Here is a 144,179-nt window from a genome sequence, read left to right on the forward strand (position 1 = left end):
CTTCAAATATCCCCTCCCATCATATTAAGAGAGTCAAACAGGTACCACTGAAAGCAATGATCTTCTTGAGAAGTCATTCAACATGGTATGTGCCCTGCCAGATACCAAAGCTTCTGGGCTAGAAACAAAATACAAGTGAAGGGTATTTGCTCCCAACCAAACCATCTTTATATAATTTATTCTACTTTCTACTTCATTTCAGATTTACTTTTAATAAAGTAATGCAAATCATTTAAAGAAAAAAACCTTTAATTTTAAATTCTGATCTAAGCATAAAATTCATTTTTGTGTCACGGTTAAATTCAGTACAAACTATAAAATTGTTAACACTTGAGTTTCAACAGAAATCTAGTAAGACCTCTTAGAAAAATTCCTTAAAGAAACAACAGCAAGTCATTTACTGCTATGAGGTTAATACATAAAGAAAAAAACATTCACACATTTTACTGAATTTATCAGTGAATACTTTTAGCCATAATACTTATCATAAAATTAAAAGTTTAAAAGTTGTGTGTGGCTCCATAGCAATTACAATTTGCAATAAAAATACTAAGCCAAATTCTTTTTTTCTAACAAGAACAATGCTAGCTTTAAAACGACTGAAGTTTGCACATCAATTGTGAATGGCGTAGGTGTATCATAACCTAGCTTAAATTAAAGTGGAAGATGGTAAAAACTAGATGCTTTTAACTTTGAATTGCACGAAGAAAATATCAGGGGGAAACAAAACTCAGAGCCATTGTTAGCCGTTTAAAAAATATTACTCTTATATTAAAAACATTAAATGAATCAAAGCCAGACAGTACTAAATTTTTACACAAACTTCTTTTGTATTTCAACGTTGTTTATTGAGGAGTGAATGAGACTACTGCCAGACATGCCAACGACACTTCACATTCAAGGGCTGGAAGCCAAAAAGCTTTCCAAACTGAGTCACTGCATAAGCCTTTTAGGGAAAAGGATCGAGAGTGACGTAAAATAACATTTTCATGCTTGTTGTTTTTGTCTTCAGCTTTTCTTCAATGTTTGGATCTATGAGCTTGCTGGGTTGAAGGCTTCTTTCTACCCCACAAAAAGGCTCACACTCCAATTAAGAGAATGAACACTAGGTGTACAGCAACTTGTTTTAACACACATCTATGCTGAGGAACGGATCTTAATTAAAGCTGTTTTGTCTTAAGTTTCCTTGTATCTAGTGAGGAAAATTAATTTTATTTCCCTTTCGCCTTCACATGGGTGGGTCACACCAATAGAAAAATACTCTTCAGTGTTACTGCAGGGCTCACGGGACTTCCTCAGTAGTCGGGTGGGGGGAAATCCACTTACACACCATCCTGAAGCCCAGGGCTTCTCGTTCTGCTGTTGTGGCTTTGCAGAAGAATGGCCTACACACAACTCTACCGTTCTCTTTTGCTCAAAAACAAAACAAAGAAACCTAAACAAAAGGGTAAACGTTTATTTGGAGTTAGTTATCTGGTGGTGGTAGTAAGGCCCTTCAGGCAGAGTTCAGGAGCTCCTGTATGGCTGCCTGCTGCTCGGGACTGAGCTGCGCTATGCATTCAGTCCACAGTCCTCCAGAAGTCTAGGAAAGAACAACGTCACATGTTTAGATTTGGCAAAACGGTTACTGGGCAGTACCCTCATAACCATCATTAGGCAGACTGTAACGGCAAAGTACTCTTTCCAGTAGATTAGCTTGATGAACACCACTGTACAAGCAAGACATCTTTTCATTTCTATGAAGTATGTTTCACTCACAGTAAGCTTTCTCATTTGTACATTGATAAAGCTACACCACTTTTGATGACCTGTTCATCTACACACATCCACTTAGGGAGGAAAACTTGATTATAAAACATTGGTAGTTGACAGTTACTACGATTAACGTCTCGCCTTTCTGTTTTCACATATATACAGAAAAATAACATAACGAGTATGTGCTAATCTCAGATTTAAGACAAAGGTTTCAGTTTTAATAGATAATGAGAATATACGGATAGATTATATTAAGTATAATCTATTTGAGGCTTGATGACAAGATAATATAAAAGTGAAATTTCCTTAGCTTGTTGAATTTCTACTCTCTTCCTCTAATAGAAAAAATACAGAAAAACAAAACTAAACAAAAAACCCCCAAACCATTTTAGTTCTTCTTTCCCAATTTAACTAAATCAGCTTACCTGTACTTGGCGAACTACATTGGCCAGACGTTTGGCACAAGGATCATCATGTTTAATTGCCTCATGCATTTCTCCTTCTGCGATTATACTGAATATTTTGGGCAGATTGGTATTGTTTGGGCCAAGGACAATTGGGTGATTACTGAAATAAGAGAAGAAAACCATTATAAATGAAAATTGTAATAGAAAATCACTCAAGCACTCATATATTTTCCCATACCCTTCCCCCAATACCAAATTCTGTTATTAGGTCCTTCCTTATACAATGATCATGCACTAAAATCAACTGCCTTTTAAATCCAGTAGGAGGAAACCTGATTAGCTTTGCAGTTTCTTCCCATGTAAACCATACATATAAGAACAGTTCCTTAACATAAATTTTATTTAGATACTACAGAATGGTTTCTAAAATAAATTTGAAGTTCAAAAAGACTTACAGGCATTTCAAAAGTAAACTGGGAAATGAGTTCCAGTCAAGTTTAACGGAAAGAACCCTAACAGTGAATCTGACTAGTTTCATCTTTTTCATCAGGAAAATTTCAGAGCAGTTATTTCCAAGGGAGAAGATTAAATAGCATGATGGAGAACAGGTCACTTCAGAGGCAAGAACAGGTTAACGCATCTCCACGATGGCTCTGAAGTATTCCTTAATGATGTCCTCAGTGAAAAGACTTCTAGTATTTTTATGACCAGTGAGAACTTAGGCGTGAAGGAATACACACATTGGCCCATTTCTACAAACTCCATGAGACGAGTGGTTGTAGCCCCTGATTTATTTATGAACTAAAAGCAGTAGTTATTAGTGACAGAGCCCAGACCACCAATGGACACAACTTTGATGTGATAGCTTTTGTAACCTCCTGGTTGTTCTAATTCTTAGCAATACTCACAGACACAAAATAACACTAATAACGCCAAAGGTCAAGGGCCAGACCATGAGTGCCCATCTGGTATATTTCCCTTAGACCACTGATTTTTTAATTCAAAGAAAAACACTAGTATTTCAGAGGGTCAAATAACAGTACGAACCCATGTTCTTTCGTCTCATTCTATTAATAAATGATATGCCAATGATGCCTCAGTAAAGCTAATGACTGAATGGATAAAAGAATGAATGAATGGGGTGGAAGACAGAACAGAATCTTCTTTGAACATCTTATTCTATAATGACTCATCTGTTGAACTGAATCGCACATAACTCAAAATTAGATGTGATTATAAGGCACTCCTAACTGTGACAAGGCTTCTTAACCTGATTTATAAACATAGCATTATTAGGACCTGAACGCCTGAGAGGCACGCACAGGAAGCACCAAGCTGCGTGAAGGGAAAGGAAGTAAGGCTGCCCTGTCCCGCTGCCCACCTCTCAATGAGGTCGCAAAGATAATTGAAAGTCTGAACAGCTTCTTCTTTATCCTCATGCAGTGGAAGCCAAGAAAGCCAGTGTGGGAGGACTTCTTCAACGTTCACACAGTCAGGCTTGAACTTCATCATTTTCCCCACCGCTGAGATGCAGTTCTCAGTAGCATTGATGTTTTCTTTGGTCTTAGCATCAGCAGACTGAATAACTCTTACCAGCAGTGGAAGTGCTTCTAAAATAAGCATTTGGAAAGAAGTCAGTCCAAGGCTCATTTACATGCAAATGATCAAAAATATGTCTTATTTTTTGGTCCAGCTACAAATCACAGTGAGAAAATGTTCAAGTGTAAGGAGCACTTTGTTTTCATGACTTCAGAACCATGACAGGGGAGAGGGAGGTTGCCTGGTGTGCTCAGGACCAGCCTCACTACATTAATTTATAGGCCCCCCAAGAGGTCAGCAGTCTCCAGACTTGCACTCCTGATCACCTCAGTGTACTACAGCTTTTAAAAGCCTCCAAGCTCTAGTCCTATGCCGAACTCACAGGGACCCAGACGTGCCTTAAAAGCACGTCCTCCAAGCCCCAGATGAACTGCACCCTGGGACCGGGGCGAGGAGGCGCTGGTCCCACTCAGACTTCATTCCCATCTCTATGCAAATGAGGATGGTAAATGTCTAAGTGCTGTAATAAGGTGTGTGCAAAAGGAAAAGAGAAGGAAGCAGTGTATACTGTTTTCAGGGTCGGGGCAGAAAGCAAGGTAGGGCTAACAGGGATGTCTGGGGCGAAATGCGCGTAACCAGACAAACAGAAGTACCTGTGCAGAAAGGACGGTAGTTATCGCCACCATACTGTGCCATGACTCCCAGGCCATATGCAGCTGCTTGCCTGACTTCCGGGCTGCTGTCACATACGTATTGGAGCATTGGCCTTAAGAAATATTCTGCATATTTAAATGAGGCTGGACTACAGTGTTCTATGACATCATCAAAGATGCAGAGTCCCCACTGTCTGTCTGGCCACGGTCTATGTGGACACTACAAAAGAGACATTCTTTTAAGCTTTGGATACTGGAGTGAAGACTATAAAAGAAACAAACATTCACTATTGGCTGTCATCTCACAGGGATATTCCTGATACAGGTAATGAAAAATAAACATTGCAACAATCAGTTCTTATGAATAACAACCCTCAAACTACAGATTTTCCACCATCTGAAATTACCAAGTATGAGGAAGAATGACAGCAGCATCTACGTACATACATTTACTTTACAAAAAAGACAACGGCAATGCTATATTTAAAAAACACAGCAACAGCAAAAGCTGCAAAACTTTATAGTACTGATTCAACAGGATGTCACATGCCTACATCACTTTTAGAAACATACTGTGCTACAAAGTATCACAAAACACATAATTAAAAGCCAAAAAGGGGTAAATATCCAATGACTGCTTTTAATTTATAATACATGTAAAAAAACTGAATATGTAATGCTATCATCCAGAACCTATGATTGTTGGTGGTACATAATAAAGATCAAAACTGAATTTTCTAGGGTCTACTTTAAAACAAAAACCTGTAACCATTTTGTTTCCACTTATTAATTTAGCAGGGTATAGATAATCTGAAATAATAAAAAGTCAGTTGTATATTTTTAGACTGCATTATAAATTAATTGGACTACAGAAAACCTAATTAGTAAACTTCCAAGCATACACTGAGAAAGTATCCAAGGCAATGCAATAAACTCAGTAAATTAAAGAGGTACGGTGAAAACTATGATTTCTAGGATCCATTTTAACCTGAAAGTGTTAAATTTTAAAATGCTGTAATAGATTTTCAGGTCAACTGTCTAAAATAATTGTCAAAAAGAGGTAATACTCACAATTAGGTTGACAATTAACGGAAGCAGCTGTTCAAACCACGGTAACACTTTTTCCTTGTAGCTACTGAATATTGAATGTAAAATGTCTGACACTTTGGTCAGAATATAAACATCATTATCATCCTAAAAAAAACCAAGTGGGCATACTATGTGTTAAAAAAAGTATGTATGTATTTAAAAAGTGTCCTATTCTTAACATTTATTATAAAAAAAATCTAAGAAACATAGAAAATTAAGTTTCTTGTCACTTTCTTAAGAGCACAGCAAGAGTCCAGAGACTGAGGTTACTCCAGTGATATCTTGTCTGGCAATAAAAAGACAGAAGGAGTATTCAAGTACTGCACTTACTGCAAATACTTTCCTTGGAATGTATTTAAAATAGATGGTTGAAAGACTATCCCAAATTTCAAAGTTTTGAAATGAGTGATTTTACTTTACTATCTTTTGTTTTCTAGGATTTCTCTAGTTTTGGAGTGGGATGGTGGGGAGATGTGGGGTCAGTTATTTACAACACCTCATCCCTGGGAACCATATGCGTGTCAGGGTGAGCACCTGCCGAGGACAGGGATGAGTCCCACGAGCCAGCACGGGTCCATCAGATGGCCACATGCCACGCACGGCAGACCCTACATACAGAGCTGACCTGTGTTGATGGCATCAAGTGGTCTGATGGTAGGAGTTCTGAGTAACAACGTAAAGAATTTTGTCAACCACATGCCTATTGTTTATAGGGATAGGGAAATTTGCACAATTCTGTGGTCCAGGGGAAAGAGAGCTGGTATTACAGAAAGACCTGGCCTTAAGCACGAGAGTGTCAACAGTGTGGCTCTAGGCAATCACTTAACATCTGAGTTTGAGTTCACTCATCTTCAAAATGGGGAAAGCACCAGCAGGCACAGATGAGCATTGTGAGAGTGTAGAAGATACGAGGGAACTCCAAAGGTTTGTATGCAAGGTCACTGCGACAAAGCGCACACACAGCACCAGAACACAAACCAGCTAGCCTCAAACCTCTTACTCTCTAAATGAATAAATGAAACACACATCAGATTCTTCTGCTGAAAATTACTAAGAAGTACCTTTTAGGAGAAGTCAGATGAATCAGAAGCTTAAGCATTAATGCAAATGGTCACATAAGTTAAGTTCTAAATGGGGTAACTTACCTCATCTTGTAGTGATTCTTCCACCTGCTCATCATAGTCTTCATCTTGTCTTTTAACTAAAACACACCCAAATAAATGTCTTCTTAAATGGTCGCCAAAAATGGTCAAGAATTACATCCAGAAATAAAAGTGTGGAAAACTTACCTTGCCGCAATTCTTGGTTTTTAAAATGTTCTTCAAGTTTAGCTTTCAGTATACCACCCAATTCTTCAAAGTGTTCATTATTAAGGCATCCATCTCCCATGACTTCAATGCACTAAACATGAGTTTGAGGAAAGAAAGCAACTCTTAAGATTTAAGTGTTTTGGAGTCAAAAGTTAAACTCCATTAAGAATCAGATGGAGGCATTGAGAAAAATGAACATAACTCCTACCCTGAGATTAAACACTAGATACACTTGGATTATATTTGCTACCACACCAGTACTTAAAAAAAAATAATTAAAAAAATATTTTCCCTTTAAACATGTCCTGAGTACGTCTTAAGTGCCAGGAATTATGCTGGGTGTTGCAAATTCAAAGATGGAAAAGACCAACCAGTTTTTAAGAAGCTGTTATCACATGCATACTCTGTACAGAGATGGTGCTGGAGAAAGGCTAAGCTTGTGCCACAAATGGAGGGAATGAGATAAGCAAAGGCATGGAAGCATGCATTCTTTGAAAAGTAACAGAAAATCTGAACTTGAGGAGTGCAAATGGGGCAAAGAATTTTTAAACCCAGTTATGGAGCAAGCTATGGAGTTGTAAGCCTTGGAAAATGGGGGGAGTGACTCAAAAGCAAATTAATGCTTGAGGAAAGGTGACTGAACTGTGAGGGAAAGAAGGAATGGCTTCTGGAGCAGATTAAGTGAGGCACAAGCAAAAAGAAAAAATACAGCAAAAAACAGAGGAATTTAGGAGAGAGAGAAGAGGACAGAGACCAGACTTGACTTGGATGACACCGAAGTGTCATCTGGTGGTTGGATTACTGGGTAAATGACGATGGAAACTAATCAAGACCAGAATACAAGAGCAGCTACTCTTAAAAAGTAAGGAAAAGAGTGATAACACCAAATTAAATATTTTTGGTTGCAAATTATGTTACAGCATAAAAAAAAAAAAAACCCATTTATTTAGTAAGACAAATATATGAACACACAAACTGTTTACACTAATTTTGAAGAGAAAAATATTTACCTTTGCAAAAGAATGCATTATTTCTGAGAGGACATCTGAATCTGGTTCTGTGCCAATGGCCTTGATTAGCGCATCACACATAAAATGCCACATCTGTGTGAGGTACTCAGGACCACGAACCCTCGCACACTCCAGGAGAAGAGGCATGGATTCTGCTGCTGCCACTCGAACGCGTTTTATTGTTAAGGAAAACGTACTCACTCAAACGAACCTTAGACAACATTTAGCGTGATTACTATCCTCAAGATTGTTCTATTGTTTTGCTCAGTTACATACTGAAGTGCTCAGTCAGTTATTAACAGGAGTGCTAGGCAACTTCTGTTTATCTAAGAGTGCTCTCCAAGAGCTTGCGTTCAATATAACCTGTGTATAAAAACTCAAGTCTCCCCGCCCCAAGACATACTTCCTGTCTTTCCAATCACCTACAATATAACAGGAATAAAGGTTCAAATATAACCCCTCAACACAAAAATAACGGAGGAAAGAGCCAGGACTCTCACAGTGTCTCAGGATATACCTATCCCCAAACTTCAGGTAGTACATTTCTTACAAAGGCACCTGAAGTAACGACTTTACTAAGAAAACTACCAATGATCTCTTCCTGAATCAGTCTCTGCAGAGTTGCCTCCCCCATCTAATATCATGTCTAAAATAAATGTCTTGAGAATTCCTCTTAGAAATGATTCTGCCCTGTCCTCAGGCATTACGGGACATCTGCTGGGGAAAAGCCCCCTTCTGTGAAGGACACCACCGTCGGGTACTGCGCAAGGAACCGCAACCAAGGGGCTCTGGGGCCGCAGATCTGCGTGTGTGGCTCTCAATCCACTGTGCTGTCATTTTTTAACCCATCTTAAAATGTGTGTGTGTGCAAAAAAGTGTAAAAATATACCTATACTTATTACAACTACCATTATACTGAAGAGGACAATTGTTACATGAAGATTTATTAAGAGACATTTCTCCCCAGAGGTATTATCCACATTTGAAATGAGCTAGAAAGTTAAGCTGGTCTCTAACCTATTAAAAAGAATCTTACTTTCTTAACATCACCAAAAGACATTTGGGGAAAGTGGCAATACACAATTATAGATATTTGCTAATAAAATCCCAGTCCTTAAAACTCTTCAGTGCTTCACAGAGAATTGGCAAACTAGTGGATAGCTGACATTCTCCTTTTCAGGTTTTTGGCACAAGTGAAACAAAGGCACAAGCAAAGAACCTGAAACCATCATCAGTGCAAACAGAATACTGGTGATGTCCACTTACTTCAGCTAGCACAGAGTCTAGTACTTCTACAACTGAAGTCTATCTAGAAATCTTTTCTGTTCAAAAATTACAGGATATCATCGTGGAAATAAAATTTCAGTAGAGGTACCATGAGTTTGACAACCTGTTCAGTATACTCCACAAAGCCTTCTTTTAACTCCTTAGCATAACAAACCTGAAATGAAAGTATTGGAAGAGAAATCAAGATCCATGTCATGCATTTGTTTTTTATTACAAACTGCAAAACTTAAGGACCACAGAATGCTCTACCCTAACTAGAGTTAACTACTTTTAAAGCTGTATGCAGGACAGGAAATTAGTCAAACTCATGGGAACTGTAAAATGGGAAAGGGCCACGAAACAACTGTAAAATATATTGTCATTTAAAAGGTGGAATGCTTCATATTCTTATTTAGTGTGGGGAAGAATTTAGCAAAAGCTTTCGTACTCTGAAAATACTTCAAACAAAAGATACCACTTAATTAAGGCAATATAAAAAGTTATTTTAAAAACCATGAAAATGTAATCATGGCACATCTCTTCTGTAAATCTGCAGCTATGAGTTTCTGTTTTGAATTAAAAAAAAAATCATTACAACAATCAAATGAAAAAAAAAAAACATCGTAATTCTTTTCTCTTTTACCACATTAAAAGATTTGATAATTGTGTTTATGTAACTGTAAAAGATGTTACATTTATATTTTTTCTCAAGTTGATACTATAAAGATTCCAAACTATTTATAAATTATAGGCAAATATGATGGCTCAGTGGTAAACAATACGCCTGCATACAGGAGATGCACAAGATGCAGTTCAGTCTCCGGGTCAGGAAGATCCCCTGGAGGAGCTAATGGCTATCCACTCCAGTATTCTTGCCTGGAGAATTCCACAGACAGAGGAGCCTGGTGAGCTACAGTCCATGTGGCCACAGAGTCTAACACAATAGAGTAAATAAGCACACAGGCGCTGATAAGAGTAAGTTCAAGAGATATGCTTAAATGAATTAGAAAACAATGCCTTGTTAATAGAAAAATAAAATTGAAGTCATTAGTTTTTATTTAGGCTTACTTAACTGCTAGATTTATAATATATCATAAAATGGTTTTTCCAGTGGTCATGTATGGATGTGAGAGTTGGACTGTGAAGAAAGCTGAGCGCTGAAGAATTGATGCTTTTGAACTGTGGTGTTGGAGAAGACTCTTGAGAGTCCCTTGGGCTGCAAGGAGGTCCAACCAGTCCATTCTGAAGGAGATCAGCCCTGGGATTTCTTTGGACAGAATGATGCTAAAGCTGAAACTCCAGTACTTTGGCCACCTTATGTGAAGAGTTGACTCATTGGAAAAGACTCTGATGCTGGGAGGGATTGGGGGAAGGAGGAAAATGGGACAACAGAGGATGAGATGCCTGGATGTCATCACTGACTCGATGGACGTGAGTCTGAGTGAACTCCGGGAGTTGGTGATGGACAGGGAGGCCTGGCGTGCTGCGATTCATGGGGTCGCAAAGAGTCGGACACGACTGAGCGACTGAACTGAACTGAACTAAACTGAATCTCTTAAAAATTTTTTTACTCAAGTTTAGTTGACTCACAAAGCTGTGTTCCCATAGTCTCTTAACCAGTTAATAACAAAACTTACCCCTCCCTGTCTACAACACATACTCATACAGGTTAAGATAATCACTGTAAATATCCTGGTTCTCCTACCATGTCTTTTTTCATACAATGAAATCATACCAATTTTATTTTTAATACTATGAGCACATTTTTTGTTCATTCAAAAACATTCCTTAGCCCCTGTCATACACTAAGCACAAACTGGGCAAAAACCCTTCCCTCAGTTAGCTCTGTAACAGTTTTGTAATACTCCAAGGCACAGTGCTTCCTGATCATCATCTAACAACAGGTATTTGGGCTATTCACTGTATTGGGGCTATTCACTTTGTTCTTGTTATTAAAAATAGCACTGGTAAAGAAAGGTTTCATCCACATGATTTCTTTAGGATTGAAATCTGTAAGTAGAAATGTTGAGTCTAAAGGTTTCTATATCTTATTTCTTAAAGAATACATTCCTGGCTCTTCAAACTAACTTCTTCAATAACTATAAAAAGCACTCCTATGAAATATATTTACACACACACATGTATTCATGAGAAGTTGTAAAATAAAGTTTAGTAAACATAATTACCAGCATCTGACAAGCAGTTGACTTTTCTTCCAGTCCTGCAGTTTTAATACCAAAACTTTGCTGATCTCCAAGGTTCACAAATTCCCAACCATCATCATCACTCATGTTCTCCATGTCTTGAGCTATTAACAAAGAATCAAAGCAAATTCATTTTAACTTTGTTAAAAATGATAACAAGGAGAACTCCTACAAGTGCCACTTCCTCATGAAGACACCTACTATCTAGAAGGGCTACTTCAGGCTTAATTGAAGCTGTCTTCATTAAAGGCCCCATCACCACCGGTAGGTACTGCTGAAATTCTTTCCCAAGGATTTTGCACATCCTGGCCCATGCGGAGATCATGTAAGAGATCTGGGGGGGAACAATTAAAAATTAAATTTAAATTGATGTTTCAAAAATGTGTAAAGCCCCTTTCCCCTTCTCATAGAAATGATGTTTTATTTTGGCCCTTCAAGCAACAAGTGCGCTAAAGACCACATACTTATAATGTTCGGAAACAATAAAGTCACTGAGAACTTACTTCTTCATGAGGATACAGACAACAGGTGAGGCAAGAGACAGACCAGTGCTATGTCTTATGTTTTCCTGTTTTCAAGAAGCAGTACATAACAGCACATGAATCATGTAACAAAAATCCACTTAGACTTATCAACCCCTGGCCGCTAATTTTCCCCAAGGCAGGACTTTACCTGACTTTGCCTACAGCCTAACACTCCACTCAGTCAATATTAATCACCCCTTTCTCCTCTTTGTTTAAGTTTTCTGTGTAGGGGGTTGTCCACATTTAAGATACCTCTTCTACTATTCAATTTAGGAAGACTTTAATTACTACAAAGTACCCTAGAGAATCTGGTTCTATTTCATCTCTATTGCCCACAAAGGGATTTTTACCCTCTGGTATCTATTTATATACTTGTTTACCTCATGTGGCTGCATGTGCAAACACACTCCCCTACTCCTAATTTCAAAAACAAAACCAAAAAAAGTTTGAAAAACAAAACAAAACAAAACATTTTAAGTATGGAAAACAATTACAGCATGGCTGTGCAAAGTTAAAATTTAATCCAACAATTATTTATTGAATGCTCATTGTGCAGCAGGCACTGGGAGTATCACCAAGAATAGGATAGACATTTGTGACATTATTACAACCGGGTCCTAAGCACCCACCACTGAGACTTGTACTGGCCAGGAAATCTGGGCAGGAGTTAGAAAGGCCGAGTGGGAACGGCTCTTTCTAAGCTACAGGATGTTTGTTCCTGGGCAGAGAAAAGAGCACAACACATTCTAAAATTGTTGGTTGCGACATTTCTTCTGCTTTAGAAAGGGGAAGGAAGTCACGTGGCACTGAACGGGCCAGGAGAGATCCAAACGGACATGTCTTGGAAGTGGATGGATAAATAAACCCTGTGTTCAGTGACTGAAGTCACAACCCTATGGAGGAAAACCAAAGCCACGACTGTGGATGACACTGCTCAAGGGAAGCGAGGAGATCCGAGCACCTAGGATAATGGAGATCAGCAGCACCAAAAACCTTCAGTCATAAGAGCAGCAGCCTGAAAATCGACTGAGGAAAAACACGGTGTGCAAAAGTAAACACGTGTATGCACACACGGTGTGGAAAGCCAGTGAAGAATGCCCCTGAAACCAGGGGTTGTATTACCTCAAGAAACCTATTGCTCAATTTTTCTTCTCAGTATTTAGCCCTGCGCTATCAACCAGGATGGAGGGGACCATGCGCGCTGCTTTACCTGAGGGTCGTCATCTTCCATGTCACTGAAGTCTGTTTGCGTCTTCAGCAACAGCTGCATCACGTCAGAGGCATCCTGCATGAACTGGAGTAAAGTTTGGGGAAGACACATGTTACTCACGTATATCTCATCACAGAGATACCACTGCCACCTAATTTTGTTTCTCACATAATAAATCTCTCTCCCCAAATCTATTAACATTTCCCGCGTGAGTTTTAACCCCTCAGATAAAAGTACTATATAGAGAAGTTGTCACATATACTTCAACAGATTTAGTGCTCTAGAATTTCTAGAAAAATGTTTTTCAGTTAAAGTCAAAATGAATTACAGTATAAAGATAGTTCTTGTGTCATCCAGTTTTGGTCCATGGCTTATGCATTTCCAGCAGTAAAAAGATAACTCAAATTCAGAAAAGCAATTCTGGATTGCTCTCTAGCTTCCCTGGTGGCTCAGTGGTAAAGAATCCACCTGCAATGCAGGAGACCCTGGTTCAATCCCTGAGTCGGGAAGATCCCCTGGAAGAGGAAATGGCAACCCACTCCAGTATCCTTTCTGTGAAAATCCTACTAGGGACAGAGGAGCCTGGTGGGCTATGGTCCGTGGGACTGCAAACTTGGACACGACTGAGTGACTGAGCTGCAAAAGCTGTATGATTTTCACTTCTCTGTTTAGTTTTGGCTATCTCCACTGTATAAACAGGCAGTGCTGCACAAAGATAGTTTGAAAGCCAAAATACAGAGTATGGAACATAAAAATGTTTTACTGACTAGGTTCTCAGTGTCTCCCAGAAAACTATTTGTAAGATAAAAGTGCTAGTTGTGGAGGAGACCAGAGAGAAAGGTTTTATGTTGAAAGCTCTGAGAATCAGAATGGGAGGGGCTGATAACAGAAACTTTTTTGGGGTTAGCTTTGACAGCTGAGATGCTGGCTAGGATGAAAAACACATGGGCCAATGGTCCTTTTTAATTATTTTCTGAAGATCTAAATGCATATTTCTCTTGGGACACTCAAAGCTTTGGGGATTAACAGGATTGCAACTGGAATGTTCCCAAGCACTTTTTTAGTTTTTAAAAAAAATTTTTTCAGTCACACCCTGAGGCATGTGGGTCTTAGTTTCCTGACCAGGGATGGAACCTGTGCCCCCTGCACTGGAAGACAGAGTCTCAATCACTGGACTTGGGTCCCCCGAGCATATGTTTAAACATGGGTAAAACTGAACATATGGGTCTGGAATTCCGCAAGCCTCCAGAGATAAGACTGCACATGTAAGGGAAGGTTTCAAAAGCATGACTGAGTTAAGAAGAAACCTTATTAGCAATGAAAAAATGAAGCTGATAATTTATATATAAAATTAAAGTAATACAAGAATAAGATGATGGAAAACAACTAAATCTTTAGAAAACCTCTTATCAGAAAGAAAAAAATCCTCTGGTACCCTTGATGCCCCCAAAGCCAGATGACACACAACAAACCCAACACATTGTTGACAAGTCACTTACCTTTTCCTTCCCAACAGCCAGACCAATGAGGCTGATGCACTCAATAGTTTTTCCTCTGAGAAGTCTGAGTTCCTTTTGAACCGCATTCTCGACAATGTGCTTCAGTGACGGCATGAATAAGTCATAGTAGGGGACAAATTTTTCTTCTGCAGTATCTGCAACTGATGCAATAGACGTCACAACTTGTTCCAAAACTAACTTGGTGCCTTTCTGGATCAACTGGAAGGAAGACAACAGAACATCAGCCCCACAGAGGAGAAGATGGGGCAAGCACTCCCGGCCAGTTCCCGAGGGCTGCACTGAGACTGCACGCTGAGCCCACCCTACAGCAGCCAGAGTGGAGACTAGGTCTCAGCGCAAACTGAAGAGCCCCCGCTGAACTATCTGTGAGGTGTTCTCTCCTGTCAGCACAGCGCTCCTCACTTGTGTCCACTTTATCTCAAAGCACGGCTAATTCTCCAGCATAAATGTGAACTCCCTTAAATTTTTGTATCCAGCAAGCTTAATTTTACTCATTGTTCTTCATTTATTTCCACTACTTAATTTTATATCTTGTGCTGTCCGATTAGGTCGTGGAGAAAGTTCCCTTTATGGCCCATTCCTTTATTTTCTATTTCTCTCCAGAAAAATACCACTGAGGACACCCCTGAGAGGTGCCCTCTTTCTCCACCCTGGTGCAACAGGTGAGATCAGCCTTCCCCCTGCACCAACAATCCAGTGTTCTCTGACCTGCCGAGGAAAATTCTTCCTGGGTACTTGCGGTCAGGCCATGTCAGCACCTGGCAATGTTATTCTGTAATTCCTTGTGGGTTCATAGAAATAATTGAGCCGGCAACTGCTCCGGACCCTCCACCCCCTCATCAACCACAGCCACTCTCGGCAGAGCTCTTTCTACTTGTACCTCGAGTCCCCACACTGCTCTGCAAGGTGAGCTCACTCCTTCCTTTGGCATCTCCCATCTGCTCTGTGGTTAACGTCATGACCAGCCTGTGATCCCACAGGAACGTCTTTCTTCCTTGGCTACCCTGCCTCCGCACAGCTCTTCTCACACACACGACCCTCTTCCCCTATCCCATCTCAGCAGCCCCTTCCTTCAGTCTGCACCTCACACACGGGTCCCCAGCGGGGAGCTGGGTTATATAGAGCCATCCTTCAGCCAAATCTACTCGAATGTCCTATCTGACCCATCTATTTCTGATTTAACTAACTAACCTAACTGACCTGCCCTCAACTCGACTACCTCCCTGTCTTCACGTACTACACTCACCTTCCTGTATCATGCTCTTAGCTTGCTATCGTAGTTCACTGAGTGCCCATCCTCTGCTTCAGACCCCTTCTCTGCCTTCTGGGACCTTGTAATTTCCCGTCTTCCTCTCTGCTCTCCTTTAGACCAGGGCTAGGTGAAGTGCGGTTTACCAACTGTTACCAGTTCATCATGAGCCAAAGTACAGACGCTGAGTGTTTAGAAAAATTTTTATAGCAATCTGACAGTAACTTTATGTTTGCTGAATATTCGAATTAAAAGGCTTTTATTTTGTGCGTCCTTTTTATTTTATAGCAGAAATTTCATTTCATTCTACTTGATAACAAACCAGGTTTCTGTTTTTGCCTGTCTTACCTGCATCCTGTCTTTTTCTGCTGCTGCACTGATTATTATTCACTTGTTTTTAGGTTGCCTCTTTCTTAAGCTGTAAACTATAAACCATCTTCTCTTTGGATGGCCAGGCCTTATTTTAAGAATTCAACATGTTTAATAATACAAAAAGGATATTCTTTTTTCACGTCTTCTCTATGTCTGTCATTCTGGTTAAGAGAGTGGTCAGCACTTTTTGCTTCCTTCTCTTTCACCTTTTTAAAATCAAAGTGGCAGAAACTGCTAACGTTTCCTGAGAAGTCTCTTTCAGAATCACCATTCCCTCCGATTTCCACTATACCAGCCAAACAGACAGCTTAAAAGACAGTGAAACTTACCTCTTGAAGTTTAAGGACCATGATGGAATGCAGATGCTTCACCAAGCTGTCTAAGTATGGAATAAGCAGTGACTTGGGACAGTCCTCTGTGAAGTTGATGAGAGCAGCGGCAGCGTGGGCCTGGACACGCTGATTGCCCTGGTCTTCCATGGTCTGCAGCAGTGCTGCAATCACCTGTGAGACGAAATCACACAGGCTTTTCAATCACCGCCCCTCTTCCTGGAGTTTTTCAGTGTCTGCAGACTCAGTACTTACCTTCTCATGGAACTTCTTCTGGAAACCAGGTGCAAAGTCAGTAGCCATCTGTCCCACAGCATTACAGGCCGCATACCTCACCCTAGGATGCTGGAAGAGGAGCTCGTGTGTTAGTAAAGGGAACAGGGTCCCCTGCGAAACCCTGGCAATATATTAAGGAATCAAATGTTTACTGGTACTTACAGGATCCTGAAGAAAAAGCAGAACAAAATTTACTATCTCGTTGAGAATCCCCTCCATCTGCTGGTGGCATCCTTCCCCAATGGCGGACAAGGCCATGAGCCCCGCGTGCCGGTACTTCCAGTCAGCTGTGGAACAGTTACATGGCGGGGAAGAGCAATTAGACACCACTGATGGGGCCTTCCAGTCGTCAGGAGTATGAGAGTAACAAAGTATGGTTATACATGGCTATTAGGTAGGCAAACAGAAAAAGTCTGTTTCTGGATTACTTGACTGTCACAGTGGTTACGTCACACAAGCATTTCACTCCCAAAGTTGAAAAGACAGCGTGGCAGCAAAGGGCTTGTCAGTATTTATACCAACCGCCTAAAATAGGACACGTCCCCACAGACTGACTATGGGCAGTGAAGATACGGATCTTCTGTGTCACATACTGCTGTTCACTGAACAGAGACTTAATGGTCTCCACAGTCATATTTCTCTAAAAAGAAAAAACGCCAAGGAGAAAAGATGCTGTTTTCGAAAAATTTTTATTTAATAATACGGTAAATAAGCATGGAACCTTATCTGTATTCTAACATTAATAATGGCTATCTGCTTTTTCGTTAAGGGAATATTAACTAAACCAATGTTTATTTTACTGGACTTCATATCCTATTCTATATAATTTCCCTGACTCTCATTTCTAAATATTTGTTTTTACTATATTATCATTCACTTTAAGGTTGCTTTAAATTCCTTGTGGAACAAAAGAAGATACACCTAAATATAAAAACCTGAACAATGGTTCTCAAAGTGGGGTTCAAGAACCCTGCGATTTCCTAAGACTCATTCATGGGGTTCACAAGGTCAAAATCATTCTCCTAATAACATTATTCTTTCACTTTCATTTTGAGAGTACAGAGTATTCTCAGGATTACAGCATATGTGGAATATCAAGAAAATCAACCCAGAAGCACACATAAGAATTCAGTTTTACCTAAGATATTTACAAAAATGCCCAAAATAAAAAAAAGACATTCTCACTATTTTCCTGTTTGTCTTGGAAAAGAGAGTCGTTTTTCATGAAATATGTCATTTCTGTTAACATGTAACAGGTTTAACAAACACACTCTGGGTCATGGTTGTAGAAAACAAACCAATGGTTACCAGGGGGAGGGGGAAGGATAAACTGGGAGATGGGGGATATACACACTACTATACATAAAATAGTTGTAAGGATCTACTCTATAGCACAGGGAACTTACTCTACTCTACTCTACTCTATAATGACCTATATAGGAAAAAGATACATATATATATATATATATATATATAGACAAATAGGTATGTATAACTGATTCATTTTGCTGTACACTTGGAACTAACACAACATTGTAAATTAACTATATTCAATGAAAAAAAAAAAAAAGCTCTCATCATATTATAAAGGGAAGCAAATGTTCATATAAAAAACCCAAAAATCAACAGCACTCTGAGATCCTCACTGTAAAGGGGTCCTGAGATTATAGTTTGAGAACTGCTGGTGTAAGAGCTAACTAAGTTATAAAAGAAAATCCTAAATGAGAGATCAGACTTAATTCTTTCCTTTGGGGAGCCCAAAACTCATGTAAAGATGTATGTTGTAACTAACTTTACTGAAAAAACTGCTAAATTATTTGCTAAACATTAAAACTTTATTATTTATGATAACATTATTATCAGTTCAGTTTAGTCACTCAGTCGTGCCCAACTCTTTGCGACCTCTTGAACCGCAGCACTCCAGGCCTCCCTGTCCATCAGCAACTCCTGCAGTCCACCCAAACCCATGTCCATGGGTGATGCCATCCAACCAGTTCATCCTCTGTCGTCCCCTTCTCCTGCCCTCAATCTTTCCCAGCATTAGGGTCTTTTCAAATGAGTCAGCCCTTCGCATCAGGTGGCCAAAGTACTGGAGTTTCAGCTTCAACATCAGTCCCTCCAATGAACACCCAGGACTGATCTCTTTTAAGATGGACTGGTTGGATCTCCTTGCTGTCCAAGGGACTCTCAAGAGTCTTCTCCAACACCATAGTTCAAAAGCATCAATTCTTTGGTGCTCAGCCTTCTTTATAGTCCAACTCTCACATTCATACACGACCACTGGAAAAGCCATAACCTTGACTAAACGGACCTTTGTTGACAAAGTAATGTCTCTGCTTTTTAATATGCTATCTAGGTTGGTCATAACTTTCCTTCCAAGGAGCAAGTATCTTTTAATTTCATGGCTGCAATCACCATCTGCAGTGATTTTGGAGCCAAAAAAATAAAGTCAGCCACTGTGTCCACTATTTCCCCATCTGTTTCCCATGAAGTGATGGGACCAGATGCCATGATCTTGGTTTTCTGAATGTTGGGCTTTAAGCCAACTTTTTCACTCTCATCAAGAGGCTCTTTAGTTCTTCGTCACTTTCTGCCATAAGGGTGGTGTCATCTGCATATCTGAGATTATTGATATTTCTCCTGGCAATCTTGATTCCAGTTTGTGCTTCTTCCAGCCCAGCATTTCTCATGATGTACTCTGCATGTAAGTTAAATAAGCAGGGTGACAATATACAGCCTTGACGTACTCCTTTTCCTATTTGGAACCAGTCTGTTGTTCCATGTCCAGTTCTAACTGTTGCTTCCTGACCTGCATACAGGTTTCTCAAGAGGCAAGTTAGGTGGTCTGGTATTCCCAACTCTTTCAGAATTTTCCAGTTTATTGTGATCCACACAGTCAAAGGCTTTGGCATAGTCAATAAAGCAGAAATAGATACACACTTTAAATGTATTTCAGTTATCATTATACTATTAAGCCAGAATTTCTCAACTGAGGAATAAGAATCTTAAGAAACCAATATCGGATACAGATTAATCTAGACTTTTACTGTGGTGGTCATTTTGCAATGTATACAAATACTGAATCATTATGCTATACATCTGAAACCGATATATTGTTATGACAATAACTCAAACAAAACTAAATAGTAAAGAAAAATACTTTAATGCAACCAATATTGAAATAGATAAATGTCTGTATTTGGTTTGGACATTTAAAAGTTATGTCTCATATATTCTCAATGGGCAGAGTTCCTGGAAGTATATTCAGCAAATGTGATGGGATAGTACTGGGATGTGAAAATGGTCTTCCTGCTTTGAATTTTAAGATTAAAAAAAAATTGCTGTTTATCAATGCTAGAAAAAATACAAGGGCTTCCCTGGTGGCTCAGTGGCTCCGTCTGCCAAGGGGGAGACATGGGTTCGATCCCTGATCCGGGAAGATACCACACGTTGCAAAGCAACTAAGCCTGTGCCACAACTATTTAGCTTGTGCCCTGGAGCCTGGGAGCCACAACTATTGAGCCCAAGCATCCTAGAGTCCGTGCTCCACAACTAGAGAGCAGACCCGCTCTCTGAAAGCAGACAAAGGCCCACACGGCAGTGAAGACCCAGCACAGCCAAAAAGAAAATAAACCAAAAAAAATAAAATAAAATAAATTACAGTGGGGTAGATGTTAAGTTGATGCTTTTGAACTGTGGTGTTGGAGAAGACTCTTGAGAGTCCCTTGGACTGCAAGGAGATCCAACCAGTCCATCCTAAAGGAACTCAGTCCTGGGTGTTCATTGGAAGGACTGATGTTGAAGCTGAAACTCCAATACTTTGGCCACCTGATGCGAAGAGCTGACTCATTGGAGAAGACCCTGATGTTGGGAAAGATGGAGGGCTGGAGGAGAAGGGGACAACAGAGGATGAGATGGTTGGATGGCATTACCAACTCAATGGACATGACTTTGGGTGAATTCCCGGAGTTGGTGATGGACAGGGAGGCCTGGCATGCTGCAGTTCATGGGGTTGCAAAGAGCTGGAAACAACTGAGACACTGAACTGAACTGACTGAGATGTTAAGTTACTAGAGAAAAAGTATTGTTTGTCATTTTTAACACTCTTTTCACGTGCAGTGAAGTGTTAGTTGCTCAGTCATGCCCGACTCTTGGTGACCCCATGGACTGCAGCCTACCAGTCTCCTCTGTCCATGGGATTTTCCAGGCAAGAATACTGGAGTGGGTTGCCATTTCCTTCTCACATGTAGTATTAACACTAAATACACTTTTGGACCCTAATTCCACGGGAAGAGCCTATTTTTTTCCACGAACAAGGAAATCAAAGGTCCAGACTTGCTCCAAGCCACACATTTAACAACAGCAAATCCGTACCCAAAGTTCACTGCCTTACTGTGAACACATGCGAGTTCACTGTAATACATGCAAAGCCTTCTGCAGCCAGCTAATATTGTAGCAGAAACTTACAATCAAATTCTTTAACTGCAAATGAGCAGGTCCACAATATATTTGAAGACTGGCACTAAGCAGTGTGAAACACTGACAACTGGGTGACGTTGTGCAAACTTTCACATCTCTGGCCTTTACGTTCTTCATCTTAAAAATGGAAAAGCTAGACTCTCTCTACTAGCTCTTATAGGTTGACCAGCCTGTGATGCTGTCTCTGTTTGGGGAAAAATCCTTCAAAATTTAGGGGTAATAAAAGGGGAACCTATTGTCCAAGACCCAGATGTAAAATCACCATCATCCTAAAGAAACAATGGTTTTGGACAATGCCCTTTTAGAATACATAAGAGCTTTATAGCATAAGGAGGACCTACATAATAAAAAACATAAGGGCTGGTATGAAGCTGTTATTAAGACCCAGAATCAAAGGCTGGACCCTCAAGTCCGTCTCCTGCAATGTACGCTACAAACATACACGCTAATACAGGTAAGCCAGGACTTCTGTAAGAATGTATGCAGTGGCATTATTTATTACGAACAAAACTGTTCGGTTTAATGGGGAACTGTGCAGCGCTGTGTCGCTGTTTAGCGAATGGGAGGTTATCATGAGGTGACAGGATGCGCTGTGGGGCAGAAGCTCCCAGAAGCATGGGGTCTGGGTGCTTTACTCACGTTAAACACAGCTGCCTTTGTGCGTAATGAGGACAGAGACTCAAGTCTCAGAGAACCGTTAACAGTGAACACCTCTGAATCTCAGTTAAGGGCCTTTCAGTTTATACAATTCAGATTTGAACTTTTTAAAATATGTCAAGCACAATCACTTTGTAATATAAAACACAAAAATGACAATTTTTCTTATTGAAAAAAATTACATGGTTCAAGGCTAGTGACCAAGTATTTGTTAAATTATAAAAACAAATACTGACATGGCTTCCCCTCTGATTTGTACAAGGCATTTTATTTTTTTTAAATAAGATATCAGATGAAGGAAAATTAAACCAAATACACTAATATTTCATAAACACTGCAAATACTGGTACGTTAAATTTGAACTTAGGTATTTCTGACTAGGGAGTAAAACAATTTTTCCTAGAATTAAAAACTTTTTCCTATATACTGAAGCTAATAATTCTGAGGAGGGAGAATAGAGCAACAGCTGCAGTATCGAGGAAAAAACATTCTTTACCGTTAAGACTGAGTGCTTCTAAAGATGACTAAGTAGTATTTTATCAATATGAGAAGTAGGTTAAACAGAAAATATAAAAAGGCAAAGACTGACTTTCAGACACAGTCTAAGCCAAGCTCCACTATTCCAGCATTTCAAAGAGGTAATAGCTTACGGTTCTGAAGCATCTGCATAATGTGTTCTTTGATCATTGGCAGGACGAGCTTTCCACCGAGTCCACAAGCCATTCGGTCTAGAGCACTCTCACCAGCAACCGCATTGCTACACAGAGAACAATATAATTGACATACAGAAACACGTAAAAACAGGACACTGCATGGACGTGTTTTTAAACCGACACTGAAGAAGAATAGCTCGAGTAGTATTTTCTAATATATGTACTGAAGTTTTGGGTTAAAACCCCTAGAATTTAAAAAGTGGTGGGGGGGGGGGTGGATAAAATTTTTATCATGCCTCATCAATAGTTTAAAAGTCTTATGTCTGAATCTGATCTTTCACGACTTCCCTCTGTCCCCACTCACTGGTTAAAACTTAGCTTCTGACACTCTGAAGACTCAGAGGGATCAGCAGTGTTTAGGAGAGCCTCTGAATCACATTTCCTGGAAATATAGTCTTCAAACTTATCAGAACACAGAAAACAGAAAAGGGTGCTGAGCCTGTATGTGATTTTCTCTAAACTGGGAGCTTATTCATCTTTTAAAGGGGTGCAATCTGCCCTATAAAATATTATGTGTAAGTGAAACTCAATTACAGTTTTTTCACTGAAAATCGAAGGAATTTGGGCATTAATGCCTTTGCACATTTATTGTTTTAGAACCTCAAGATTAGCAGTTGCCACGTACATGACCTCTAACTGCTCTGTGAAGGTAAGACCAGAAAGACAACACCATGACCTTGAAAACAGGCTCTTAAGACTTAGCCTGACCTTGAAAATGTATTTATGTCCTGCTTACTCAGAGATAAAATCTTATTTATCTAGTTCAGAAAAAAATAGCTTCTTAACATCACATACACCTTAGTGCCTTTTACAGGGCAAATTAAAAGCCAGGAAGCAACACATCACAGTAACTGAACCAGGACAAGGAAACTCGATCAGAGCCCCGTCTCCTCTTCAGCCCTATTTAGGTGTTTCCAGTCAAGGATTATTTTCATATACTTCTATAGGGTATTCAGGCCAAAAGTCAGTTATTTTTAATGACAGGATCAAGCTTCAAAAATACACCATATATTTTCGAAGTCGAACGTCTTTAATTATATCTGTAAAAGTAGCTTACACTGACTACCAATCTTTCAGGGAAATAGTTTCAGTTCTTTTTAAGAAAAGGAGGTTAGGCAGTCTGATGTCCTGGGAAGAGTAAGAGAACTGGTTTTAAGTCCAGTCTACTAACTGGCCATAAACCCTGGACAAGTCACTCAATCTTTCCTCTCCATTTCTGCACTTAAAATAGGACACTAAACCCTCAGGCCCACTGAAAAGTCAATTAAAACGGTAGCTCTGAGGCGCTATGTTTCATACATGTTTAAGGGGCCATTTTCACTATTTCACAGTGAATATACATTTTGGGGACTTCTCCATAGGAATCTGTATTCATGGGTGCCTACTAAGTCAAAACAAGTGAAATAGTAAGTTCAGTGTTACTGTCATCCAGTGTATAAATCTCACCATCATTGCCCCTTTTCTATTCTACATTTAACTTGCATTATATGAGGAAAACACAAGGAATCTGCTGAAACAACTATTATAACTTAAGGTCTACACATACACAAAGGTATTTACCACAATAGAGCTCCTTCATATGTATTTTTGAAAGTACTCTTAAAAAATTCTTGACATGACGAACAGTTTAGAGTAAGACAGGGTAGAAAAGATAGCTACCTTCACTAGAAATAAATATCTACAAAATTTGATATAGGAAAACACACAATGGAGAAAGCCAAAATGTCCCACGTTTCAAATTTAAAAGCTTAACCTCAGGTTTGTAGACCACCACGTGGGGCAGAGACAGACCCTGTAACCCTAAGCTCTCACCGCCAGCTGGCCTCGCTCTGTCCCACCAGGGAAGCTCCGTACAGTGTTCGGGGTATGTGATTACCTATCAAAGTCATCATCTTCCAGTTCATCTGCATTTGCCCAGTCCTCATCCTCTTCAAGGTCAACCATCATGGCTAACATCTGCGGAACTAAAGAAAAGAACTACTTCATACCCAAAGACCATGACGCTATGATTTTGTCAATGTCACCCACAAGAATTCTAAGAGGTAAAACACAAAGGACATACTAAAACAAAAAACTTATTTGCCTGTGCTCCCCACATGTGGCTTGTTCTCTTTTCACCTTTCTCATCTCCCTGGCTTTATGTTTTGTTCTTTTTTAAGAAGTAAACATTAAGGCGAAAAATCAAAATTTCCAAGTCCTGTTACGTTTTCTTCCTCCCTCATCAGAAGTAAGACCATAATAAAATCAGTGTTTCTCATTATCAAACTTTTTTTCTTTTTTACACTTGAACTACAGTTTTCTCTGTGTATAACATATAGCAGTATTCAAAGGTTTTATTTTCTATATAATAAATGGTACATATACCCTTCGGCAACTTGCTTTTTTCTCAAGACACATGGATTTCACTTGAATTACTTCACAGCATTCCATTACATAAACACATCAACCTTTCGGTGGACATGGCAAAATGTGCTTTGATGAGATACACCTATCTCCTTGACAAGAGCACGTTCAGGGCATTGGGAAAAGGAAGAGAACATATATTAAACCCGGTCTGTACAACCAGGCTATACAACCCTGGACAAATCAATCTTTCCTCTGTTTCTGTGCTTGAAACTGTTACAAGTATCTTTATTACTAGAACCCACTCAAATGCTCTCCATAGTGGCACCATAAACTTAATTCCTATGGGAAGCTCAAAAGGAGGCCGATCTTATGTCACAGGTGTGACGTCTCCTGTGAGTCCTCTCTGCCCCACACCCTTCATCAACCACCACCTGACAATGTCAAACTCTGACAACTGGTGTTCCACAATTACACTCGTGTTTATTGAGACTGAGCAGTGTTCAACAGCTATAACTTTTGTGAATTTCCTGTTTCCAACCACTGTTTTCCGCACAGCAAAACTCTGTTGATGTGTGCACTCAACTACTTTCTTCCAGTCTGGCTTATCTTTTGATCTCATTTATGGTGTATTTGGTTGGTCAAACAACTGTTTTAGTACAAATTTAGCAATGTTTTGCACTTATGATTTTGACTCTGTCTTTAAAAAAAATATCACTTTCTACTATTAAGCTTTATATGTAAAATGTATCTGTATTATTTCATGTCTAATCAACTGAAAATTGAGGTTCGAATATGTTTTTCCCATAGAAACAACCAGTCGTGCAAACTATCTTTGATGAATTATCAAAGTTCAATTTGTTTCCACGTGAGCAGATCTGCTGCTGGGCCACCTTGTCCCATCTGATTCATCTGTCTATAGCTGCACCATCAACAAACTAAATCTTCACAGCTGATAGGCAAGACCTGCACTTCAGTCATCAAAATTGTCTTGGCTACTCCAGGCCCTACATTAGACTCTATCTTATCATGACCAATTCTATTATAATTTTGGGCTGAAATTATACTGAATTTCTAGGTTAATTTAAAGGGTATTGACATTGGGTTCTCTTATTAGTCTTTCAATGTGTTACCCAATTTTCCCCAGAGGTCTTACACATCTTTTGGTTTACTTCCAAGTATGACAAACCACGCTTGCTACGCTGAGGTTTCAGGGTGCTGGAGCATAGCCATCATGTCGGGCCTATGCAGTTAAGAATGTATTGGTGCATTTTCACAGATTCACCTGAGTTTGAAAGGACGTTCAGTCTTCCAATAAATCTGTGGCCTTGCACAACTCTCAGCAAACCTATCCGACAATTTTTCCACCTTAAAACAAACTATTAAGACTTTTGACTTACTTGTCTGTGCAACAATATTGGTATGTTTTCTTAACATAGCAGCTGCAGTCTCAGAGAGGGTCACAATTACTTCCAGGGCAAGCTGGCGCTGCATGTTATTGAGGCCAGTGTCTCCACACAACTACAAAGAAGATATATTTGTACACATTTAGTTGATTCATTGAAAACAAGAAACAGAACATTCACTGCACTATTTAATTTACCTTTAGACTCAGCTGTAAAGTGGCTTCCAAATGAGGACGTAAATACTTTGGAACCGTGTCTGCAATCTCAACAAGGGATTTTAGGACTGAATCATCATTCTGGTAGCAGGAGTCGTTTACAGCCTAGAAAAGATGAAATAGATTTAAAAAAAAAAAAAAAAGTCTGTGTTCAACAGTCACTTTATGATGCCTCATTAGCCAGAGTATCAAGAGGAAAGGACAACAGAGAAACGCTCGTGTGCTATTTTTCACTAAATAACTTTGCAATCAACCTTATGCAGATGTTCTACCTACAACTACGTACATATTTTACTCTAGTCTAATGTTAACTACAAACGTATAATATAAAGGTTTAAACCTAAGTCAAAATTAAAACCAGTCAATCTCCAATAACCACAACGACAAAACTTAAGACCAGCAAGGAAGTGTTTTCACAACCAGAAGGAATCTCCTTTTCTCTGTCCTTCCAAAATTCATACAGATAGTAAATACTAGATCCCATGATATATTTAAAGTGTCCAATTATACTGTATTTCTCTTTAATGACAAGTTCAGTCACTGTGGAATTTTAATGTAGCATTCTGTATCTACCTTTGCTTATATCACAGCCATAACTCCTAGAAGTTCTGGCTAACATTTTAACTTACTCTAAATTGAGACAAGAAAAATACAAAATTAAATAGTAAGTCAAGATGTGTCAGTAATATAAAACATTCGTTTCATCAGCTAATGTTTTGTCATTGACTAAATTATCTTTTCAGCTTAGTATCATGGGAAAAAAGTTTCTAAGTCCTGGCAGCAATTCCATCACATATGAACTTTTTAGTTTCAGATTCCCTGCTGCTGCTGCTAAGTCACTTCAGTCGTGTCCGACTCTGTGTGACCCCATAGACGGCAGCCCACCAGGCTCCGCTGTCCCTGGGATTCTCCAGGCAAGAACACTGGAGTGGGTTGCCATTTCCTTCTCCAATGCATGAAAGTGAAGAGTGAAAGTGAAGTCACTCAGTCGTGTCTGACTCTTAGTGACCCCATGGACTGCAGCCTACCAGGCTCCGCCATCCCTGGGATTCTCCAGGCAAGAATACTGGAGTGGGTTGCCATTTCAGTTTCCCTAAACCCCCTCTAATCTGGCCCTCAATAGGGCACTATCTCTCTCAGGGGTGTTTCTTTGTCTGTCACAAGATTGAGGACATGGAAAGGCTGGGGTACTAGATGTCCCACACCCGTGACACTAACGCTTATGAGGAATTCATTTGACCGTATTATGCATCTTTACATGATTATGTCAAACATATATATAAAAAAACTCATTTATAATGGTCTCAACCTAGACCCTAACTCACAAATTCTTTTTTGCCTGTTTTAATGTACTATGATATATTTCTCCCCTAAAATGCAGATACTGTACAAATAAAGAAGGAACCCGTATTTTGTTTCATCTGGAACCGTACCTTTTCTGGAAATCACCAGTTCAAAACACCAAGAGTAACACAAATCATGGTGTTCAAATTGCCAATAATATCTATCAGTCCACATTTTTAGCTATTGCATTCGTATAGACCGTGTAGAAATCACCTAGTCTCCTATGTCTGTGTTGGGTCAGGCCCTAGCATTTATATGTGGAAAAGCATATCATTTTACTAGACATTACTTTCTCTTTTTCCTTTGTATCCACTTACAACCATACATTGATATTTTAAAAACTTATATGCGTACATAAGCTGTATGCACACAAATTCATTTCATTTTAAGAGAGAATATGGAAAATTATAAAATACTTGTTATAAAAGGAGGTTTGAAGTCTGACAAGGTTGAGACCAATTACTCTAACTTCCCCAAGTTCATTTTACTTTCTCATTGGGGCAGATGTCCTTAAAATAATAATTTATCCTTGGCTTCCAGTAATGTTTAACTGTAAAATTACTTTGTGATATAAACTGTCACAAGCCCTGTATTTAACAGTAAAGACTATGGTCCAATCTGGGTTTCCTCAACACTGTGACCTTGGGCAAGTTTCTTATCCCCTCCTTAGCTTTTCCTTCTGTAAAATGAGCATTTCATAGGTTATTTGGTTGTTCTAATAGAAATAACCTACTGTGATTATATACTCAATAATCAGCATATGTTGCTTATTATCATTTGCCTTAAAGAAAAAATTTGAAACGAAGAGACCCAAGGTATATCAAAGGCAAAAAATATTAAGAAACGTGCATGTTTTGTTCACTGCTGTATCCTTAGTTGGCACACAGCAGGCAATAAATATTTAATGAATAAATGAATGCAATACAGAACTCTGTTGAGAATTTAAGCAACAGAAAACTAGTTAAGGATATAATTATCACCTATTTTCTTACCTGTAAGAAACCAGGTAACAAGTCTGCAAAATGCTTGAACAGAGCAACATTATGCTCGTTGGCAAGTATAAACGCAGCGGTAGCTCTAGCAGATAATGTTCGGATCTGAAATGAAGACAGGACAAATGCCAAACATGAGACATTTTTGAAAGACGTGCAAATTCAAGTTTCCTTCCACAAGATGAAATTGTCTTTATCAGTAACACTAGTATTTATATTTTCAAGTATAAGAGCCAAGACAATCTCCAAACACACAGATTCTTTCACAAGTTAGATGCTGTATTAAATTATGTGTTAATATTAATGGAATGGAAATTACTCACCGATGGATGTTCCTGATCTTGCATGCACTGAACTAACATCCGTTTGATGACGTCTAAATAGTGTTGCTGCTGATTCCCAAAAATTCCTGGGAAGTTCCTGAAAATACGATAGAAAACATCCTCTGAAAACTATGTTATATCTTAGTAAGTTGTCAGCTAGAACATCCAATTCTATGTTTATTTACATGACTCAATAGTTTACATTAATCCCTAAGGCTGAACATCACCTACCCGATCTCCAAGCAATTCTACTCTGGGCTTGGGTGAACAGAAACAATGCAGCAGAGGAGATCAGACTGGGAGAAGAGGGGAGTCAGGAGCATACCTGCCCAGGTCTCTGCTTTACCCTTACTGCCCTGTCTCAGCAGGAAGCTGATCCGGAGTGCAGGACGGGACAAGAGCAAGCACTGGGGTTCAGGGGTAACTATACTAACCATGCTCACAAGCTGCTTCCAGCCCTGGTATCCAGGCAGTCCACATTCTGCTCTATTTTAAATCTGGTAAATAATTACACTGAATACCTTTACTTAATTCTCCAGTTTGGACCTTTGATAGAAACAAGATACATTTGACAACGAAAGTAGAAAATGGTGTCATATCTACCCTTCTTTAGAGGTTCAAGGTAGATCTCATTAAAAAAAAAAAAAGAGAGATCTTGCTAAGTTACAAATTCAATTATATATTATTATTTTAAATGCAGAACTGTACACTAGGCCACACTTTTTAAATGCAGACAATCATTTAATTCTAAACTTAGATCATTTGCTTATAAATGAGATAATTAAAATACATTTTTATAAAGCTTGGTCACAGACCAAGACAGTGGGGGTTCACAATTTTCTTTCTTTTCTTTCAGATGCTAATATTAGAATGGCTTTCTAAAAGTTACAGTTGGTACTGTTAATCTCTTGAAGAACAAACTGTCCCAGAAATTTTTTCAGAATCATAAAGGACAAAGGAAAGGAATAAAAACTGCAGAGACTCCTCATATAACAAAAAGATTAATAATAATATCAAATGAAAAGCTTTGTTCTTTCCAATTTTGCTTCCAACAAAAGTACAAAGGTTATCTAGAGGCATTCTTTAAGGCTAAAACGTTAAACTAGAGTAAAACAATCAATTAAAATGCACTTCGGGCACTTATAACATTAAATTTTCCAAGCTTATCAGCCCAATGTATATACCAGAAAATATGAAGGGCAGCTTCCCGCAGTCCCATGTTTTGAGAGCTGACGGAGTCAAAAAGGAACTTCAAACCTTCAGGCCACTGGTTGTTGCCATCCTCATCTAAAAGTAAAGAAATCCAGGCATAAGGTGTGTAAATTAAACTTCAAAATATTGACGGTGAATTCATTTCAGAAGCCTCATTCAAAATATGTGGCTATAGAAAGTGTCACTTGCTCTGTTTTTACAAAAATTTTAATGAAACCAAGTCCTTCAATCATAAAATGGCATTATAATCTAGTAAAAAACAATTGTGTAAATCTGGGTTACAGAAGCACAGGTATTAGTGGTGGTTATTTCTCAGGAGGGGGATTTGGAGAAAAGAAAGCACACTTTGACTATGTGACTAGTTGAATCCTTCACACATATTATTGCTATTAAAGAGGCTAAAAAGTAGGCAAAGTAAGTATCTGATAACAAGTCTTGAAACCAAAATACTTATTGCTTACAAACTGCAGAATGGGAATCCCAGAGCACTGTTCACGCTTTGCAGTTTTAAGTGCTACAGGATGTTATCAATGTGTTGACATTTTAAACAGATTTCAAAACACAGATTTTTGTGATACCTTGCGATAAAAATGAACCACAAAAATCTACTGAACCAGTTAAGACTTGTTGGTTTTACTGTCACAAAGAACTTAGGAGTTACAGAGAATATAGACATGTTATGCATTTTTTCTTTTTTAAAAATCGCCCCCATATGCTGAACTTCTCTGAAAGGAGAAGTGGGATAACAGAAAAATTTATGGAGAGAGCACTTTTTCCATTATTAAGTGATTTTGAGTTAGGAGTGATGTAACCTATAAAAATTTCATCTGCAAGAAATTTGAAAATAGAACTTCCCAAGTTACTTAAAAATTCAAGTTTCTGTGGGTTTAGAACTTACTTAAAAACTTAACACATTTCCTATTAATTTTCAAGAACTGGCTGTATCAGTAAGTTGAACATACGCATTACTAGTGGCGGCGGTTTAGCTGCTTAGGCGTCTGACTCCTTTGTGACCCTATGTACTGCAGCCCGCCAGGCTGCTATGCCCACGGAATTTCCCAAGTAAGAATACTGGACTGGGTTACCATTTCCTTCTCTAGGGGATCTTTCTGATCTGACCCAGGGATCAAATCTGCATCTCCTGCATTGCAGGCGGATTCTTTACCACTGAGCCGCCAGGAAAGGAGATTTAAAAAGTCATGTCATAATTCACTAAGCACAACTAAAAATATTTTCCAAGTTAGCCTTATCTTAGTGAATTATTCTTTTCAACCTTTAAAAAATACCACCTAAGTGAACAGAGTTTATGATGATTCTGTCAAAAAAAAAAAAAGTAACAGCATATCCAATTATACTACTACTGTTTTAAGTGTGACCAAAAAAAGATCTGGCTGCTGATAAAATGCATTTTCAAATGTTTTAACTTAATTTCTAAAAATATTTTGTGGTACTGAATAACAAACTATAGTAGTATAGTAAGCACACGTGCTTAATTTATAAACACAAATATAACAGCACAAAATCTCCTGGAGTCCATGATTTCTACTTCTATTGCCAGGTTTGTAAGTTAGACTATACTTTCAAAACTACAGATTATGGGGAAGATAAAACTGACAATTGTAAAGTAAACTAGAAAATTATTTCTCTACAGAGAAATGGTTTTGAAGATTAAGAGGTAAGAATTATATCTGCATTTCACAACATCTGTAATGTTTGGTTTTAAACGCAAAATCCACAATCACTTTCATTTTGAACAGAATAAATGATACTCAAGTACTTGTGATTCGTCCTCTAAGATTCCACTGAAACAAAAAAAGAAATATGTACTCACTTTCTTCCGTAACATAATGATAACTGTATTTGCATACACACCTATTAAATTCCTGGCCAGTTCAGCAGCAATATCACAAATTTTTTTCCTCATGCTAGACTGTGTTTCCATTTGAATAATCATCAGTAGCTCACTCTTGATGGCAGTCTGAACATCAGTGGGAAGAGTTGGATAGACTTCATCAAATGCAGAGGACAAAAGACGTCTTAGGAGAACGGCAGCCATTTGTCTAGCCTATAAATAGATAACATTGTTAATGACCTGGTGTCTTACTGGAGAAAAAATTTCCAACAAACTACATTCACTCTGCCATTGATATATTTCACTATTCTATTTTTACAGTTCATTTCAAAAGCATTTTGTTTAAAAAAAGGTAAAATACATAAAAAATATAAAAATCTTTCTAATCACATTAGTCTTTTGTACAGAAAATGCCATACAAAGGCTATTTGTTTATAGCTGAGGAAAAGCCCTGAGCGTATTACACCTTGAATCCTGGTAATGATGAACCTGTCTTTAATTTGTATTTTTAATATTCTCTTTGGAGAAAAGCAAATCTTATGTAAGTCAAAAACCCTGTAATAAGTCTTTTCTTATGTCTCTATCTGGCTGTCATTCCAGTATATAAAGTACCTTTCCTATTTAATCTTATGCTCCCAGCCTGGCCTATCTTACTATATTATTACCCTTTCATTAGCCTCTTACATAAAATGCTATCAAATCCATTTGTCTTTATATTTCATTCATGCAAATATTACAAGTTCCGCACACCTAAAAAGTACTAACTAATCTCAGCAAGTGTATTACTAACCCATTTTTGTATCTGTAAAATGTATTTAAATTCGGCATTTCCTACATAATAGTCCTTCAGATTATTAAAAGAAAGCTGAAACAAATGCCATTTTAAAATTTTATCAAAAGTCAATAAACCACTGAAAATATTAAACTGAATTTTTCATGTTCTTTTTTTCTGGACTGCAAGTACTCATGGATCACTGTAACTATTTTGATACTGTGACAACAAAAAGCCATAAAAATAAAAATTTCCACTTTTTCCATTATCTGAATCTTACTTGGAATCATTTCTGGCAGAGAGAAAAATTTAATTTATGCTCTACAAAGGATTCAGAGAGGTTGCTACGCAGTGCTTAGTTGCTAAGTCATGTCCAACTCTTTGCAACCCCATGGACTGTAGCCCCCCCAGGCTTCTCTGTCCATGGGGATTGTCCAGGCAAGAATACTGGAGTGGGTAGCCATTCCCTTCGCCAGGGGATCTTCCCAACCCAGGGATTGAACCCGCATCTCCTGCACTGCAGGCAGATTCTTTACCATCCGAGCTACCAGGGAAGCCCCTCAAGACAGGTTAAACAATGGTTAAAATTAGTGCAATTCTTCTCACACATACACTGACTTATGGAGGTTCTGAGGCTAGTTCATAAATCAAAGTAAGATCTAAAGAGGGTTCAAAATAGGTTTTTAAAGATAAAATTCAATAATTTTCACATTATTCTTGGCTTGAAAACGTTTCATAGCTAACCTGCATCGATCTTCAAGAATTAAAACAGCCAACTATTTTAGGGATTTAAGTTACTTCTATGTTTGTTCCTCACATTTGACATTTCCTCACATTTGACATTTTAAATTAAAGAAAAATAGTATGTTACAAAGGTGAAGAAGTGTCTTTTATCACCTGTTTTAAAAAACTGAGGCACATTTATAGTGTTTCCTAAGTGGTACTGGAAAGCACTAAATTGCCAGCTTAAACTGACCTACTAGAAGGCAGGTGTAACACTATAAGAAGATGAGTGTGACTTCATTTCCATCATGTGTTAATAGAAGCATTTTACATCTAATGTGACTGCTAGCAATAAAGTATCACTTTACAAAATTCTAATGCAATGTTTTTTACTTGGAGTAAGTTTTCTAGACTTGGGTATTTTGATGCCTTTTCCATGAGGGAGGCTATTCAATGAACATTCATTATACACAAGGATATTACTTTTGAGAAGACAAAGTTGGCTGTTAAACGAATAGAAGAGCAGTAACAAACTATACATTTGAATTTAGTACAGAAGCTAGGTAATTTGCTAAAAATCATGATTTTTAAAGGATTCTAACAAAGTGTGTCCTTGTTCTTACGCATCTGTAGCACAAATTCTTCACCATCCAGAGATAGCTTAAGCATAAAGTATTTTTTCATTTGGCAACACATTAGAACACTGAACTCAATTTCCTCCTTTAGAATGAACTGTTCCTAGGAAGAAAAATTTTTATAACTATTAAAAAAATCACTTAAATTTAATAATTTGTATGTAATTATTTAAGAACCATTAATTCGAAAACATTCGAGATACACCATCTTACATGGAAAAAAAGAAATTCTCACTCTTAAAACAGAGTATTTTAAAAAATTATCATTCCAAGTAGTTTTTCACAACGAATTAAGTTCAGAGTTCTGGTAACGTCTACACAGTAAACAACAGTTCGCATTACTCACTCTGACCACCATCTGATACCCAACTTGTTTGTAAAAAAAAAAGGCACATTTCTCAGGTATTAAAGAAGTACCTCCTCAGCAGCTGCTGTATTTCTGATGGCTTGTAAAAGGAATGTGATCTTCGACTGGCCTGGGATATTCTCATAGGTTTCCTACATGAAAAACATTAAAGATTAGAATATCATGTTAGAAAACTTCACAAGTACACCAGTGACAGGAAATGACAAGAAGAGCAGGGAAGATTCATGCATGATGAGTCCACCAATCTAGGTCTGGTGGAAGTTTTCTCCTGTGACAGAACATACTTTGGACAGGCCAGGAAAGGGAAAATATCAAATAAGTGACTTAATTAAGATCCTTTCCACCCTTCTTAAATAGATTTTTCTGATGTACAGGATCTTAGGGCTCCTCTGATTAATAAAACTCAAGGCCTGGGAGGGGGGTTCAGATAGGGGACACATGTACAGCCATGGCTGATTCATGTCAATGTATGGCAAAAACCACTACAATACTGTAAAGTAACTAGCCTCCAATTAAAATAAATAAATTAATTAAAAGGAAAAAACAAAACAAAAACTCAAGGCCTAAGAGAACCAAAACCTTGATCAATGTGACTTGGGCTATCATGCTGCCAGTTAAGTGCTCACTCAATATCCTTCTCCATCATGGAAAACTGCTTATTTTGTCAACATTGTTTTGATTAGATGATGTAGAACTGGTTCAAATTACCACTTATAACCACCAGAGAAACAACCTCAGATGAAGCAAGTCAGAGAAAGGGCAAGTATTCAAATTCTCTATGCTACATTTTCTTTCAAGCAAGGATTATACTGAAATCATTTTATATACATAAATAAAAGGTCAGGAGAAAGTTGGCCAGAAAACTTAGTATCATTTCTTTGATATCACTTTAATAGATCTAGAAATCTAGGTTTTGTAACTCAGGACACTTCTTCCCTTTTCAATTAATCACATAAATAATGAGAGCGAACTGTTAAAACAGTTAAAAAAACAAAACAAAACCTGACACCAATTAAAAGGCAGATTGTTAAGAGTGGATCAAAATATAAGACCTAAGTATATGATGCCTACGAAAGTAAACTGAAGAGAGGTATAGATTCACATGGACCTCCCAGGTGGCTCAGTGGTGAAGAATCCACCTGCTAACGTGGGAGATGTGGGTTCAATCCCTGGGTTGGAAAGATCCCCCAGAGAAGGAAATGGCAACCCACTCCAGTATTCTTGCCTGGGAAATCCCCATGGACAGAGAAGCCTGGCGGGCTGCAATTCACGGGGCTGCATAGCGTTGGACATGACTTAGAGACTGAACAACAAATAGATTCATGTGCATGCAAATAATGTGGGAAAGAAATCATTCTTTTAAGTACACTTGGAATTGTTTTCCCCAAGAAGTCTCTTAGTAAACATTCTATTCTCATCTATCCACTTTAAGGGTATAACATGTAGATAACACATTAATATCTCAGCAGGCTAAATTCAAAGAGCTGGCCTGCACTTTAACAGCTACTGTGCCCTATAATTTACCTATTTTCTTTCTAGTCAGAAGTGATGAAGACAGGGAAAGGAAAACTGGACTTCTTTGAATCCACATCTCCCATTTGTCTAGTGCTCTGTGGTACCCTGGGATATTGACAGATAAGGAAATAAAGGCTCAGAAGTTAAACAACTGGCTCAATATCACAGCCAATAAATAGTGCAAAGAACTCTGGTCTTCCGAGGCTAACCATACCCCGAACCTCCCCAACACTGAATGCTCTCTCTGGGTTTCACCTCTGGAGCCCGACTGTCCTAAACAACCAGTGCTATTTAGTTTTCAAACTTCTTAATATCTGAATTTGGGGAAGAACACATTTTTGAGGAAAAGACAATACAAAATCTTCTGATGACCTCAAGTTCCTCTCTAGTACATAAACGTATAGGAACATAACACTGCTGAAAACTGTGACCAAAAGCATTCACAGCTGAGGAGAGAAGAGGGTCTGAATTTATCCAGAAATGAGGTAATTCATGTAAAGGTATTTTCATTTAAACAAACTCTCTAACAGTACAATAAAAATGTCTTTTTGTTCCTTGTACTAGCTTAGCCCCTGTTGCCCTGTAGATGCTATAAACATTTAAGTTTTCAGTGGTCCAAATCAAGTTCTGGGGAAAAAATATTCTTCACTAAGATACCACGCTCAGAAAACTTATTAAACTCTATTCCAAACAAATTAAAAGTCAACTAGATGAGAGTTTAGTGTGACCCCTGACTCCTGCAAGAGGGGTCTCCCCATTTGATATGTTTCAGTGTGGCAATCCAGATCTAGTATTATTACATTTATACCACAACATTGTCAGGATAGTTTGGCAGCCAAGAACACAGCCCTCAAGTCAAAAGAATAACTTATTCTTAGCCTAAGTAGACGGAGTTCCACAAAGACAGAAACGGTATCACTTTTTGGTTGTATTCTCAGCACCGAGCAGGTTAGAGAACAGCAAATACAATTTTTCTAAGAATATTCCTAGCACTAGTCCAGGCAGGTTCAACGAAATGTGAGCAGTGTCACTGTAATCATAGTGCAATTCCATTTGATACCATCAAAAACAATCACACAATGTAAAGCAGACCTCATCTAACCCTCCCAAAGGAGAAATGCTAATATGCACTCATCTTACTCATTCCATACATATTTATGGCAAGCCTACATTGTATATGGGCTTCCCTGGTGGACTCAGATGGTAAAGAATCTACCTACAATGTGGGAGACCTGGGTTCAATACCTGGGTCAGGAAGATCCCCTGGAGAAGGAAATGGCAACCCACTCCAGTATTCTTGCCTGGGAAATCCCATGAACAGATGAGACTGGTGGGCTACAGTCCATGGGGTCCTAAAGAGTCAGACACAACTGAGCAACTAACACTTTCACTTACTTTTTATGTGGAAATGTAAAGAGAGGACAAACAACTTTTATCTAACGAACACTCTGGTTCAGGTAAAATTTTTAAAACGTTGCCCTCCTTCAAATCTCATCAATCAAGTGTCGTACTAGAATCAATGAAGAATATAAGTCATTGGAAACAACTGAGAATATAAAATCCATGCATATATGATTAGTGAAATACTCAAGCTTATGTCATAGAAGAATGTCCACTCATGAATGCCATGGACATTCAACTTATTCTGTTAATTACTGAATTTTGGGACTTAGAGGCATTTAAATCATTTCTTCAAATACCAGAAACATTTTTTTGTAAAGCTAAAGAGAAAAATCCTTTAAGATTTAATAGAAATAAAGCCTACCAAATGCTTTGTACAATGTAAAAAGCTTTATCTTTTTAAAAGTTCTGAAACCATTCAATGATTTCAACAATATATAACAATAAGTTTTTAAATGTACTTGACTTCATATCTGGAGTCAAAACAAGTCACCTTAGTCAACAGTTTGGTATTTATGTGTCAACTAAGTATTTTTACTTTGACTGAGTAAATTACACAAATACTTACTGAGCCCTTGCCAATTCTTTAGTTAAGAAAAAATTCTGTTATTTGTTGTGGTGTGTGTGTGCGCTCAGTCGCTTCGCTCTTTGCGACCCCATGGATTATAGCTTGCCAGGCTCCTCTGTCCATGGAATTTTTCAGGCTACAATACTGGAGTGGGTTGCCATTTCTTAATCCAGGGGATCTTCCCCACCCAGGGATCAAACTGGTGTCTCCCGTGTCTCCTGCACTGCAGGTGGATTCTCTACCTGCTGAACCACCAGGGAAGCCCAATGGCTTCCAGGTTACAACAAACTGTAATATTCAATTTTATTTAGTTTGATTAGTTATAAAAGGTTCACTTTGTAAGGCAAAAAAGAGAAGAAGGTGGTATTAAGGTATCATTTCATGCAGCCATTTCTGTTTCAAATATTTTGCTTTCCTAAGGAGCTCTATCTACAGACGAGTTTAGTGCTATATTATATGGTGCCAGGGAGCTTCCTCTCAAACATTTACCTTTTCTGTCAAATTAAGAAAATTGTGTATTATAGTACTTACTTTACATGTTAACATAGTCCCAGCATAGACAATGAAAGGAAAAATATAGTATCTGAATGTTTTCACTAAGAATAAAGAGACTCAGAGCGTAAAAGTACTTATTTTCAATTGTTCTTGATGAGAAAATGTGCTGAATGCTGCTAACTATCCCCAAAGTGATGGGAGAGATAAAAGATTTACAACAGGCACCAATTGGAATTCAAGCTGAACCAGACATTGGTATTTAGTTCAATAGAAGAGAGATTCCCCACTAGGCTTGACAATAGAGACTTAAGCAACTGGAGGGAAGAGGGAGAATTAAACTAGCTTACTAATTACAATGCTGTTCTGCTTTGCAACACATGGAAATTTCTATTATGGGTTGGGATTAAGAACTTATTTTGGTGAAAAATTACCTCTAGAGTTAGCAGACAGCATTAAAACGTTTTTACAGGCTCATCACATCCCACTGGTATCAGTGCAAAGTGATGCAACCAACAAATGCATATCTCTTCTAAGGAAAAGACAACTTTTAAGTATTATACAAACAAACCTGGCAAAAGTCTGAAAATACAGTATACACGTACTCCTATGTACAGCACTGTTTTTACCAGCAGGACACTAGAAACTTCAACGTTCATTCATAGGAGGCTGGTTGAGTAAAGGCATCCATAGCTGCTTTAAAAAGCAAAACAAAACCCTCTAATAGGGCAATGTGAAATACACTGAATAAAAAATTCCAAGTTGGGCAACAGGATGCATATTATAAACCCATTCGTGTAAAAATAAATGTATATATATATATATACATGTAATATTTTGCAAGGAAGATGCATAACCACTTAAAAGTGGTTACTTTTGGGGAATGGGATAAAAAACTATTTGCAATTTGAATTTTTTACCCTGAGTATGTATTACGTGTATAATAAATGAATCGACAGTCACTAGGACAAAGTTAATCACAGTTTAAAATGCTTTTCACACAGCACTGAACTTTCAAAGTATTGACCTCACAGATCATAAAACCACTAAGTGTAACCAGCAGATCCTCTATTTAAAGTAGGAATGATGCTGTGATTTTAAAAACAACTATAAAATCTCGTGAGTCCTGAAAAGGATTTCATTAGCTATGTAAAAATAAATGTTTGCTCTGTAAGAATATCTGGCTGAACATCCCTCATTGAATCTTTTTCTTTTCCTTCACTGAATCTTATAAAAATCTTCAATCACGTGGTGACAAAAAATTCCATATGTAATCAAGTCTGAGGATAGGATCTGATAATGCACTAAACAGAAACTGGAAAGTTTCTGCCCTTCCCTTGACGTGTCTCAAATCGCATCTCAACACACTCGAACAACAGTCTTCTACAGAACCAAGTGTGCCTTACCGCTACCTGATAAATGAACTTGCAGATACATTTCAAATACTGTCTCTTGAAACTTTATCCACAGCTCCACATTTTGGCGGTCAGGAGCCAATAAGGTGGTTAAAAAAAAGAGAAATTCAGGTTAGATTGGGTGAAATTTAAAAAAGCCTTAAACATGTGGCACTAGCCCAGATAGACAACGGAAGTCCAAGGGTATCCCATTAGTCTCTAGAGACCAAAGAAAATTTATCTGAAGGATGAGCAAAGTAAGGTGCAAGCTGCTTGGAAAGAAATCCTAAAGGCAACTTCGCAAAAACTTGTGTGTGGGGGCGGGGGGGTGGGGAGGCGGGAGAGGAATGGAAATCCGGCTTCTGATATTAGAGACTAGACTGAGAAAGAGGACGAGATGGAAATAGGTGGAAAGAAGACGAGGCACACTATTCAGTAGGAGGGGTCGGGGAAGGGAGGGACGGACGGTGGTGTTAAGAGTTGAGGGGCAGGAGAAGAAAAGCAGGGGTGATGGTTCAGGGAGCAGCCAGGGTTTTGGGGGGGACCAAAGGGCTTGGGCAGGGTGGAGACCACAGCTGGAAGGGCGAGGGAGGCTCCCAGCCGGAGAAAAGCGGGAAAGGGGCGAGGGGAGCCGAGGGGCCCGCCCCACACCCCACATCCCTCCCAGCCGCCCGGCTTCCCCATCTGGGCGGGGGCAGCGTGTCAGCAGCGGCCGCACGTGTGTGCGAGCGGCGGCGGGGAGGTAACTGGCGCCGGGCGCCGCGGCTGCAAGGGCCGGAAGGGCCCGGGGACACCGCAGGGAGCCGCGGGCCGCCTCACACGTGGGCTGAGCGGCCGCCGCCCGCCCGGCCCGGCCCGGCCCGGCCTGGCCTGCGCCGCCGCGGCTGACCGACCGAGGCCCGGGCGGGCGGCGTCGGGGGGCAGGGTCGGCGCGCCGACCCGGGGCGCCGAGAGTCGGGGGGCGGCGCGCTTGGTTACCTCTGCCTGTTTCCGGACCACATTGTCGGGGCTGAGCAGGTTTCCCAGGAGCAGGTAGAACTGTTGCTGCTCCGCCGCGGCCGCCGCCATTGCGCTAGGCGTGAGAGAGAGAGAGAAGGAGGGAGGGGAGACAGGAGCCGTGAGGCGCGCTGGCGGGCCGGCGGGAGGGGCGGGGGCGGGCCCAGCACGGGGACCGGCACCAGCCTCGGCGCGGGACTGAGGAGGGGGCGGGGGGGCGGAGCGGGCCAGAAAGGGCGGGGCAAAGGGGAAAGGGGAGGACGGGGCGGGGCCTCGTGACCCCTCACCCCCGCCGCGGCCGCCGGCGCCAGCGCCCCATTGGCCCTGGACGCCGGTGGAGGGGCGGAGCCGAGGCCGCCTCCTCGGGGGCCGTGCCGATTGGCCACGCACCCTGCAGCGCCGTCACTGGCAGCGCGGCCGGCCGCCTGGCTGGGCGCGGGGCGGGGCGGGGGCGGGGCCTTGCGGCCCAGCTGTGGTCGCGGCTGTGTCGCGGGGAAAACGGGGGGAGCCGGTGGGCCAGCCTGCCGGGCTGCGAGGGGGCGTGAGACCGGGCTGGGGAGGAGGGGCCAACTCCAGAGCGCGGGAGATTTCGGCGCCGCAGGCGGGCGGGTCTCCTCCCCTCGTTGTCCGCCAGCCCCTCCCTGCTACCCCAGCAGCGCCCTCAGCCCCTGGGACCCTAGGTTAGATCCCCCTCACTCCCTCCGCCGCCCCTGCCCCAGAGGGAGGGAGTGGGTTTCAAAATCCACCTCCTACTTCCATTCTACCCCCAGCTCCACAGATCCCTCCGTCAGTCAGACCTGATCTTCCCCGGGGCTGTGACTCAGGCCACCCCTTCCTCCCGCCAGGCTCACCGGTGACTCACGCCCTGGGCTTGCCCGGAAGAGGGGTTACTCAGCCCCGGGCCCTGCCGCCAGGCCTACCCTCCTCTCCTAGCCCGTTGTCGTCCTGAGATAGCCACGTAGCACACTTTCCTCCCCCTCTTCTTACCCCAGGATCCTAGACTATTCCTTTGATTTCCTTGTTTGGGGGTCACATTTCTTTCAATCAGTTCAGTTCAGTCGCTCAGTCGTGTCTGACTCTCTGCGACCCCAAGGACTGCAGCACGCCAGGCTTCCCCTGTCCACCAACTCCCGGAGTTTACTCAAACTCTTGTCCATTGAATCCGTGATGCCATTCTTTCAATGGCTGGGGTAAATTAAGACCCCCATTCCCTTTCCTAAAGAAAGACTGGCTTGTAGTGATCTTTCAATAAGTGTTTGGTTCACACCAGTCCTTAGGAGCTCAGAGACCTGGTTTCAGTTTGAAGTTCACTAATCCATAGATCCTGGGCTTCCTGGTGACTCAGACTGTGGAGAATCTGCCTGCGATGCAGGAGGTGCAGGTTCTATTCCTGGGTCAGGAAGATCCCCTGGAGAAGGGAATGGCTACCCTGTCTCCAGTATTCTTGCATGGAGAATTCCACGGACAGGCCGCAAAGAGTGGGACAGGACTGAGCAAATAACCCTTTCGCTTCACTCAATGCATGGATAATACCCCCAATCTGCCTTCATTGGAGGTGCCAAAGGCTGAGGGAGTAGGAATGTTCCAATCAAAGGGCACTTCTGATGAGTTCCTACTGTGTCCAATGCATTGGGCTAAAGGTGACAATGAAGAAAATAACAATTCATTTCTGTCTCAAGAAGACACATTTGTAGAGAGAAGGTTCCACATCGAGTACATAGAGATGACTACATTTCTCGCTGCTCATAGTATTTATTTAGGGGATTTAATTTCCCATTGACTATTCTGTTGAGGTTCTAGTCTTTGAAAGTCTTGCAACATTTGCTTTTGAGTGAATGATAAACCTCGGCTGTACATTTAGAGTCTAGACCACTGTGTCCAGAATCTGTGGGCCAAGGCTTGGGTGCTGTGCTTAGGTGTGCTCAGTTGTGCCTGACTCTGTGACCTCATGGACTGTAGCCCGCCAGACAAGAATACTGGAGGGGTTGCCATGCCCTCTTCCAGGGGATCTTCCCAAGCCAGGTGTCCCACTTTGCAGTCGGATTCTTTTATCAACTGAGCTGCCAGGGATCCACATGAAACTATGATTGCTGGCCAAAATATTTTTAAAGAATTCTGACTGATTCATGGAGAAAACTCCCTTAGAGAGTTTTATCTCTGACTGTGATGGTGTTGTCCATAAGAAGATTGCCAACCTAGCTTTGTAGAATTGATGTTTCTTAGGTGTGACAATTTGTCATTCTTACAACACGTTATTTCTTCAAAGACAAACCATTGTGTACATTAATTTGGGGTAGGTTTTGATTTTTGTTTTTTGCAGTGGACATGTCTGGATTCTGAGGAGGCTTAATAACCTCACCCAAGGTTTATTAGGATTTGGGGAATTACATACTACAACAATTACCTTTAATGACTAGCTTACCTATGAAGTAAGTGAATTGCCTACAGGCTTGCTCAGAGTATGGCCTGATCTAACACCTGCTGTAGTATGTGTGTTTATAGGCAATGACTCTGTAGATTACATATATTTATCTCAAATATCTCAAATAATAGAAAATCCAACCTAAGCCTAGAGCTCCCTTAGTGGCTCAGTGATAAAGAATCCACCTACCCGTGCAGGAGATGCAGGAGATGCGGGTTTGATCCCTGGGTCAGGAAGATCCCCTGGAGAAGGAAGTGGCAACCCACTCCAGTATTCTTGCCTAGAGAATCCCATGGATAGAGGAGCCTGGTGGGCTACAGTCCATGGGGTTGCAAAGAGTTGGACATGACTGAGCAACTAAACCACAACCTAAGTCTACAGATTTGTCAAAATAGGAAGCTTGATGAGGCAAAAAAGCATAAAATTATTTCAGGCTAGAAACAACACAAGTTAGTATTAGTGGTGACATCAACTGCTAGAATATGGACGGACAGCCCATCTTTCTTTTAATATTGTAAGTATCTAATCAAAAGAGAAGGAGGAGATTTTTAAGGGTAATGAATAAGGAGATTCCCAAATGGGAGCAATGCCTATAACCTTGGAGTAGGTAACAGAACAGTTGAGACCAGTTTTGGCGTCCAGAACACCTACTAGGTGGATAGATTGCAAGACCTACTGTCCTCTTAGCAGCAGGACTGCCTGTCACCTTAGAAGAGTTTGTAATGCTCGGCTTTCTAGGAATTTACTGCACTGGAAACCAGTTTCCCATGGAGATAATGCAGTTTGTTTTTTGCGTATTATCTCCCCATAAGAAAATAGCTCAGATATTGTATAAAGGCAGTCCACAAGAATAGAGATTTATTTCCCAAGGAGATTAGATGGTTTAAGGTAAAGAACCTTGAACTTGAGTTGAACCGGTTTGAGTCTTTAGTCTCTTATTAGTCATGTGAAGTTCAGTGAGCACTTAGTCTTTAAAGCTCAATGTCTCATCTATAAAAAGAAATAATAATGGTTGATAAGGTATGATATTACTAATCACAAAAGTTTTAACATTAAAGTATAATTGGGAATGAAATGGAGGAGCAGAAAACTTTTTGAGTCTTACTCCCAATGGGTTGGCATTGCTTTGGGCTAGTTAACTGGGAAAACGGCCAGCTCTTGATGCCTTTGTCTTAGCTTATTGAAAGTGAAAGTGAAAGTCGCTCAGTTGTGTCTGACTCTGCAACCCCATGGACTGTACAGTCTGGAATTCTCCAGACCCCTATTAAATTCTGGAGGCATAGTTGCTTAGGGCATTTACAACTCCCTGTAAAAGACAGTGAGGTAGGAAAAATGGAAAGCTGCAAGTTTCTGTCACCTGCGACCTGACGTCTAGGTAGTTTAGGATATTTGAAGTTTGTGAGAAGGCACCGTGCTGACTGGCCATCAGTCTTGTTTATAAATCTACAGGAGGCAAAAGAGAGCCTCAGAATCCTCTCTGGTTGCTGCTCTTCGTTTCCTGGGCTCCCACATGGATGGGCCTGTCCTAAAAATGGGAGGAGACTGGGGAAATGAAGCTTATGAAACTTCTGTGGAAGCTCCTGTCAGCTGTGGTAGAATTTGGTCTTGTCTGTCATTTCTGGTTCATTAGGTGCTGAATGCAAATAAAATAAGATTCTCCCAAATGAACAATTTGTAATTGTTTAAAAGTTGCTGCAGGACTCCAAAAGAACCTTAATTACCTATCCTGGTAGTTGTAAGCATATGGGCTTTCTGTATCACGACTTATTATGAGAGTCAGTTTGGATGATGTAAATGGAAGTATTATCATCTGTAACTGTACACAGGTTTAAGGTGATGATATTATTTACAGATGTTTGTATTTTATTAATAGCTGCTGCTGCTGCTAAGTCACTTCAGTTGTGTCCGACTCTGTGTGACCGCATAGATGGCAGCCCACCAGGCTCCCCCGTCCCTGGGATTCTCCAGGCAAGAACACTGGAATGGGTTGCCATTTCTTCTCCAATACATGAAAGTGAAAAGGGAAAGTGAAGTCACTCAGTCGTGTCCGACTCATAGCGACCCCGTGGACTGCAGCCTACCAGGCTCCTTTGTCCATGGGATTTTTCCAGGCAAGAGTACTGGAGTGGGTTGCCATTACCTTCTCCCCAGTAACATAACATACTGAAAAAAAAGTTGGCTATATTTCCTCATCTGTAAAATAGGGAATAATACTTCTTCATAGGAGTGTTGTAAAAGCTAGGATAACATTTGTAAATGTACACAGTATGGCATCTGCATCGTATTTACTTGGCAGTTGCAACTATTATTAGTTAGATGGATTTGGGTATTAAATAATAAACAGGCCTTAAACAATTACTTTTAAAGCTACATAGATATAAATGTGTAATCACATTTCTGTGTGTATAAAATATATCTGTATAGTTTCTATTAATCTTTCAATTATACAAATTAAAATAGTACGTGGATGAATTTAAAGAATAGTTAGTAGACACTTGGCTGATAAAGAAGATTTCTAACTCTTTCCATTAGTGATGTTATCAATTGCCTAGATGAGAGCAAGCAGAAAAAGTTGAGAGCTGTTGAAGAGCTATTTACTCAAAATAAAAAATGCTGAATAGTTCACATTTCTTCTGCCGCTTTTTATCAAAATGTTCGAGCCCCTCTCTGAAGCAGTCAGTTTCAGTCAGAGCATGCCAGCCAGGGGTGAGTGAAACCTGATTCCCAAGGGCACTGAACACAATAGGCCCTCAGCAAATTGCTGAATTGAACACACGCAGGGGAAATTTGGACTCTCTCTCATAGCTTTATATATGAAATTCACTATATGTCTGCAGGTGGTTGATTCATTTTAGGGAGGCAGTAGAATTTGGAGGCTAGGCTTACAGGCTCCAGAGCCAACCAGAAAGAGACTTCACAACTTACATGCTGCTTGATCTTGCCCAAGTTAATTAACTTTTCTTAGCCCCAGTTTCCTCTTCCATGAAATGGAGATAACAGAAGTAACTTTCACCATGTTTTAAAATACTTGTCATAGTGCCTGGCACAGAGCAAATGCTTAATAAATGTTACAAATCATTACCAATGCAGATTCAGTCAGTTCAGTCGCTCAGTCATATCCAACTCTTTGTGACCCCATGGACTGCAGCACTCCAGGCTTCCCTGTTCATCACCAACTCCCGGAGTTTACTCAAACTGATGTCCATCGAGTCGGTGATGCCATCCAACCATCTCATCCTCTGTCGTCCCCTTCTCCTCCCACCTTCATTGTTTCCCAGCATCAGGGTCTTTTCTAGTGAGTCAGTTCTTCTCATCAGGTGGCCCAAGTATTGGAGTTTCAGCTTCAGCATCAGTCCTTCCAGTGAATATTCAGGACTGATTTCCTTTAGCTAGACTGGTTTGATCTCCTTGCTGTCCAAGGGACTCTCAAGAGTCTACTCCAACACCACAGTTTAAAGTATCAGTTCTTCAGTACTCAGCTTTCTTTATAGTCCAACTCTCACATCCATACGTGACTACTGAAAAAACCATACCTTTGACTAGACAGACCTTTGTTGGCAAAGTAATGTCTCTGCTTTTTAATATGCTGTCTAGGTTGGTCATAGCTTTTCTTCTACAGAGCAAGTATCTTTTAATTTCATGGCTACAGTCACCATCTGCAGTGATTTTGAAGCCCCCCAAAATAAAGTCTGTCACTGTTTCCATTGTTTCCCCATCTATTTGCCATGAAGTGATTCGACTGGATGCCATGATCTTACTTTTCTGAATGTTGAGTTTTAAGCCAACTTTTTCACTCTCCTCTTTCACGTTCATCAAGAAACTCTTTAGTCTTTGCTTTCTGCCATAAGGGTGGTGTCATCTGCGTATCTGAGGTTATTGATATTCCTCCTGGCAATCTTGATTCCATCTTGTTCTTCATCCAGCCTGACATTTCACATGATATACTCTGCGTATAAGTTAAATAAGCAGGGTGACAATATGCAGCCTTGACGTACTCCTTTCCTGATTTGGAACCAGTCTGTTCCATGCAGTCTGTTGAACCAATGCAGATTGGAACTTCCACATTTTGTAAATTTAATTCTGATTGTACCACCTGTTAGGTTATTACATTTTTATGCTCCTATTATATAAGCAATGGACAATAGTTGTGGTTAAGAAAAAAATTTTAGGTTTGATTTGGTCATCATAGAGGATTTCAAGGCTAATTCTCAGCTTTAAATACTACTGTTGCACTGTCCAGTGTGGTAGCCATTAGTGACTATGGCTGTTAATCATCTGAAAAGTGGCTGGCTTTCATTAAATTGTGCTTTAAGTGTAAATTTCAGAGACTCGATAGGAAATTAAGAATAACATGAATTTGAGAAAACTCTGGGAGATAGTGAAGGACAGGGAAGCCAGGTGTGCTGCAGTCCACGGGGTTGCAAAGAGTTGAACATGACTTAGTACTGAACAACAGCAAAGAATAATAATATTGTATTAGTCATGTGTAGAAATGATATTATACTGGGTTAAATAAAAAATTTATTAATAAACTATAATTATTAGCTAAATAATAAATAAATTTGGCTTTTTTTTTTTTTTTTAATAATATGTGGCTACTAGAAACTTTAAAATTTACATATGTGATTTGCATTTGTTCATGTTATATTTTTATTGGACAGTGCTTTCCCAGAGAATAAAATAATAAAACTAACTCAGGTGTCCTGAGTACTTTGTTCACTTAGATTTAGGAACTCAAGTGAAAATCAGTTACCTTATAGTGCTCTCCGTTGCTTCCAGTTTTCCAGAATTGATTCTCAGGGATTTGGAGACATGGTACAGTACTTTCTGAGCAGTGTTCCTTGCTTAGGAATTTCCTTTCCCTGCTGGTTTGACAATAAATGGATTGGTGAACCTTTAGAAGGTAAGTAAGACTCCAGATTTAATCCTGTGGAATAAACCGTTATGGGTTAAATCAAGGACTGGTTAAGAGATGGGGGGGGGGGTGGAAGACTATCTTTTATTATTTAGATATTTTCATTTAAATGTGGTAAATGGATTTTAAAGCCATCATTTGCTGCATTTTAATACCTGAGACAAAAATATACTTAGCACAACAGTTTAGTTTTTAAGTTTAATGTTGTTCCTTAGAACACAAATAGGTTAAAAGTAAAAGAATAGAAAAAGATATACATGCAAACAGTATCCAAAAAAGGGTTGAAATGGCTATATTAATGTTAGATAAAATACATTTTAAAATGAAATTGTTATCAGAGACAAAGGAGGACATTTTATTGTGATAAAAGTGTCAATCAGTCTGGAAGACTTAACAATTATAAACATATGTACCTACCCACAGAGCCCCAAAATACATGAAGTAAAGCTTTAATAAGCTGGAGGGAAATTCAATAAAATAGTTGGAGACTTCAATTTTTACTTTGAATAATGAGTAGGACCACTAGGCAGAAAAGCAACAACAAATAGAAGACCTAACAGACGTCTCTCTGTAGCACTCCAGCCAGTGACAGCAGAATGCACATTCTTCTCAAGTGCATGGGGAACATTCTCCAGGATCGGTCATATGTTAGACCATAAAACAAGCTTCGGTGAGCTTAAAAGGATTGGAGTCATGTGAAGTATGTTCTCCATCCACAGTAAAATGATATTAGAGGTCAAGAACAAAGGAAATTCACAAATAAGTAGAAATTAATCATCCCACTCCTAAATAAAAAGTGGCTTGAAGACGAGGTCACAAGAGAAATTAGAAAGTGCTGAGATGGAGGAAAATGAAAACATAAGATACCAAAACTTAGGGGATACAGTGAAAACAATTCTCATAGGAAGATTCAGAGTTGTAAGGATCTTTATTAATAAGGAAGAGAGATCTCAAATCAATAATCTAATTTCTTTGAAACTAGGAAAAGGGCAAACTAAACCCAGAGTAAGAAGAAGAAATAAAAAGAAAGGAAATAAAGGAAATAGAGAATAGAAAAACAATATAGAAAAAAAATTTTATTCTTTGAAAAGTCAAAAAATTGATAAATTTTGGGCTTGGTTGATCAAGAAAAGAAGATTCAAATTACTAAAATTAGAAATAAAAAAGGAGGGAATTCCCTTGTGGTACAGTGGTTAGGCGGAGAAGGCAATGGCACCCCACTCCAGTACTCTTGCCTGGAAAATCCCATGGATGGAGGAGCCTGGTGGTCTGCAGTCCATGGGATCGCTAAGAGTTGGACACAACTGAGCGACTTCACTTTCACTTTTCACTTTCATGCATTGGAGAAGGAAATGGCAACCCACTCCAGCGTTCTTGCCTGGAGAATCCCAGGGACGGGGAAGCCTGGTGGGCTGCCATCTATGGGGTCACACAGAGTCGGACACGACTGAAGTGACTTAGCAGCAGCAGCAGCAGCAGCACAGTGGTTAGGACTTGGTGCTTTCACTGCAGTGGCCCAGATTCAGCCCCTGGTCAGGGAACTAAGATCCCCCAACCCTCGAGGCACAGCTCCCCAAAATAAAATAAGACAAGAGGGGATCACTATTAAACTTTCAGAAATAAAAAGAATTATTAGGGGATACTGTGAGGAATCATATGCTAACAAATTAAATAACCTAAATAAAATGGGGAAATTCTTAGAAAATCTCATCTCAACTTTGAAAGTAAATTCAAGAAGAAATAGAAAATTGGAATAGAAAAGAGATCGAATTAATAATTAAAAAAAAACTTTTCACAATTCCAGGACTCACTGTAAATTCTACCAAACATTCAAAGAAGAGTTAGCTCCAATCCTTCTTAAACTCAAAAAACAGGAGTGTAGTGAACACTTACTTATTCTATGAGGCTAATGTTAACCCGATACCAAAACTAAAGACAGCTCAGAAGAGCCACTTACCAATATAAATATTGATGCGAAAGTTCTCAACAAAATCCTAGGAAAGTGAATCCAGCAACATATAATAGAATTATATAGTATTACCAAGTGAGTTAATCCCAGGAATGCCAGGTTGGTATAACATAAGGAAATCAATCAATGTAATATATCATAGTAAAAGAATAAAGTACAAAGATCACAATGTTCTCTCAATGATGCAGAAAAAGCCTTTGACAGAATCCCACACCCTTTCATAACAAAAAACACTCAACAAACTAGGAAAAGAAAGAAACATCATTAAACTGATAATAGCCATTGATGAAAAACCCACAGCTAATATCATGCTTCCTGGGTGGAAAAATCAATGCTTTCTCCCTGACATCAAGAATAAGATAAGAATGTCCATTCTCATCATTTCTATTTTACATTGTACTGGAGATTCATAAATGACATGATCTTGTATGGAAAAAAACCCAGATGAATCCACAAAAATGCTATTAGAACTCAGCGAGGTTGCAGGACACAAGCTCAATATACAAAGATCAATTATGTTGCTATAAACTAGCAATGATCAATCAAAACAATGAAATTAAGGAAATCCCATTTATAACAGCATCAAAAATAATATACTCAGGAACAAATTTAATAAGAGTAAGACTCGTACACTAAAAATTATAAAACATAGTTAAAAGAAATTTATAAAGAGCTAAATAAATGGAAAGACATTCTGTGTACATGAATTGAAGACAATATTAAGATGGCAGTATTCCTCAAATTATCAGTCATGTCCGACTCTTAGCAACCCCATGGACTGTAGCCTACCAGGCTCCTCAGTCTATGGAATTTTCCAGGCAAGAGTACTGGAGTGGGTTGCCATTTCCTTCTCCAGGGGATCTTCCCAACCCAGGGATTGAACCCAGGTCTCCTGCACTGCAGACAGACACTTTACAGTCCGAGCCACCAGGGAAGCCCAGATTCAAGGGAGTAACTATTAAAATTTCAACTTCTTTTTTTTTTTTTCCAGAAATGGACAAGCTGGTCCTAAAATTCGTATGAGTTGCAAGAGACTACAAAATAGCTAAAACATCTTGAACAAAACAAAAGTTGGAGGACTCACACCTTGATTGTAAAACTTACCATAAAGCTTCAATAATCAAAACAGCAGTACTGGCATAAGGATGGGCATATATAGATCAATGAAATTGAGTGGAGAATCTAGAAATAAGTGATACATTTGTGGTCAGGTGATTTTTGGCAAGGGTGCTGTAATGGTTAATCTTATATTTCATCTTGACTAGGCTGTGAAGCCTGGTTGTTTGGTCAAACCCTGGTCTAGATGTTGCTGGGAAGGTATTGTGGATGTCAGTAACATTTACAATAGTTGATCTAAGTAAAGCAGATTACCCTCAGTAGGTGAGTGGGTCTCATTCAACCAGTGGAAGGCCTTGACAGCAAAGACAGGTTTACAGAAGAAGAAGCAATTCTGCTTCAAGACGGCAACATAAGAAAGCTTGCTACTTGCTCTGCAAAGTTCAGGCTCTAGATTACAAAATCAACTTTTATCTGAATTTCCACTTGTTGGCCTGCCCTACAATTTCAGACATGCCAGGCCTGACGATTATGGTAGCTAATTCCTTAAGATAAATCTCTCTATAATGTATGCTAATGGTTCTCTGGAGAATGCTGATATATACAGGTACCAAGACCATTCAATGTGAAAGAACACTCTTTTTTTAACAAAGATTGCTGGTACGACTTGATATTATCTTTTGCATGATATCCACGTGGAAAAGAATGAAATGGACTGCTAGCTTGCACAGTGTGTGGACCTCAAAATGAAGCATGGATCTAAATGTGGGAGCTAAAACTATCACATTCTTGGAAGAAAACATGAGATCAAATTTTCATGGCCTTGAATTAAGCATTGGTTTCTTAGATGTGACACCAAAATCACAAAAAGACAAAGAAAAAAAAAAAACAGATACAACTTTTGTGCTTGCAAGGAAACCATCAAGCAAATTAAAAGACAATCCATAGAATGGGAGAAATATTTGCAAATCATATAGCTGTTAAGAGACTTATATCAGAATGTATAAAGAACTATACAACTCTATAGCCAAAAAACCCCCCAAAACTAATAAATGAGCAGAATATTTGAATAGACACTCCGCCAAAGAAGATATATGGATACCGATAGCTTTAAGTACATTAAAAGATGATCAACATCCTTAATTATTAGGGAAATGTATAATGAGGTACCATTTCATACCCACAAGGATGACTATAATAAAAAGGACAATAGCAAGTTCTGGTGGAAAGATTGGTGTAGAAATTGGAACCCTCATACACTGCTGATGGGAATGTAAAATGGAGCAGTCAATTTGGAAAACAGTTTGACAGTTCTTTAGAAGTTAAACAGAACTACTATATGACTCAGCAATTCTACTGAAGTATATCCTTGAGAGAAATGGAAATGTATATCTACACAAAACTTGTACATAAATGGTCATAGCAACATTATGCATAATAGCCAAAAAGAATTAACAATCCAAATGTCCATCAACCGAGGAATAGATAAAATGTTGCTTGTCTACACAATGAGGTATTATTTGGCAATAAAAGAAAATGAAATACTGACACAGTGTATAACATGGATGAACCTTTAAAACATTATCAGTGAAAGAAACGTAATGTTAAAAATCACATATTTTTTGGTTACACGGTTATGAAATTTCCAGAATCAGCAAATTCAGAGAGACTGAACATGGACTAGTGGTTGCCGGGAGCCGGGAGGTGAGGGCGCTGAGTAAGAGAGGAGGGGAGGGACTGTGGAGTGACTGGTAATAGGTCTGGAGTTTCTTGGGGAGTGAAATGTTCTGGAATGTGATTGTGGTGATGGATGTGAAACTCTTGTAAATATACTAAACACTCAACTGTACACTTTGAAAGAGTGAACTTTATGGTATATGAATTATATCTCTGATAAAATGGATATTTTAAAAAATGCCTTTCCTTAGATGAAGGAAATTGATGCAGATTTCAAATACTGATTTTTTTTCCTATTTTTTCACAATATATGTAGTTCTGTTCAGAATATATGGATGGCATTCATAACTCTCAAACCTGAGCACTCCTGAACCAATGTCTGGGGGCAAGAGGAATGGGGAGATTCAGATGAGATTTAGTCTGTATATTTTCCTCTCCATTTACTTGCTACTTATGACAAATACCGTACAGTTTGGACACAATGCCATATACATTTTAGCTCACATATTATGATTCTGTACAGAGTGGAATATTAATTGTGACATCAATTCACATCTCAAATTTGCATCCACTGGAAAGATAAAGTTTTAACAGTCTACAGTTAGTAAGGAAGAAGTGAAAAAAAACTTCATAAAAAGTTCGTATTCCTCAATCCTACTGACACTATGTGTAGTACCTCTTCTTTATTTAACACACATTTCACTTGTGCATTTATTTAGCAAATACTTTATGGGAACCTTCTCTGCAGTAGATACTGCTAGGCTGTGGGGATTCAGTGGTGAGCAAGTGAACCTTCAGGGAGTACATAATCTTTTGAAAGAAGTCAGACAATAAAGAAAACTGAGTAGATAGTTTCTTATTGTGACAAGTGAAAAGAAGGGGATAATGGGATCAAGAATGACTGGGGTGGAGCTGAATCTCCACCCAAAGGACACAGTCTTCTGAGGGGAGGTGACGTTTGAGCTGAGACTTGATGAAAAGTGAAAGCGAAGTTGCTCAGTCGTGTCCGACTCTTTGCGACCCCACGGACTGTAGCCTAGAAGGCTCTGAGGAGCCTCTCAGTCCATGGAATTTTCCAGGCAAGAGTACTGGAGTGGGTTGCCATTTCCTTCTCCAGGGGATCTTCCCAACCCAGGGATCGAACCCTGGTCTCCCGCACTGCAGGCAGGCACTTTACCGTCTGAGCCACCAGGGAGACTGGAATGATGAGGTGACAAGTGAAGAAATGGGGAAAATTCCCTTCAGCCAGGGAAAGGACTAGTACAAAAGCCTTGAGGCAAAAAAGACTGCAGTATATCCCAGCAAGGAAAGAAGGGTACAGCCAGAGGGGAGTCAGCTGTGCAGAGAAAGGACTGGGAGCTAAGCAAGGACCAGATGACCACAGGCATTGTGATGGTTCCATGGTACGACTTATTTTAAGTGGAACGGGAAGCCAGTGGGTTAAGTAAGGGGTACGACTAGAAAACAGTTTCAAAAGATCATTCTGGCTGCTATATAGAGGGAAGTGAGGAAGCTGGGGAACATCAGGAGGTCATTGTTGTACTCGAGGTCAGAGAAGGTGGTGGCTTGAAATACTTTTCTTACAAAATAGGGCAGGAGGTAGGGTGCAGAGGCAGATCCAAGTTTAATGGGACCTGAAATATACACAAGTTGAGGGCCCTCTGTAAGAAAAATGAAAACCCGAACACAAAATGGGGTGCCTTGCAAGGGTCCTGTGCGTGTGGAAGGCATGGCAGATGAAACTTCACAAGCGTTATGGTGGATCCTTCTCTGATGAAGATGAGATGGACGAATCAAGCATACCTAGGTTTGGGCTCTGAGAACGGGTGATGGAATTTAGATGAAGATCTTTTAAGGGTAAGGTCTGGAGAGAAGAAAATAAGAGTTGGGTTTTGTTCATGGTGAATTCGAGATGCCACTAGGCACCTGGGTGACAATGTCCAGCAAGTAGTTGGACAGAGAGGCCAGGCGATCAAGGAGGAGGGCAGAGCTGGAAATGCCAACTTCAGCCATCACATTCATGGCATTTAAAGCTGTGGAAGTGGGTGATGTTGCCTGGGGAAGAGAGAAGGGGGCCAAGGACTCAGCCTTGAGACATCCTAACACTAGAGGTCAGGCAGGAGGTTTCTAATTCGTACATAACACACATATCATCATAAGAGGGAACTGGCACAGTGAACCTATCCCCTTATATTCTAATTTCCTTTGATCTGTTTGCAAGGGCTGTTTTAACATCTAGGAGTCCACTAAGGGCGAAAGTAAAGGTAGTCAAAGGAACAAGTAGGTACAAATGTTAAATGTCAATTGCACAGCATTTTATTTGAGGGGATTTTTAAAAAAGATTTTGTTTGATGTGGACCATTTTTAGAGTCTTTACTGCTTTTGTTGCAATATTGTTACTGTTTTCTGTTTGGGTTTTTTGGCCCATGAGGCATGTGAGATCTAGTTCCCTGACCAGGGATTGAACTGGTGCACCTGCAGCATAGGAAGGTGAAGTCTTAACCACTGAACCATGAGGGAAGTCTCCCTATTTTTATTTTTCATGTTTCAGGAGATGTAGTAGTGGTGGTGGTGCTGAGGAAATACTATTTTCTCTAAATCTTAACTATCAGCCTTCTTACAATCTCATCTACTTCTCAAACTCACTTAGAAACCATGCTTTAACAATATGGAATTAAAATGATCATTTAAAGAAATTAGATCACAAGATCAAATCAAAACTAAGATGTCAAATGCTATTCTTTTCCCATCTCAATCTAAGCTGTTATCTAAATTTTGTTTACACTTAAGTTTTTGCTTGATCATCAGAGATAATAGTCCAGGCCCTTTTAAAGAACATAGAAAGTAAATGGGAAGATTCAGGAAGGTGTTCTAATTTTTATATGCCATGTCCAGTAACAGTGACATTGAAACTGTCTTATAAGAATGCTTGTGTTAGATGTAAAGAACAGACTTTTGGACTCTGTGGGAGAAGGCAAGGGTGGGATGATTTGAGAGAATAGCATTGAAACATGTATATTACCATATGTGAAATAGATCGCCAGTCCAGGTTCGATGCATGAGACAGGGAGCTCAGGGCCGGTGCACTGGGATGACCCTGAGGGATGGGATGGGGAGTGAGGTGGGGGGGGTTCAGGATGGGGGACACATGTACACCCATGGCTGATTCATGTCAATGTATGGCAAAAACCACTACAGTATTGTAAAGTAATTAGCCTCCAATTAAAATAAATTTAAAAAAAAAGAATTCTTGTGTTACATGAATTCACCTCTACCACAGCCCAAATATTTCCTCTTAAAACCTAACTACAGATAGAAAATCTTGATAGAACTCAGTTTAAGGTGGGAATATTGGTACTTATATATAAACACCATCATTATAAAGGGATTTCGTTATATGTTACAATTTAGGCTTGTTATAATAAGTTACATTTGTGTGTGTGTGTGTGTGTGTGTGTATAATTTATTGTTCAGTTCAGTGGCTCAGTCGTGTGTCTCTTTGTGGCCCCGTGGACTATAGCCTATCAGTCTCCTCTGTCCATGGGATTTCCCAAGCAAGAATACTGGAGTGGTTTGTCATTTCCTTCTCCAGGGGATCTTCCCAACCCAGGAACTGAATCTCTGTCTCCTGCATTGGCAGGCAGATTCTTTACCACTGAGCCACCAGGAAAGCCTTTATATATATGTGTGTTTGTATATATATATATATGTATATATTTTGTACACACACACACACACACACATATATATATATATATATATAAATTGGGAAAGAAGTACATCAAGGCTGTATATTGTCACTTTGCTAATTTAACTTATATGCAGAGTACACCATGTGAAATGCCAGGCTGGATGAAGTACAAGCTGGAATCAAGATTGCCAGGAGAAATATCAATAACCTCAGATATGCAGATGATACCACCCTTATGGCAGAAAGTGAAAAAGAAGTAAAGAGCCTCTTGATGAAAGTGAAAGAGGAGAATGAAAAAGCTGGCTTTAAACTCAATATTCAAGAAACGAAGATCATGGCATCTGGTCCCATCACTTCATGGCAAATAGATGGGGAAACAATGGAAACAGTGACAGACTTTATTTTCTTGGGCTCCCAAAATCACTGCAGATGCTAACTGCAGCCATGAAATTAAAAGATGCTTGCTCTTTGGAAGAAAACCTATGACCAACCTAGACAGCATATTAAAAAGCAGAGACATCACTTTGCCAACAAAGGTCCATCTAGTCAAAGTTATGGAAAAAAGCTGAGCACCAAAGAATTGATGCTTTTGAACTGAGGTGTTGGAGAAGACTCTTGAGAGTTCCTTGGACTGCAAGGAGATCCAACCAATCTTAAAGGAGATCAGTCCTGAATATTCATTAGAAGGACTGATGCTGAAGCTCCAATACTTTGGCTGCCTGATGCAAAGAACTGACTCATTGGAAAAGACCCTGAAGCTGGAAACCACTGATGGCAGGAGGAGAAGGGGATGACAGAGGATGAGATGGTTGGATGGCATCACCGACTTAATGGACATGAGTTTGAGCAAGCTCCGGAAGTTGGTTAAGCCAACTCTAGGGAAGCCTGGAGTGCTGCAGTCCATGGGGTTGCAAAGAGTCGGACATGACTGTACAACTGAACTGAACTGATATATAACTTCTTATGGTGGTAGGTTATAAGACATATTAAACCAAGGTAAGGAGATAGAAAGTAAAAGAAAGAGGCACTGTTTTTTTAACAGGGTGATCAAGGGAGAACCTTTCTGAAGAGGTGACATTTTAGCACCCAAGAATGGGTTGCTTCATGGAAATTAATTTTCAGAAGAAGAAACAATATTTAAAAGATTCATATTAAAAATGCTCAACCATTGTTTCAGTTCAGTTCAGTCGCTCAGTCGTGTCTGACTCTTTGCGACCCCATGAATTGCAGCATGCCAGGCCTCCCTGTCCATCACCAACTCCCGGAGTTCACCCAAACTCTTGTCCATCGAGTTGGTGATGCCATCCAGCCATCTCATCCTCTGTCGTCCCCTTCTCCTCCTGCCCCCAATCCCTCCCAGCATCAGAGTCTTTTAGATCAGATTTAAAAATTCATAATAATAGCTAACAAGATTTCAATTTCTTTCTGTTTTTGTGTGAACTTTCTATACTTTATCTCAGTCAATCCTCATCTTTAACCAATGAGGCTTCAACCATTTTGTCAAGAAAAAAGTGTATTGGGGTCAGAATAAAACTGGTTCCAACTACAGCTCCAATACTAACCAGCTACAATGCTGACCTGGGCCCCTGGAGCTTCCCTAGGCCTCCACGTCTTCATCTGTGAATTGGGAGAGTTGGGCCGAGTCCCAAGAAATCTTTCCAGCACCAAGCTTTGAGGATAATTAAGTCAATTATCTCTCTGTTGTTGAAACAGATGACTACAGAGGGCACTTAGAGGTGCTTGTCCTGAAACAAAGTTTCTGCACCTCTGGGATTTGAGGTCTTACATCTGCCTGGCTTTTAGAAGTTTTCTCTTTTTCATTTTTCCTGTCAGTTCAGCTGCCACTTCTTATGAGTGAGTGTGTGAGTAATAGTCGCTCGGTCATGTCCGACTCTTTGCGACCCCACGGACTTTAGCCTGCCAGGCTCCTCTGTCCCTGGGATTCTCCGGGCTAGAGTCCTGGAGTGGGTTGCCATTTCCTTCTTCAGAGGATCTTCCCGACCCAGGGATCGAACACAGGTCTCCTGCCACTTTTCATAGCTGCCGACATAAAATGACAGCCGTCTCTCCTTGTCAGCTGCTCTCATCATTTGGTTTGCTGTGGACTCTGGAGACCAAATAACCGAGTATATTAAATGGTATATGAAATAGGGAAAACCGAGTATATTTTCTGTAGAGTCCCGTGCATGAACTTTACTACTATTTGGCTTCTCAGATATTTTTCACTGAGGGCTTCCTAATTGCGTTCCAAACGTTTAAGCAGGTGCAGACACAATGCTCCAGCATAGAGCTGCCTCTCACTGCTAGTTTACGGAGGTTCCAACATATATATGTTTAAACACATATAAAAACGTGGAGCAAAAGTGTTTAGGGAGGCCTAAATTAGAACTTTAAATAATAAGAGAATTGCCATTGACAAGTCGCCTGTATCTAATAATTTTCTTTGTAATTTTGGCTTTTTTTATACCTTGCTGGGCTTCCCTGGTGGCTCAGATGGTAAAGCATCTGCCTGCAATGTGGGAGACCTGGGTTTGATCCCTGGGTTGGGAAGATCCCCTGGAGAAGAAAATGGCAACCCACTCTAGTACTCTTGCCTGAAAAATTCCATGGATGGAGGAGCCTGGTAGGCTATAGTCCATGGGATAGCAAAGAGTCAGACATGACTCAGCAACTTCATATACCTTGTTAGGGGATTAAGTTCTCAGAGAAACAGTTAAGTAAGGTAGTCCATTAAGTAAGTAGTCTTTTGACTACTAAGTGATTTACTTTTCCCGCAGTGAAAATGAATTATGTTATCCCTCCTTTACTAGCCTATAGTCCCTGAAAATGAAAATAACGTGTCCTTAGCCTCTGAGAGGAAGCAGCCAGAATGTATAGAGGCCTAGGATGGAAATTCTAAAGATTTTAAACAGAGCTTTTCTTGAGATGCTTGAGAAATGAAAGACGCTAAGAGTCAAACTGCTTTTAAGTGCTTATTTTCCTGTGGGAAAGTCAGGTGGAAAATCCTGGTGACTTGGATTGCAATCTATCAGTGATTGGAAGGTGAAATGATCAAGAAATGAATATCGTCACTGTAGAAGAAAAGAGTAGATACTTTTTGTTATAAAGGAAACAAAGAATGCAGTTAGCAGTGGCCAGAGATAGAACAAAATATATCTGATAATTTTAGTCTTACTTGGGTGCTGCAAGGATACTGATCAGGGGAAACAGCCGTACCCATACATAGGTCCTGGAAAAGTTTCTTCCCGGAACCACCTAAATGAAACAAAAACGCATTTCCAACTCTTTCAGGATGGCCACCCAGATCACTCGGGCAATGGTCTACATTCTTTTGGGCAACTCTAACCAAATGATGCTTCCTTAAATACACAAAGGCGGTCAACAGCTAATTTAAGACACAGTTTCAAGGAATAACTTGCGGTCACAGAATTCACATTCTTTCTTTCTTGGTTTCTGTCTAATCCATTCTCAGAATCACTTTTTCTGGCCTTTCCTCCCTTGTTGGTACCACTGTGGGGACCGAAAATGGGGAGACAGTGAAAAGACCCTGCAGGATCTCACACGAAAGACTTGCCCTCCAGAATCTCCTGAATTTGTCCTCAGTATGAATTGAGTTCTTCCAGTTTTTCATTTATATCTCAGGTCCAGGGATGACTTACCGTAGTCAAAGCTGTTCTCAGCACTATGGTTGCTCCAGTCGTGGGATGTCATTAATCCCACAGTTCCGACCTCATGGCTCAGAGACGTTACCATGGAGACCGCTGACTACCATTGTGACCCGCTGCAGGTCAGCAGTGCCACGCTGCTGGCCCCCTTCAACTTGCCCACCATACAGGCTTCCCAGGCAGTTCAGCTGTTCAGTTGTTATTAGCTGACCCAACTGTTCCCAAAGCCACGAAAGGGACAACTCATGCGGTTGGGGGTTACTCAGACTCCAAATATATCAACAACTTCAGCTTTGAAACTACTTAGCTGCTTGACCTAGGATTTCACTTCTACTCTACTACTCAGTACTGAAGACAGAAACTGATTTCTCAAGTAGATAGAGACAAATTTATATAGAAGCAGAAGGCAGTGCCCTGTTAAATAAGCATATGGCATTTTGGTCTGTAGTTTTAAGTTCTTATATGATATATTAATCAAATTTGGCCTAGATTATCCTTGATGACCTAGTTTCACTGTGTTTAGTATTTCTTCTGTTTCTTAATTTTCATCAGTAATGACTGAAAATCAACATTTTCAGCTTATAAAATTTTTTCATAAAACACATGCACACCCCTTTGTAAAGGTCACTTTTTTTTTCCCCTTGGTAAAATGTTCGGTCTCAGCACTTTCAAGGTCTCCCTGCCAATCCTGAAAGTTTTTTGGTGCCAATTTCCCACTTCTTTGTCCTCAGTTCCATCACGTGTTATTTGTTCTAATGTTTTGGCTCCTGAGCAGGGCTCATGTCTGTGAGGTGTCCTCATGGCATTTTGCTTGAGGATCCTACCAAGAGTCCAAAATCAGAAGTTATACAGATTAAGAATCAATGCTTGATTACAAGGTGATCGTAAGACGTATGACGAACATATTAAAGGAGTGAATCTCAGCCATTCCTCCAGCCCCTGGGAAAGTGACCAGTTGCTGGCTGACCTTGGCTGCCCTGGCTGACCTTTGGGCATTTCAAACCAATACCAAAGACTGTAATCTGGGAACTGTCTATTGATTTCTTCATCAGTAGGTGCAACTGATGGAAAAATAGTTGAGTAGGGAGCATCATAGAGGTAAGGGTAGGCTAGAAAATCAGGTATAGAGGGCTTGGGGTGGATGCTTTGCATTATGGCTTTATTTGCCTTCTAGTCCATGTTAGTGGAGAAGGCAATGGCAAGCCACTCCAGTGCTCTTGCCTAGAAAATCCCATGGACCGAGACTGGTAGGCTGCAATCCATGGGGTCGCTAAGAGTCGGACACGGCTGAGCGACTTCACTTTCACTTTTCACTTTCCTGCATTGGAGAAGGAAATGGCAACCCACTCCAGTGTTCTTGCCTGGAGAATCCCAGGGATGGGGAAGCCTGGTGGGCTGCCGTCTATGGGGTCGCACAGAGTCGGACACGACTGAAGCGAATTAGCAGCAGCAGCAGCAGTCCATGTTAGGCAAGGGCTTCCCGGGTGGCTCAGTGGTAAAGATTCTGCCTGCAATGCAGGAGATGTGGGTTCGATCTCTGGGTCATGAAGATCGTCTGGAGGAGGGCATGGAAACCCGCTCCAGTATTCTTGCCTGAAAAATTCCACGGGCAGGGGAGCCTGGCAGGCTACAGTCCATAGGGTGGCAAAGAGTCAATATGACTGAAGTGCCTGAACATGCATGCATCATGTTTAGACACAAAATGAGCCATAAGAATTTTGGATAATCAGAAAACACCACGATCCCTTCTTCTTTTTAAAATGTAAACCTTCTAATGATTACTTAGATACGGTGTCCTTTTTCACTCAACAATAGGTTTGAATCCTTTAAGCTGTTCATGTAGCCTTCACCATTTAAATTCTATTTGAGATGGTGACAGACATCTTAGTGATGGATAATGTAAATATCTTCTGTTCTCGAAAAAATAAAAATTCCTGTCACTCATTCTTAAATATTCAGTGAGCTCATACTGTGTTTAAATGATCAACTGTGGTGCCTTCATGGCCCCAGGTCACATCTTTTTACCCTAAATTCTCAAACCTCAAACTACTACATCTACGCACTCACAACCTGGTACATAGGAATGCAGAGCCTGCAGACTTAAAAAAAATAATTAAAACAAATTTAAATGTTCATCTTTATTAAAAAAATTAAAAAAAATTTTTTTTGACCACACCGTGTGGCTGCAGGATCCTAGTTCTGCAACCCAGGATTGAACCTGTGCCCCCTGCAGTGGCAGTATGGAGTCCTAACTATTGGACCCCAGGAAGGGCCTAAATGTTCATCTTTAAATTAAGTGACAGAAGAACTCAGAGGAAGGGAAAGGACTGGAAGCAAAGTGCTGGCTTTCCCTGCCAAGACTGCACCTTTCATGAGCATGTCTATAATGAGACCCTGTTGAATTGCTTTTCTTGGGGTGTATATTTTCATGCTACATCATACATTTGGTGGAACAATGTAGCTACCCTCTTAGCTGGTTGAAGATGGATCACCCCATAATGTAATTCAGACAAAAACTGGGTTTATTTTTTTCAAAGGCCATGGGAAGTTAAGCACATCTGCCCACTGGCTCCTTTCTGGGCCAGGTTTTGCACCGATATGGAAAACCTGTTTTGCAGGACACAAACTGAGGAGTTTCCTGAAAGGTGTCTCCATAGCTCTTCTAACTCGAAAGTTCATCTCTGTAGGAAGTGGGGACCTTTTGCAACATTTTATTCCTCATCTTTCCTTCTATAAAATTCAAACTTAAAATACAGAAATTCTTCCAAATTGTAGATTCATGGAACCAGAATTGGAACAATTCAAATTCATGCAACTAGGACTTTTATATAATAGAGGATCTGATCTGAAGCAACCCAGAGACTAAGAATCTAATCTGCACTTAACCTGTCAATTTTTTTTTTCATGAGCAAAGGATCTGAATAGAACTTTCTCCAAAGATGACACACAAATTACCAATAAACACATGAAAAGATGCTCCATATCATTAACCATTAGAGAAATAAGAATCAAAACCACAATGAGATATCACTTCACACCCACTAAAATGGCCAGCATCAAAAAGTCATGATAACAATGTTGGTGAGAATGCAGAGAAATTGAAACCCTCTTACACGACTGGTGAGAGTGAAAACAGGGCAGCCACTTTGTAAAACCATCTTGCAGTTCCTTAAAAAGTTAAATGTATTTGTTATCATTTGACCCAGCAGTTCCACAATCTTGGTACATACCCAAGAGAAATAACAACAGCTGTCCTCACAAGAACTGGCAGATGGATGTTTTCAGCAGCATTATTCACAAAGGCCAGAGTTGGAAACAACTCAAATACCTGTCAACCAATGAGCAGATAAGCAAAATGTGGTATATCCATGCAATAGAGTATTATTTTGGCAATGAAAAGGAATGAAGAGGGCGTCCCTGGTGGTCCAGTGGTTGAGAAACCACCTTGCAATGCTGGTTCGATTTCTGGTCTGGGTAGATCCCACATGTCACAGGGCTACTAAGCCCGTGAGCCACACTAACCACGCCTGCACTCTGCAGCCCGGGAGCCACAACTACTGAGCCGAAGTGCCTAGAGCCGCGCTCTGCAACAAGAGAAGCCACCACAGTAAGAAATCTGCATGCCGCAGCTAGAGAGTAGCCCCTGCTTGACACAACTAGAGAAAGCCCATGTGCAGCAACTAAGACCCAGCACAGCCAAAACTAAATAAAGAATAAATACTTAAAAAAGGAATGAAGAACTGATACATGCTACAACATTGAACTTTGAAAACTTGATGCTAAGGAAAGAAGATAGTCACAAAAGATCACGTATTATAAGATTCTGCTTACATGAAATGTTTAGAATAGATCAATCTGTAAAGACAAAGTAGATTAGGGGTTGCCTATGGCTAGGAGATGGCACCCCACTCCAGTACTCTTGCCTGGAAAATCCCATGGACGGAGGAGCCTGGTAGGCTGCAGTCCATGGGGTTGCTACGAGTCGGACACGACTGAGCGACTTCACTTTCACTTTTCACTTTCATGCATTGGAGAAGGAAATGGGAACCCACTCCAGTGTTCTTGCCTGGAAACTCCCATGGATGGAGGAGCCTGGTAGGCTGCAGTCCATGGGGTCACTGAGAGTCAGACACGACTGAGTGGCTTTACTTTCACTTTTCACTTTCATGCATTGGAGAAGGAAATGGCAACCCACTCCAGTGTTCTTGCCTGGATAATCCCAGGGATGGCGGAGCCTGGTGGGCTGCCGTCTATGGGGTCGCACAGAGTCGGACACGACTGAAGCAACTTAGCAGCAGCAGCAGCATAGCTAGGAGAAAGGAGGGGATGGTGAGCGAAAACTAAAGGGTATGGGTTTTTCCTGAGTTGATGACAGTGTTCTAATACGGATTATGTTTACCATTGCACAACAGTGACTATATTATGCTAAAAACCATTGACTTTGACACCTTCTATAGGGGAATCGTGCAGTAGGTGAACTGTATTTCTAGGTTTCGTATCTCAGCTTTATTAATCATTCTGGCTGCCAGAAAATGCTTTTTTATATTTATTCTCATTCTTTTTTTTTGCTCACTCTAAGCAAAACTTATTCCCTTTTGTGTTTGGTAGAGACAGAGAGAGGGAAACAACTTCCTTATTAAACTTCCTGAATCATGACACTTCTAATACTCAGAGGTCATATTTGACTAGCTGTTTGGAGGAAGCAATGTTGGTGCCTTTCACCTTTTTTCATAGGATCCATTTCTACACCATTGTTTACCTTGGAGCATCTGCTCTCCTGGAGCTTCTGAACCACTCTGGGCCTCAGATTCCCAATCTATAAAATGAGAGTATTGGACTAGATCTCAGGGACTCACTGCAGCTCTGAAGTCCTGTGAAGATGTCAGTGTCCTGTGAGAAAACTAGACACATAAAATATGGATATTTTCCTGAGCCACTGTAGGCATAACTATAACCAGCTCTGCAAAGAACCTAAAAACGGATTGAAGTAGCTGCGTTTTAAAATCAGTGAACACAGTATGAAGTGGACGCAGCGGAAGACCAAGTCAGGAAACTTGATTTCTGCTTTTATGACTCATGGTGAGAGTTTGGAGAAGTCACACGACCCCCTCGTGCACATTTCCTTTTAAGTCAAATGGGCTTCATGTAACCTACATACCTCTCTCTAAGCAATGTTCCCATTGATGAGTACATGAGCAAATATTGTAATGCAAAGATTTTAACAGTGGTTTGTATATTTATAAATTGAAACAAAAATGGTCATTGAAAGAATTCTTTCCTTGGAGAATATTTATGGCGCCTAATTTTTAGGGTGGCCCATTTTACTTCGATCTCATCATCTCCTCTTAAAACAAATAAAGGGACTTCCCTGGTGGTCCAGTGGCTAAGACTCTGAACTCCCAACGCAGGGGACCTGGGTTCCATCCCTGGTTTGAGAACAAGATCCATATGTTATAACTGAGACCTGGCACAGCCAGATAAATTTTTTTTAAAATAGTGAATATGGCATAGTAAAAAATAAAATACGCATGAAAATAAAAGCATAATGAAATCATGATAAATGTGAACAAAGCTAAGAAGAACATAAAAAAGTCAACAAAATATTTTCCTTGCAAATTTGGCCTTGTAAAAAATCGACGTTAATTATAAAAAATGGTTAAACATATTTCTAGTTGACCCTTCCTCCCCCACTTCTCTATTGATTTCACTGTTGTCTTATCTTTCTGGTCAGATCTCAGAAACCAGAGGTCAAGCGATCATGTCTAATTTCTCCTTTGTAACATCTCACTGCCTATAAAAATGCAGTTACCTGGTATTTACTCAGGAAATACTGATGTCATTTGTTGCCTTGTGATGGAAGCGGTGATTAAATAAAAATGTAAAAATAAACATTTTACAGTCCAGGTAGACTTTTTTGTGGGTCTAATGATTTCTGAGAAACATAAACTTCATTTAAAGCACCTTAAACAATCACAAATGTTTCGTAATACTCAGGAGGTCAATTACATCATAAAGAGACTTAGAAAACCGAACAACAGTCACTAGAGTTCACACACCTAAGTAAGGGCTCATCTTCAAAGTAGGGAGTCTGCGTGTTTTTCCCAGTGACGGCAGTGCTCAAAATTGCATGGATCCTCCTCTGTGGGGAATTTTGTTCAGAGTCAGATGGCCATCTTTCAGGAGAACCAACCTCATTACTTACAGTCACACAATGAGGTGACTGGTGTTTCTTTTCCCTCTCTTTCACGCTACTTATCAGCAAATAGAACACTTTGTACAGATGGCAATAGCACTCCCCCAATTCCTGTGTAATCGGAGTTAGAGATGGGCCTGCCTAAGAAAACAAACCTCCATACACCTGAGGTTGACTCTGTTATGGATACTTCCAGGTTGGTTATTGCACCCTTAAAGCAAACCTTGAAGACAGCTGGTATTTTGCTCAAGAATCGGGATACACTTAGGGACACAAAGGGGCTTCCCAGGTAGCTCAGTGGTAAAGAATACACCTGCCAATGCAGGAGATGCAAGAGGCTCCAGTTTGATCCCTGAGTCTGGAAGATCCCCTGGAGAGGGAAATGGCAACCCCTTCCCGTACCCTTGCCCGGAGAATCCCATGGACAGAGGAGCCTGGTGGGCTGCAGTCCATATAGTCACATAGAGTCAGACACAGACCTGTGTCCTGGGCCCTGAGTGATTCTGGATGGGCTGTACAAAGTCTGAAGCTGCTCACAGGAGTCCCTCCTGCTGAGGGTCACCTGACACATCACTGGCTGCTGCTGGGAGGCCCTCTAGGGATACAACAAAACCACTGCAGCTTCTTAGCACTGCAATAGAAAGCGCTCCCAAATGGCAGTGGTGGTTGCTAACTTTGACCGAGCTCCCAGCCTAACTTCCGGGAACCAAGACCAAAGATGCTCACCTGGAGGGGCCAGGCTATCCTGAGGAGACTCTGCTCCTTGAGGAAAGGAACCCCCAGGAATGGGGGACCTACCTCTTCACTACCCCCCAGAGTTCTCATCCTCAGCCAGAAAAACCTAACTTCCTCCCAGGTCTTGTTTAAAGATAAACTTTACCAGTGGTATCTTCAGAGCTTTGCTTTTTGACTCTTTCCAAAAAAAGAAGAAAAAAAGAAAAAAAAAATGAAGGAAGAAAGAAAGGACAGAAGGAGGAAAAAAATGTTTTGGCTTTTAAAATAACTGTTCCATGTTTGCAAAAATTTGTAGACAGGTAGAGATCGTGTCCTCATGAAAAGAGATTATAAAACAATTGTGTGGTATAAGAAAAAAGATGAAAGGAAGAGCACTGAGCTTAGTATGTTGAGCTATTACTCCCCTATTCATGCTTAGTCACTTAGTTGTATCCGATTCTCCACGACCCCGTGGACTGTAGTCAACCAGGCTTCTCTGTCCATGGGATTTCCCGGGCAAGAATACTGGAGTGGGTTGCCATTTCCTACTCCAAGGCATCTTCCCAACCCAGGGATTGAATTCATGTCTCCTGCATTGGCAGGCGGATTCTTTACCACTGAGTCACCTGGGAACCTTGTTGGTCACCCATTTAAAATATAGCAGTGTATACATGTCGATCCCAAACTCCCTAACTGTCCCTTCCCCCTGTCCTTCCCCCAACAACCATAAATTCCGTCTCTGACTGTGAGTCTCTTTCTGTTTTTACAAGCTCATTTATATAATTTCTTTTTAGACTCCATACATAAACGATGTCATACGATATTTCTACTTCTCTGTTCGACTTAAAAGGGTCGTTTAAAAGAATTGCCCTGAGAGAGGGGAAGGATGGGGCAGGAAGTTGTTACTTGTTATAATGCCTTTCAGTGCTATGTCTTACTTTGATTAGAAAAGAAAATACATGGGGAATAATACTCAATATCTTGCAATAACCTATAATGGAAAAAGAATCTGAAAAAGAATATATGTATGTATAATCGAATCACTCTCCTGTACACTTGAAACTAATAACGTTGTAAATTAATTATATCTCAATTAAAAAAAAAGACAATGACAGAATTGCCGTAGTATTTGGTATTTGTTTTCTAGAGCTTCCACTATGAGGTACTACAAACTGAGAGGCTTAAACAACAGAAATGTAATGTCTCACAGTTATGGAGACTAGAACCCAAGATCAAAGAAATTAGATTCCTAGATTATAGAAAGATGCTTCCAGAGTCCATTTATCATTATCCAGAAATTCAGGCATTAAAGATGTCTCAGTCTTCTGGATTTTCAGGGTGTCCTGCAAATTGTCATTCTTGATCCTGCATGTTGGAGCAATTTCCTCTCTCATCCTCTTCACTTACTCGTCTTTGCCCTGAGAAAAGCACTTTACATGTCTCACTCTTTTAATTCAACACAATGCCCCAGTGAATTCACAGCCAGTATTTCCCCCATTTTACAGATGAAGCAACAAAGCCTAGAGAAGCTAAATAACACACCTGTCCTTTCAGAGCTAATTACCAGCCAGCTACGCTGTGAACCCAGGGGTCTGGTTCCAGAGCCTGTGATCTCAGGCACTAAGCTATGCTATTTCTTAGAAGATTAAAACAACAACAGGCATAATAAAGTTTCACATCAGTGTCAGTAAAAGAACTTTTTACAGTTTCTTGGCGTATGGTAAGTGATCCATGAATTTCCCCACAACTTTATTGAGATATAATTGACATATAATGGAGAAGGCGATGGCACCCCACTCCAGTACTCTTGCCTGGAAAATCCCATGGACGGAGGGGCCTGGTAGGCTGCAGTCCATGGGGTCGCTAGGAGTCGGACACAACTGAGGGACTTCACTTCCACTTTTCACTTTCCTGCATTGGAGAAGGAAATGGCAACCCACTCCAGCGTTCTTGCCTGGAGAATCCCAGGGACGGGGGAGCCTGGTGGGCTGCCGTCTATGGGGTCGCACAGAGTCGGAAACGACTGAAGCGACTTAGCAGCAGCAGCAGCAAGTTTTAAGATGTGTGATGCAGTGACTTGATATACATATTTCTAGTGAAATGATTGCCTCAATAGTATTAGTTACCACGTCTAACACCTCACATAGTTTTTTTTAAGTCTTTTTTTCTCTTGTGGTGAGAACACTTACTCTTTTAGCAAACTTTCAAGTATACAATACACTTTTTAAAACTTTTTATTTTGTACTGGGATATCGCCGATTAACAAACAATGTTGTGATAGTTTCAAGTGAACAGCAAAGGGATTCAGCCCTACATATACATGTAGTCATTCTCCCCCAAACTCCCCTCCCATCCAGGCTGCCACATAACATTGAGCAGAGTTCCCTGTGCTGTACAGTAGGTCCTTGTTGGTGATCCATTTCAAATATAGCAGTGTGTACACGCCCATCCCAAACTCTCTAACTATCCCCTCCCTGCTATCCTTCCCCCTGGCAACCATAAGCTTGTTCTCAAAGTCTGTGAGTCTGTTTCTGCTTTGTAAGTAAGTTCATTCAAGTATGCAATACACTTTGGTTAACTATAGTCACCAGGTTGCACATTATATCCTCAAATCTAATTCTTAAGATCTATTCATCTTACAACTGGAGTTTTGTACCATTTGACCAGCATCTCCCCATTTCTCCCAACCCCCCAACCCCTGGTACCACCAATCTACTCTCTGTTTCTATGAATTTGAATTTTCAAAATTTCACATCTGAGTGATGCCATGCAGTATTTGTCTTTCTTGTATGAATGATATTGATCTTTTTTCCCCACTTCTGATACCCCTGTTCTTCCTTTGACTTACTGCTTTACAAGACAGACATATTTGGGGATCACAGAGTTAAAGACTTACGTGGGACTTCCCTGGTGTTTCAGCGGTTAAAACTTCACACTCCAAACCCAATGAAGGGCACGTGGATTTGATCACTGATTGGGGAACTAAGATCCCACATGCCGCATGGTGTGGCCAAGAAATTGTTTTCAAAAAAGTACTTAAAAGATGACTATGTTTGTTTAGAAATTATGTAAATCATTGAAGCTGGCCAGTTGTTGGAATTTTTCTGTTGCTGGATTGATAAATGGCCTAAAAGAGAACATTTTCTTGAAGAGAATACACAATTTTCAACAATGCTGTAATATTGTCTTTTGATCTGAGGCCAGGCCAGCTCTGAAGACACAAAGTAACATGGGTACAGAGATGTCAACAGGATTTGCTTTCAGTTCTGAATTGTGATATAGTTCTTAACTTTGAAAAAAAAATTCTTTTCACTCCCCCTTTTATCTTTGGAAAATGAGACTTCTTTTCAGGTCATGGCCAGCCTTTGGTAGTGTTAACTTAAGTTTTATTGAAAATTAAACTGAGAATGCCTCCTGGAGATGGAGACTATTAGATCTGAGATTTGGTTTTTCCTACTTACAAGCGAATTATCGAGCCTGTGACTGTTTCCTGAGTGCTGGCAGTAGACAAAGATTCCCGGGGCTGAGATGTGGGACTTTATTATTCATGGAAGAGCAAGCAGCATGCACATCAGCATATTTGCTTCAGTTCTCGTTGCCCTTGGGTCCTGTGTGGGTGATGCGATACAGCCCAGATGAGCGCTCTCTACACAGTGGGTTTGGAATGCAGCTGAGAAACACTGAGCTTGGGGAATCCACTGCTTTTAGAGCAAGCAGTAAGCAAGCCTGCTCCTTATCCCTGGGGAGATACTAATCCATCACTCAAGGTTACCACCTGAATAAACTATCCTGCCCTGGAAAAAGAGGAGACAGTGATGAGAAAACTTTCAGTAGAAGCTGGATTAGTGGCAAACCAACTGTTAGTGGGGCTTAGAAAAGCAGTGAGAAAACTTCATCAGCGATGTGGGTAATGGCATGTGGCATTACGCAGTGCCCCAACAGTGTACACAACTGTTGTCTCTAATAACCTGGAAGATAGGAAATGCTACTAGTAAACTTTTGGATTTGCCTAAAGAAACCCCCAGGCAGAATGATGTGAGTGTCAGTTTGTTGGTCCTGGATACATACGATAAGATACCAGGAGGAGATGGACGAGGTCAAAATGCAACTGCTTAATGTGCAAGCACAGTTTTGAGAAAAACATAATGTATCCAAGATGTGCTCAGCTGTAAAATAAAATTGTTTATTATGCCCAGTGTCCATAGCAAATGAGATTCTCAAAATAAAATGAGGCCTGGGGCCAAGGTCCAATTCCAGCATACAGCTGTAATGTCACACTTAAGATCATTGGACAATTTGAGGCAGTGTCAGCTAGACTCTCTCAGGAGACAAAAGAGCATTGTCCGACTGCTGCCTGATTTATGACCCAACATAGAAAGAGACCGGCCTCAAAAATAACTGTAAATGTGACTTTTGCCCCACTGAGTAGACCTGTATCAGAGTCAGAGGAAATCCACAAAATTTTAAAGAGAGTGTTGCTGGTAAAATCATTGCCAGCTGAGACTAAAAGGAAGCGAGACAGTTCATAATGAATAAACAAACTCTGGGCTGTCAACATAGGTAGCAGGCAGACTGAGAAACCTACTCAGCTGCAAAATGGGCCATTTCTGATAGGAGCTGAGTCAAGAGGCTTCCAGAAAAATGGATTGGATGGTTCAATACCCAGGGAGCTGTGATGGACCCTGATCAAGAAACTTTTCTTGGACTTCCCTGGTGGTCCAGTGGTTAAGGATCTGCTTCACAATGCAGGGGATTCGGGTTCCGTCCTTTGTTGGGGAGTTAAGATCCCACAAGCCAGGGAGCAATTAAGCCTTCGAGCAGTAACTACTGAGCACATGGGCCAAAACTAGGGAGTCTGTGAGCCATAACAGAAGATCCCACACGCTGCAGCTAAGACCTGACACAGCCAAATAAATAAATAAAAATAAATATTTTTTAAAAAGAAGAAAAAACAGACCCTTCCTATTTCTGGTTCAAGGGGACCTAGTAACCATGTACCCTGCTATATTTCAGAGTTTCCATGGAACAGTGACTATTATGTGCCTCCCAACCTCCCCCTCCCTTGAATGGGAGCGTCTACTGTGGTTACCCTGCCTTCCTAATATATTTTGGGTGTGTGGGGAGTGGGAAACTTGCCTTTTTGTGGGGGCAGGTGTCCTTCCTGACAGGAGCTGCACCCGAGGATAGCACTCATTTGGACCAAATGGGCTTCCCTGGCAGCTCAGATGGTAAAGAATCTGCCTGCCACAGGAGAGCCAGGTTCAATCCTTGGGTTGCAAAGATCCCCTGGAGAAGGGCATGGCAACCCACTCCAGTATCCTTGCCCGGAGAATTCCACAGACAGAGGAGCCTGGCAGGCCACAGTCCATAGGGTCACAGAGAGTTGGACATGACTGAGCAACTAATACTTTCACAGGTGGTAAGATCTTAGACTTTGAACCTGATGCCATATTGGATGAGACACTTGGGGTTCCTGGGGTGGAAGTGAGCATATTTTGCCTGTGAGAGGAAAATAAGTAATTGTGGTCAGGTTGAAGATCATGGGAACTTGAAAAAAAAAGTGGGCACAATATTTTACTGGCTCTCTTATCAAAAAGAGCTGTTTATTGTTCTTGAATGGGGCTTGCCTGCTTTGACCGATGGGATGCAGCAGAAGTGATGCTGTACAGCCTCCTAGCCTAGGACTCAGGAAGTACTACAGCGTCAGCTCTCGTCCTTTGTAATTCTGCTTCCTGTGAAAAGCACAGGTTGTCCTGCTGGAGACATAGAGCTCAGCCAAGACATAAATAAGGATGTTTTATCCCACTGAACTTCCTTGAGCTATCAGATAGCTGCAGCCACAGGAGTGACCCCAGCAGAAAAGGTTATTGGTTTAGCCAACCAAATTGCTGATCTACAGAATCATGAATCACAACAGCAAAATAGATTCTGGATTCTGGTCTTGTTTATTATGGCCCACATAGTAACTGATGGGGCTTCCCTGGTGGCTCAGTGGTAAAGAATCTGCCTGCAGTGCAGAAGACCTGGGTTCAATCCCTGGGTCAGGAAGATCCCCTGGAGGACGCCATGGCAATCCACTCTGATATTCTTGCCTAGAGAATCCCATGGACAGAGGAGCCTGGCAGGCTACTGTCCTTGGGGTCACAAAGTCAGACATGACTGACGTGCTTAAGCAGCAGCAGCAGCAGTAACTGATATATCTTTTTTTTTCTGTTTGTTTCTATTTTTGTTATTTTTAGCACCCTGTGGATTGTAATTATCTTTAAAAAAATTTTTTGTTATTGAAGTACAGGCAATTTTAGGGGGGCTTGTCTGGTAGCTCAGTGGTAAAGACTGCTTTCAATGCAGGAGACCCGGGTTCGATCCCTGGGTTGGGAAGATCCTCTGGAGAAGGGAATGGCAACCCACTCCAATACTCTTGTCTGAGAATCCCATGGACAGAGAAGCCTGTTGGGTTACAATCCATGAGGTCGAAAAAGAGTTGCACATGACTGAGCGACTAACACACATATCAGTGATTTATAATTTGTGTTAATGTCTGCTGTACAGCAAAGTGATTCAGTTATATATATATATTCACTTATATATCCATATTCTTTTCCATTATGGTTTATTTCAGAATATTGAATAGTTCTTTGCTATATAAGTTCTTTTTTAAAAATTAATTTTTAAAAGTGGAGGATAATTGCTTTACAATGTCATGTTGGTTTCTGCCATACAACAACATGAATCAGTCATAAATACATATATCCTTTCCATCGTGAGCCTCCCTCCCATCCCCCCATCTCACCCCTCTAGATCATCACAGAGCACCGGACTGCGCTCCCTGTGCCACACAGCAGCTTCCCACTGGTATCTGTTTTACACACGGGAGTGTGTATGTGCCAACGCTACTTTCTCCATTCATCCTACCCTCTCCTTTCCCGCTGTGTCCACAAATCCACGCTCTACATCGGCAATACGTACGTTCTTAATGCAAACTGGCCACAAACATAAAATCCTTTCAGAAGAGTCTCCCAGTCCAACTATTTATTAAAAGCTAGGCATCTAGACTATATTTTTCTGTAGCTCGGCTTCCAGGTATACACAGTAGAAAGGTCTCCATATAAATCCCTAAAAGATGTAAAATTATGCATGGAGCAGCATATCTGTGATAATCATTAACTGATAACATCCATATTTCCATCAATGGTAGAATGGATAAAATGTGATATATTCATACAATAGAATGCTATGCAGAAAGAAAAAAAAAACTACTTCTATAAACAACTACATAGATAAATCTCATAAATGTAGTGTTGAGTAAAAACTCCAACACACAAAAAAGTATGCTGTGTGATTAGCAGTTAGAATACTGGAGGTTTCTGCAGTGAAAGAGAGTAAAGATTTGGAAGTGGCCCATGGAGGGTTTCTCAGGGGCTGGTCGTGCTCTGTTTCTTGATCTGGGTGGAGATTACAAATGTTGGCTCCTTTTGTGAAAATTCATTGAGCTACAAACTTGAGATTTAGGGACTTAACCATATGTATGATGTAACTCCAGGAAAACATTTCCCTTTTAAAATAGAGGATCTCAGATTAAACTAGGAATTTGTGAGAGGGAAAAATCAATTTTTTTCCTGCAAAATCTAGAACTTTCCAGTTTACACATCCCAGTGTCTTCAGGGGACAACTTGGTTTTACCTTGTCAACTATTCTCTCTGTGACAGCTCTGATCAACCTGCAAAAATGTCTTTTCTCTCTTATATCTAAATCCTGTTTTTAATCTTGACTAAATACTGATCAAGTATGACAGCATCCTTTAATACTTTGTACACATTGATGTACAGGGACTTCCCTGGGGGCTCAGATGGTAAAGTGTCTGTGCGCAATCACAATGCGGGAGACCCAGATTTGATCCATGGGCGAGGAAGAGCCCCTGGAGAAGGAAATGGCAACCCACTCCAGTACTCTTGTCTGGAAAATCCCATGGACAGAGGAGCCTGGTAGGCTACAGTCCCTGGGGTTGCAAGAGTCAGACAGGACTGAGAGACTTCACTTTCACATGTTGATGTTACTGGACAGTGAAAAGTCAGGAGTCCTTAGGATGGACAGCAAGTGAAAGTTCTTGACTTTGCCCAGGGAAGAATTCAAGACCCAGCCAAAGTAAAGGGAAAGCAGGTTATTGGGACAGATACACATTCTATAGACAGATCTCGACCATCTCAGAACGTGTGAGCAGCCCCAGGGCATGGGGTTGAGGATTTTTATGGACTGAGTTACTTCATAAGCCAACAAGTGGGAGGAACAGTCTTGCTATTTGGGGGAAGGGTGAGGATTTCCCAGGAACTGGGCCACTGCCCACTTTTTGGCAGTCAGCAAGCAGCAGAAACAGATTTAGAACCTGCAAATTCAAATCCAATACCCTTCTCTCAATCCTACAACTATCATGTGCATTAGGTTGCTTTCTTGCACCTTATTATGTTAAATCCAAATTCCTTGGTCTGTTATTAAAGCATCTCCATAATCTGGGTTAACCCTTACCGTCCAGCCTCGGTCTCCTAAAGCTCCTTTAGTGGATATTATGGCTGGCGCTCCCAAGTTTATTCCTCCCCATTGAGCAGCAGCGTGCATTCTGGGAGACTGTTCTTCCTCCAGGGCATGCTTGACTGTTCTAAGAATAACTGAATCCTCTGACTAGTGAATTAGTTCATAAACATGTGAGCCATCCAATGCTGGCCAAAGAGATGCAGGGTGTTGCTAGAGACTTCTAGGTAAGTTCTCTACTCCCTTTAAAAAAAAATTATTTATTTATTTTTGGCTGTGCTGAGTCTTCAGTGCTGGGCTTGGGCTACTCTCCAGTTGACGTGCATGGGCTTCTCAGTGTGGTGGCTTGTCTTGTGGAGCACAGGCTCTGTGCACGGGCTTCAGTAGTTGTGGCATGTGCTCAGTAGTTGCAGCTCCCAGGCTCTAGAGCACACACATAATAGTTGCGGTGCACGGGCTTATTTGCTCTGCAGCATGTGGGATCCTCCCAGACCAGGGATCGAACCCATGTCTCTTGCATTGGCAGCAGGATTCTTTACCACTGAACCAGCAGGGAAACCCTTCTCTCTGTTATTAAGAGAGTAACAGGAAGTCCTTCTTTCACTCTCTCTTGTTGGATGGGAATAAGGAGGTGCATGGCTCCCACACTGTCTGAGCCACTGGGGAAGCCCTGCATGGCTATACTAAAATTCATTCTTCCATTTTACACTGATGGACATTTGGGTAGTTTCTGGGCTTCCCTCATAGCTCAGTTTGTAAAGAATCCACCTGTAATGCAGGAGACCCTGGTTTGATTCCTGCATCAGGAAGATCCGCTGGAGAAGGGATAGGCTACCCACTCGAGTATTCTTGGACTTCCCTTGTGGCTCAGCTGGTGAAGAATCTGCCTGCAATGCAGAAGACCTGGGTTCGATCCCTGGGTTGGGAAGATTCCCTGGAGAAGGGAAAGGCTCCCCACTCCAGTATTCTGGCCTGGAGAATTCCATGGACTATATAGTCCATGGGGTCTCAAAGAATTGGACACAACTGAGAGACTTTCACCTGTCACTATCTTTTGGGTAGTTTCTAGTTTTAGATGCTTAAGAATAAAACTCCTGGGCTTCCTTGGTGGTCCAGTAGTTAATAATCCATCTGCCAACACAGGGACACGGGTTCAATTCCTGGTGTAGAAAGACTCCCACCAGCCTCAGAGCAACTAAGCCTGTGAGCCACAACTACTGAGCCTGTGCTTTAGAATCCTCAAGCCACAGCTACTAAAGCCTACACACCTAGAGCCCATGCTCTGCAACAAGAGAAGCCAACAAAAGAAGCCCCTGCGATGAGAAGGCCATGCACCACAGGGACGAGTAGCCCCCACCTGCTGCAGCTAGAGAAAGCCAGGTGCACAGCAAAGAGTGTGCAGAAAAGAAGAAGTAGCCAAAAAATAAATAAAAATAAAAAAGAATACAACTCTGTACTGGGAAAATTTGTAGGAGTAAAAATACTGGACATTATACCCCATTTTCAATTTCCAGACAGAAAAACTTTGAAAGCTAGACTATTGAGGTAGGAAACAAATGATACAATTACTCAGCTTGGGAACTTCATGACATTATCCTGAACTCATCTTGGTTTTGTTTTTTTTTTGGAAGGAAAATTAATCATTATCAAAATATCAGAATATCATTAATATGTACCTAATTTGCACTCTAGTCACCTTACATCACACATTACTGCCTAATGCTGTTATTTACTAGCTATTTGATCTCAAACAAATTCCTTAACCTCCCAGATCCTCAGCTTCCTTATATGTAAAATAAGGACAACAAACAGCACTTACTTCACAGGTTTTCACGAGAATTAAGTGAGCTAAGGCATATAAAGTACATATCACATCGCCTGACACACAACGGTGCTCAGCAATAATAACTATTATCATTATTATGATATATCATCTTACAACAACCCAGTAAGATAAGAATTCATACCCCATTTTCAGAGGCAATATGCAAAAATGTATAGTTATAGAACAAGGATCGGTATTCAAATTTGTATCTACATGAGTACCAGAGCCCAAGCTTCTCCCACTGCACTATTACCACAAGGTATGTATTCTCATGGTGTATCTTATTTAATCTTCACAGTGATCCTGTTAGATGATTTATGCCAATGTGAAGAGAACAAGAAGGGAACAATATAATGAATTAGGGGGAAAAAAGTCTGAAACAAGTCTCAGAGAAACATGAGATAAAATTCAGTTTGCTGTGTTATTTCTTCCCCCAAATAGTGAACCATAGTTACCCAGAGTACTTTTGAAGCATTCTAGAGCTCCCTGGTAGCTCAGCTGGTAAAGAATCTGGTTGCAATGCAGGAGATCTCAGTTGGATTTCTGGGTCAGCAAGAGCCCCTAGAGAAGGGATAGGCTACCCACTCCAGTATTAGAGGGCTTCCTTGGTGGCTGAGAATCCGCCTGCAATGCGGGAGACCTGGGTTTGATCCCTGGGTTGGGAAGATGCCCTGGAGTAGGGCATGGATATCCACTCCAGGATTCTCACCTGGAGAATTACATGGACAGAGGGGCCTGGCGAGCAACAGTCTATGGGGTCACCGAGTCAGACACAACTGAGCGACTAAGCACAGACAGCATAGCACAGGGCTCCATGGGAGAATTTTGCAAGTAAAGACAGGATTTAGAGGGTGTTGTGTGTTTACACTTTTATAAATATTTAACCATATGTTCCACTTTTTCTCTAATTTCTTCTCTTTATTGTCATTGTTCCCTGCCCCGATGCAATCTTGGCAGGATTAAGAATGGCACATTCGAATGGGCTTATGGGAAATTTTAACGTATCTGTATCTGTAAATATGTGGGCGGTTAAGGAGAAGCAACAAGGCGCACCGAACATTTTTGAGGACAGAGAGAACAGCAGCCATCATGGCGCCTGCACTGGAAAAGCGAGGGAATGCTACGGTTACTACAATAGGGAGACGGTTACTCTGCCTGTAGGAAAACACTGCCCAGTGGCAGTTGTGGCCGTTGGGGGCTGGACTCAAGACATTTGAGATGACCTGGGAGGGTGGAAGGCCGAGAAATAAATGCCCTGACCTCGCTGGGTCTATCCCTGATGTGTGTGTGTGGGAGATGGAGGTGGAGGGCGAACATGGCGGCTGTGTCTCTCCGGGTATTTGTGAAGGAGGTGAGGGCGGTAGCGACACGTTCTGCACGCGACTTTTGCAGTTAGACATTTTTTTCCCACGCCTAGACTTGGGCATTTTAGTAACTTGCCCAAGGTCCTTGAGCTAGTGAGTGAGGAAGAGTTGAAGTTGAAGCCTGCGTGTATGTTGTGCAATAGTTCTTACTCCTAGCTGAATGTTAGCTAACACCTGAAAGAAAAAGTGAAGTCGCTCAGTTGTGTCTGACTCTTGGCGACCCCGTGGACTGTAGCCTACCAGGCTCCTTGATCCACGGGATTTTGCAGGCAAGAGTACTAGAGTGGGTTGCCATTTCTTTTCCTTCTTCAAGGGATCTTCCCCACCTAGGGATCGAACCCACGTCTCCCACATTGCAGGCACACACTTAACCGTCTGAGCCACCAGGGAAGCTTAGTATCACTTAGGGAAGGGCTTATAAAGTACTGACGTCAGGAAACCATCCTTTGAGATCTCAATATAATTCAAATGGTGGGGGTGGGCGGGGGGGGGGGGTGGGGGGGGGGGGGCAGGGGGGGGGGGGGTGGGGGGGGGGGTGGGGGAGCGGGGGGGCCCAAAGCGTATTAAAACCTCCCCCAGGTGATTCTAACGTGCAGCTAGGGTTGGAAAACTGTGGTCTGGCTGAACGCCAGTATCTGTGCTGTTTTCACTGTAATGTGATCTGCTCTGGGCACAGAGGTAGTGACAAAGACATCACTGACCTGAAGAACCCTCTATCTAACGCTGAGAAACCATCACAACACAGACAGGAGAAGCTAGAGGCAGTTCGGAGGAGTGAGGGGAGACTCCTCAGAGATCAAGCTGGAGCAGAGCTGGTGGTATGGTTTTCCCATCTGCTGGTCTTTGCTCCAAGCACTAAATAGTATTTCATTTCAGTTCAGTCCTTCAGTCTTGTCTGATTCTTTGCGACCCCCATGGACTGCAGCAGGCCAGGCTTCCCTTGTCCATCACCAACTCCTGGAGCTTGCTAGTAGCTAATTTAATTCTTATCACCACCCTGCCAATAGGTGCTGTTATTAATATTATTTTAATCAACAATCATTATTTGTTAAATTAACATCTCAGTATATCCATTTTTTTCTGGAGGAGGGCATGGCAGCCCACTCTAGTATTCTGCCTGGAGAATCCCATGGACGGAGGAGTCTGGCGGGCTACAGTCCATGGGGTCGCAAAGATTTGGACACGAGTGAAGCGACTTAGCACATATATCCATTTTACACTTATGGATGCTAAAACACAGAGAAATTAAGGGTCTTGTTTGTGGTCACACAGAGGTATAAGTGGGCTTGAATCCAAGTAGTTTGGTCTGAGATCCCACCTGCATTAAAAGTATGTGAGTTAGCAAAGGTGATGTTGAATGGGAGGGGTGGTCAGGGAGAGAAGGTTGAGGAAGTGGTATTCCTGGCAGAGTCTTTGCTGATTGGAGCCTGTTGGGGGATTTGGGGTGGGTGGGGGGGGTGGTTTGGGGGGAGGGAAGGAGAAGCAGGCACCCCACATCACATTTCCAGGGGTGAGGCTGTATTGTGGGTTTTATTCTCAAGGCAGTAAGCAGTCAGGAGAGAGTAACTTGGTCAGGTTGGCATTTTTAAGCCAGAGAAAGGACAGGACTCTGGCCCAACAGGAAATGGAGGCGGGGACCCTGGGGAATGCGGAAGGAGAAACATGTTTGGGTTTGGCCTTAGAGAGTGGGAAAGGTTGAGATAATACAGAAGCAGAAATGCGGTAGAATGAGTTCTTGAGTGCATCTATCGGTCAGGCGTTCCACAGTTTATCTATGTTTATAATAAAGCACTGACGTTTGATAACGATTTCTTTAAGTTAGAATACAATCTAGCATCTTCCAGGATAGACTCATAACTGTCACCCTTCCTTTCCTGGGGGAGACCGATGTGAGATGACGGGCAAAACCCAGAGAGGAATTCATAACGTGTAAGAAGGCAAGGGGAGATATGAACACATTAAAATCTGCAAAATATATGTCATCCTTTTAATTAAAAAATTAGTAGTTAGGTCAAAAAATGAGATTTCTTTATGCATGTGTTTCAACATTTAAATCTGTTTAATTTCTCATGTTTGGTGTGGAAGTCTGGGAAAAAAATGTCAAGACATTTTAAAAACAGAGTTCATTTGGTGGGTATAATTTGATCAGTCACGTTTATTTTTCCTTAGTCTCAAAAGGTGTGAGAAATAAAAACTTTCTTCCTCCCCAGGAAAGGAATGGAGAAGTGGAAGATGATGAGGTGGGGGTTTAGTGGCAGCCCAGGGCCTTTAGAAACACATAGCAGGCTTCTTTGCTGGAGAAATGTACCCTTTGGCACTTTCTTTTAAACTGAAGTGTAGTTGATTTACAATGTTGTGTTAGTTTCAGGTATACAGCAATGTGGTTCAGTTTAATAGAATCTATCTATCTATATATATATAGTTAGTTATATTTAATAGCTGTATCTATAGAGATATTAAACTGAATCTATATATAAAAGATATATAGATATAAAAGATACATATGGAAAATATATATATTCTTTCTCAGATTTTTTCCATTATAGATTATTACAAGATATTAAATATAGTTCACTGTCCTATACAGGTCCTTGCCTGCTGGTACAGTTTATTTAATAAGTTGTTTTTAATATAATTTTTAAAATGTGTTTTTCTATTGAAGTATTGTTGAGGTACAATGTTGTTTTAGTTTCAGGTATATAGCAAAAGTGACTCAGTTATATATACATGTATGTATTACATATATGTATCTATATATAATACATATAATCTATGTATCTATTCTTTTTCAGATTCTTTTCCTTGTAGTTTATTAAAAATACTGAGTGTATTTCCCTGTGCTATATAGTAAGTCCCTGTTGCTTATCTGTTTTATTGTATGTGTGTATGTGTGTGTGTGTGTCAGCTGTGTCTGACTCTTTGTGACCCCATGGACTGTAGCCTGCCAGGCTTCTCTATCCATGGAATTCTTCAGACAAGAATACAGGAGTGGGTAGCATCTCTCTCCTCCAGGGGATCTTCCCAACCCAGGGATAGAACCCAGGTCTCCCACATTGCAGGCGGATTCTTTACTGTCTGAGCTACAAGGGAAGATTTATATACAGTAGTCTGCATATGTTCATCCCAAAGTCCTCATTTATCTTCCACCCCCTGAAACATTGTACAGTGGGCATCTCTGTGGATGACCAAGGCTGGCAGCAGTGATGCATTCTAGGGAGGATTCTGTGCTCCACAGGCGATCAACAGAGGGACTCCTGCGTTTGTCTGACATGAGGGCTCACCCAGAGAGGACCTGGGCAACATCCCAGAGGGAGCCCCAGCAGTGAGGTGAAAGCCCTGGACCAGCCCTCCTGCTTTCTGGCACCAGGAGTCTCATAATTCCTTGAACTGTGGAGAGATCCTCTCTTGACCAGGATCACCACCAGTGGGAATCTACATGATTTACCTGGCTTAGCGAGAAGCACCTACTTTCTCATACTCAAGTATTGAGAAATAAACATATCACTTGCCACAAAGAGGGCTTCCTTGGTGGCTCAGTTGGTAAAGAATTTGCCTGCAATGCAGGAGATCGCCTGCAATGCAGGAGACCTGATTTTGCTCCCTGGGTCGGGAAGATCTTCTGGAGAAGGAAATGGCAACCCACTCCAGTATTATTGCCTGGAGAATCCTGGACAGAGGAGGCTGGTGGGCGATGGTCCGTAGGGTCGCAAAGTCAGACATGATTTAGCAACTAAACCACCACCACTTGCCACAGAGAAGAGAAGGGAAATCGCTGTTTTTGTGTGTGCTGAGTCCGAAGGCTAGGGCTTAAGCATAGGAGTGATAGAGATCAATTTCCCCTTGAAGGTCAGTTTCAGAGGTTGAAATCTTAGCATAAAAAAATTTAAGATCTGGTAGAAATGTAAATGAAATAAGCTAAAGGAATATGAGATCAGATTTTTAACATCAATATCAATTGGAATTGGATACATGTTCAGAAGTCTCTACAAAAAAATGAATTCTAAGATTTGCAAAAAATGTGTATTAGGAGGAAGAAGTGGACCCACCCCATCTTCCCACCTGAATCACCACACACAATCTCTCCCTAGGCACCAGCAGGAAGTACCTGATTATTACCTTGTAGTTTAAATGTAACTCACTTTATTTCTTTCTAGTCATAACCAATGAGACTGGGGCCCATCCAGGCCCCCAGATGAATGAAATCAATGAAATCAATAAGCCTAAGTCAGTATTTTGCTTTAAACTTTCTTACCAGCCCACATGGTATCTCAGAGTTTGGACCTTATCCCAGGGATGGAGAGATTTTTTTTTTTTCTTTTAAATTAATTGATTGGATGTAGGTTGAAGGACTGTGTGAACAGACCTCTTTGTGTAAAACAACGAAAGCAATATTGACCCTACCTCTTAGGTTGTTGAAGAGGATTAAAAGGAAGTGATTGCCAAGGCCCAAAGGCACAGAAGCCTCGTAAGAATTCTAAAAGGCCTCTTTTACCCACGAAAAGGCAGGAAAACATTTTAATCTTCTTCTTGAGTCCAAAACAGAGATCTGATTTTATCTCCTCAAGGCAAAAATAATCTCATATGGGCATAAATGTGCAAAATCACTTTCCTTTTCCTTCAACTAATTGCTGTAAAATAGATGAGCTATTTCTTACATGGATAGAAAGGTAGGAAGAATAAACAGAAAAGAATAGTGTAAAAAAACACTAGTTTCTAACCACCTGGGATCAACATGGAATATTTTTGTTATATTTATCATTTTATTTTTTAATTAAGTATTATAGATAAACATTTAAGTGACATTTGACTTCATGTCCCACTATTATGAGTTTTGTAGGTATTTGCTCATTTCATCTTCTTTTCATGTATATATGGATCTACAGCCAGTATATAAAACTGTTTTGTGAGGTTATTGCTTTCAATTTATATCCATGATGTTATACAATATATTTGATCTACATCAAGATTTTTCCACTGAACTTTTTAAAAAACATATTAATATTCATACAGATGGATCTAGTACCTTTTATTTTTGCCACACCGCATGGCTGGTGGGATTTTAGTTTTCCCAGCCAGGGATCAAACCTAGGCCCTTGGCAGTAGTGATACAGGAGGAAGCAGGGCAGGGCACGGTCTTGGGAAGAATGACATGGCCTGAGGACACGACATAAACTGATTAAACCAAACAGGTCCAAGATAGCAGGTGAGTCAACTCCACTAGGTCTTGAACCTCAGTGTACAGTCTTTGGAACACACCAGCAAGCTAAACGACACACCCACAGGTGCCAAGACAGTTCGACAGCCAACTGTGAAGTTCAGAGAGTGGGCAGCAGCTCAACTCCTGGCCTGCTGTGCTGTGCTTATTTGCTAAGTCGTGTCCAACACTTTGTGACCCCGTGGACTGTAGCCCGCCAGGCTCCTCTGTCCATGGAATTCTCCAGGCAAGAATACTGGAGTGGATAGCCATTTCCTCCTCCAGGGGATCTTCCCAACCCAGGGATCAAACCTGGGTCTCCCACATTGCAGGTGGATTCTTTACAGTCTGAGCCACCAGGGAAGCCCAATTCCTGGCCTACCCCTTCTCCAAAATATCTGGAATACTCCTTCCACTCAGTCTATAAACACTGACAACCTCATACCTGCAGGAAACTCTCTCTTTCTGAGATGGCCCATACTCTGTGGAGCGTTTGTCTTTAAATAAATCTGTTTCTTACCTATTACTTTGTCGCTCACTGAATTCTTTCTTCAAAGAGACATAAAGAAACTGAGCTTCTTTAAATACTGTGATCAGATGTGATCTCAGTTGAGAGACTGTGCATTCAAGTCCCAGTCTGGGTTTTGGCTAGGTTCGAGTCTTGGCTGGTGGGTTCAAGCCCCACTCTGAGTTGCACAGTTTCACTACCATCAGAGTCCATTCCCGTCTCTCCAATTTCATGTCTAGTTGTGTTAGAGAAGGCAGACTAGACCTTGATAAAGTTATGACTGGTGAAGGCAGTTGCCACTCTTATTAACTAGGAAGGAGAATGCTTGGTGTTTTGTGGGTAGCAGAGAAATCTTGTTTTTGTCTCTACTTACACACAATTTACTTTCCTTACATGGACATGACTTAGTGACCAAACAAAAACACACAATTTAGATGTGAGCTTACTTTGTCTCACTACGTCACAGCACACCTTGACTGACGGTGGTCTCCCATGACGTGGTTTATGTGCAACAGGAGAACACCATGATCTAGCTATGTCAGGCTAGTTCCCAGATGTACAGTGACACAGAAGTCCTCTGCTATGGGCTGCAAATTTCTTTGTTGATGTCCTAACCCCCAGTGTGACTGTATTTAAAGAAGGAATTAAGGTTAAATGAGGTCATAAGAGTAGGGCCCTGAGCTGATAAGATTAGTGCCCTTATAACAAGAGACACCAGAGAGCTTGCTCTCCCCCTCCTCATGCAGGTGCCAAGGAAAGGCCACATGAGCACATGATGGGAAGGAGTCCATCTATACACCAGGAAGAGAGCCTCACCAGGGACTGAATTGGGTAGCGCCTTGCTCTGGAACTTCCCAGCCATAGGAACTGTGAGAAAATACATTTCGGTTGTCCAAGTCCACCCCACCCCCGCCCAGTGGTGTTTCATTATGACAGTCTGAGTGGACTCATACCTCCATATTTCCCTGCTTCTGGTTTTTCTCCTACTGGTAACAATTTTAGGTGGATTAAACTGTTTCTTCTGGCATTTATCCTGTCCTACCTATTTGAATTCCATATGGCACTATCTTACGACTCATCAATTCTAGGCATTGTCTATTAATTTTGCATGATGGTAGATAAGTATTTAGCTTTGTTGTACTTCATTATCTCCCCTATCCTCCCACTGTAGTTATAATACAACTTTTGGTTCAATAAATATGTGGAATTTGGCTTCCCTGGTGGCTCAGACAGTAAAGAATCTACCTGCAATGTGGGAGACCCAAGTTCGATCCATGGGCCAGGGAAGAGCCCCTGGAGAAGGGAATGGCAACCCACTCCAGTATTCTTGCCTGAAGAATTCAATGGACAGAGGAGCATGGAGGGCTACAGTCCATGGGGTCACAAAGAGTTGGATACAACTAAGCGACTAACACGTTCACTTTAAATTATTTCGTTAATTATTGGGAAAACTGTCAGGGTAACACAGCTTGCCATAGTAAGTACAAGTCTCCCCTACAGGGGCAAGTTTTCATGTGGAAAAGACTTGTATCTCTAAACAGGAGTAACAGAAAGAGTGAGTGATGGTAACTAAGTTAGTAATGTCATTAATTTTCCCAAAGATCCATCAGATAACATACTCCTGTACCCTAAGGAATGAAAAAAGGAAGAAAAAAGAGGCCAGAAAAATTCTGCCTGCATTTTTGCCTCCAGGTGAATGGAAAGGAGTTCCCTTCCTTTAAGGGAAATCTGAAGGGGGAGGAAATAAATGCTTCCTTTTCTACAACATCCTGCAGCAACGTTAGGGACTCAGAATTGCCAGGACCAGAGGCTCCCCTGCACGCTTAGGTCAACTCAGATATCCTGGGATGGTTGCATGTGACAAGTAGGTACCGAGGAATGAGCAGTTTAGGAAGTTCAAAGTGAAATGTGAGGCAGGTCAGATTCCACAGTCATTTGCCCTTTGAATTGGACGCCACCATTAATCTGCCATGTTCAGTGTCCTTCTAAACAATAGACTTGAAAAATGATGCACACACAGCCCTAAATTTGCTGAGCTATTCTCATCCCCAGCCGAACTCATTTCAGAGCATTCAGACTGTACCACGATTAGCTGCTGAACTATCCTAAAATAATATGAAGCCAGGCCAGTAATTATACACTGGAAGAAACTATGTATAGAAAGCTCATTAACTTGCGGGGTGGTACAGGTTTCTGAAGTGGGAGCCTTTCAAACAGGATGATCATGCTTCTGTTGGTACAGTTGAAAATCCAATTGCAAATCCTTGTGTATGTGTGCTCAGCCGTGTCCGACTCTTTGCGACCCCATGGACTGTAGCCGGTCAGGCTCCTCTGTCCATGAGATTTTCCAGGCAAGAATACTGGAGTGGGTAGCCATTTCCTGACCCACGGGATCTTCCTGACTCAGGGATTAAACCTGCATCTCTGGCGTCTCCTGCATTGGCAGGTGGATTCTTTACCACTGAGCCACTGAGCTAAATGTGATATACATATATATCACCTTAGCTAAATATATATATATAAATTTTACAAAAAGTAGTCATTCATGTTTATTGCAGAAAATACACAAATATAGATGAATTTAAAAAATAATCCAGAAACAGTATAATAGAGAAAATCATCTCAATCATTGTACTTTCTTTTACACATTTTTGTTTTGTATGTATATATTTAAACATATTTATTACCTATCTATAGTGTATGTATGCGTATTGGACATATACTTACATTTCTACATACACTTTATATCCATTTTCCTCACGTTTGGAGAGCCGAAAAGCCCTATGCTGCTGCTGCTGCTGCTAAGTCGCTTCAGTCGTGTCCGACTCTGTGCGACCCCATAGACGGCAGCCCACCAGGCTCCCCCGTCCCTGGGATTCTCCAGGCAAGAACACTGGAGTGGGTTGCCATTTCCTTCTCCAAAGCATTCATGCATGCTAAGTCGCCTCAGTTGTGTCCGACTCTGTGTGACCCTATGGACAGCAGCCCACGAGGCTCCTCCATCCACAGGATTCTCCAGGCAAGAATACTGGAGTGGGATGCCATTTCCTTCTCTAGAAAAGCCCTATAAGATACTTTAAATGAATGCCACCTTGGTAAAAATGTGGCAAGCCCTGTGTTTTGTACTTTACATATATTGCTTTGTATAGTTTTTGTATATGCAGTGAGGTAAATATTATTGTGCCCAGTCTACAGATGAGGATGCTAAGGATTAGAAAGATTAGTTTTGTTATCTGGTTATGTTTTCTGTGGAATTTATCAAGGTCAAACCAATAGTGTCTGACCTGGAATTTGAACTAAATGGGTTCTCAACCACTGGCGATAGTGCCTGGTGTTTGCCAGGAAGAGAAGCAGAGTCTGCAGGCTGGAGCTTGCAGGGTGTGTTTGTGGCTTCAGGTATGGGTTCAGTTTAGTTGCTCAGTCATGTCTGACTCTTTGTGACCCTGTGGAATGCAGCACGCCAGGCTTTCCTGTCCCCCACCAACTCCCAGAGTTTGCTCAAACTCATGTCCATCGCGTCGCTGATGCCATCCAACCATCTCATCCTCTGTCATTCCCCTTCTCTTCCTGCCTTCAATCTATCCCAGCATCATGGACTTTTTCAATAAATCAGTTCTTCGCATCAGGTGGCCAAAGTATTGGAGTTTCAGCTTCAGCATAAGTCCTTCCAATGAATACTCAGGACTGATATCCCTTAGGATGGACTGGTTGGATCTCCTTGCAGTCCAAGGGACTCTCAAGAGTCTTCTCCAACACCACAGTTCAAAAGCATCAATTCTTCAGCACTCAGCTTTCTTTATAGTCCAACTCTCACATCCATACATGACTACTGAAAAAACCATAGCTTTGTCTAGACGGACCTTTGTTGGCAAAGTAATGTCTCTGCGTTTTAGTTTGCTGTCTAAGTTGGTCAGAATGTGGTCCACTGGAGAAGGAATGGCAAAACACTTCAGTATTCTTGCCTTGAGAACCCCATGAACAGTATGAAAAGGCAAAATGATAGGATACTGAAAGAGGATGTCCCCATATCAGTAGGTGCCCAATATCCTACAGGAGATCAGTGGAGAAATAACTCCAGAAAGAATGAAGGGATGGAGCCAAAGCAAAAACAATACCCAGCTGTGGATATGACTGGTGATGGAAGCAAGGTCTGATGCTGTAAAGAGCAATATTGCATAGGAACCTGGAATGTTAGGTCCATGAATCAAGGCAAATTGGAAGTGGTCAAACAGGAGATGGCAAGAGTGAACATCGACATTCTAGGAATCAGCGAACTAAAATGGACTGGAATGGGTGAATTTAACTCAGATGACCATTATATCTACTACTGTGGGCAGGAATCCCTCAGAAGAAATGGAGTAGCCATCATGGTCAACAAAGAGTCTGAAATGCAGTACTTGGATGCAATCTCAAAAACAACAGAAGGATCTCTGTTTGTTTCCAAGGCAAACCATTCATTGTCACAGTAATCCAAGTATATGCCCCAACCAGTAATGCTGAAGAAGCTGAAGTTGAATGGTTCTATGAAGACCTACAAGACCTTTTCGAACTAACACCCAAAAAAGATGATCTTTTCATTATAGGGGACTGGAATGCAAAAGTAGGAAGTCAAGAAACACCTGGAGTAACAGGCAAATTTGGCCTTGGAATACAGAATGAAGCAGGGCAAAGACTAATAGAGTTTTGCCAAGAAAATGCACTGGTCATAGCAAACACCCTCTTCCAACAACACAAGATAAGACTCTACACATGGACATCACCAGATGGTCAACACTGAAATCAGATTGATTATATTCTTTGATTATAGCCAAAGATGGAGAAGCTCTATACAGTCAGCAAAAACAAGACCGGGAGCTGACTGCAGCTCAGACCATGAACTCCTTATTGCCAAATTCAGACTTAAATTGAAGAAAGTAGGGAAAACCATTAGACCATTCAGGTATGACCTAAATCAAATCCCTTATAAGTATACAGTGGAAGTGAGAAATAGTTTTAAGGGACTAGATGAACTATGATGAAGGCACTATAGAGTGCCTGATGAACTATGAATGGAACTATTGTACAGGAGACAGGGATCAAGACCATCCCCAAGAAAAAGGAATGCAAAAAAGCAAAATGGCTGTCTGAGGAGGCCTTACAAATAATTGTAAAAAGAACAGAAGTGAAAAGCAAAGGAGAAAAGGAAAGATATAAGCATCTGAATGCAGAGTTCCAAAGAATAGCAAGGAGAGATAAGAAAGCCTTCTTCAGCGATCAATGCAAAGAAATAGAGGAAAACAACAGAATGGGAAAGACTAGAGATCTCTTCAAGAAAATTAGAGATACCAAGGGAACATTTCATGCAAAGATGGGCTCGATAAAGGACAGAAATGGTACGGACCTCACAGAAGCAGAAGATATTAAGAAGAGGTGGCAAGAATACACAGAAGAACTGTACAAAAAAGATCTTCATAACCAAGATAATCACGATCGTGTGATCAGTCACCTAGAGCCAGACATCCTGGAATGTGAAGTCAAGTGGGCCTTAGAAAGCATCACTACGAACAAAGCTAGTGGAGGTGATGGAATTCCAGTTGAGCTATTTCAAATCCTGAAAGATGATGCTGTGAAAGTGCTGCACTCAATATGCCAGCAAATTTGGAAAACTCAGCAGTGACCACAGGACTGGAAAAGGTCAGTTTTCATTCCAATCCCAAAGAAAGGCAATGCCAAAGAATGCTCAAACTATCGCACAATTGCACTCATCTCACATGCTAGTAAAGTAATGCTCAAAATTCTCCAAGCCAGGCTTCAGCAGTACATGAACTGTGAACTTCCAGATGTTCAATCTGGTTTTAGAAAAGGCAGAGGAACCAGAGATCAAATTGCCAACATCTACTGGATCATGGAAAAAGGAAGAGAGTTCCAGAAAAACATCTATTTCTGCTTTATTGACTATGCCAAAGCTTTTGACTGTGTGGATCACCATAAACTGTGGAAAATTCTGAAAGAGATGGAAATACCAGACCACCTGACCTGCCTCTTGAGAAACCTATATGCAGGTCAGGAAGCAATAGTTAGAACGGACATGGAACAACAGACTGGTTCCAAAGAGGGAAAGGAGTATGTCAAGGTTGTATATTGTCACCCTGCTTATTTAACTTCTATGCAGAGTACATCATGAGAAACGCTGGGCTGGAAGAAGCACAAGCTGGAATCAAGATTGCCGGGAGAAATATCAATAACCTCAGATATGCAGATGACACCACCCTTATGACAGGAAGTGAAGAGGAACTAAAAAGCCTCTTGATGAAAGTGAAAGAGGAGAGTGAAAAAGTTGGCTTAAAGCTCAACATTCAGAAAACTAAAATCATGGCATCCGGTCCCATCACTTCATGGGAAATAGATGGGGAAACAGTGGAAACAGTGTCAGACTTTATTTTTTGGGCTCCAAAATCACTGCAGATGGTGATTGCAGCCATGAAATTAAAAGACACTTACTCCTTGGAAGAAAAGTTATGACCAACCTAGACAGCATATTGAAAAGCAGAGATATTACTTTGCTAACAAAGGTCCGTCTAGTCGAGGCTGTGGTTTTTCCAGTGGTCATGTATGGATGTGAGAGTTGGACTGTGAAGAAAGCTGAACACCGAAGAATTGATGCTTTTGAACTGTGGTGTTGGGGAAGACTCTTGAGAGTCCCTTGGACTGCAAGGAGATCCAATTCTAAAGGAGATCAGCCCTGGGATTTCTTTGGAAGGAATGATGCTAAAGCTGAAACTCCAGTACTTTGGCCACCTCATGCAAAGAGTTGACTTATTGGAAAAGACTGATGCTGGGAGGGATTGGGAGCAGGAGGAGAAGGGGACAACAGAGGATGAGATGGCTGGATGGCATCACTGACTCGATGGACGTGAGTTTGAGTGAACCCCCTGAGTTGGTGATGGACAGGGAGGCCTGTCGCGCTGCAATTCATGGGGTCTCAAAGAGTTGGATACAACTGAGCGAATGAACTGAACTGAACTGAAGTTGGTCATAGCTTTTCTTCCAAGGAGCAAGTGTCTTTTAATTCCATGGCTGCAGTCACCATCTGCAGTGATTTTGGAGCCCCCAAAAATAAAGTCTGTCAGTGTTTCTATTGTTTTCCCATCTATTTGCCATGAAGTGATGGGACCAGATGCCATGATTTTAGTGTTCTGAATGTTGAGTTTTAAGCCAACTTTTTCACTCTCCTCTTTCACTTTCATCAGGAGGCTCTTTAATTCTTCTTCACTTTCTGTCATAAGGATGGGGTCATCTGCATATCTGAGGTTATTGATATTTCTCCTGGCAATCTTGATTCCAGCTTGTGCTTCATCCAGCCCAGCATTTCTCATGATGTACTCTGCATATAAGCTAAATAAGCAGGGTGACAATATACAACCTTGAGGCACTCCTTTCCCAATTTCGAACCAGTCTGTTGTTCCATATCCTGTTCTAACTGTCGCTTCTTGACCTGCATACAGATTTCTCAGGAGGCAGGTCAGGTGTTCTGGTATTCCCAACTGTTTAAACTTTCCACAGTTTGTTGTGATCCACAGCGTGTATAGGTGGTGGGGCAGGGATGGGTGGGTGGTAAATAAAAGACCATATGGAAAGGCAGGAAGAAGATGAGCTGGGATACGTTGCCACAGGAGGTAGCCCAGAGGATGGCAGAATCAGGCCCGAAAGGCTCCTCCCAGAAGCCCATTCCCCAGCAGAAGCCAAGTCTCACAGGATCTCGCGGGTTTGTAAGAGGTTGGCAAGAGGTTCCTGAAAGGGGAAACACCTGGGTGCCTCACTCAGAATGGAGTTTGGTTCCCATCGTCTACCCGGCCAAAGCCGCTCCTGGGGCTGCCTCCCCTCTTGCCGTTCTTCGTGAGTCTGTCTGTGTGGCGGCCTGTTCGTCCCAGCTGCACCCTCAGCTCTTAAGGACCCAGCTCAGGCCTGTGGCTGTGCAGGGGCCGGAGCACCCGAGGCCCGAGTGGGAGAGGGAACTGCTCGTGCTTGTGCTGCAAGTGCATCAAGTTCTGAGAGGCCGAAGGGCCACGCCAGGAACCCAAGCTTCTGCTGTGGGCCACTGGGGCCCCATCTAACGTCTGCAAGGTGCAGGACTGCACCAGGTCCAGGTTCGAGCCCTGCCATCGCACCGAGCTTGTTTGTTTCTCTGCGCTGCGCCCGGAAGCAGTGAGGGGCCTAGGAGTCCTCCCCGGAGACCACGACTACCTGTTCCCAGAGACTTTCCCGGAAGAACAGCCTCAGGTAATTGCTCTCTCTTCCTTGAAATATTAATCTTACCGTCCCTATGGAAAACAGTATGGAGGTTTCTCCAGAAATTACAAATAGAATTGCCATGTGATCCAGCAATTCCACCTCTTGGTATTTACCCAAAGGAAATGGAAATAGGATATCAAGGAGATGTATGCAATCCCATGTGTATTGCAGTGTTTATTCATAGCAGTCAACAGAGGGGAAACAAGTGCCCATCAATGGATGAATAGAGAAGATAGGAGTGTATACATATAATGGAATATTATTCAGCCACAGTAAAAAAGTAACTTTTGCCATTTGCAACAGGATGGATGGACCTTTGGATCTGAAGCCCTTATGCTAAGCATCAAGATAAGACAAAGACAGATACTTATGATATCATTAATATGTGGGATCCAAAGAAACAAATTGGTGAAAAAGAAGAGTAAAAGCATGGCTACCAGACGCTGGTGGTGGGGGTAGGGAAATTGGGACTGCATTGTTTAAAGATATAAACTTGGAACTGGTAGATAAATCCTGAAGATCTAATGCACTGCATACTGATTAGAAAACAATACTGTATTATAAACTTCAAAGCTGCTAAGAGATTAGATTTTTTTTTAAGTTAAAAAAATTATTTATTTTTGGCTGCACTTGGTCTTCATTGCTGCTCATGGGCTTTTTCTAGTTATGACAAGCGGGGGCTTCTCTTTGTTGCGGTGCAAGGGCTTCTCCTGCTGCCAAGCACAGGCTCTGGGCACATGGTCTCTAGAGCACAAGCTCAGAAGTGGCGCTCGGGCTTAGTTGCTCAATGGCATGTAGAGTCTTCGCGGACCAGGGATTGAACCCATCTCCCCTGCACTGGCAGGTGGATTCTTTATCCACTGTGCCACTAGGGAAGTCCTGAGACTAGACCTGAATTGTTCCCACTATAAAAAAGAAATGATAATCATGTGAAGTGATAGAGGTGTTACTTAGCTAAATATTCATATTTAGCAACATCCTCCTGAAAAGCATCAGAGAGGTTGTCAGGATTTATGGGTCAAGCGATAAAAAGGGTCAGGTTGTTCCCAAGTTTACCTGTAGGTGACACTGTAAGAGTAGTCAAAGAAAGACCTACATTAACCTACCAGGCTTATTATAGTGATCACAGTCAACCATCAGGATGTTGTCATTGTCATCTTCATCACTGTGGTCATCTTTACAGCCATCATTAGGATTGTTCATTTAGGAACTCATTGCACGTGGCATAGACCTCTATTCCATATTCCACCATTCTGTAGTCACGGACCTCTGGTCCAAGGGAGGTTTATCTCGCACATGTATGCATTTAGCTCTGGGAGTCTCATCTCTGAACCTTGGCTCCGGTGAAATCTCTTGCCTGGGATGTCCCACCATGCCCCTCCCTGCATTTTTATGAGAAGGTGTTCATCATGAGTCATCACTGCTCCACTCTGGTTCCTGAGATCCAGCTCAGAGAGGGCTTCTGTCAACCGTACAACCTTCATCTAAGAAACTGTCCTGCTTCCCTATTTCTTATCCTAGTAAGGTCTTTGCATCTCCCTTCTAAAGTTGGAGTTCACTTCACACTGGTCAGAATGGCCATCATTAACAAATGCTGGAGAGAGTGTGGAGAAAAGGCAGCCCTCCTATATTATTGGTGGGAATGTAAATTGGTACAGCTAGTAGGGAAAACAGTATGGAGGCTTCTCAAAAAAACAGAGTTGCCATATGATCCAGCAATTCCACTTCTGTGTGTATACCCAGACAAAACTATAATTTGAAAAAAATACATGTACCCCTATGCTCATAGCATTGTTTACAATAGCCAAGACATGGAAACAACCTAAATATCTATGAACAGATGAATGGATAAAGAAGATGTTGTGGGTGGGTGTGGGTGTGTGTGTGTATGTGTGTATAAGATATCGTATAGCTACACACAATGAAGTATTACTCAGCCATCAAAAAGAATCAAATAATGCCATTTGCAAGATCATAGATGGACCTAGAGGTTATCACACTAAGCGGAGTAAGTCAGAAAGAGAAAGACAATTACCATATGATATCACTTATAGGTGGAATCTAAAATATGACACAAATCAACATATCTATGAAACAAAAACAGACTCATAGAGAACAGACTTGTGGCTGCCAAAGTGTGAGTGGGGCATGGGAGGGAAGGATTGGGAGTTTGGGATTTGAAGATGAAAGCTAGTTTGTATAGGATGGATAAACAGCAAGGCCCTAGTGTATAGCACAGGGAACCATATTGAATATCCTGTGATAAACCATAATGAGAAAGAATATGAAAAATATATAACTGAGTCACTTGGCTGTACAGAAGGCATTAACACAACATGGCAAGTCAATTATACTTCAATAAAATTTTTTAAAAAGTCAACATCTAAAATAAGTTGTCAGCAACTGTCTCCTGGGGCTTCCTTTTCTCCACCCAGCTCTCCAGAGTGGAAGCTACCTCCTGGCCACCTTTGCCCATTCTTTGACTGCAGTCACCTGCCCTTCCTCCATACACAGAGTGCTTTCTATGGTCGCTCACTTGATATCAGTTGTGAGCTTCTAGAATTCAGGGACTTTGTCTTTTTATTTTTGGTTATATCTCCAGTTGGACACATGTTAAATTCTCCACACATATTTGGTGAATGAATGAATGAAAGCAGGAGAAGATTAGGTAAAAAGCCCCATAATGCACTTTCTTAAAGGCAGGGATGCAGAGAGGAATAGAAATTTCCAGTCTTCCTCTCACTAAAAAGTTTTTACCTTAACTTTGAAGATCTCTTGGGGGAAGGAGGGAGAAGCTACAAGAAAGCCTCTTTCTAGAAAAGAATGTTATTAATATATTATCCTCTCTAGAGCTAGGCATTTTGGATAACAGCCCTCAGAAATTCCCACCCTTCTCTTTGTTGTTAGAGCTCTGAATTTGTGGGTCCATCCCGATCCCAGATGTCAATCATGATGAATTTAAGTGATAGTCTCAATCACACTACTAGGGAATGGTTTAGGCTTGAATTCTGGCTAATGAGATCTGAGGTATCCTACATGGAGAGTCTGTGAAAGATTTTCCTCACTGAAGAAAACTGTGGAGGAAAAACACTTTTAGTCTTGACTAGATGTTGCTGTTGCTGGATTAGTGTGTGACATCTGGAACATCTGCAGCCATCTTGTGGCCCAGAGGAGAGACTTCGCTCTCAAGCCTGTGAAATGCAAGGCCCCTGACTTTTGAGGACATCATGGATTTACCTAGAAACATCTCCCCTCTCCCTCTCCAGACTTACTGTAAAATAGTAAATCCCTATTTTAACTTCTATCAGTTGGGTCCACTATTTCTTATAGTCCAAAATATCATAATTGACACAGCTCACAATCCAATTTTAGTATATGTGCTGCCGAAGCGAGCACTCACAATCCTTCTATAGTATTTTTCTTGTGGAATGTGCTGGATAGCTTCCCTTTGCCCTTTCAGGTAAACTTGCAACTCCTGCTTTCCATCCCGCTTTCTGCTCTGAAAGTGAAAGGAAAGTGAAGTCTCTCAGTCGTGTCCGACTCTTTGCGACCTCACGGACTGTAGCCTACCAGGCTCCTGCGTCCATGGGATGTGCTGGATAGCTTCCCTTTGCCCTTCCAGGTACACTTTCAACTCTTTTCCATCCTGCTTTCTGCTCTGAAAGTGAAAGTGTTAGTCATTCAGTCATGTCCAACTCTTTACAACCTCATGGACTGTAGCCCATCAGGCTCTGCTGTCCATGGGATTTTCCAGGCAAGAATATTGGAGTGGGTTGCCATTTTCTTCTCCAGGGGATCTTCCCGACCCAGGGATCGAATCTGGGTTTCCTGTATTGCAGGCAGATTCTTGCTGTCTGAGCCACCAAGGAAGCCCAGGCTGACCTCTATCTACTGTCTCTGTCCTCTCATCTTATCAACAAGGATAATAACCAGCATCTTTTTGAGTTTGCAAATTATATCAACATATTATTTCTTCCAAAAAACTTCTCATCAAATATCGTGTTACCTACAGTTTTCTTTTTAATTTTGTCCAAGGTTGAATCCGAACTCTGTGACTTATAATTTGATTCCATGTGCCAGTCAGGGTCCTAACAAGACACAGATGGTTTACTCAGATTTGGGTAATTTGGGGAAGTTTATTTTACAAAGGTGTGGGTGGGTGGTGGCAACCATAAGGCTAGTCAGAGTTAGTCAGCCACATTCTGTGCCTGAATCCACTCAAGCAGATCTAATCCAAAATCAGTTAGAAGCCTAATTCTTTGCAGAAGAACATTTGTTGGATCAAATGTTGCCTTCTCCATCAACACCTCCTCTCAGCCAAATTTTATTTTTCTTCTAGAAGGATTTCAGGTTACACTTTTTTGGGAAAGCTTCCCTGTTCTTGACTAAGCAACACTTCCTGAGCCTTTACTTAGAATTACATCCCATTGTTATTAATGTTTAGAATATATTGGAGTTCCTTGAGAACAGAGAACACACCTAATGCTTATAAAACCTATCTCTAAACTGAGTAATACCACTGTGACACATTTCACACTTTATGATTGCTTTTATTTTGGTAAAATACATGCAGCATAAAATTTACCATTTTTACCAGTTTTATGTGTGCATTAGGTGGCTCAAGTAGTTAAGAATCTGCCTGTCAATGCAGGAGGCTCAAGAGAGACAGGTTTGATCCCTGGGTTGGGAAGATCTCCTGAGAAGGGTATAGCAGCCTGCTCCAGGATTCTTGGCTGAAGAACCCCATGGACAGAGGAGCCTGGCAGGCTAAAGTCCATGGAGTCACAAAGAGCTGGACGTGACTGAACACATGGGCATGCAGCAGCACTAAGTACATTCACTTCGTTGGGCCACTGTCACCACTGTTCATCTCAAGAACTTCTTATCATCCTCAATTGAAACTCTCTGCCCGTTAAACAATAACTCCCATCCCGCTCCAGCCTCAGCTGGAGCCTCAGCCTCCTGCTTTCTGTAGTCCATACTTTATTCACATTTCCTCAGTTTTTATCTAATGATATTTTTCCTGCTCTAGAATTACATCTAGGGTACCACAGTATATTTATTTGTCATGTCTCTTTAGGTGCCTCTTGGTTGTGATGTTTAGACTCTTCTTCTTTTTGATGACCTTGACAGTTTGGAAGAGTACTGGCATTTTGGAGGATGGCCTTTTATTGGAATTTGTGAAACACCAGTGTAATTTTTATAATTGTTTTTTGTTTTGATTTTTTTTTGTCACAGACTTTAAGGAGTTAGTAGAGTTATAAGTTATAAAAACATTATTTATAAGTTACAAAAATAGGTCTTTTTCTTTTTTTCCTCTAGTAAACTAAGAAAAGGGCTATGATGAAATGATTAGTCTATGCATGTAAATAGAACAAATGCATTTGCTAAAAAATGCAAAACTTATTTTTTTGTGTGTGATTATTCTCTTCTGATATTATTTTGATCTCCAAGGAATGTTTTTAGATAATTTTCGTTTGCCTTCCCAAAGATGGTCTTTAAGCTAGAGATATGAGGAAAACTGCTGTATGAAATTTTAAAACTTCAAGTATTCTTGCAATAGTGATGAAATGAGCACATCTTTTTAGCCTGGATGGAACAAAGCCACATGACCATTGATTTATACTACGCACTGCCATAACCATCGAGAGCTCTGGAAGCACTCCTGGTGTTGAAGGATGCGGCAGATGGGGTGTCCTAAAGAACAACTAGAGAGTTTATTTTGGCCTCAAAGCTGGTTACTATTATAAGAGACAGCAAACTGGGCAGTAGCAAGCTGCAGCAGAAGGGCCTCAACAGATGAGCCTGATATATTATTTTAAGAACTTTCCTCCAAAGTCATAACACCTTATTGCTTTATCTGCAATAGAAAACATGTTTTTTATTATAGGACTTGCTTTCCTTGAAAATGGCAAAAGTAAATTGCAAAAACTTAGATCTTATATAAAAATGGTGGAGCTCTTGATTCAATGATATGATGAAACATTACATCTTCGTTGTGTACCCTGTTGGTACAGCCATCTCTCTACACAAGTGTCATTCCTTAACTGGTCCCTGGTTCATTTTATTTTTATTTTATTTTTTTTCCTGGTTCATTTTATACATTCAGTTGTATGGCGAGCCAGCAGTATTCAACAGATAATTCCATGGCCACCGCTAATTCTCAACCCCCCTTATAACTGAGTTGGGACCAGGTGCCTAGATTAAGGCCAGTGGGTCATGAGCTAAAGGGACTTTGGTCACTTTTGGTCAAGGGAGTTAAAGAAGTCTAGGTTTTCATAATCTTCTTCCTTTTGGTGGTGAGTATTTTGACATGGAGGAGTCACAGAGGGAGGTGGTCTCTATTACTGAGTCACCATGTCAGGACAGCAGCTCTATTAGACATTTTGTAAATAGGAAAGAAACTTTGGATTTGAGAAGTCACTAAAATTTTGGCATCTGTTTGTTACTGTAGTTCAGTCTAGTGTGATGCTGATTCTTTTAAGTCCTGCAACCATGAGAGAATTGGGAACTACTAACCCATTCACTGGAGAAGGCGATGGCACCTCACTCCAGTACTCTTGCCTGGAAAATCCCATGGATGGAGGAGCCTGGTGGGTTGCAGTCCATGGGGTCGCTAAGAGTCGGACACGACTGGGTGACTTCATTTTCACTTTTCACTTTCATGCCTTGGAGAAGGAAATGGCAACCCACTCCAGTGTTCTTGCCTGGAGAATCCCAGGGACGGGGGAGCCTGGTGGGCTGCCGTCTATGGTGTCGCACAGAGTCGGACACGACTGAAGTGACTTAGCAGCACCAGCAGCAACCCATTCACCACTTGCAGTGTTGAGATAATCCCAGAGGTGGGAAGGTTGATATCTGACGTGGACCTGGGCACATGGTGGAGTTCCTGGGGGCCCTCTTTAGGGTTTGCTCATTTGCTGCCACACTCTTACTGCACGAGGAACTTTGACAACAGAAACAACAACAACATGATCTTAGCCATGAATCAGTTAAGTCCAAGGATGAGTAACACACACGTTTTCCCCCCAGTAAACTTGCAGCCTGGTAGGAGAGCTTTAGAACAGATACCAAGTAATTAAAATCCAAGGTAGAGTGATAATGTTTTCTAGACTTGGGGAGATTATAAATTGTACATTATAACTTAGCTAGTGAAGACATGTCACCCACCTTAACTCAATGGAAGAAAACAGCATGCAGTCCTATGTATTCATGCATGTGTTTGCATGTGCTAGGACATAGTCGCAGTATGGGAATTTGGAGAGTAAAGATAGTGTTATGGGGTTGAGTCTATTTGAAGGGTAATTTGTATTTTTTATGTACAGAAAAGTTCAGTTCAGTTCAGTCGCTCGGTCGTGTCCGACTCTTTGTGACCCCATGAATCGCAGCACGCCAGGTCTCCCTGTCCATCACCAACTCCCGGAGTTCACTCAGACTCACGTCCATCGAGTCAGTGATGTCATCCAGCCATCTCATCCTCCGTCGTCCCCTTCTCCTCCTGCCCCCAATCCCTGCCAGCATCAGAGTCTTCTCCAATGAGTCAACTCTTCGCATGAGGTGGCCAAAGTACTGGAGTTTCAGCTTTAGCATCATTCCTTCCAAAGAAATCCCAGGGCTGATCTCCTTTAGAATGGACTGGTTGGATCTCCTTGCAGTCCAAGGGACTCTCAAGAGTCTTCTCCAACACCACAGTTCAAAAGCATCAATTCTTCAGCGCTCAGCTTTATTCACAGAAAAGTTAACATTGTGCTTTTATCCCAGTTTGGTGGTAAAATCTTTAGCCCTTCCCTTTCCATCTTGGCAATGAGAGCCACAGATAATTTTTGGACCTGTGATATAGCCTCACAGTGATGGCAGATCTCCACGTATCCGTCATCATAACTGGTCCTGAAAGCTTCCACCAGCTTAGCCAGAGCTCCTCTGTCTTCTGAGTTAACCTGTGCAAAGTGTCTTTCTTTAGACGTGACATCCTAGTCTGGTTTATCCCTTGAGAATGAACTTGGGAACTCCTCTTTTAAGGCCCAAGGCAGGCAGGCCACTAAGGGTGGTGGCGTGCATCTGTGTGCCATTTCCACCAGCTGAGCCTTCTTGTTCTTCAGAAGGTGGGGACAGTGTTAACACCTGCTTGACGGACCGGCAGGCTCAGTGGGGTCTTCCCCTTTGTGCGCAGCTTTCTTCTCGCTGGGACAACAGCTTCTGCTTTTGTTTTGACTCTGGGCTGGGACTGTGGGTAGCTGAAGCAGTTGAATAGCTCTTTGGCTTCCCCAAGGCCTGGGTGAACTGGTGGGGAGCCTTTCAGATAATCACAGAGGTGAGCCTTTGCCCCTGACGATGCAGATGGCATGGGTGGTTAAGTGCCCTATTTTGCAGGAAATGATAATTGCCTTTTGATTTAGACACTTTAAGATTTTGATAGTGTTTAAAGATTCCATCAACATAATACATGGACATGTTTTATTTTATTTTTATTGGAGTATAGTTGCCCATGTACATGTTTTAAATCAGCAAGCCCTATGTCAGGCCTTTGGCCACCCTGAATCACATGATGGTTTACATTTGTACAGGGATTTTTCAGATTATTCCTAGAGCAATAAATCTGACCAGTCAAGGGCAGACTAAGTCTGTACTTCTTGAATTCAACATTTGTAATAAATGACTGCAATATTGAGTGTTTCCGCCATAGTAAATTTTTTTCTTAGAAGGAATAGATCAATTTTTATCATTTTTTTTTTTGCTGAGAAAAAATGAATTTTTCATGTGCTCTAAAGACAGCACCAGCCCATTTGTCCCTTCTTGACTAAAGGTATGATGTTAGCTATATTATGAAATTTATCCTCAGGATTCTGTAAATAATTATAGTAAAAGACTGGTCTTTTGCCTCTGTTTCATTTAGCTCTATTGCTATCTCTTACCCCAAATTTTATTACTCTACTAATGAAGAGATAGAAAAGAATAAAAATTGGGTTACTAGACCGTATGTATGTAATATAAATATACATATATATAATCTACCTATCTATTTATATGTGTGTATATAAATATTTATCTACATAATATATATGTATATATAAAAATCTGTCTAATATGCTTTTCATAAAAATTGTTGTTATAGGATTGTTTTAAGTGTCCATTATATACCCTTTGAACCAAATTCTCTAGTTTTTATTATATTTTCTCCTGGAAAGATAGATGAGGCACTGCATAGTGGAATAAAAAACAGATTTGGCTTTTGGGAGTTGGGAAAGTTCTGGTGAAATGCCAAGTGCTGAGCTGCAGGTTTTCAAAATTGTTTATTTTCAAACCTACAGATGTAGGAAAATATCACGTAGAGCCTCATGTCATTGCTGCTGACAGGGAAATAGGTCAGCTGCTCAGGTGGCATCTAAGGGAAAAAACCCATGGAAATAGGTAATGTGTAAATCTTGTTTTCAGCTCAGGCTCTTTTTGCTTTGTAAGAGGCTCTGTAGGATTGAAAATCATCCGTACCATTCCCTGTTTATTGTCTCTTAGTCTTGTGGTCTGACTTTTATGATTGTGGTCATAGTTCTTTGAAAGATTTTTTTTTTTTAACTTTGGACATTCTAAATTAATTTAGTCCTGATATATTCATGGAAGCCTGTAAAAGTAACTCTTGTTCCCAAGGGGCACAGGCCTAGATTCTTTCTAATAGGAAATCAGTGTGGAATTCTAAATGCCATTATTCCAGCTTCAGTTCATATGATGAATGAACTGAGTGCCCATCATGTGGGAAGCGGTAGCGGTACACCCAGAAGGAGGGATGAAGATTTTTAGATCTAAAAGATGCTGAGTAGAAAAGCATGGGAGGAACTCTGGGAAGCATGAATCCCCCACCCTTCCCCAGAGATGGAGGAAAAGCTACCTTGGTTGTTTTTTCCCCAGTAGGGAAAACGTATTTCATTAGCAGAACTGGTGGTAGCTAAATGTTCTTTTATCTTGTAGATGGATGATGTGCTGTGAGGTGAATTTGCTAAAGAGATGGGAAATGACACTGATTTTGGAACCACTCTAATTCATAATAAGTAGTCATGGGGGAAGTCACTGTAGTCAGGAGGTGCCCCAACCATCAGGTATCTGGAGGAGAATGAGGTCAGAGAGGCAGTGGGGGTAGATTCTAAAGGAGATTCTGGGGTCAAAGAACATCTAGGGTTGACCCTGAAAAGGTAAGTCCTCAGTACATAGGGAAAGGGTTTCTGCAGACAAGTCTCTTGCCCCATCTACAAAGCTACCTAAAGTGCCCTGATAAGCTACAGTTTGGAGTTCGATATGTCTGTTTGGAACTCCATTCAAACACACATTTTACTCCAGGGGAGGCAAAGCTTGAGAGCCTAGTATCTTAGTGATTTAAACTAAAGTGTCAGAAACTTCTTAGACTTTATGTTTCAGAATACAGTCTATATTCAAAATATAGAAGTTAAAAAAGGGGAAATGTTCACAATGAAAGAAATCTCATTAATTATAAAGGAATCTACCAACACAATTAGTGCATAGGCTAGCCTAGGCTAGAATGCTACATCACATATTCTAAATATTCCTCACAACATCCAAATGTTTTTGAATGCTAGCAGGATTTTGTTCACAAATTCTTATGGCTCAGATGAGGCACAGAAAATTCTCATTCTTTTTACAAGTCAACTAACTACAGCTCAGAAGGATCTGCAGAAGAAAAGACTGTCCCATGTTATAAGATAAAATGAAAAATAAAAGATTAAAAATAGATTTAACTGCATTATGCTTTGCATAACATTTAAAAATGGCCAACTGTTTTTGTTTTAGAAATGTGTCCCCACTGAGTATATCAGGTAATTCTCCAAACTAAAGATGCTTCAAGGGAAAAGAGATAAGAGAGAAAATCAAGCAGATTTTATCTTAAATTTTTGTCTGATTTCAATTTTTTAAAAAAGCTTACAGATACTAATATTAATAATTTTTTGTTTTTTAAATTGAGGCATAACTTATATAACACCAAAGAATACAAATCTTAAGTGATTAGCTCAGTGAATTGTATACACCTATGTGACCACCACCTAGATTAAGTTGGGACTATTTCCGGCATACTAGACAGCTTTCTATCTTTGTGTCAGTCAGCTATTGCTGCCTAACAACCTCAAAATCTCAATGTCACACAGTGATAAACATTTATTTCTTGCTCATGAATTTGAGGCAGCTGAGTCAACTGTTTTATGTTCCAGCTCAGTGAGGATATCTCTGCACCAAATGGCTCTCATCCTTCTGAGGTCAGCCAAGGCCCGTTACCTATCAGTGATGGAAGAATAGAGAACAGGCTTCAATAGGTAACCACATGTCTAGTTCCTACTAACATCTCTTTAGCTAAAGCAAGTCACATGGTCACATAGAATGTCAAGGGGTGGGGAAGTTCACACCACCTTTTGTGTAGCAGTAACTTCAAAATCACGTGACAAAGGGCATAGATATAGGGATGAAGGAAGAGTTAGGACCGATAGTTTTATCCACTGCATTCTTGTACGCTAAGCCTTTTGGTTGTCATGCATATATGGTATGTGCCAGAATCCATCTAGATTATATAAGGTTCCAGCAAAAGGTATAGTGTAGTCTTTTTCTGTTTCTTCAGAATAAATTACTTTTCATAAGTATAGTAGGGTCACAAATTCTGCTCACACTATTCTCAGATGTTTCTTAATTTTCTTCTATAGCTATCTAGTCTTTCTCATAAATATCACCACATTAAGGAGGAGAGGAAAAACATAGTCTAATCTAGTAAATGTAAACAGGTTCTTTAGTAAGTCAGTGTTTTAGAGTGTTTAGCAAGTTGGTGTTGCTTGTGTTTTTGCTGTTGTTTATTTCAGTGCTGTTCTCTGCCATCTAAGATGGCTTCTGGATACATGGAGCATGGATAGTGACTAATACAGCTTGCTCAGGTGTAAGTTTCCCTGGTGGCTCTGGTTGCCACACACCCTCCTGGCATTTGCATCTACAGTCTTGGTGGGAACTAATGTGTTAAGTTGTTCTCACAAATAACATAGAGCCTAGTAGCCCTCCCCTGTGACCTGGCCTTGGTTCTTACTGGTGTTCTAAGCTCTGCTTTATTGACTATGCCAAAGCCTTTGACTATGTGGATCACAATAAACTGTGGAAAATTCTGAAAGAGATAGGAATACCAGACCACCTGACCTAACTCTTGAGAAACCTATATGCAGGTCAGGAAGCAACAGTTAGAACTGGATGTGGAACAACAGACTGGTTCCAAATAGGAAAAGGAGTATGTCAAGGCTATATATTGTCACCCTGCTTATTTAACTTATATGCAGAGTACATCATGAGAAACGCTGGGCTGGAAGAAGCACAAGCTGGAATCAAGATTGCCAGGAGAAATATCAATAACCTCAGATATGCAGATGACACCATCCTTATGGCAGGAAGTGAAGAGGAACTAAAAAGCCTCTTGATGAAAGTGAAAGAGGAGAATGAAAAAGTTGGCTTAAAGCTCAACATTCAGAAAACGAAGATCATGGCATCTGGTCCCATCACTTCATGGGAAATAGATGCGAAACAGTGGAAACACTGTCAGACTTTATTTTTGGGGGTCCAAAATCACTGCAGATGGTGATTGCAGCCATGAAATTAAAAGACGCTTACTCCTTGGAAGAAAAGTTATGACCAACCTAGATAGCATATTCAAAAGCAGAGATGTTACTTTGCCAACAAAGGTCCTTCTAGTCAAGGCTATGGTTTTTCCAGTGCTCATGTATGGCTGTGAGAGTTGGACTGTGAAGAAAGCTGAGTGCCGAAGAATTGATACTTTTGAACTGTGGTGTTGGAGAAGACCCTTGAGAGTCCCCTGGCCTGCAAGGAGATCCAACCAGTCCATTCTGAAGGAGATCAGCCCTGGGATTTCTTTGGAAGGAATGATGCTAAAGCTGAAACTCCAGTACTTTGGCCACCTCATGCGAAGAGTTGACTCATTGGAAAAGATTCTGATGCTGGGAGGGATTGAGGGCAGGAGGAGAAGGGAATGACAGAGGATGAGATAGCTGGATGGCATCATCAACTCGATGGACATGAGTTTGAGTGAACTCTGGGAGTTGGTAATGGACAGGGTGGCCTGGCATGCTGCAATTCACGGGGTCTCAAAGAGTCGGACACGACTGAGCGACTGAACTGAACTGAACTGAAGCACACTGAATCTCTGCATTGGCTCCCTGGTCGGGAGTCCACCCCAGGCCTCTGTTTCTCATTGTTCCTCTTCTTACCATGGCAGGCCCATGGCTGCTTTTAACTCAGCTGCCTTTTGAGTCCTCAACGTAGGGACTGTAGGAACTTCTTGGTTCTACCTACGCCCCTGGAAGCCACAAGAAGCTTGGGGAAGCAAAGTACCAGGGTGCTATTTTGGTGAACCATTCTATCAGCCAGGGTTCTCCAGAGAAACTGAACCAAGAGGAGACAATCCTCATGTACAAAGGGAGATTCATTACAAGGAACTGGCTCACAGGCTTGCTGCCGGCAAGCTGGAAGCTCAGGAAAGCTAGTGGTGTAACTCAGCTAAGTCTAAAGATCTGAGAGCCATGGTGTAAACCCCAAGTCCAAGAGTGGAATAAGATTAGATGAAGGGTCCCAGTTCAAGCAGTGAGGCAGGAAAAAAAGCGGGGGTGGGGGGCTATTCTTCTTTTCTCTACTTTTTGTTCTCTTCAGGACCTCAGTGGATTTGATGATGGCCACATGCATTGGGAAGGATGATCTGTGTCACCGAGTCCACGGATTCAAACACTCATCTCATTTGGAGATAGCCCACAGACACATCAGAACTGCTTTTAACCTCCAGGGAAGATCCCCTGGAGCAGGGCATGGCAACCCACTCAGGAGCCTGGCGGGCTACAGTCCATGGGGTCGCAAAGAGTCAGACATGACTGAGTGACTAAGCACCCCATGACCAGTGAAGTTGACATTAACCATCGCAACCATGTTGTTCTTCCAGTTTCACTCTTGTGTCCACACCCCAGGCTAATGCAGGACAACTTGTTCAGTGGCCACTTTTCACTGTTCAGAATGAAGTAAAGGGGTAACCTTCGCCCTAACCTGCCTCCTGCGACCTCTACAGGAGACCTCGGTGAGTCACCCCCAGATTGGAGGGGGGACTCCCATTCTCCCCGTGCCCTGGGGGGAAGTGTGTGGCAGCCCTGGTCAGCAGTTCTAGGCAAAGGCAACTGGAGACTCCATTCAGGCCTCTGGGATGTGCTTCAGCTAATTTAGTTTTCCCCAGAGAGCCTTGCCTTTGGGACGTTGCTGGGCATTGTCCAAGACATTCATAAAGCTGATATTTTGACGGTTGGTTCTTTCTGTGATTTAGGTTGGATCACTCGAATGCTGACATTCAACCATTTTTTTGAGCTAAGAATAACAGCAATTCCATATGGTTCAAGCCACGCGTCAACTGATGGAATCCCCTGAAGAGATGGAGAGTGACGCTTAGGGCCCCCAATGTCCCCTGACCCTGTCACATTTCACATTCAGAAGGTCTGGGAAATTGCTGGCAAAGGATGTTTTAACAGGGCCTGGAGGAAAATGGAACAAGCCGAATGCTGTCAGAATTGCTGATGCGAGCAGCGCAGGGTCTGTAGGAGAGTTGGTGCATTGACCCTCGGCTCCATGAGCCGCAAGACCTCCCTGCATGTGCCCCGTGGCCTGGGGGTATTCAGGTGGGAAGAAGGCCCTCCAGCGCCATCCAGGAGGCCTGGCTTCCCCTCGGGGTGGAGGTGACACACTGCTTTTCAAGTTTGGAGGGTGCGGACCATGGCGTGTGGTGTGCCAGTGCGCATGCGCACGTAGGGTAGATGGTGGGCCGTCCTGAAAAGCAAAAGCCCCCTGCTCCCCGACTCCCTGCCCACAGACCTTAGTGCCTGCTTGATTCGCTCCAAGGTTTTGAGGACACAAGGCCCCAGCGCAAACCCAGTTTCAAAGATAGCTCCGGGCGGTCAGGGGGAGGGAAGGTGGGTCAGGGCACGTCTGTCCTCCAAGGAGGAGCTGAAATATCTCCCATCCCTGCCCGGTGATGACGTAAGAGAGAGAAGCGGAGCAGACACGCTCCTTTTTTTAGTTCTTTCTCAGAGGGTTTTCAGGTCTGGGAATTACAGTTTCTAAGAGAAACAGTGCCGTGGCTTGTTTCCATCCAATACAGCTGCTGAGGTGTCTCTATTTAGTGTCCAACAGCGCTTGATCTGCAGCTCACGGTGACAGAGGGCAGGAACACCCAGCTCAGCGGGGGCGTGGAGAGGCCAGGGAGACCTTGTCTTCATTCTGAACAGCAGACTGTCTTATAGGAGGTGCAGTGTGTAGTGGTTTGTTTTTCAGGGTTACAGAGAGACTTGGGCTGTGCCCAGAGCCACTGTGAGTAGAGGGCTTGTTGCACCTTCTCCCCACTTCCCTGCTGTGAAAACTGCTCTGGCACTGAGGGTGGGACGGTGGGCCACAGGTCCACCCTTCACCCATGGCACCACCTGGATTCCCTTGACCGGTGGCTGCTGGTGGAGGCCAGCAGGGAGAGGGGGAGGGAGAGGGGGAGGGGAGGGGAGATGGAGGGAGAGAAGGGGTAGAGAGGAGGGGAGGAGGAGGTGCAGGGAGGGGTGGAAGGGAGGGGAAATGGAGGGAGGGGGAGATGAAGAGAGTAGGGGAGGGAGGGAGGGATGGGGAGATGGAGGGAGGGGGAGGAAAGGGGGAAGAAGGAGGAGGTGCAGGGAGAGGTGGAGGGAGGGGGAGATGGAGGGAGGCCGGGGGGGGGGGGGAAAAGGAGGGAGGGAGAAGGCAATGGTACCCCACTCCAGTGCTCTTGCCTGGAAAATCCCTTGGGTGGAGGAGCCTGGTGGGCTGCAGTCCATGGGTCACTAAGAGTCAGACACAACTGACTCCACTTTCACTTTTTACTTTCATGCATTGGAGAAGGAAATGGCAACCCACTCCAGTGTTCTTGCCTGGAGAGTCCCAGGGACAGGGGAGCCTGGTGGGCTGCCGTCTATGGGGTCACACAGAGTCGGACACGACTGAAGTGACTTAGCAGCAGCAGCATGCATACAGGGAAGGTGGAGAGAGATGGAGGTGGGGAGAGGGGAGCGGGGAGGTCCAGAGGCTGTGGGCAGAGGGAGGAGGGACAGGGGAGAGTCAGCAGCAGTTCCGCCCCATCTGGCCGTCTCTGAAGGGCTGTGCCTTCTCTCCCAAGGCCCCACGTGGACGGCCCCTCTTCCAGTCTTTGTCCCCGGGCCCTGGAGAACCTGATCCCCCTTTTCCAGTATGCCCAAGGGTGGTAGTGGCTTCCTGCTGTTTCAGTGCCAGGTTCTTCACCTTGGCCACTTTCCTGTAAGTCTGCCCCCAGCATTCCACATAGTCTCTATGAAGCTCTCTTTGGATCTGCCATCCGTTTGGGCTGGAACCCTGACCCTGGAACCCAAGGGCCTCCTAATCTTCTAATCACCGGGACATATTTCCATTCTGATCTAGGGCACCAGGAGGTGGACATCTCTGCATGTCCTCTCACCAGGGCCCCACCTCCTGGCAGCTGGCAGTCCCCATGATGGGTGTCATCTGTGGGCACCACCTCATTCACCTGCCCATCCCTGCATGCCTGCACGGCTCTTTTTCTGTTTTTAGGCCACACCGAGCAGCTTGTGGGACTTCAGTGAAAGTGCCTAACCCCTGGACCACCAGGGAATTCCCTCTTTTCACTGTCTGTTCTCCCCCTTGGATGACCTCAATCACACCTATGCTTCAACTTAGAGGAGGAAATCAGCTTTACTGAGTAGTCTGTGCGTGAATACCAGGTGCTTTATTGTCTCCAGTGTGGCAGGACTTGTCTGGGGTTCAGCTTGTGTTATCTCTGACTTTTCACAATCAAGTCGCTACTACTGTTTCTCTTCTATAGATGATGATTCTGAGCTGCAGGCAGGTTAAGTAACGCACCCACCTGAGACAGAGCTGGGACTAAAGTCTGCTCCCCTGCCTCCAAAGCTGGAGTTCTTCCTCCTGTATCGCAGTGACAATCGAACGCCTCTTCTTTATACCATTGAACTCGAGTTGAACTTAGCAGAACCCTTATAGATTCTAAAAACAGCAGAGTCTGACTTTGGGGTTTGAATTGAACTAGAACAAAATTTTTTTTGCTAACTCATTCATCAGAGACACGTGCCTTACTCTGACTTTGAGGCTCTGCATGCTCTGTAATTCACTGTGATTCTAAAAATTACCTCTGGCTCCCCAGGGGCTCTATTTTAGAATCTGGTGTCCTGACAATACAGGATGACTTTAAAGTCAGAGCAGGAGGATTTATTTGAGAGATCTCTGCTCATAATAGAAATTAGAAATAGGCATAATTGTTGGCATTTTCTTCTGCCCTGAAAGATGACAGTTACAGCTCAATCTTTTCTGTGTTTAGGCTCTGGGACACTCTAGACTGCCGCTGTAACATGGGAATAATGGAGCTGAGAAAATAGAATGTGGACAGTTGGCAGTGCTTGGTGATTTGGGTCCTAAAACTTTGGCGAGCCTTTGGTAGAGACTGCAAATACTACTTTGCAGATCTGAATTACTGGGGCTGAGGGGGGAGCCCACAGGGAGAATGCCTCCATCAGTCTCCCATCACATACTCTGTTGGAAAGCAGAGTGCTCGATGGCTCTTCAACACCCGCATACAGAGCACTGGACCTTCTAAGAGAGCAGGGAACCAAGACCCTAACCTCTTGTCCCAAAGAATCGAGGTTCAGAACACTCTTCTGAAAGGTCCAGGGGGACTCCAAGCAGAGACAGGCTGATGAAGATGCTAAAGTAAAATTACCACTAAGGTAGAAAGACGTGTGACCCCGAGGGTGGTGGCCAGCCTGCAGCCCTGAGCTGGTGAACAGCACAGAGTCCAGGTGTCTCTTGGCCCCCCAAGAAGCCAACCTGCATGCTACCTTCCCCTACCTGGCCCTCCCGAGGGCAGAGTTAGACCTTAGAAAAAGCAGCTCAGAAGAATAATCTAAAAGGGAGTTCCGTCCAGTTTGGGGTAAAGTTTTTTACTGATGGTTTTAGCCTGAGAGGATGGAGTCAGTGGGACTACCTGGAAGCCCCCTGCCCCCCCCCCAGAGTGGGGATCCGGTTGGGGAGCACTTTGCTGGTGGGAGGGGTTGGGGTGGGGCGCTGGACTTCCTGCTGGGCAGGGTAATTGGGCTGACAGCATTCCAATTCGGAATAACACTACTGTCACATCAGTAACCGGTTACAAATACGAAGCTCTAAGCACAGTGCCTGGCACATAGTAGGCTGTAAAGAAATGGTCGGTAGTTATGAGCATCATTATATTATTACTGGAGAGATCCTGATGAGGAAAAGAATGAGCCATCTGAGCTGAGGGGATGAGGGCGTCGGGGGTGGGAGGATGCTACTGCATCCCGTGACATAACCTTCTTGGTGTCCCGCCTCCAGTGGCTGTCACCCTGGGCAGGGGTGGAAGTGGCCTGTAGAGTTCCCTCTGTACTTTACCTCTAGGGGCTGTCACCCTGTTTCATCACCCAGAAGCGTGGCTGAGAGAGATTTAGGTATTGCTCAACTCTTGAAAGGAATATATATCTAAGAATCTTGGAAGGAACCCAGAAGCCACCTATTGGTGGTTATCAAACATTTGAAAGCAGTAAAGCCTGTTTTCCTTTTATATGACACACTGATCTGCAAAACCAGTCAAATGAAATTTGGCTATTAAGATGCCTTTCTAAGTTGAAAGGTATTGTGTTGACTTATGTTAGCCTCAATCAACAAGAAGAGTAAAGCAATTCCTGTGTGTGTGTGTGCTCAGTTGTGTCGGACTCTTTGCAACCCTGTGGACTGTAGTCCTGCCAGGCTCCTCTGTCCATGGGGTCTCCAGGCAAGAATACTGCAGTGGGTTACCATTTCCTCCTCCAGAGGATCTTCCCAACCCAGGGATTGAACCCACATCTCTTGCACCTCCTGCACTGCAGGCAGATTCTTTCCCACTGAGCCACCACAGGAGCCCAAGCAATTTGGAAGAATCCAAAACTCATATTTGGTGATTTCTGGTTTTGCAGTCTTCTGTGAGATTTAGTTAACATGCATACAGTTCAAATCAAAATGCAAATGAAATCTTGGGAGTGTCCCATGATACTCAGTATACCTCTAATCTAGCATTGTATCAGCCACAGCCCCAACAGGAAGTAGTTGGCACTCTCAAATTAGGGTGCTTCCAGGAGACTTTGATTTTATTAAAGCATTTACGAGAGCGGAGGCAGGCTTGGGGAGCCACACAAGGTGGTGGGATGCCTCAGGGCTGCTGACAGTGGAGTTGTAAGCACCAGTAGACCTGAGGGTGAGCTGAGCGAGCGCTTGGAACCTGGAGGATGACTGTGTAGGTGGTGCTGTCTTGAGAGGGCAGAGACTTTCAGGAGAGGGGCTCCACCACTCCCAAGAGACCCTCCAGGAAAAAAACGAGTATATACCCAGTCTCACTCTCCTTTCTCCTACTGCCTTCCAGTGAGGCATGAGATAGATGGGCCCCAGACTAGGCATTTACAACTGGCCTCCTGTTTTTATTTATTGAGGCAAGAAAAAAATACGGGCTTCAGGTCTGACACTTAAAACTAGCCTCCTGTTTGCATTTCCTGAAACAGGAGATGGGTGGGCTCCAGGCTCCAGGTTAGATATTTACAACTGTGCAAGTAACAACTGAAACAGGAAATCGTCAGGCTTTGTCTCCTGTGGATGCTTTAAGATAACAACAGTCTTGGCAAGAACAGAGAAGGGCTAAACCTTTTCTGAGTAAGGGATCCGAAGGTCATATATTTCCCATCCTTGGGGCAAAGGGAGACAGTGCACAGAAAAGCTCCTTGGGGGTGAGAAGGGAGGGGGGCACCACCCCATTATATATGAGGCTAATGTATGATCCTGTACACCTCTGGGCTGGAGTCCATCTTGGAAAAAGTTGTGCATGCATGTTGGGGAGGGTCCTAGGATAGATCAGGTGTGGACAACAGATAATTGGCTGCTGCTGCTGCTGCTGCTAAGTCGCTTCAGTCGTGTCCGACTCTGTGCGACCCCATAGACACCAGCCCTCCAGGCTCCGCCGTCCCTGGGGTTCTCCAGGCAAGAACACTGGAGTGGGTTGCCATTTCCTTCTCCAATGCATGAAAGTGAAAAGTGGAAGTGAAGTCGCTCAGTTGTGTCCGACTCTTAGCGACCCCATGGACTGCAGCCTACCAGGCTCCTCTGTCCATGGGATTTTCCAGGCAAGAGTACTGGAGTGGGTTGCCATTGCATTCTCCAGATAATTGGCTAAAGGTCAACAAAGACCCAGAAAAACTGCCCTATATAATGACTTACCCGCTTCTTCACTGTGCTCCTCACTAGGGGGTGGACGCCCATGCCCTTCCTCTCTGGGTGTGCAGCTTTGCTTCTATCTTGTTAAGCTGTTTCTCTGTGTGCTCGCCCACTTATGGTTATCTCTAATAATAAGCTGGGTATGCGCATTTACAGTTTTGGCCTCCATGAGAAACACATTTTTCAGGGGGCAAAGATAAAAAGCTTCCAGCCTCTAGCCCTTGCTGGTCTGGTGGCTAGGATCCCAGGCTGCGCTGTGCTGTGCTTAGTCACTCAGTCGTGTCCAATACCCCATTGACTGTATGTAGCCCACCAGGCTCCTCTGTCCATGGGGATTCTCAAGGCAAGAATACTGGAGTGGGTTGCCATGCCCTCCTCCAGGGAGGATTCCAGGCTCCCCAGGTTCAATTCCTGGACAGGGAATTAAGATCTTGCTTCACATCGCCGCTCACTGCTGCCTCATTGAGATCACCAAGAGCACCCGTTGGCAAATTCCCAGCCAGAATCTAGAGAGTGAAAGACACTTTGTTGTCATTCCTACAGATCAGCCTCTCAAGGTAGACAGCAAGTTGGAGCAGGGTGCAGAGTGAAGCCAGAGGAGCCAGTGAATACCCTGTTCCTGTTTCTAAAGACAGCGAGAATGAAGGCTTCGAGTTCAATTGACTTGCCCAAGGTTAAGGACAATGATAAGAAACCAAGTCCTCCAGTCCCGCTTCAGCCCTCTTTCCATCGTGCTTTTTCATCGTTCTAGTCCGAGGACAGTTCTTGATTCAGAAATGCTAAGGTTTTTGTGTATGGCTGAGTCCCTTCACCTGAAACTGTCACAACATGGTTAATTGGCTATGTGCTCAGTTGCTTTAGCTGTGTCTGACTCATTGCGACCCTGTGGACTATAGCCCATCAGGATCCTTGTCCATTGGATTCTCCAGGCAAGAATACTAGAGTGGGTTGCCATGCCCTCCTCCAGGGGATCTTCCCGACCCAGGGGTCAAATCCATGTCTCTTAAATCTCCTGCATTGGCAGGCAGATTCTTTACCACTAGTGACACCTGGGAAATCCCCAATACAAAATGCTTTTGGTGTTGAAAAAAATTAAATGGTAAGGTCATCCATTGGACTTTGGATTCTGGTTAAAGGGGCAGGCTTAGCTTTGACCAGTAATTTCCTCTGTTAGGGTCATCTGTGATCCACTGTTGCTGTGTGGCTCTTCACAGGTCTAAAGACAGACCACAGCTATTTAGGGGAATAGGAGAGCGTGAAACTCTTTGGAACTTTTTACCCTACCGTCTCAGGTCAGCTACTTTCTCAGAAAGGGCAGGAAGAATGTCAGCCGAACGGCATAAGGGAGCTAGCTCACAGAACATGGGTGCTAATTCTGGCCCAGAAATATCCAAGAGGATTCATGTCTTTGAAAGCTGAACAGCTGCAAGCCAGCTCTTGGATCCCTGGATCCCTCTTGGATCACAAATATAGACATTTGTGCTATATTCGGCTGGCCTCCCAAAGGTTCCACGCTTGGCCTGCTTCTCATAGAACGTTCTCTTCAATGAGGTGGATAACAGTTGTTGCCTAGCACTCCTTGATATGGTTTGGGGGTAATGGTGAGTATCCCTTGACCCATTTGCAATTTAAAATAGGTCATGTGTGGTGGATATCTTGTAATTTCTTTCATTTATTTAGACACTGTGGATAAGCAAGTTTTATGATGAGGTGAGGGCTATTTACTTATTATTGGTTTAGAGTAGTGGTCCCCAACCTTTCTGGCACCAGGGACAAATTTCATGGAAGACAGTATTTTTTTTTCCCCAGGGGTTGGGGAGATGGTTTCAGGATGATTCAAGTGTATTACATTTATTGTGCACTTTATTTCAAACCTCATGCCACCACCGATTGGACAGAGATAATGGTCCACGGCCCAGAGGTTGGGCACCCCTCGTTTAGAGTGTAGCAGTCAGCTTACAAAGAAACCACGTGACCCTGAGCGTCTTGGGTATTCCTCACCACAGGTAACTCACGTGGCTGCTGCAGCCAGCTTTACTCGACTTGCCTGGGGTGTGTATGTTCTCATCTCGTCTGCCAATTACATCCCTCAGCATGGTTGTCACCCCTCTCATGTTGTTGGTTGACTCCTTCAGTTTATTGACGTCCTGTCCATCTTTTAAAATGGTATTTGTGGGTGACCAAGGTATGTAGACATAAACTTTCATGGAGTTGGGTCCCAGTGCAGTGTTACATGGAAGCATTCTGATTCACCACCCTGGAAGCTCTCCAAACCCCCTCCTTTGGGGTTTTTACAAAGGCTTGGTTTCATAGGCACAGTTGATTAGGTCAATGGCCATTGGTGATTGATTCAACCTTCACCCCCTCTCACCTCCCCAGAAACCAGGGGGTATGACTGAAAGTTTCACCCTTCTATTCATGGTTGGTTCCCTTGCTGCTTTCCAAAAGTCACTTCGCAAAGATACGTGCACCCCTATGTTCGTAGCAGTATTATTTACAATAGCTAAGACTTAGAAAAATCTATGTCCATCAACAGATGAATGAATAAAGAGGATGTGGTACATATATACAGTGGAATATTACTCAGCTGTAAAAAGAATGAAATAATGCCACTTGCAGCAACATAGATGCAACTAGAGATTATCATACTAAGTGAAGTAAGTCAGAAGCAGAGAGACAAATACCGTATGATACCACTTCTATGTGGAATCTAAAATGTGGAAGAAATAAACCTGTCTACAAAACAGACTTGCAGACAGAGCACAGACTTGTGTCTCCCAAGGGATGGGCAGGGAGAGGGACAGACTTGGAGTTTAGGGTTGGGAGATGCAAACTGTTACATGTAGAATGGATAAACAATGAAGTCCTGCTGTATAGGGAACAACTCCCAATCTCCTGGAACTGTAATGGAAAAGAAATAGAAAGGAATGTGTATATATGTATTATGTATGTATGAATAACTGAGTCACTTTGTTTGCCCATCAGAAATTATCTGTACATTGTAAATCAACTATACTTCAACTAAAAAAACAGAGACTAAACAAAAGTCATCTCATTAACCTCATTAAGCCCATCTCATTAAGCCCAGTTGTGGTGGAAAGGACTTATCAGGAATAACAATATACCCAGTTCACCTTTTTGGCTCTGAAGCTTTTTAGGAGTTGGGAACTAGAGACCAAACATTGTAATAAAAGACACTACCGTTGTCTTTTCACTCAGAAAATTCCAAGGGTTTGAGGCGCTGTGGGTCAGGAACCATAAATAAAGACCAAACACAAACAAGAAATATAGTTGGCTCATCTGAATGACCATATCTGTATTTCTTATAAATTACAATATTGTGGACTTACCTGGTGGTATAGTAGATCAGAATCTTGCCTTGCCAATGCAGGGGTTCAGTCCCTGGTCTGGGAAGATTTCACATGCTGTGAGGCAGCTAAGTCTGAGCACTGCAACTACTGAAGCCAGTGTGCCCTAGAGGCAGCAAGTCACAGTTCCTGAGCCTGCCTGCTGCAGCTGCTGAAGCCCGGCATCGAGAGCCTGTGCTCTGCAGTAAGAAAGTCGCTCAGTCGTATCCGACTCTTTGCAACCCCCTGGACTATACAGTCCATGGAATTCTCCAGGCCAGAATACTGGAGTTGGGTAGCTTTTCCCTTCTCCAGGGGATCTTCCCAACCCAGGGATCGAACCCAGGTCTCCCGCGTTGCAGGCGGGTTCTTTACCAGCTGAGCGACGGGGGAAGCCCACTGCAATAAGCTCGTGCGCTGCAACGAGGAGTAGCCCCCATTCGCCATAACTAGAGAAAGCCCGAGCACAGCAACAAAGACCCAGCACAGCTAAAAATAAATTTCAAAGATTACAAAATCATACCACTGTCCAACACTGTCCTCTTTCTTGCCCCTTTTCTTTTTATTTGATACTACACCACCATACTTCTCTTGTTAAATCTGCACTTCCTGCTCATGCTGGGAAAGTCAGACAACTGGCAAAGTTTTGCCACTACAAGTGTATCATCTCCAACCACATCCGAACTTTTTTTTCTCTTTGTATATTTATTTTTATTTATTTGGCTGCACTGGGTCTTAATGCAACATGCAGGATCTTCAGTCTTCCTTGTGGGATGTGGAATCTTTCATTGGGGCAAGTGGAGTCTAATTTCCTGACCAGGGATTGAACCTGGCACCCCTGCATTGGGCGTGTGGGGTCTTAACCACTGGACCACTAGGGAAGTCCCCTGCGTCCATACTTTAACACGTGCTCAGCCACCCACCTGAACCACTGCACAGGTTTGTCTCTTCTTTTCTGCCACAAATGTTATCAAAACATCTTTACTCCCCTCAAGGCCCCGTGTGCCCCCCTGACTCCCAGCCATGCCCTTGCCCTCGGCAGGTACCATGCACTGGTCAAGTCGGCTATGACACACCTCCAGAAATCTTCTGTATCTGTTCATGTCCAAGGCATTTGAGATTATGTAGCAACGTCTCGGAACAGTGATTTTTCAAAGCATGGTTCGCTGGACCCGCAGCATCAGGTGTCACCTCATTGGAAATGCAGTTCTCATGGCTCACCCCAGATGCATGAAACCAGGAACTCTGGGAGTGGGCACACTCCTCCTGTTTAACAAGCCCTCCACGTGGTTCTGCTGCGACTAAATGAGTGCGAGAACCATTGCCTTCAAATAAGACACAACTTCTGCTTCCTTTTTCAGCCTCGTGTCTTGCCAGTGTTGCCAACTTCTCCATTGTATTGTGCCCTCTGACCAAGGGGCACTGTGCTGCTGAGTTCCCTTACCCGATCAAGGTTCCTCTTGGTTCTGAGGCTTGCAGAGCTGCTACCTCGGCTTGGCAGTCCCCCTGCTATTTATTCCCCATCACCCTTCATCTCTCAACCTTCCAAACTTTAGGGACTTCCCCCTATCCTGCAGCTAATGTCTGCGTAGACAGAATGGGACATGTCTCTCACATAATCAGCAGGGACCTTCCAAGATTTTCAGATTAGGCACCCCATATATATGTGGGGTGTCAGCTCTAGGTGTGCTGACTTACCTGTCTAACAGGTGACTGGAAGGTGAAGCCGCTGTTAATATGAACTGTGTCTTTTCATTATCGTTTTGCAACCAAGGAAGGATAAGTTACAACCCAGTCTGTTTCCAGTGTCCTGTTCAACTTGCACATCTTGCTCTTGTTGTGTGAATGGGTTATCAGCTTGGTTCAGAGAGCTTCGGGCTTCCCTGGTGGCTCAGCTGGTAAAGAATCTGCCTGCAATGTGGGAGACCTGGGTTCGATCCCTGGGTTGGGAAGATCCTCTGGAGAAGGGAAAGGCTACCCACTCCAGTATACTGGCCTGGAGAATTCCACGGACTGTATAGTCCATGGAGTTGCAAAGAGTGGGAAACAACGGGGTGACTTGCACTCACTCACTCAGAGAACTTCAGATCGGGTTGGGGGAGGGGGCAGGGCAAGCTTTGTCTGGGTGACCTAGCTGCCCCTGTGTCCCCCCTTTGTAATTTCACAGAAACAGCTCTCCCCAGTGTACTGGGCCTTCCTGAGCTACAGGGCACCTTGTGTCATTAGAGTTAATTCTGATAGGAAGAGGTCTGAAGGTAGAAATTAATTTGAGGTGGCTCACCCCCATGGGGTAATTTATCCTTTTCATGTAGCCAAGCAATCAGCCAGAGCTAAGAAAATGACTTCCAAGTGTATGCTTGAATTTGAAATAATGACTCCGCTTATGTGGGGAATGCATTTAACTCAACCTGGCCATGCTGTAGAACCAGGCCCATCAACTTTCAATGGTCACTCACCGGGGATTTTCAATTTGATTCATTCCCAGTGGTTTCTACTCAACTCTAAGCAAGGCCAAGGTTTTGTGGTCTCTTGAACATTGTTTTTGGTTCTCTCTAAGTGTGAAACATACCTGTGTTAGAACCTGCCGCATTCCTCAGTATTTCCTGTACTGTTTTTAGATCTAGTGAGGAGGTAACCTGAGACCTGGCCGCCAAGAAGAACCAACATTCATCACAGCCACTGTGACCCATTACTTGGAGCTGAACTCATGATTTTTCAGTTGTTCTAGTTTCTGACATCACATGATCTTTCGACATTGATATTTCCTGTAATAGCATGAATATTTCAGAAGTTTTATGATAGCATTATCTATAAACTGTAGAAAAGGAACAATGGGATTTTATGTTTCGACTTCATAACTGGGTGCAGGCTTTCTCTAGTTGTGGTGAGCGAGAGCTATTCTCTAGTCACGGTGCGGGGGCTTCTCATTGCAATGGTTTCTCTTGCTGCAGAGCATGGTCTTTAGAGCACGTGGGTTCACTAGCTGCAAAGCCCAGCAGCATGTGAAATCTTCCTGGACCCATGATCGAACCCATGTCCCCTGCACTGTCAGGCAGGTTCTTAGCCACTGGACCAGGGAAGTCCTCCAATTTTCCTTAAAATGTTACTTTTGTATCATGATACTTCCTCGGATTACTTTAAGCCTAATCTTATAATTTTCTTCTGTTTAATGCTAAAGCAGAATAAAGTTCAATAGGTTCTGCCTTCACTGTGAAAGTTGGAATTACATGTTTAGATTTTCTGTTCCTTAACTACTCTTTCTTAATCTGTCAGTTATTGAGAAGTTATTTGTTAAGTTTAATTCCTCCTAGTAATTCCTACTTTTGCCATGCATATCTTAAGGCAATGTTATTCAAGCACATACAAATTCAGAATTGTTATAACTTTGGGATTAGGTGTTAACCAGTTTATCCTTTATTTAGTTGTTTAGTTGGGCTTTCCAGGTGGTACAGTGGTAGAGAATCTGCCTGCTAATTCAGGAGACACAGGAGATCGGGTTTGATCCCTGGATCGGGAATATCCCCTGGAGGAGGAAATGGCAACCCACTCCAGTATTCTTGCCTGAAAAGTTCCATGGACAGAGGGGCCTGGTGGCCTACAGTCCACGGGGTTGCAAAGAGTCAGACACGACTGAGTGACTGAGCACACAGGCAGGTGTTTAGTTTGTTCAGTTGGATATAAAGTATTTTTAGAGTAATACAGTGGTATTAGATTTATGCTTCCCTTATAGCTCAGTTGGTAAAGAATCTGCCTGCAATGTAGGAGATGCCGGTTTGATTCCTGGGTTGGGAAGATCCCCTGGAGAAGGGATAGCCTACCCAGTCCACTTTCTTGGGCTTCCCTTGTGGCTTAGCTGGTAAAGAATCCACCTGCAATGTGGGAGACCTGGGTTGGGATTTGTAGTACTACTGCAACAAATTGTTACAAATTTAATGGTTTAAAACAACTTCTCTCACACTTCTGTGTATTATTAGAAATCTGACATGGGTCTCATGAGGCTAAAAGTCAGCTTTTATAGGACTGTGTCCCATTTTGGAGGCTCTGGAGGTGAGTCTCTTTTCTTGCCTCTTCTGGCTTCTAAAGGGCTTGCCAGGTGGCACTAGTGATAACCCTGTTGCAGTGCTAGAGACATAGAAGACCCAGGTTTGATCTCTGGGTAGGGAAGATCCCCTGGAGCAGGAAATGGCAACCCACTCCAGTATTATTGCCTGGAGAATTCCATGGACAGAGGAGCCTGGCGGGCTACAGTCTACAGGGTCGCAAAGAGTCACGACTTAGTGACTAAAGGGAAAGTCGCTCAGTTGTGTCTGACTCTTTACGACCCCATGGACTGTATAGTCCGTGAAATTCTCCAGGCCAGAACACTGGAGTGGGAAGCCTTTCCCTTCTCCAGGGGGTCTTCCCAACCCAGGGATGGAACCCAGGTCTCCTGCAGGTGTTGTGTTCAGTGACTAAACAACAGAGCAGAAACCCTACACGAAGCCCCTCCCCGTGCGATTTTGTAGACCTGAAAGATTTTGGTTCAAGGAATTTGCCCAGTTTTTCCTTGGCTTGTCTTAGTAAGCCAGGTTGGAAACTCATTTGCAAAACTTAATGGTAAATTTTATGGTGAATCAATTGTAGTATCCCATAGTTCATCTATAGTAATATGAATTAATTATTAAAGGAAGACTACTGCTCCAAAATCTGTCAGATTAGAGTGTTGGGGAAAGGACCAGGGTACTTCCAATCCTTCCATTTAGTGTCTGTGTAACAGTTGAACTCTTTAAGCCTCAGTTTGGTACAATGACTTCCCCTCTTGGGGTTGACATATGTGATTTCTAGAACATGCTATGACAGAACAAAACAAAAAATCAAGGCAAGTTAGAGTTCCCTCAAGACAAGATGAAGCATTATATGGTACTATGATACTTTTCTTTCATCTGCAGTTATGCTGTTGATTTAAATCAGATTGATTATGAAATCAGTCTTTAGCAAGAGCCACCAAGGATCTGGACCTTTTAGGAAACTCAACAAAGCTTTTTTGGATGGATTCGCTGTGGCTGTCATTTGCATGTGAAATTGCGGCACTGATACCCCCTCCCTTGGACTCTCTGGTAGCAGAAGCAGACTGCTGCAACTCTCAGCCAGCCTCTCTGTGACATACGACTTGTACAAACAGATGCTAAGACTTAGGGGCCCAGCCTGGGGTCACCGGCTGGAATAACTTCAGCGGGGAGTCAGCCGCCCACCTGCTGGCCTTTTCCTCATTAGCATTACTGCTCTCGTCTCATCTGGACTAAACAGTGCCCATCAGCTAGTTTTCATGCTAGAATCCATAGAGCTACTGGACCCACCACAGGCGATTATAAACAAGGTTTATTTTTCTTTGGGTAGAATTCTAGCAAGACTGACCAATTAAAAAAACAAAAACAAAAAAACTCCCGCAGCTCAGTTAAATCAAACCAAGGATTAAGTGAAAATGCCAGCCAACAAAATCAATAAATCATCAACTGGAAGAGACCGGTAGAGGCCTGTTGCCTGGCCTGCTTTGCCACGTGACAGGAGGTTCAGTGACTTGTGATATAGGAGGAGAGTCGGTAGTGACTTCCCGGAGTGTGAACTCGTGTCTCTTCCTCGAGCTCTGAGAGCGAAGGGCTGGTAGCGATGCTCTGTCACCACCTAGTGATGCATTCACGCACATCACCTCCGAGGCTCAGCCAGCTCGAGACCGACCTGGCGTTTCCCGGAACAAAATCGGGTGCATTGTGGTGAAAACCAACTGCAACAAATCACACGTGACAGATACCTAAATACAGCGTTTCCCTGCCCTCTGATTTCCATGCCTTGATTGTGCTTATCTGGGGAAGGAAGTGAAGATATCTGGGAAATTTGTAATTTACTTGGGGAAGTTAGGATTTACCTGCTCAGGAGATCACAGGTGGCCTTCCCAGGTGGCGCTAGTGGTAAAGAACCCACCTGCCCATGCAGGAGGTATGAGAGACGTGTGTTTGATCCCTGGGTTGGCAAGATCCCCTGGAGGAGGGCGTGGCAACTCACTGCAATATTCTTGCCTGGAGAATCCCCATAAACTGAGGAGCCTGGCAACAGTTGGACACGACCACTCCAGTATTCTTGCCTGGAGAATCCCAGGGACGGAGGAGCCTGGTGGGCTGCCATCTATGGGGTAGCACAGAGTTGGACACGACGGAAGCTACTTAGCAGCAGCAGCAGCAGAAGCAACTTAGCACTCACACACAAGGTGAAGGGAAGTGAGCCAGGGGAGGGAAGATCGGAGAAGCAGGGGGATGGTGCTCAGGAACCATTTCCGAAAGCCCTCTTGATGTTTGGTTTTTGGAGAGAGACAACAATGAGAGACTTAAGGGAGATGGGGGGGTTAATAGGCGTATTTAGAATACTTTGCTATTTTCTCATCGTGGCTTTTTGTTTTTCTACTTGTAATGGGTCTCAGACCTAGATCTCAACTCAGTAGCAAGGAGGTTACATTTCTTTTGGGTTACACACAAAAATACCACACCTCATATAATTATTTTGACATTTTAGGCAGTGACTCCATGGACTGTAGCCCACCATGTTAAGGATTAGAGGGAATTAAGCTATTCTATGGAGAAGGCAATGGCACCCCACTCCAGTACTCTTGCCTGGAAAATCCCATGGATGGAGGAGCCTGGTAGGCTGCAGTCCATGGGGTCGCTAGGGGTCAGACACGACTGAGCGACTTTACTTTCACTTTTCACTTTCATGCATTGGAGAAGGAAATGGCAACCCACTCCAGTGTTCTTGCCTGGAGAATCCCAGGGACAGGGAACCTGTTGGGCTGCTGTCTATGGGGTCGCACAGAGTCAGACACGACTGACGTGACTTAGCAGCAGCAAGCTATTCTAAGGATGCTGAGATGCTATTGATAAGTACTGACAAATATCTATCAGGCTTTCCTTATGTATCAGGCTCCCTTCTATTAATAAACTGTGCTCTGATGGAAGAGAAAGGTGCGACATTGTGAAAGGCTGGGGAGAAGGGGGAGCGAAATGAGGTGGAAAGGGATAGGTTGAGGTCACAAAGCAGCTGAAGGAGACCCTGAAGGAAGTAGAAAGTTATGAGCCAGGAGCCCTTGTCATGGACCACTGGCCAGCATCTGCTTCCTCACTGCTCCCCTCGGCCCTGCTGGTATCACAGTCGGAAGGGTAGGAACACTTTCTGTAAAGCAGTATGAAGTTCTTTTCCTGGGACTTACAAATATATGTCTTGTGTAAGATGAATAAGCTGTTGTTTTTCTCTGTAGAATTATATTGCTATTAAATAGGCCCACCATCCTTCCCACCTATGGGCTCATTGTCCATCCATCCATCCATCTGTTCACCCATCCACTCATGTATTCATCGTTCATTCAAGTATTTAGGTCTGAGTCAGTCAGACAGTGTGTGAAGTATTAAATATTCACTGATGCTCAGTATTCCAGGGAGTTCTTCCCGTGCCAACCACACTCTTCTAAGCTCCAGAGAAGATGTTTCCATCTGTCTGGGAGGGGCCATAGCCTTGCAGAGCATGGGGCCGCTGGTGGCCCATGTCACTCATAGAAAGAGCAGATGGCTCCTCTTTCATTATTTCTCACTCTCATGCCTTTTGCTCATTACCTCCGGGATTTCCTCATCATGGCTGAGGCAAAAAAACCTTCAGGACTTTGCATGGGCTTCCCCAGTGGCTCAGCGTTAAAGAATCTGCCTGCCAGTGCAGGAGACCTGGGTTCCCGATCCCTGGGTTGGGAAGATCCCCTGGAGAAGGGAATGGCTATCCACTCCAGTATTCTTGTCTGGAGAATTCCATGGACAGAGGAGCCTGGTGGGCTACAGTCCATGGGGTCGCAAAGAGTAGAACAAGACTGAGCCATTAACACACACATATTTTTGTATTATACATTTTTCTAAGGATAAAATTATACTGGGCCACTCGGATTATTATTCTGCCTATGCCCGTGCTCAGCTAAGAGGTCAAATGAGTGGACCCCAAGTGTATTAAGTCTGGAAAACCTTAAACTGAGGGGCTTTCAGCGGGAGCATCACTGTTGAAGCCTCTTATGTCCGATGCCTAGTCCAGGGAATTTTATGAAACGGCAAGGAAATGGGGCTAGAAGAGTCAGCCACTCTCTCAGTCGTTTCTGTAATTACTTAGGGAAGGAGAACCCGCATCCTCACGGAGAGCCACGTGTGCTTTCTGCTGTTGGGGGACTTCGCTGTGCTTTCTTTGGTACCAACTTGAGGGTCACCGAGGGACGTGGGGTCTTCCTCGTCTGCCATCCATGGAGGACAGAGTGCATGGCTGTCATTCCAGCGGGCCCAGCCCTACTCCTCTGTCTCCTGGGCAGGCACACAGACCCTTCCTTTGGGGGAACAACCCTTCTTTTGTTCTCAGTTCGTAGTTCATGAGGGACTCACCCCACCTGCTGAAACTCACCTGTCCCTGGCCGGTAAGGGTGTCCTGTCCATCCCACGGGCGCTGTAATCAGTTCAAAGATGGACATATAAAAGTCTTGCCCAGGAATCTGGAAAGAGACACTCTCTTTCTACCTGTGTGGCTAATTGGTGTGTGTAAGCCTCCTGTAGCTGGGACCCTACTGTGAATAAGTCCTGCCCTTGAATGAAGTCAGAGAAAGTCGGTGCTGGGACATTAGAGGGTGAGGCACCTGCCCTGACATTCTGTGTGGAGCCAGTGAATTCAGGCCCTCAGACTGAATAGCTATCCCAAGAGCCCGTCAGTTCTCTGTTTTGAACTGTTTTTAAACAGTTCTCTCCGAGCCAGTTTAACTGGGTGTCTGTTGATGGCACCTGTGAGAAGAGTGTCCAAAATAGAAAGTGTCTTGATTTGGTAACTCAGGTTATTAGCATGGTACCAATGTGACCTCAGTGATGAATTTAGTTACTGCATTGTTCGGGTAGCATTGCTGAGAGAAAGCTACGCTCCCTGAACATCATTGGCAAAGACAAGGTTTTGAGAGAGCAAAAATGCCTAATTACAGACCCTTCTTCACAGCGAGCAGAATAATTCAGTGCATTTCCTACTGATGATGGATCAGCATTGCCAACCGAATATACACAGAATTGAATGTTCTGGAAAGAATCTCAGGGGCACATTTGAAATGATAATAACGTATGTTTTCAAAGGAAAAAAAATTTTGACACTTTAGCCAACATCTGTCCTGAATTGTATTAGAATAATTGGTGTCACAAAACTGCTAAGAATACTTAAAAGTGATTGAATTGTAAATATCAAATGGATTATGGACTAAATATATTTTGCAAAATCATAATGAGCTTTTAAAGGGAGGAGCGATCCAAATCTTTCAAAAGGAAGTGAGATTAACACAGAAAAATCATACCTGATAGTAGTTTATTTTCCTGTAAAGTAATTGCAACAATAAATGGAAATCTTTCATCAACATCTTTTGGTATGAATAGTGCCCAGTACTAATCCAATTTTAGAATTTGTCATTTTTAAACAGTTTATAACAGAACCAATTTCAGTGATGCATTTTGATACAATATGTTGTAAGAAGAAGATGAAACTTACGACACAGAGGAGGTGTGAAATGTGCTGTATGAATAAACTGGAAGCGTATCTGCTTAATCCGAAGACAGATTGGGACATCCATCAATAACATGAGAGAAACGTTCCTCCCTGGCCTCATCTTCAAGCCAAATTGTCTAATTTATGTTTCCAGCATGTGAGGGCTGTCAATTCTGACAGATTTTTAAAAATCAGGATTTCACGTAGAGTTTGAACTAGGGTCCTGAAACAATTGTGTTTTTTGAGAACCATTAGGATTCTGATAGCATTAACAGTGGAATGCCACATAACTTAAACATGTGTTGAAGGGAGATTACATTTACATATAAAATATTCTCAAAGAGCCAAGCATCTCTTTGATCATGATACATAAATCGCTCATCTCACACCAACAACCTTTTTTATCCTTCAGCAACTGAAAAGTAACTCATTCCTTTCTTTAATATCATATAATCATTGTGTAGTGAAACGCATTTAAACTAGGAGCCCCTCAAGGACTTTGATGACAGGTATACATAAAGTTTATGATCCCAGAAGTTGCAATTCAAGTGGTGTTAATGACGTTGTTTGAATAAAACACCCAGGCAATTAAACATTATTTGGTCTGACTTTGCTTTGGAGTGCCTTAAGAGAAAACTTTTGTTGTAGTTTATCTCATTAATTATGCTTAATTTAGGCGGGCATAAACACCAAGATCATTTTCCTTCTTAAAATTTTTGTAGGGTGGACGCTGAGTTCCACATGGTCTTGGTGTTTTTGGGCACACTACCTACATTTTTCCAACTCTTGGGTAAATTGGGTACATTTCTTGTAGACCACTATTTCTATTACTGTTTCTCAGCTCGCATAGTTACTAGGTACAATTTCATTTACTTACTTAATAAACACTTATTGGGCACCCGTGGAGCATGACATTATTTGAGGTCTCAAGGACCTCACAATCTAGTGGGCGTTTAGATAAATGAACTTCCAATGATAGCTCAGTTTCAACAGTGTTTCATTGCACAGGCAAGTCATATCTATTTAGAGGACAGAAGGAGGAGAAAAATAGAGACAAAGAGGGGGTGATAGGGAGGGAAAAAAAGGGGGAAAGAGATAGTAGAGAATGGAAAGGGAGGAAGAAAGGGAGAATGAAATTTATTAGAGACCACACCCTAGAAAAGACACATCTTTTACAGAAATGAGCTGATCTAGAGAAAACTTAGATCTAACTTCCTTTTGGCCAACACATATCTTGCAAAAAAAAAAAAAGAATCCCTAAGACTTTCTATCTACAATGGCTCTTTTATACCTAAAATTCTTAGTAACATATTACAATATCATTGAGATATAGGGAACGAATCCCTAAGCCTGAAACCTTGCCAAGATGATGGGATTGGTGGATTTCCAATCTCTTTCTGTTCTGGGTGTTGGAGTCCAGGCAGATGGAAGAGTAGGAGTGGGTGTAAGGGATGATAAGAGAGAGGAAGACTTCATATTTTCTGAGTCTTTTTGTAACATTTTATGCTTTATAGCCCAAAGAATTTAATACTTCCTAGTCAGACATGACTGAAGCGACTTAGCAGCAGCAGCAGTGAATAAACAATTGTGTGTATAGCACGATGTTTGGTAAAATTTCCTTTATTTTTAACTTTGCTTTATTTCTATTATAATATATATTTGGTTTGGTATATGAGAAATTAGCAGGCCTACATGATAGTGAAAATAAGAGCAGAAAAGTGAAAAAGGATACACATTCAACTATTTGTTTACCCCATGTGGTAACAATAACGGTATGACTGCTCTTTGGAATCAGCTGATTTTTGAATGAACTATTATTAGTTATACCCATAATACAGCCACAGTCTAACACTCTCCTCACCTTGACTAACTCTTGTGGTTTTTAAGTGCATAGATTCTTGCTCTAACTGTACTGTCTAGCATTTTAAATCTTGAGTCTGGTAGGAAAACTGATGAGAAGTCTCAAACCATTAGCCTTTGGCTAGGAGTACCTTCTCAAAAGTTAAAAATAGTCTTTTTTCATCCTATTTATTTCTTGGTGTTGTGTTTACTCACCAAGAATTGTCAAGGTTTCCTCTTGTCCCCATTTTTCATAAAAACCTGTTCAGATGCTTCATTCACACCCCAGCAAACATGAACCCAGAAAGGTGTTTGAACAGTGACAAGAATTATAGCCTGTGTCTAAAGGAATGGAACAAATGTAAAGTAAGATGTGTGACAAAGATAGCAGAAAAGATGGGGGGGGGATGGAATTACACTGTCATAAGGTTGTTACACTTCAGGGGATGTGATATTATATTACTGGAAGGTAGGCTTTGTGTGGAAGGAAAGTTATGACCAACCTAGACAGCATATTCAGAAGCAGAGACATTACTTTGCCAACAAAGGTCTGTCTAGTCAAGGCTATGGTTTTTCCAGTGGTCATGTATGGATGTGAGAGTTGGACTGTGAAGAAGGCTGAGCGCCGAAGAATTGATGCTTTTGAACTGTGGTGTTGGAGAAGACTCTTGAGAGTCCCTTGGACTGCAGGGAGATCCAACCAGTCCATCCTAAAGGAGATCAGTCCTGGGTGTTCATTGGAAGGAATGATGCTGAAGGTGAAACTCCAGTACTTTGGCCACCTCATGCGAAGAGTTGACTCATTGGAAAAGACTCTGATGCTGGGAGGGATTGGGGGCAGGAGGAGAAGGGGACGACAGAGGATGAGATGGTTGGATGGCATCACCGACTCGACAGACATGAGTTTGGGTAAACTCCGGGAGTTGGTGATAGACAAGGAGGCCTGCTGTGCTGCGATTCATGGGGTCGCAAAGAGTCAGACACGATTGGGCGACTGAACTGAACTGAACTGAGGCTGTGTGTGGTAAGTTATAGATGCATAGTGTAAACCCTAAGTCAGTTACTAAGAAAATGAAATGAAGACATATAGCTAACAATAAATTAAAAAAATAAAGTCATAAAAATGCAGTTCATCCAAAAGAAGACAGAAAAAGAAAAAGGGAGCAAAGAACAGATATGACAAATAGAAACAAATATCAAGATAGTAGATTTAAAAACCACCACCACATCAATAATCACATTAAATATAAATTGTCTTACCATCCCATTTAAAAGGCAAGGATTGTCAACTGATAAAAAATAAAATAGCAACACAAGATCCAATTATTTGCTATCTATTACACAGCTAGGTTTAAATAAAAAGGATAGAAAAATATATTCCAGGTAAACATTAATAAAAAGAAAGTTGAAGTGGCTGTTAATATCAGACAAAGATGATTTCAGAATCTTGACTATTTCAAGGGATAAAAAGATTCATTTCATTATGATAAAGGGGTCTGTTCATTAAGTGGATATAATAGTTAAAAGAGAGGTTATATTTGTTCTAAATGTTTAGGTACATAATAGCAGGGTTTCAAATATGTGAAGCAGAAATGGACAGAACTGAATAGATAAACAGACAACTCCACAATTATAGTTGGATATTCAACACCTCTCTGTCAATATAATTACTGAGACAAGTAAATAGAAAATTAGTAAGGATATAGATACTTGAAAAACATCATCAGTCATCTAGATCAAATTAAAATTTTTCTAAATTATTTTGGCACTTTATCCACAGCAAGACAACACAATTCTTTCTGGGTGTGCACAGAACATTAAAAAAATAGATCACACTTTTTGCCATAAAATAGACTTTAACAAATTTAAAAGTGCTGAAGTTATATAGCATGTGTTCACAGACCATACTGGAACTCAGCTAGAAATCAGTTCCAGAAAGAGATCTTGGAACTGTCTAATACTGGAAACAACATCTTTGGAATAGATTTGGAAACTTTGGAATAGCCAATGGGTCAAAGAAGAGATCATAAGGGAAATAGGAAAATAGTCTGAAGTGAATGAAGATGAAAGCATGACATTATTATTTGTGGAATTCTGTGAAATCAGAGTTAGAGATTTATAATATTAAATACTTATGCTAGAAAATAGAATAACATATGATTAATTTTCTAAGCTTCCACATCAAGAAAACAGAAAGAAAAGGAAATTTAATTGCAAAGTAAGTAAAAGAAAGGATATAAAAATCAGAGCAAATGTAAATGAGATATTTAAAAAAAGAATAGTGAAAATCAGTGAAACAAAGATTCGTTCTTTGAGATTACTAAAATGAAAAAATTTCTAGTAGAATAATCAGGAAGAGAGAGAACAGAAATTACTGATATCAAGAATGAGAGAGGGAACATTAAAGAAATTAAAATAACATTGAAAGGATGGTAAGAGAATATTATTAACAACTCTACTCCAATGAATTTGATAAGTTATATGAAACGGATAAATACTTTGAAAAACTGCTGCTGCTGCTGCTAAGTCGCTTTAGTCGTGTCCGACTCTGTGCGACCCCATGGACTGCAGCCTACCAGGCTTCTCCGTCCATGGGATTCTCCAGGCAAGAACACTGGAGTGGGTTGCCATTTCCTTCTCCAACTTTGAAAAACAACAGCTACCAAAGCTCACTCAAGAAGTAATAGATAAACTAAATAAACCCATATTTATTACATAAGTTAAGTTGTAGCTAAAAACCTTTCTAAAAGAAAATTTCATGACAGAGTGGTTTTGTTAGTGATAAATACCAAACACCTAAGGAAAACGATAATGTATATTGTAAGCAAATTTTTCCAGAGAATAAGAAGGAAGAAATCTTTCCTGACTCGTTCTATGGGTACAGAATTTTCTTGAAAGAAAGTCAGTACAAGAAAGAAAACTATAAGCTAATATCCCTTAAAAATTTAGATAGAAAAATTCTAAAACAAATTTTAGCAAGTCAATTCACCAATATATTAAAGGGATTATACATCATGACCAAGTAGGGTAAGATTCGTTTAACATTTGAGAAGCAACTTATTAACAGAATAAAAAGATTATGGGAAACCTGTGTATCTTTCACACAGTTTTGCTGTGAACCTAAAACTGCTCTAAAAAAAATAAATCCTACTTTTAGGATTTATTTTTTTAGAGCAGTTTTAAAGAAGAAAAGGAAAAAGAAATCATATGGTCATTTTAATAGGGAGAGAAAAAGCATGTGACAAAATCCAATATTTATTCATGATTAAAACTCCCAGGAGCTAAGAATTGAAGGCAACTTTTTCATTCTGATAAAGAAAATTGTGAAAAAACCATAGTTAACAAAATACTTAATGAATATTCTCCTCCTAAAATCAGGAAGAAAGCAAGGATGTCTCCTCTCACCACCTTTATTCAACCTTGTATTGGAGATTTTAGCCAGTACAAAAAGGCAAGAAAAAGAAATATTAATAAAAGGTAAACAGATTGTAAAGGAAGACATAAAATTTTATTTTATTCAAATAAAATATCAGTGTAGATGAGGATTTGAAATTCTAATACATTGCTGGTGGGATTAAGAACGATACCACCATTTGGAAACAGGCTATTTCTTGAATGTTATATGTATACCGATCACTCAACCTAACAGCTTCACTCCTGGGAATTTACCTAAGAGAAAAGTAAGTATCTGTTTACAGTATCCAGGACGTGGAAGCAAACTATATGTCCATCGACAGATGAGTGGATAAAGAGGAATGTGGTACATATATACAGTGGAATATTACTCAGCCATAAAAAGGCATGAAATTGGGTCATTTTCAGTGATGTGGATGGACCTAGAGTCTGTCATACAGAGTGAAAGTCAGAAAGAGAAAAATAAATATCATATGTTAATGCACATATATGGAATCTAGAAAAAGGGTACTGCTGCTGCTGCTGCTAAGTCGCGTCAGTCGTGTCCGACTCTGTGCAACCCCATAGACGGCAGCCCACCAAGCTCTCCTGTCCCTGGGATTCTCCAGGCAAGAACACTGGAGTGGGTTGCCATGTCCTTCTCCAATGCATGAAAGTGAAAAGTGAAAGTGAAGTCACTCAGTCGTGTCTGACTCCTAGCAACCCCATGGACTGCAGCCCACCAGGCTCCTCCATCCATGGGATTTTCCAGGTACAGATGAACCTATTTGCAGGGCAGGAATAGAGATGCAGACGCAGAGAAGAAACTTGTGGGCATAGCAGGGGAAGGAAAGGGTGGCACAATTTGAGAGAGTAACACTGATATGTATACCATTTGTAAAACAGATAGCTGGTGGGAAGCTGCTGCATAAAAGAGAGAGCTCAGCTTGGGGCTCTGTGATGACCTAGAGCCGTGGGATGAGGGGGAGGGAGAAAGACTCAAAGAAGGAGGGGATATGTGTATACATAGAGCTGATTCATCTTATTATACAGCAGAAACACAACATTGTGAAGCAACTATACTCCACTAATGAAAAGACTTAAACATGCTTATTTGTACCAGCTATATTTGTAATAGCCAAATACTTGAAATTCAAATATTTATCAAACGGTGACTGGATCAACAAACTGTGGCATATCCCTACAGTGCAGTGAATGTGAATGAAGTGCAGTGAAAGTCGCTCAGTCATGTCCGACGCTTTGTGATCCCATGGACTATATACAGTCCATGGAATTCTCCAGGCCAGAATACTGGAGTGGGTAGCCATTCCCTTCTCCAGGGGGTCTTCCCAACCCAGGAATCGAACTGTGGTCTCCCGCGTTGCAGGTGGATTCTTTACAAGCTGAGCCACTAGGGAAGCCTAGTTTGTTGCTCCTTATCAATAAGGAGCTCCTTATCAATTAATAAGGAGCAACAAAATATTGATAAATATGACAACGTGGAAGAATTTCAAAATCACTATGCTCTAGTCCGGGAAGGCTACATACTGTATGATTTCATTTTTATAGAATTCTAGAAAATGCAAACTGATCTCTATTGACAGAAAGCAGCATGGTGGTTACCTGGCGATGAGAGGGGGAGGAGAGGATGAAGCTGGCTTAGGTGTATGAGGAAACTTTTGGGGATAATAAGATTTCCTTATCTTAATTGTGGTGATGGTTTTTTTGGTGTGTGCATAAGCTGAAGCTCATGGAATGGCATCGCTTATTAAATATATGCAGCTTATGATACATCAACTGCACCTCAATAAAGCTGTTATGAAATCAGCATTCATAAAGCAGAAGGCAGAGCAGGGTGTTCAGTGTTTCCTGATGCTCCTGGAAATTTCATCAAGTCGACTGTTACCTGGACTGCCTACATCCAAGTATGGCTCTATTTGGGTGTAGAAGAATAGCTAATTAGGGCCCAGGTTTCCTGTTTGGGAGACTTCTGAACATGCAATGTGTTTATTTTAGATGGGCTAAGTATTTCCACATCACCTTCCTGTACCCAGTCCTCAGGAGAAACTGACAGTAACTTTGGAATTAAGTTCCTTATTCAAATACCAGGGGATCAGGTGTGAGGCAGCTTAGAGCTCTTAATTTTAATCTTATTTCTCCCCCAAATGAAATATATACCCTGTGTTGATGCTTTGGAACATTGAGAAGAACACAGATGGTAAATTGAATTTGGGGAGGAGGAATGTTCTATATAACTCCTAAATGCCAACTTCAAAACACTAGATGGCTCCTCTAATGTGTTTTAGATTGGAGTTAAAAATAAGGCTCCTCATCAGAATTATTGAGAAAGATGACAATCATTTTTCAAGCGATGGGTTCATCCATATGGGCTGTAGCTGATGCAGAAAAGGAAAATGCAGTGTAGACTGAATAAAACACTTTTAGAGATTTGCATTTTTGGCTGTTTCTTTCTCATGAAGGCTAATACACACCACGTAGAACCTAGTGGCTTTGTTGCTAATGAAAAATTTAGGAATATGTTTCAAAGAAATGAACATGTATTATTTCAGAAAAGAAACAAAGAATATAGAAAAAAATTAAAAACATGTATTGACAGCTGGTGTGGAGAGTTGCAGAATACACCACCCCCAAACATGACTGTAGGAGTTCAGGGTGTGCCTCCCCTAAATATACCACCCTGGTATACTGGTTAATTTGGGCCGGACTCACTAGAAAAACAGCACATGCAGGAAGAGGCGTTCTATAAACTCACCCACCTGCCTGAAGACCAGTCCTCCAAAAAGAACTCAACTGTCCTAGTTCAACTCTCTAGGAGTTTTATCAACTAGGGGAGACTGACTTTTGTTTCAGAAGGGGTTACCAGGAGTTGACCCCACACCCAGACCAACTTCTTCACAAACTATCATACCTCCTATCTGTTCTTCCAAGGGCTCATTCATCTTTCCTAAACATCATTCACTCTCTGCTTGAGAGACCTACATCCTGCCCTGCCTTCTCTATTAAGAGAAGGCGGTATTATTTAAGCCTGAATTCTAAACCACCTTGGAGAGTCACTCATTGTTTCCTGGATATTTTCTGTATATGCATGAGGAATCAGTTTAGTTCAGTTCAGTCACTCAGTCGTGTCCGACTCTTTGAGACCCCATGAATTGCAGCACGCCAGGCCACCCTGTCCATCACCAACTCCCAGAGTTCACTCAAACTCACGTCCATCGAGTCAGTGATGCCATCCAGCCATCTCATCCTCTGTCATTCCCTTCTCCTCCTGCCCTCAATCCCTCCCAGCATCAGAGTCTTTTCCAATGAGTCAACTCTTCGCGTGAGGTGGCCAAAGTACTGGAGTTTCAGCTTTAGCATCATTCCTTCCAAAGAAATCCCAGGGCTGATCTCCTTCAGAATGGACTGGTTGGATCTCCTTGCAGTCCAAGGGACTCTCAAGATTCTTCTCCAACACCACAGTTCAAAAGCATCAATTCTTCGGCGCTCAGCCTTCTTCACAGTCCAACTCTCACATCCATACATGACCACAGGAAAAACCATAGCCTTGACTAGACAGACCTTTGTTGGCAAAGTAATGTTTCTGCTTTTCAATATGCTATCTAGGTTGGTCATAACTTTCCTTCCAAGGAGTAAGTGTCTTTTAATTTCATGGCTGCAGTCACCATCTGAGTGATTTTGGAGCCCCCAAAAATAAAGTCTGACACTGTTTCCCCATCCATTTCCCATGAAGTGATGGGACAGGATGCCATGATCTTCGTTTTCTGAATGTTGAGCTTTAAGCCAACTATTTCACTCTCCACTTTCACTTTCATCAAGAGGCTTTTGGGTTCCTCTTCACTTTCTGCCATAAAGGTGGTGTCATCTGCATATCTGAGGTTATTGATATTTCTCCTGGCAATCTTGATTCCTGCTTGTGCTTCTTCCAGCCCAGCATTTCTCATGATGTACTCTGCATAGAAGTTAAATAAGCAGGGTGACAATATACAGCCTTGACGTACTCCTTTTCCTATTTGGAACCAGTCTGTTGTTCTATGTCCAGTTCTAACTGTTGCTTCCTGACCTGCATACAGATTTCTCAGGAGGCAGGTCAGGTGGTCTGGTATTCCCATCTCTTTCAGAATTTTCCACAGTTTATGGTGATCCACACAGTCAAAGGCTTTGGCATAGTCAATAAAGCAGAATACATGTTAATAAACTTCAGAGTGTTTTTCTTTTGATAATCTTTTATGATTATTATTTTCTTTTAAAAATTATTTTTATTTATTTTTAACTGGAGATTAACTGCTTTACAATATTGTGTTGGTTTCTTCTATACATCAACATGAATCAGCCATAGATATACATTTGTCCCCTCCCTTTTGAGCCTCCCTTCCATCTCCCACCTCATCCCACCCCTCTAGATTGTCATAGGGCACCGGGTTTGAGCTCCCTCGGTCATATAGCAAATTCCCACTGGCTATCTATTTTGCATATGGTCCAAAGTCACTGCAGATGGTGACTGCAAGGAGTGTACTGCCTATATTTTCCTCTAAGAGCTTTATTGTTTCTGGACTTACATTTGAGTCTTTAATCCATTTTAATGTATGGTGTTAGGAAGTGTTCTAGTTTCATTCTTTTACACATAGCTGTCCAGTTTTTCAGCACCACTTATTGAAGAGGAGGTCTTTTCTCCATTGAATATTCTTGCCTCCTTTGTCAAAGATAAGGTGCCCATGGGTGTGTGGGTTTATCTCTGGGCTTTCTGTCTTGTTCTGTTGGTCTATATTTCTGTTTTTATGCCAGTACCATACTGTCTTGATGACTGTAGCTTTGAAGTGTAGTCTGAAGTCAGGAAGCTTGATTCTTTCAGCTCTGTTTTTCTTTCTCAAGATTACTTTGGCTATTCGAGGTCTTTTTGTTCCCATAACAAATCGTGAAATTTTTTTGTCCTGGTTTTGTGAAAAATACCATTGGTAGTTTCATAGGGATTGCACTGAATTTGTAGATTCCTTTGGGTAGAATAGCCATTTTTACAATATTGATTCTTCCAATCCAAGAATTGTTATATTTCTTGTTATATAACAAGACATGTTATTTCTCTCTTTGTATTATTATTATTTTCATTTTTGGTCATGCTGTGTGGCCTGCAGGATCTTAGTTCCCCAGCAAGGGATTGAGCCAGGCAGTGAAAGTACTGCATCCTAACCACTGGAAAGCAGGGAATTCCCAATAATCTGTCTTTTATTATGGGGGTCTCAGAATGGTAGAAGGAAATTTATTCTTCCTCTCCTAAGTGTGAAACTAATAAATACTATTAACACTAAAAGCTGAAATGACCACTCTTTAACTTCTCCTGAAATACGGAGGGTGTTTTACAACCAAGATTGCTGAATTTTCTGAAGAGCCAGACACATGCATTGGCTTAAAGTTTAGAGAAACTGATAAAGAAGACAAAGCACAGACTTTGGAATTAGTCTTCTCAGATATTGTTAAATGTGTGAATTTACCTCTTTTTTCCTCATCTGTAAAATGGACATTCAATAAAGGTTTGCTTATCCCCACTAATGAGCGGACTTCACGCTCTTTGTGTGTATGTAGTAGAAAAATCTATACCGAATCTACATTTGCATGGTGCCTTACAGTTCATAAAACATTTTCATATTTATGAGTAATCTGTACTTTTTTCTTTTTAAAAAAAGGAATGTACATTTTCTTGAAATACCACACAAACACACAATATGTAAGCAGATATAAAAGTGGGTTTGTTCTGGTTGAACAAGGGGTGGATTTTTAACACTTCCAATGCCCACACCCACATCTACACCTTTTTCTCCCCTCATGTGGTCCCTGCCTGTGTAGCACAGTTGAAAACCTCACTGTTGCATCATTTCATTTGATCAAATTTAGGACTCAGATAGACATTATATGTAATAGAGAATCTTAGAAGCCAAAGAACTGTGTTTTCACTAAGATCACACACACATATATATACTTCTTAAGGGGCTTTATTCTAAGAGAATAAGGTCTGAATTCAGGACATAAGCTATGGTGATGAGCAAAGGGATTTTTTTTCCAGCTGGTCTACTGATTCATTCTCTCTCTCCATTTCCCTGTCTCCAAAATGCTTATATTAACTAATAGCAACCTCCCTTCTGTTTTCAATGATACCAGCAAAGGGATTCAAGTTCACTGTGAATCATTATGCAAAGCCAGAGAGAAATAACGAACCTAATTTGAAAATGGATATGGGTAAAGAAATTTTCTTCTATCTTAGACAAGCCAACACTTTCCTTGATGCCAATTTTTATATAAATCTTGGCTTAATGACTAATAATGGAGTTATCTAACTTTGGGGGTTGGATAAAAAGAAATTGTTAGTGGGATGGCTCCCAGGGGCTTCTTCTAAAGCCACTGAACCCCCTTTTTCCAGTAGAAGCAGTGTTGTCCCCTGCTTCAAGCACTGTGGGATGCTCTTCCTGGAAAATGGTTTTGGTGCAAGCTTCTTAAAACTCCACAGGGACAGGCAGATTGCATACAAACTTATGATCTTTAGAGCCACGCTAAGCCTGCAGGTGGCTATGCTCCGAGAAATAAGTTATTCATACAGGAGACCTTCAGTGCTTTCACTCCTGACACCTGCTCCTGTTCATTAGAAAATTCAATTCAGGATTTCGGGTCTGGTGTGTGAGGTTCTGACTGGACACCAAGTCTCACCATGGGTTGGGCTACAGAGAAGTCTTATTTTCAAGGCTCTTGTTTTCCAGGAGATGGATGAATCAGTCTTGGATCTTTATCTCCTCCCTTCTGTTGCCTAAACTTAGTAACTCATCAAGGAGAGGAAGGGAAGGTGCACAGAAAAGCCTGTCTGTGTTGGCAGCTCCAGCAGGAGATTTGGTGTAAGACGGACGTGGTGGGACCTTTTGGTTGTGACAGTTTCTGGGTGAGGAGGTGATTTCAGGTATCCAGTTTTTTTTTCCCCTATATATTTCAGACTCTGGGAGGAAGTTGTCAGTATATTCATCTAGGATAGTGAATTACAGACTTTTGAATTTTTATGGGCCAGAAAAATTTCTAAACAACTTTAGGGATCAACAGAAGTTGCTGGCTTTCTGTATTTAGCTGAATAAGGCCTTTTAAAAAACTTCTTTTGCCATGTAGATATTAACGTTAATCACCCGATGTTGATGGTTGCAGTTTGGTTATATAGGAAGATTTCTTTGTCTTAATACTAAAGTACTTAGGGCTTCAGGTCAGCAACTTAGTCTCAAATGGTCCAGGGGTGGGGGGAAATTGCTTATCCTATCCTTGTAATATCAGTAACCTCAGATACGCAGATGACATCACCCTTATGGCAGAAAGTGAAGAAGAACTAAAGGGCCTCTTGATGAAAGTGAAAGTGGAGAGTGAAAAAGTTGGCTTAAAGCTCAACATTCAGAAAACAAAGATCATGGCATCTGGTCCCATCACTTCATGGGAAATAGATGGGGAAACAGTGGCAGCAGTGACAGACTTTATTTTGGGGGGCTCCAAAATCACTGCAGATGGTGACTGCAGCTATGAAATTAAGAGATGCTTACTCCTTGGAAGAAAAGTTATGACCAACCTACACAGCGTATTCAAAAGCAGAGACATTACTTTGCCAACAAAGGTCCATCTAGTCAAGGCTATGGTTTTTTCAGTAGTCATGTATGGATGTGAGAGTTGGACTGTAAAGAAAGCTGAGCGCCAAAGAATTGATGCTTTTGAACTGTGGTGTTGGAGAAGACTCTTAAGAGTCCATTGGACTACAAGGATATCAAACCAGTCAATCCTAAAGCAAATCAGACCTGAGTGTTCATTGGAAGGACTGATGCTGAAGCTGAAACTCCAATACTTTGGCTACCTGATGCAAAGAACTGACTCACTTGAAAAGACCCGAATGCTGGGAAAGATTGAAGACAGGAGGAGAAGGGGACGACAGAGAATGAGATGGTTGGATGGCATCACCAACTCAATGGACATGAGTTTGAGCCAGCTCTGGGAGTTGGTGATGGACAGGGAAGCCTGGCGTGCTGCAGTCCACAGGGTCACAAAGAGTCGGACATGACTGAGCAAGTAAACTGAATTAATACTTGTAACTTTTCTATAAGCTTCTGATTTTTAAAGTTTATTGAATTGAAAGATAATTATCTACCTGAAAAAAAGACTTTTGCATCACCATTTCATTAAGAAACTGACATTTAAATAGCCCTACTTTTTCCTATGATAGAAGGATTTAATTTATGACAAAAAGGCAAACTTTTAAGTTTAGTTAAGTTTGACTCTGTGCGACCCCACGGACGGCAGCCCACTAGGCTGTCCCGTCCTTGGGATTCTCCAGGCAAGAGTACTGGAGTGGGGTGCCATCGCCTTCTCCATCAGAAACTATAGAGTTCCTATATAAACTCATCACCCCAACCAACAATTTCCCCTGTTATTAACATCTCGCATTGCTGTGCTGTGGTCTAAAAGCTTGTGTCTCCCCAGAATTTATGTGTTTAAAATCTAATGCTCCAGGTGATAATTTTAGGGGGTGATTAGGTCATGAAGAGCTGAATGGAATTAGTGCCCTCATATAAAACAGGCCCCAGAAAGATTCTTTGCCTCTTTAACTGTGAAAGAGAGCATCACCAATTGAATGGACATGAATTTGAACAAACTCTGGGAGATAGAGAAGGACAGTGAAGGAAAGGAAAGCCTGGCGTGCTGCAGTCCATGGGGTCACAAGGAGACAGACACAACTGAGTGATTGAACAAGAACAACAAAGAGAAACAGTAAGTCTGCAACCGAAAAGAGGGCCCTCTCCTGACCATGCTCGCTCCCTGATCTTACACTTCCAGCTTCCAGAACTGTGAGAAATAAATTTCTGATGTTTATAAGTCCCCCAGTATCTGTGATACTTTCTTATAACAACTGAGTTGACGGAAACCAAACGGTTTATTTGTTCAAATGAATGAACAAATATTCATATATTATTAACTAAAGTCTGTGGTTTATATTAGGGTTCACTTTTTGTGTTGTTCAGCTCTACGAGTTTTTGCAGTTGTATAGTGACATGTATCCACCATCACAGGAGCACACAGAATAATTTCATTGCCCTTAAATTCTCCCCTGCCACACCTGTATGTCCTTCCCTCCTTCTCCCCTCAACTCCTGGTAACCACTGATCTTTTCATTATCGTTGTAGTTTTGCCTTTTCCAGAATTCCATGTAGCTACACTTATAGAGAATGTAGTCTTTTTGGAATGACTTCTTTCACTTAGCAATATGCATTTAACTTCCTCCCTGCCCGTGGCCTTTCTTTGTTCGCTAGATCATTTCACTCTTTCCATAGCTTCCTTTCCTCCTTCACTCTTTCTTCCTCTCAGTTGTTTTCAATTGTGGTAACATGTCTAGTGGGTTCCCTAGAGGCTCAGCGGTGAAGAACATGCCTGCCAATGCAGGAGATGCAGGTTTGATCCCTGAGTCGGGAAGCTCCCCTGGAGAAGGAAATGGCAACCCACTCCAGTGTCCTTGCCTGGAGAATCCCATGGACAGAGGAGACTGGTGGGCTAGGGTCCATGTGGTCACAAACCAAACAACAACAATAACATATCTGTACCAGAAAAGTTTCTGTCATAACCATCTTGAAGTGGACAGTTTAGTGGTATTAAGAACTTTGACATTGTTGTGCAACCATCCCCACCGTCCCTTTCCAGTACTACCTTTGTCTTGTAAAACTGAAAATCTGTAGCCGTTGAAGTCCAGCTCCCCATATCCGCCTTCTTCTCGCCCCTGGCGACCGCCATTCTTCCTTCTGTCTCTGTGCGTTTGACTACTCCAAGTACTGCACATGGGTGGAGTCATATAGTATTTGCCTTTTGTCTGGCTCATTTCACTTAGAATAGGGACTTCCCTGGTGGCTCAGACAGTAAAGAATCTGCCTGCAATGCAAGAGACCTGGGTTCGATCCCTGGGTTGGGAAGACCCCCTGGAGAAAGGAATAACATCCCACTCTAGTATTCTTACCTGGAGAATCTCATGGACAGAGGAACCTGGTGGACTACAGTCCACGGGGTCTCAGAGAGTTGGACACAACTGAGCAGCTAACACTTGTTTGACTTATTGCACTTAGCATAAAGTCTTCAGTGTTCATCCGTAAACGTTGTATGGATAATACCATGCTTTGTTTATCCATTCCTCTGAATGGACACTTGGGTTGCTTCCATCTTTTGGCTATGGAAAATAATGCTTCTGTGAACATGACTGTGGACTTATCTCTTTGAGACCCTCATGCCGAGTCACACAGTAATTCTGAATATATATATGAGTATGTGTGTATATGTGTGCTTAGTCACTCAGTCGCGTCTGACTCTTCATGACCCCATGGACTGTAGCCCACCAGACTCCTCTGTCCATGGGATTCTTCAGCCAAGAATACTGGAGTGGGTTGCGATTTCCTTCACCAGGGGATCTTCCTGACCCAGGGATTGAACCTGGGTCTCCTGCATCTCCTGCACTGGCAGGCAGATTCTTACCACTGTGCCACCTGGGAAGCCCATGCGTATGTATATATGTGTGTGTGTGTGTGTGTGTGTGTGAAACTGAAAGTGAAAGTTGCCCAGTTGTCTCTGACTCTTTGCAACTCCATAGACTACAGTCCATAGAACTCTCCAGGCCAGAATACTGGATGGGTAGCCTTTCCCTTCTCCAGGGGATCTTCCCAACCCAGGGATCATACTCAGGTCTCTCACATTACAGGCAGATTCTTTGCCAGCTGAGCCACAAGGGAAGCCCAAGAATACTGGAGTGGGTAGCCCATCCCTTCTCCAGCGGATCTTCCTGACCTAGGAATTGAACCAGGGTCTCCTGCATTGCAGGTGGATTCTTTACCAACTGAGCTAGGAGGGAAGCCCTGTATGTATGTGTGTATATATATGTGTGTGTGTGTGTGTCTATATATTACATAGTGTGGAGAAAAGGTAATTATTTATTTTTGAATCTAAAAAAATTGTAATTCTATTTTTTTTGAGAAATCATCATACTGTGTTAGTGACTACCTCACTTTACACTCCTAACAGCCATTCACAAAGTTTCTGATTTCTCCGCATTCTTACAAATAGCTGTTATTTTCTTTTATCGTTTGTTTGTTTATTTAACAGTAGCCATCCTCGTGGATGAGAGGTTGTATCTCATTGTGGTTGATAGCTCATTTCTTTTTGTTTCTTTTTCCTGAATAATACCCCGTTGTGTAGGTGTCTCACAGTTTGTGTATCCGTTCACCTATTGAGGGACATCTTGGCTGCTTCCAGGTTTTGGCTCTTAATGAACGAGGCTGCTGCAAATGTTTGTGTGCAGATTTCAGTATGGACAAACACCATTAGCTCATTTGGGTTAATACCAAGGAGCGCCATTACTGGAGCATATGGTGAGATTTCTGTAAGAAACCACCAAAGTATCTTCCAGAGTGGCTGTCCCATTTTGCACTTTGCACGATTATTTTTGAATGCATTATTCTTGTTACCCATGTCCCTTGACTGTCCTTGCTCTTAGTTGCTGTGTCCTGGGGAGACAAAGCTGCAGATGGATCACTGACAGCTGGCAGGATCTTATTTTTATGCTCCTTTAGTACAGCCTTCAGTCAGCCAGCCCTCTGGAGAGTGAGGCTGGACTGAACGGAGGCAAAACCTGCTTGGCTTTGGGTTCTGGCTGCCAGAATTCATTTTCCTTAGAGATTAAAGCGTATTAAGGAAATTAAAATGTTGAATGCTCCCCAAAATGAAACTCAAAATGCTGAACCTAAGGTATAAATTGCTTAAGTGTTAATATTCTTCTCAACTACATTTCTTATGTTATTAATACTTGGATACATTTCAGTGTTGGGGGCGCTTTCTTCCACAGAGATCTGTTTCCTTTCCAGATAAGAAAATATGTAAAGGACCTTTCCTGGGGGTTTAGATCTGGAACTCAGAATGTAAAAGTACTAGTCTCTTTAAGAATATTCAGAGTGATTTTATAGGTAGCATCTCTAAATTAAAATGATTTTTACTATGTATAATCCCAACAGAAACATACATGTTTGTCAAATATATGTTCATATTGTTGTTGTTTAGTCATTAAGTCATGTCCAGCTCTTTTGCAACCCCATAGACTGTAGCCTGCCAGGCTCCTCTGTTCATGGGATTCTCCAGGCAAGAATATTGGAGTGGGTTGCCATGCCTTCCTCCAGGAGATCTTCCTGTTCCAGGGTTCAAACCCACATCTGCTGCATTGCAGGTGGGGTCTTTACCCACTGAACTCCATATATGTCCATGTATGCTCATCAAATGATATATCAAAGAGTGTTTTCATATCACTGTGTGTAATAGCCCAAAAGCAATCCCAATGTCCATCAACAGTAGAACGGATAAAACAAATGTATTCTTCTACAATGGAACCCCATATGGCAATGAGAATGATTGAACTGTGACTACATAATGCAAATGAATAAAGATGATATAATCTTGAATGGAGGAAGACAGATGCAAAAGCTTACATGCTATATGACTGCAATTTATGTGAAGTTCAAAGCCAGGTAAAACTAAGTCATGGTGTTA

At 41.8% G+C, this 144,179-nt stretch overlaps 1 protein-coding gene and 1 long non-coding RNA gene across 2 annotated transcripts; both read right to left on the reverse strand.

Moving 5' to 3' along the window:
• Positions 1-806: 806 nt before the first annotated feature.
• IPO5 (importin 5) lies at positions 807-41,277 on the reverse strand. The gene is made up of 26 exons (XM_070380805.1): positions 41,095-41,277; positions 34,797-34,877; positions 32,270-32,462; positions 30,370-30,472; positions 29,186-29,282; positions 28,863-28,967; positions 26,509-26,631; positions 26,306-26,426; positions 24,439-24,526; positions 22,500-22,606; positions 16,876-17,000; positions 16,693-16,782; positions 16,438-16,611; positions 14,467-14,685; positions 12,968-13,051; positions 11,435-11,567; positions 11,216-11,337; positions 9,108-9,204; positions 7,764-7,936; positions 6,733-6,844; positions 6,589-6,644; positions 5,426-5,548; positions 4,355-4,574; positions 3,544-3,772; positions 2,181-2,322; positions 807-1,582 (listed from the first exon to the last, which is right to left on the reverse strand). The coding sequence occupies exons 1-26, from the start codon at positions 41,182-41,184 to the stop codon at positions 1,496-1,498; spliced, it is 3,294 nt and encodes a 1,097-aa protein (XP_070236906.1). The 5' UTR covers positions 41,185-41,277; the 3' UTR covers positions 807-1,495.
• Positions 41,278-44,331: 3,054 nt separating this feature from the next.
• Positions 44,332-60,827, reverse strand: LOC138990238 (uncharacterized). Its single transcript, XR_011466361.1, has 4 exons — positions 60,502-60,827; positions 60,018-60,097; positions 48,288-48,399; positions 44,332-47,480 (listed from the first exon to the last, which is right to left on the reverse strand). It is a non-coding gene; the product is annotated as an uncharacterized lncRNA (long non-coding RNA).
• Between the last annotated feature and the right edge of the window lie 83,352 nt (positions 60,828-144,179).

Source organism: Bos mutus, chromosome 12 (genome assembly GCF_027580195.1).
Source record: "Bos mutus isolate GX-2022 chromosome 12, NWIPB_WYAK_1.1, whole genome shotgun sequence".
NCBI classification, from domain to species: Eukaryota; Metazoa; Chordata; class Mammalia; order Artiodactyla; family Bovidae; genus Bos; species Bos mutus.

Excerpts from the sequence above, each read along its gene's own strand:
- IPO5 (XM_070380805.1), bottom strand. The coding sequence starts at position 41,184 with ATGGCGGCGGCCGCGGCGGAGCAGCAACAGTTCTACCTGCTCCTGGGA. Across the intron at positions 4,575-5,425 it reads CGTTAATTGTCAACCTAATT|TGTCCACATAGACCGTGGCC; the intron begins GTGAGTATTACC and ends TCTCTTTTGTAG. Across the intron at positions 3,773-4,354 it reads CTACCGTCCTTTCTGCACAG|AAGCACTTCCACTGCTGGTA; the intron begins GTACTTCTGTTT and ends TGCTTATTTTAG.